The sequence below is a fragment of the Dendrobates tinctorius genome, unplaced genomic scaffold, assembly GCF_039654945.1.
Source record: "Dendrobates tinctorius isolate UK_male_01 unplaced genomic scaffold, ASM3965494v1 ptg000301l, whole genome shotgun sequence".
Taxonomy (NCBI): Eukaryota; Metazoa; Chordata; class Amphibia; order Anura; family Dendrobatidae; genus Dendrobates; species Dendrobates tinctorius.
This window is the reverse complement of record NW_027361968.1, coordinates 1968569-2112747: the sequence shown is the minus strand read 5'-3', so window position 1 is coordinate 2112747 and position 144179 is coordinate 1968569. Positions and strand designations below refer to the sequence as shown.

Sequence of the window (144179 nt, the reverse complement as noted above, 5' to 3'; positions counted from 1 at the left end):
CCTTCAAACATCCATCTTACTCTCTTCTCTCTCTACACCAACTGACCTACTAATCCTCACTGTTCCCACTCTTTTGTATCATCTTACTCCACCCGCCTCCCAGCACATCTCGTGTTACGAAGCAGGGTTCCACGAGGGGTGCTCTGCTAACCCCCAGCCTGAAGCTGTTAGGTGGCCCCACTGAACTATCCTGTGTGTGGAATGCAGGTGTGGAGTGTGGTCAGGATTTCCCACCTTACCTGGATGGTGGGGCACTACACCTTAGGATAAGGTGCAGTACCTCTGTGGTGACTGAAGCCTCAGGGGCGCCACATATCCATTTTAAGGATTTGTGATCTGACAGACTACTGTGCGCAGAACACTGATTCAAACTGATAGTGTCACTGTCAGAGGTAACATCATGTTGTGACTGAGACAAGTTACGTGTGATTTATTCCATAACACCTTCCTCCTCACAAAACACTTGTGAAATAAATAACTAGAATGGGTAATAGGTAATACACATTAAAAGAATCAGCACACACAGGGGGGTCTATAGTCCTATAATCAGCATGCAGAGCAGGACTATAGTCCTATAATCAACATGCAGAGTAGGACTATTGTCCTATAACCAGCATCCAAAGAAGGACTGTAGTTCCATGTTCAGCACCCAGTGCAGGACCATCGTCATATATTCAGCATCCAGAGCAGAACTACAGTCCTATAATCAGCACCTGGAGTGGTACAGCAGTGGATCTTTGACTCCTTGTATATGAAGTGGGGGAGGGTCTTTGTTTCTCTACAAGAAGTTGGCAAGTCTCTATCTCTATGCAGGAAGTGAAAGCGGTTCTTTATCTCCCTACAGGTAGTTGGGGTGGGTCTTTATCTCTCTACAGAACGTGAAGGAGGGCCTTTGTCTCTCTACAGGAAGTGGAGGTGGGTCTTTGTCTCTCTACAAGAAGTGGAGGTGAGTCTTTGTTTCTACGGGAAGTGGAGGTGGGTCTTTGTCTCTCTACAGGAAGTGGAGGTGGGTCTTTGTCTCTCTACAGGAAGTGGAGGTGGGTCTTTGTCTCTCTACAAGAAGTGGAGGTGGGTCTTTGTCTCTCTACAGGAAGTGGAGGTGGGTCTTTGTCTCTCTACAAGAAGTGGAGGTGGGTCTTTGTTTCTACGGGAAGTGGAGGTGGGTCTTTGTCTCTCTACAAGAAGTGGAGGTGGGTCTTTGTTTCTATGGGAAGTGGAGGTGGGTCTTTGTCTCTCTACAGGAAGTGGAGGTGGGTCTTTGTCTCTCTACAGGAAGTGGAGGTGGGTCTTTGTTTCTATGGGAAGTGGAGGTGGGTCTTTGTTTCTACGGGAAATGGAGGTGGGTCTTTGTCTCTCTACAGGAAGTGGAGGTGGGTCTTTGTCTCTCTACAAGAAGTGGAGGTGGGTCTCTGTCACTCTACAGGAAGTGGAGGTGGGTCTTTGTCTCTCTACAGGAAGTGGATAGGGATTTTTGACTATCTCTAGGGGAATTGAGGGAGGGTCTTTGTCTCTCTACTGGAGAAGGGGGAGGGACATTGTCTCCCTAAAGGAAATGGAGGCAGGTTTTTGTCTCTCTACATGAAGTAGGGGAGGATCTTTGTCTCTCCACTGAAAGGGAGGCTCATCTTTGTCTGAACTGTGTGGTCTCCTATGCTGTTAGCCCAAGCAGCTTTGATTCTTGCAATGGAGCTAGGACACTGAGATTGGCAACATCCTGCTCTCTGGGCAGCGTAATAATGGCAATTGCAGACTCTGAAGTGTAAAGTCTACAACAAGTGGTGAGCGACTCTTGGTAACGAGTAGAGATGAGCGAACTTAATTGTAAAACGTTTGCCAATATCACATTCGGATTCATGTTCAGATTCCCAACCATTTTCCCTCAAAGTTGGAAAAATTCTGGCACAGTTTGGAAAATTAATTCATTTCCATTAATGCTTTTGTTAAGACTTTGGCTAGGATAGTGGTGCTGTATGATGAGCGGGGGAACGGGGGGACATGTTTTATGAGGGGAGGGGGCAGATAGAGCTCAGAGGAGTGACGGAGTGTAATTTTTTATTTTAATTTTTTTAATTAATGTGTGTAGATCCCGGCAGCCAATCAGGGTGCAGAAGCCATCCACAACGTCCAGACATAAGCGCTTTTGTCATTGGCTGCCAAAGTCACAAGTCCCTCTCCATAAAAAAGTGAACATGTTGTTTTGCTGGTGCCATTTTATCAGTGTAACAGCACAGAAATGTCACTCCTGCTGCTGCTGCAAGTTGTCATATAGTTAGATAGGATCCTTTCCTGTGTGAAATCGACGTTCCAGCATCTAACAAGTTTGTTCTAATAGTGTTGTGCAGGCAGGAGTCCACATTTCCTAATCCAATTCATTTGGGCTTATACTGTGTTGTAGTCAGGACTCAGGAGGCCACATTTCCTAATCCAAATCATTTGGGCTAATATTTCTCACGTCGCCGTCGGACTCGGGGGCTGGTGTTCCTGCCTCGGCCGCTGGGAGGAGCCGGACTCCTTTGACTGGTGGTGCCGGTGATAGGTGGCCTATGTCCTCATGTGGTCCCGCTCCTTTGACGCATGCCTCTGTCGTTGGACATTGCCGTGTTTATCCTGTAGGTGATGGTGGTGACAGAGAAGGGGCCCCTGCGCAGGCGTCTGGTGGGCGCAGGCTTCGCTCCTCTGTCAGAGGTGAAGGGGTTGGTGCATCGCCATCTGGCCTGGTTCTGGGGGCGGTTCAAATTAGGTCATCAGGCTGTGAGCCTGTGAGGGATAGCTGTATCCTTCAAATACTTTGGAGCCTGTCCTGCAGGCCGCCAAATATAGTCTTGGTTTCCCCAGTGATCTAGTGTTTAATTGCTACTTTTGACTCTGACCTTTGCCTGGATTTTTGACTCTGCTACAGCCTGCCGATTTTGTACCTCTGCTGCTCGCCTGGTTTTTGACTCTGACCTTAGCCTGGATTTCTGACCCTTCTACAGCCTGCCGATTTTGTACCTCTGCTGCTCACCCGGTTTTTGACTCTGACCTTAGCCTGGATTTTTGACTCTGCTACAGCCTGCCGATTTTGTACCTCTGCTGCTCGCCCGGTTTTTGACTCTGACCTTAGCCTGGATTTCTGACCCTTCTACAGCCTGCCGATTTTGTACCTCTGCTGCCCACCCGGTTTTGACTTGGACTCCTGACTACGCTTTCGGTCCCGTTTATTAATCCCTTCCTGGTGACCGTCCTGCTCCGGTCCGCTGCTCTCTTGGGCTCCTCTGTAATTCCAGATCCCTGTATAGGGGTAAAGGGTCTCGGGGTTTTCTCAGGGTGCCGTCTTACTTGTAGCTCAGACTCGCACCAGACAGACGTCACAATATTGGGGTGCAGGTACCAGGCCCCTTTCCTAATCAAAATCGTTTGGGCTAATACTATGTCGCAGTCAGGGCTCAGGAGGTCACATTTACTAATAAAAATCATTTGGGATAATATTGGGGTGCAGGCAGGAAGCCCCCTTTCCTAGTTAAATCATTAGGGCTAATACTGGTGTCCAGACACCAGACCTTATTTCCGAATCAAAATAGTTTGGACTAATATTGAGGTGCAGGCAGGAGACCCCATTTCCTAATTAAAATCATTTGGGCTAATATTGGGGTGCATTGAGGAGGTCCCATTTCCTAATCAACATTTTTTCGGATAATATTGGGGTGCAGGAAGGAGGCTCCATTTCCTAATCAAAATCATTAGGGCTAATATTGGGGTGCACGCACCAGGCCCCATTTCCTAATCAAAATCGTTTGGGCACCAGGCCACATTTCCTAATCAATATTGTTTGGGCTAATGTTACAACATTTGTTACTGGCCAGCCTACGCAACTCTCTTTCTTTGGCAGCCACATAGCAGTACCACTTGTAGATGAGGGCCAGAAAAAGCATGTGCTCCAGTAGATAGAAAAGCAATGCAACAAGTGGCTTCTCCTCCTCTTCCTCCACCCTAATATCACACACAGTACAATCCTCAGAGGTGGCACCCCAATTACCCTTGTTTCCCCCTGCGCCACAACTTTTCAACCATCCAACTAACTGTGGAAAACCTTACATGGGCGATTCTGCAGAGCTGTTCACACATTCTATTCCATGGGCATCACAGGTCTGCTCCAGTGATTGACAGAATTCAGAGAATCAAAGCATCTGCATCGATTCCCCAAATTTTTTCCTATTGGATCCGGGGGTGGACAAAGTAGGGTCCAAGAAGAATGTAGACTCTCGTCATCAGACGTTAACCCCCAATGGTGGAGGTGATCCTGATGAGACTCAGATACCTGAGACTGTTCTGTGCTGTCAGGGCAGGAAGAGGAGGAGGGTGACTCTCAGGGTGAGGAGTGGGAAAACAGAAAAGATGACAATAAGGTTGTAAATCCCAGTTGGTGTGAACCCAGAGGCAGGCAGCTAAGTAGCTCAGCAGAGGAGGTGGAGGAGGAGGAAGACAAGGAGATTACGTTCTGCATACTCAGCCACTGCATACTCAGCCACTGTGGCCAGCATGGTCGTGAGTCTTCAGTTCACAGGGGTGGCAAGAATTTCCTAACCTGTGCCTTTTTGGAGACTGCAAAGGATGACCCAACTCACGTTATCTGCCAACTCTGCAAAAAATTACTCAGTAGATACAAAAAATGCCATAATTTGACTACTACATGCATGAACCAGTACATGTGGGATCAACATGCCTTAATCTGGGAATCTCACTGTGCTAAAATGCGGACTAGTGGGCCTCGCCAACCACCGGCCATCCCATCAGCCACATCTGCTTCTTCCTCCTCCGTCACCGTGGCAAGTGTTCTCACACAGGTCTTTGGCTGCAGAATCTCCATTTGTTTACCCTCTACAGTCGGGGTGAGTGAGAGCCCGTCAGCTGTTATGGAAGTAAATATGACTTCTGCCTCTGTGTCACCAAGCACAAGATATCTTTCTCAATCCACCATATCATCTCCACCTGCACCTCCCTCACGGTCCAGCAGTTTGTCCAGTTCACCATACTCCACCCTCTCTCAGCACTGCAGCCAGCTCTCAGTCTTGCAGTTGTAGTGACATAAAAAAATATTTCCTCCTACACATGCTAAAGCTAAGAGATTGAACTCCACCATCTCAAATCTGTTGGCCACGGTAATGCTGCCTCTCCGCCTGGTAGATACAGACGATTTCTGACAGCTGATGGCCATCGCAGTCCCCCAATATGAGTTGCTCAGTTGCCATAACTTTTTTAAGACAACTGTGCCTGCGCTACACCAGCATTTCGTAGCAAACATCACCCTTTCCTTTAAAAAATCTATGTCTGCCAAGGTGCATTTCACCACTGATGCCTGGGTGAGCAGACATGAGCAGGGGCATTACATCTTGCTGACTGGGCACTGGGTGACTCTGGTGGCTTTGTGGGCAGGCGGGAAAGGGACTGCTCCACAAGTCTTGGAATCCCTAAGACTTGCGAGACAAACCTCTGTATCCTCCACCTCCTGTAGGGCCTCCACCTGCACCCTCAACCTCTTTGTCAATGAGATATGGGTCGTCCTTCCAGGGCAGCAGGGAACTCGGTACCGGGCTGGTGTCAGGGGGATGTGTCATAGCAGCAGCGGTGACCCGGTCCGTGGCCCTGGGCGCCCAAATCAGTGGTGGTTTAATGTGATGGATTAGTTGAATAGTTCGTGACGCCACCTGTGGTGTTTGGCAAGTGAGATGTTATGCCAACGCTGCATGCAGATCCACTGGGAGTGATGATATGGTGCAGCAAAGATGGTGTAGCGCCTCACAGGTGGAGCTCTAGTCCCAGGGCAGTGTACTTTAGATGCGATGTTTGAGGAGAGGCACAAGTGATGTAGAAACTGGTACTCAGATGTAGCAGTGCTGGTTGTGTTGACGCGAGAATAAGCGGAGGACACCAAGGCCTGTAGTTCCAAAGCTTTACTCACAGTTTGTAGTGCACACAGGTGCCTGCCTCCGTACCGTGTCCTCCGGGGCAGAGACTCAGCCAACCTCCAGGCAAGATGGAATGCTCCCTTCCAACACTCCGCCAACATTTGCCTTCCTGAACATCTCCTCTATAGCACCTTGTGGTGTAAAGCACTCCAGTACTTAGTTACCCTGGAATGCCTCCTGACAGATGTTCCCAAGAACCTTACTTGCACGGCAGACAGCTGTAGCCTGCTTCGGGGATGCCTCACTCTCGGCTCTCTATCTGTGTTGCTGTTGTGCCTGAAGTCTTAAATGGGAGTAGTGCATTACAGCCAACTACTCCACCGGTGTCTGCTGCAGAACCATAAGTGTCTATACAACCTTGGGGACCGGGCCCCGGCCTTGCGCTGGAACCTTTAAGCAGGGTTCTCTCTCCAACCCGCGTCCTCTCTGTTCCCTTCTCCTTCGTTCCGTACTTGTCTTTCTCTCTCTTATGGAAGTGCAGGTTACAGTGCTACGTCTTTCTCCTTCTCTTCCCTTTCCCGTGCCAGCTGGCTCAGATCACTGAGGCAGCTGCAGCCCTCCTTCTTCTCAGACCAGTCCTCAGACTCTCCTGACTGACTGTTCTACTCTGACTGAGCTTCTGTCAGACTGACCTGTAATTCTACACTTTCCCACTCTTTTATATATCTAACTCCACCCACCTCCCAGCATGTCCAGTGTTCCAAGCAGGGAACCACCGAAGGTGCCCTGCTACCCTCTGAGCCTGGAGCCACTATGTCGTTGTGCTGAACTACCCTGTAGTGTGGGATGCAGGTGTTGGAGTGTAGAAAGGAGTTCCCACCTTACCTGGATGGTGGGGCACTACACCTTAGGAGACGGTGCAGTACCTCTGTGGCGAATGAGCCTTAGGGGTGCCACATCGCCCCCCGTTAAACACAGCATGTCGCGGGCTGCAAGGTAAACAAAGTTGACAGCAAAGAAACATACAAAAATTTTGTAATACAGAACAAACTTTCCTTATACTAAACTTCCTAGTATAGGAGATACTCATTCTTGAACGTTACCAACAATTCCTAATTATCTATCTGAAATTCTAAGTCAAAAAGTGCAAATTTTCCTTAATTCAAAAGTGTTGTACTCTGTAACACATTTCTTTATCATTTTTCTCTTAACACATTTCTTTATCAGTTTTCTCTTCGAGACGCTGACCGCAAATACCTGGTCTGTCACCTGTCATTTTCAATTCTTTATTCAAATCGCTCATCTCTATATCAAACATTCCTAATTCTCTATAAAAGCCATTTCTCAGTTACTAATACTAATACTCTTATAAACACATTATCAAATACTTCACAGTAAAACATTCAAAAGTTCCTGTGAGTGCTGGACACAGCTCCCAGCTGGGATTTCTTGCAGTGTCCTTTGAGGTAGACATCATCTTCGAAAAGTGTCTATGCAAAACATCATCTTCGCAAAGTGTCCTTATGTAAAACCAAGAGAGAGCACCTAAAGATGCGCAAACTATTTACAAGAGAGTTTGTGATACACTCCAAGTTCATGATCACTGTAGTTCAATTGTAGAGGCTGCCAATAAAACTGGGCAACAACTGGAAAACACAAAACATGATAACCAAAAATAGAAAAAGGCACAACTGGTGCAAATAAACCCTCCTGGGTAGCGAGATTATTTCAAGTAGACTAATTGTGGTCCCCTCCTGGGGTTCTGGAAGCTGAAGTGGAACTGCTACCAGATGTAGTGTCTTCATCTTGATGCTGGCTGCTTGCTAGACCATATACTCTGCCTCCCAAAGGGTGAGATAGGGACTGGTCGGGGTAATGGAAAGGGCCATTGAAACATCAACTGCCTGCGGGGGCGGCGTATCTGCTGATGGCGCTTCTGCTGCTGTTGGTGGTTCAGCCGAAGCAGTCGCTGGTTCCTCGGGATCTGATTCTGCAGTGTCCATCGGGACCTCAGCTAGCGGCACCGCGGTCGGGGGTCGCCGGCGGAGGTCAATTGGGCCATTCCTATCCGTGGGTCCCGCTCCCAAAGCTAGGGTCAGGCCTGAAGCGGTAATCATACCCAGCGCTCCCAGCCGCGGTTCCGGCCCCGGTACCTGTTGGTGGATGGCAGCTGCCGCCACTCCCGGAGTTCTTGATGGGATGGACCGCAGCTGAAGTTGATCAGGGTCAAGGCCAGTTTCTGCCGGGGTCGGCGGTGGAGGCTGGTGCAACCGCGCCCGGTCCAGACTGAAACACGGTCCCGGTCCTCCATTCTGTTCCAGAGCCCTCATATATCTCCTTCAAACGGGGCTCACCCAATGGCAACATCTGTTATGAGGTGGCGGACGCTGCTGGGGATGTGTCAGCGGTCGCAGCCTCCGCAGGGGCGGCCTGGGGGCGAGTGCTTCTCCTCCCCCTGTTCTTCTGACTTCCCCTCTCTTTTCATCATGGCGTTCTGGCGTTCTTCCTGCCTCGGCCCCTTTCCCGCCACTGGCTTCTTCTGCCCCTCCTTCTGGGGGCGGCGTCTTCTTCCAGCGCCTCCATACCAAGCCAGTATACGAACCCCTCGGGGGGTGGGCCATGTCGCTGTCACATAGTAATTCAGGCAGGGAAGGCCCAATACTCTTCGCGGTCTTTTCCTAGGACCTCCCATCTCTTCATGCCCCTTCTTCTCCGCGCCAGCGGCCATTTTTAATGTCCATTTTACAGTCTATTAAATTAGGTCTTCTGCACATTTTCAAAAGTGTAAAGTCCAACAAATCTTAGGCGCACAGAACCCGATGGTATCGGGTTCTGGCGCCACCTGGCGCCACCTGTGGTGTTTGGCAAGTGAGATGTTAAGCCAACGCTGCATGCAGATCCACGGGGACTGATGATATGGTGCAGCAAAGATGGTGTAGCTCCCCACAGGTGGAGCTGTAGTCCGAGGGCAGTGTAGATACGATGTTTGAGGAGAGGCACAAGCGATGTAGAAACTGGTACTCAGATGTAGCAGTGCTGGTTGTGTTGATGCGAGAATAAGCGGAGGACACCAAGGCCTGTAGTTCCAAAGCTTTACTCACAGTTTGTAGTGCACACAGGTGCCTGCCTCCGTACCGTGTCCTCCGGGGCAGAGACTCAGCCAACCTCCAGGCAAGATGGAATGCTCCCTTCCAACCACTCCGCCAACATGTGCCTTCCTGAACGTCTTCTCTATAGCGCCTTGTGGTGTGAAGCACTCCAGTACTTAGTTACCCTGGAATGCCTCCTGACAGATGTTCCCAAGAACCTTACTTGCACGGCAGACAGCTGTAGCCTGCTTCAGGGATGCCTCACTCCCGGCTCTCTATCCGTGTTGCTGTTGTGCCTCAAGTCTTAGATGGGAGTAGTGCATTTACAGCCAACTACTCCACCGGTGTCTGCTGCAGAACCATAAGTGTCCATACAACCTCGGGGACTGGACCCCGGCCTTGCGCTGGAACCTTTAGGCAGGGTTCTCTCTCCAACCCACGTCCTATCTGTTCCCTTCTCCTTCGTTCCGTACTTGTCTTTCTCTCTCTTATGGAAGTGCAGGTTACAGTTCTACGTCTTTCTCCTTCTCTTCCCTTTCCCGTGCCAGCTGGCTCAGATCACTGAGGCAGCTGCAGCACTCCTTCTTCTCAGACCAGTCCTCAGACTCTCCTGACTGACTGTCCTACTCCGACTGACCTTCTGTCAGACTGACCTGTAATTCTACACTTTCCCACTCTTTTATATATCTAACTCCACCCACCTCCAAGTATGTCCAGTGTTCCAAGCAGGGAACCACCAAAGGTGCCCTGCTACCCTCTGAGCCTGGAGCCGCTATGTGGTTGTGCTGAACTACCCTGTAGTGTGGGATGCAGGTGTTGGAGTGTGGAAAGGAGTTCCCACCTTACCTGGATGGTGGGGCACTATACCTTAGGACAAGGTGCAGTACCTCTGTGGCGACTGAGCCTCAAGGGCGCCACAGATACACATTCCAACAGTGCAGATAAAAAACCCCAACTCCGTACTGCGCAGCCATGGATCATCGCAGTCAGGCAGTGTTAAAAATAATATACCTTGGAGATCACAGTCACATAGCTCAAGAGTTGTGGACAGACATTCAGGTCGAGGTAGAGCAATGGCTGTGTCCGCTGAGCCTAGAGTAAAGGAAGGCTGTGTGCGAAAAGGATGTGAACCTGGCGGTGGCCCTATGTCGGGGCAACCTCACACATATGCCTTGCATGCCTCATGTCCTCAACCTGGTGGTACAGCAGTTTCTCTGCCCCTTTCCTGACCTGGAGAGGAAGAGGTGATGGACATGCAACATTCAGGAGATGAAGAGGATAATGATCCCCTCTCTGTTGCTGGATGGCAGGAGGAGATGGAGGAATCCAGCTTAAGTGTTACCCCGCCACCAGCATATCATGTACATGGACCTCATGGAATCACTCAACACATCAGCGCCTTCTTGCTGCACTATCTTCAACACAATGACCGTATTCTTAGGGTTAGAAATAGTGCTGACTACTGGGCTGACAGATCCAGGGTACAAGAGTAAATTTTGCCAGATGCTTCCCCCCTGGAAAAGGAGGAGCACATGATGGAGTATTGAAACACGCTTGTAGACAATCTTCAGGGTGGTTTTCCCCAAGACAACAGTGAGACAGACAGTATGCATCAAGGGTATAGACTTCAAACCCCAGGAACATCGAGGAGTCAATGCAAAAACATTAGCAGCAGCAGCAGTATAAGTGGCAGATGCAATTTCTGTGAGTCGTTTCACACATTTTCTAGACCAGCCCGCGCACCAGAAGAACAAAGTACAAGGCTGATACGTTGTGAACAATTGGAGCGGATGGTGCAGGAGTATCTGGAACTCCATATAACAATGACACCAGGAGGAATTTGGACCCTTTTGCGATTTGCTCTGCAAAAATAGAAGAGTGGCCTGAGCTCACCTCACACACCTTGGAGGTGTTATCGTGCCCGGCAGCCAGCGTTCTCTCAGAACGTGTCTTCAGAACTGCTGGTGGTGTCTTGATGGATAAGTGCAGCCCGCTGTCCCCTGAAAGTGTAGACCGCCTAACTTTCATCAAGATGAACAAGTCATGGATCTCCAATGAGTCTTTCACCCCAGTCGTAGACTGTACAGACTAGGCGATGGTGTAGTTCTTAGAGTGATGCATTGATCTTGCATTTTTGCAGTTTGTGACACCTTTGTGGTGTCTTCTGTGCCTGCTGTTGCGACTGTTGCTGATGTCACTAGCAATTTTTTGATATGCGGAAACTACAAGTTGAATCTCTATCTGGTGGGTTGCACGTGTATGTAGGGCTCCCAGACAAGCAGGCATGGACTTACTTTCAGTCAATTACCTGTGCTACTTTCCTTACATTTTTCAACCAATACTCTACAAAACTGTTGTTTGTGCCACCTGAATGTGGCTGAGCAGAAAAGCAGTTTGAGCTGTGGCATGAGGTATCAGGGCTCCCAGCTAAGAAGGCTTAAACCACTCCCTTAACCACCACATCTTAATTGAAACTTCAACTCAAACCTCTAAATGCTGGGCCAGACCCTGATACCTCATGCATGGACCATGGATGACTGCTGCTGTGCCATTATCAAATTTTTACTGTGGGGCAGCTGATGCCACTTTTCTTGGTGTCTGTCCCTAATTTTTGAAAATGTTTGGACTCCAGGTTGGGTTTCCTTCATGTGTGTTGTCTGAATTTGGCAGGGCTCGCAGAGCACCAGGTCTACATCTGTCAGTCATCCACCTGTTACTGCTAGAAGTGCTGCTCCAGGCCCTGTCCCATGCATCCATGCTGCGCAATTATACTATTTCTACTGTGGGTAAATTGATGCCACTTTTCCTGGAGTCTGAAGATAATTTTAGCTGTTTGGGGAGCTTTTTGACCCCCCTGAAGGTGTTGTGTATGGATTTGGTTTTGCCTCCCAATAAATTCATTGGGGTTCAAGTGTGTTCATCGAACTGTTCACCAAACAAGCCGAACCTTACCAGGTTCGCTCATGTCTAGTATCGAGCATCCCCGAGACTGTAAGTTACTCGCTGGCATGGACTGCAATGTGAAGATTCTGAAAATAAAAATCCCTCTATTCCTGAGGACAGAGAGGATTTATAATTAGAGGAAACAATGCAAAAAATTGTCTTTTTACTGGAAATTCACAATTTTATGCATTAATGAAAATGAGACAAAACCTTTAATAATTCCTGGACCCATCAGACTGGAGCGACAGAAGCAGAATCATACGGACATGGGGAATAATGACAAGATCAGGATTCACTGCAGAACTTATGTGACAGGTCAGAAATACTTTAATCAAGCACACATTGCCCAGACCGCCCCAAGTATGAGTCACTGACCCATAAACGAAGATTTTTATAGTCTATTGTTTAATAAGTATTGTTCTAAGATGAAGTAATTAAAGCACAATGAGATCATTAATATTGCATGTAATATCATGCGCTAATATAATAATGCTGCACATGTTCCAAGAGAAGAACAGGACACAGTGTCTTCGGTAAGACACCCAGCACATCAGTCACCAGAATCTACATATCATGTGTAATAACCGGCAGAAGACACAGGAATAAAGGCCCATTGAAGAAACTGAGCAAAGTGGTCCAGATCCTGGGAGAAATTCATGATGATAAAATGATGTCTACATAAGTGAGAGAAGAAGAGCAAAGCGATAAAAAGTAAACGTTATAATACGGACAGTAACTGCAATGCTATATGCCCCTATGTCCAAAAATATAACTACTATAATACTGCCCCTATGTCCAAAAATATAACTACTATAATACTGCCCCTATGTACAAGAATATAACTACTATAATACTGCTCCCTATGTACAAGAATATAACTACTATAATACTGCTCCTATGTATAGGAATATAACTACTATAATACGGCCCCCTATGTACAAGAATATAACTACTATAATACTGCCCCTGTGTACAAGAATATAACTATTATAATACTGCCCCTATGTACAAGAATATAACTACTATAATACTGCCCCTATATACAAGACTATAACTACTATAATACTGTCCCTATATACAAGAATATAACTACTATAATACTGCCCCTATGTACAAGAATATAACTACTATAATACTGCCCCTATGTACAAGAATATAACTACTATAATACTGCCCCTATGTACAAGAATATAACTATTACAATACTACCGCTATGTACAAGAATATAACTACTATAATACTGCCCCTATGTACAAGAATATAACTACTATAATACTGCCCCTATGTACAAGAATATAACTACTATAAAACTGCCCCCTATGTACAAGAATATAACTACTATAATACTGCCCCCTATGTACAAGAATATAACTGCTATAATACTGCCCCTATGTACAAGAATATAACTGCTATAATACTGCCCCTATATACAAGAATATAACTACTATAATACTGCCCCCTATGTACAAGAATATAACTGCTATAATACTGCCCCTATGTACAAGAATATAACTGCTATAATACTGCCCCTATGTACAAGAATTTAACTGCTATAATACTGTCCCCTATGTACAAGAATATAACTACTATAATACTGCCCTCTATGTACAAGAATATAACTACTATAATACTGCCCCCTATGTACAAGAATATAACTACTATAATACTGCTCCCTATATGCAAGAATATAACTACTATAATACTGCCCCCTATATACAAGAATATAACTACTATAATACTGCCCTCTATGTACAAGAATATAACTACTATCATACTGCCCTCTATGTACAAGAATATAACTACTATAATACTGCTCCTTATATGCAAGAATATAACTACTATAATACTGCCCCCTATGTACAAGAATATACCTACTATAATACTGCCCCCTATGTACAAGAATATAAATACTATAATACTGCCCCCTATGTACAAGAATATAACTACTATAATACTGCCCCCTATGTACAAGAATATAACTGCTATAATACTGCCCCTATGTACAAGAATATAACTACTATAATACTGTCCCCAATGTACTAGAATATAACTACTATAATACTGTCCCCTATGTACAAGAATATAACTACTATAATACTGCCCCTATGTACAAGAATTTAACTGCTATAATACTGTCCCCTATGTACAAGAATATAACTACTATAATACTGCCCTCTATGTACAAGAATATAACTACTATAATACTGCCCCCTATGTACAAGAATATAACTACTATAATACTGCTCCCTATATGCAAGAATATAACTACTATAATACTGCCCCCTATATACAAGAATATAACTACTATAATACTGCCCCCTATGTACAAGAATATAACTACTATAATACTGCCCTCTATGTACAAGAATATAACTACTATAATACTGCCCCCTATGTACAAGAATATAACCACTATAATACTGCCCCTATGTACAAGAATATAACTACTATAATACTGCCCCCTATGTACAAGAATATAACTACTATAATACTGCCCTCTATGTACAAGAATATAACTACTATAATACTGCCCCCTATGTACAAGAATATAACTACTATAATACTGCCCTCTATGTACAAGAATATAACTACTATCATACTGCCCTCTATGTACAAGAATATAACTACTATAATACTGCCCCCTATGTACAAGAATATAACTACTATAATACTGCCCTCTATGTACAAGAATATAACTACTATAATACTGCTCCCTATATGCAAGAATATAACTACTATAATACTGTCCCCTATGTACAAGAATATAACTACTATAATACTGCCCTCTATGTACAAGAATATAACTACTATAATACTGCTCCTTATATGCAAGAATATAACTACTATAATACTGCCCCCTATGTACAAGAATATACCTACTATAATACTGCCCCCTATGTACAAGAATATAAATACTATAATACTGCCCCCTATGTACAAGAATATAACTACTATAACACTGCCCCCTATGTACAAGAATATAACTGCTATAATACTGCCCCTATGTACAAGAATATAACTACTATAATACTGTCCCCAATGTACTAGAATATAACTACTATAATACTGTCCCCTATGTACAAGAATATAACTACTATAATACTGTCCCTATGTACAAGAACATAACTACTATAATACTGCCCCCTATGTACAAGAATATAACTACTATAATACTGCCCCCTATGTACAAGAATATAACTGCTATAATACTGCCCCTATGTACAAGAATATAACTACTATAATACTGCCCTCTATGTACAAGAATATAACTACTATAATACTGCCCCCTATGTACAAGAATATAACTACTATAATACTGCCCCTATGTACAAGAATATAACTACTATAATACTGCCCCCTATGTACAAGAATATAACTACTATAATACTGCCCTCTATGTACAAGAATATAACTACTATCATACTGCCCTCTATGTACAAGAATATAACTACTATAATACTGCCCCCTATGTACAAGAATATAACTACTATAATACTGCCCCTATGTACAAGAATATAACTACTATAATACTGCCCCCTATGTACAAGAATATAACTACTATAATACTGCCCTCTATGTACAAGAATATAACTACTATCATACTGCCCTCTATGTACAAGAATATAACTACTATAATACTGCCCCCTATGTACAAGAATATAACTACTATAATACTGCCCTCTATGTACAAGAATATAACTACTATAATACTGCCCCTATGTACAAGAATATAACTACTATAATACTGCTCCCTATATGCAAGAATATAACTACTATAATACTGCCCCCTATGTACAAGAATATACCTACTATAATACTGCCCCCTATGTACAAGAATATAAATACTATAATACTGCCCCTATGTACAAGAATATAACTACTATAATACTGCCCCTATGTACAAGAATATAACTGCTATAATACTGCCCCTATGTACAAGAATATAACTGCTATAATACTGTCCCCTATGTACAAGAATATAACTACTATAATACTGTCCCTATGTACAAGAATATAACTACTATAATACTGCCCCCTATGTACAAGAATATAACTGCTATAATACTGCCCCTATGTACAAGAATATAACTGCTATAATAATGTCACCTATGTACAAGAATATAACTACTATAATACTGCCCCTATGTACAAGAATATAATTACTATAATACTGCTCCCCATATGCAAGAATATAACTACTATAATACTGCCCCCTATGTACAAGAATATAACTACTATAATACTGTCCCCTATGTACAAGAATATAAATACTATAATACTGCCTCTATGTACAAGAATATAACTACAATAATACTGCCCCTATATACAAGAATATAACTACTGTAATACTGCCCCTATGTACATGAATATAACTACTATAATACTGCCCCTATATACAAGAATATAACTACTATAATACTGCCCCTAAGAACAAGAATATAAATACTATAATACTGCCTGCATGGACAAGAATATAACTACTATAATACTGCCCCTATATACAAGAATATAACTACTATAATACTGCCCCTAAGTACAAGAATATAACTACTATAATACTGCCCCTGTGTACAAGAATATAACTACTCTAATACTGCCCCTAAGTACAAGAATATAACTACTATAATACTGCCCCCTATGTACAAGAATATAACTGCTATAATAGTGCCCCTATGTGCAAGAATATAACTGCTATAATACTGCCCCCATGTACAAGAATATAACTGCTATAATACTGTCCCCTATGTACAAGAATATAACTACTGTAATACTGCCCCTATGTACAAGAATATAACTACTGTAATACTGCCCCTATATACAAGAATATAACTACTATAATACTGCCCCTAAGTACAAGAATATAACTACTATAATACTACCCCCTATGTACAAGAATATAACTGCTATAATAGTGCCCCTATGTACAAGAATATAACTGCTATAATACTGCCCCTATGTACAAGAATATAACTGCTATAATACTGCCCCCTATGTACAAGAATATAACTGCTATAATACTGCCCCTATGTACAAGAATATAACTGCTATAATACTGTCCCCTATGTACAAGAATATAACTACTGTAATACTGCTCCTATGTACAAGAATATAACTACTATAATACTGCCCCTATGTACAAGAATATAACTACTATAATACTGCTCCTATGTACATGAATATAACTACTATAATACTGCCCCTATATACAAGAATATAACTACTATAATACTGCCCCTAAGAACAAGAATATAAATACTATAATACTGCCTGCATGGACAAGAATATAACTACTATAATACTGCCCCTATATACAAGAATATAACTACTATAATAATGCCCCTAAGTACAAGAATATAACTACTATAATACTGCCCCTATGTACAAGAATATAACTACTCTAATACTGCCCCTAAGTACAAGAATATAACTACTATAATACTGCCCCCTATGTACAAGAATATAACTGCTATAATAGTGCCCCTATGTACAAGAATATAACTGCTATAATACTGCCCCTATGTAGAAGAATATAACTGCTATAATACTGTCCCCTATGTACAAGAATATAACTACTATAATACTGCCCCTATGTACAAGACTATACCTACTAGAATACTGCTCCCTATATGCAAGTATATAACTACTATAATACTGCCCCCTATGTACAAGAATATAACTACTATAATACTGCCCCTATGTACAAGAATATAACTACTATAATACTGCCCCTATATACAAGAATATAACTACTATAATACTGCCCCTATGTACAAGAATATAACTACTATAATACTGCCTCTATATACAAGAATATAACTACTATAATACTGCCCCTAAGTACAATAATATAAATACTATAATACTGCCTGCATGGACAAGAACATAACTACTATAATACTGCCCCTATATACAAGAATATAACTACTATAATACTGCCCCTAAGTACAAGAATATAACTAATATAATACTGCCCCTATGTACAAGAATATAACGACTATAATACTGCCCCTATATACAAGAATATAACTACTATAATACTGCTCCTATATACAAGAATATAACTACTATAATACTGCCCCTATGTACAGGAATATAACTACTATAATACTGTCCCTATATACAAGAATATAACTACTATAATACTGCTCCTAAGTTCAAGAATATAACTGCTATAATACTGCCCCTATGTACAAGAATATAACTGCTATAATACTGTCCCCTATGTACAAGAATATAACTACTATAATACTGCCCCTATGTACAAGAATATAACTACTCTAATACTGCCCCTAAGTACAAGAATATAACTACTATAATACTGCCCCCTATGTACAAGAATATAACTGCTATAATAGTGCCCCTATGTACAAGAATATAACTGCTATAATACTGCCCCTATGTACAAGAATATAACTGCTATAATACTGTCCCCTATGTACAAGAATAAAACTACTATAATACTGCCCCTATGTACAAGACTATACCTACTAGAATACTGCTCCCTATATGCAAGTATATAACTACTATAATACTGCCTCCTATGTACAAGAATATAACTACTATAATACTGCCCCTATGTACAAGAATATAACTACTATAATACTGCCCCTATATACAAGAATATAACTACTATAATACTGCCCCTATGTACAAGAATATAACTACTATAATACTGCCTCTATATACAAGAATATAACTACTATAATACTGCCCCTAAGTACAATAATATAAATACTATAATACTGCCTGCATGGACAAGAACATAACTACTATAATACTGCCCCTATATACAAGAATATAACTACTATAGTACTGCCCCTATGTACAAGAATATAACTACTATAATACTGCCCCTATGTACAAGAATATAACGACTATAATACTGCCCCTATATACAAGAATATAACTACTATAATACTGCTCCTATATACAAGAATATAACTACTATAATACTGCCCCTATGTACAGGAATATAACTACTATAATACTGTCCCTATATACAAGAATATAACTACTATAATACTGCTCCTAAGTTCAAGAATATAACTGCTATAATACTGCCCCTATGTACAAGAATATAACTGCTATAATACTGTCCCCTATGTACAAGAATATAACTACTATAATACTGCCCCTATGTACAAGAATATAACTACTATAATACTGCTCCCTATATGCAAGAATATAACTACTATAATACTGCCCCCTATGTACAAGAATATAACTACTATAATACTGCCCCCTATGTACAAGAATATAACTACTATAATACTGCCCCTATGTACAAGAATATAACTACTATAATACTGCCCCTATATACAAGAATATAACTACTATAATACTGCCCCTATGTACAAGAATATAACTACTATAATACTGCCTCTATATACAAGAATATAACTACTATAATACTGCCCCTAAGTACAATAATATAAATACTATAATACTGCCTGCATGGACAAGAACATAACTACTATAATACTGCCCCTATATACAAGAATATAACTACTATAATACTGCCCCTAAGTACAAGAATATAACTAATATAATACTGCCCCTATGTACAAGAATATAACGACTATAATACTGCCCCTATATACAAGAATATAACTACTATAATACTGCTCCTATATACAAGAATATAACTACTATAATACTGCCCCTATGTACAGGAATATAACTACTATAATACTGTCCCTATATACAAGAATATAACTACTATAATACTGCTCCTAAGTTCAAGAATATAACTGCTATAATACTGCCCCTATGTACAAGAATATAACTGCTATAATACTGTCCCCTATGTACAAGAATATAACTACTATAATACTGCCCCTATGTACAAGAATATAACTACTATAATACTGCTCCCTATATGCAAGAATATAACTACTATAATACTGCCCCCTATGTACAAGAATATAACTACTATAATACTGCCCCCTATGTACAAGAATATAAATACTATAATACTGCCCCTATGTACAATAATATAACTACTATAATACTGCCCCTATATACAAGAATATAACTACTGTAATACTGCTCCTATGTACATGAATATAACTACTATAATACTGCCCCTATATACAAGAATATAACTACTATAATACTGCCCCTAAGTACAAGAATATAAATACTATAATACTGCCTGCATGGACAAGAATATAACTACTATAATACTGCCCCTATATACAAGAATATAACTACTATAATACTGCCCCTAAGTACAAGAATATAACTACTATAATACTGCCCCTATGTACAAGAATATAACTACTCTAATACTGCCCCTAAGTACAAGAATATAACTACTATAATACTGCCCCCTATGTAGAAGAATATAACTGCTATAATAGTGCCCCTATGTACAAGAATATAACTGCTATAATACTGCCCCTATGTACAAGAATATAACTGCTATAATACTGTCCCCTATGTGCAAGAATATAACTACTATAATACTGCTCCTATGTACAAGACTATAACTACTAGAATACTGCTCCCTATATGCAAGAATATAACTACTATAATACTGCCCCCTATGTACAAGAATATAACTACTATAATACTGCCCCCTATGTACAAGAATATAACTACTATAATACTGCCCCTATGTACAAGAATATAACTACTATAATACTGCCCCTATATACAATAATATAACTACTATAATACTGCCCCTATGTACAAGAATATAACTACTATAATACTGCCTCTATATACAAGAATATAACTACTATAATACTGCCCCTAAGTACAATAATATAAATACTATAATACTGCCTGCATGGACAAGAATATAACTACTATAATACTGCCCCTATATACAAGAATATAATTACTATAATACTGCCCCTAAGTACAAGAATATAACTACTATAATACTGCCCCTATGTACAAGAATATAACGACTATAATACTGCCCCTATATAGAAGAATATAACTACTATAATACTGCTCCTATGTACAAGAATATAACTACTATAATACTGCTCCTATTTTCAAGAATATAACTACTATAATACTGCCCCTATGTACAAGAATATAACTGCTGTAATACTGCCCCTATGTACAAGAATATAACTACTATAATACTGCTCCTATTTTCAAGAATATAACTACTATAATACTGCCCCTATGTACAAGAATATAACTGCTGTAATACTGCCCCTATGTACAAGAATATAACTACTATAATACTGCCCCTATATACAAGAATATAACTACTATAATAATGCCCCTAAGTACAAGAATATAACTACTATAATACTGCCCCTATGTACAAGAATATAACTACTCTAATACTGCCCCTAAGTACAAGAATATAACTACTATAATACTGCCCCCTATGTACAAGAATATAACTGCTATAATAGTGCCCCTATGTACAAGAATATAACTGCTATAATACTGCCCCTATGTAGAAGAATATAACTGCTATAATACTGTCCCCTATGTACAAGAATATAACTACTATAATACTGCCCCTATGTACAAGACTATACCTACTAGAATACTGCTCCCTATATGCAAGTATATAACTACTATAATACTGCCCCCTATGTACAAGAATATAACTACTATAATACTGCCCCTATGTACAAGAATATAACTACTATAATACTGCCCCTATATACAAGAATATAACTACTATAATACTGCCCCTATGTACAAGAATATAACTACTATAATACTGCCTCTATATACAAGAATATAACTACTATAATACTGCCCCTAAGTACAATAATATAAATACTATAATACTGCCTGCATGGACAAGAACATAACTACTATAATACTGCCCCTATATACAAGAATATAACTACTATAATACTGCCCCTAAGTACAAGAATATAACTAATATAATACTGCCCCTATGTACAAGAATATAACGACTATAATACTGCCCCTATATACAAGAATATAACTACTATAATACTGCTCCTATATACAAGAATATAACTACTATAATACTGCCCCTATGTACAGGAATATAACTACTATAATACTGTCCCTATATACAAGAATATAACTACTATAATACTGCTCCTAAGTTCAAGAATATAACTGCTATAATACTGCCCCTATGTACAAGAATATAACTGCTATAATACTGTCCCCTATGTACAAGAATATAACTACTATAATACTGCCCCTATGTACAAGAATATAACTACTCTAATACTGCCCCTAAGTACAAGAATATAACTACTATAATACTGCCCCCTATGTACAAGAATATAACTGCTATAATAGTGCCCCTATGTACAAGAATATAACTGCTATAATACTGCCCCTATGTACAAGAATATAACTGCTATAATACTGTCCCCTATGTACAAGAATATAACTACTATAATACTGCCCCTATGTACAAGACTATACCTACTAGAATACTGCTCCCTATATGCAAGTATATAACTACTATAATACTGCCCCCTATGTACAAGAATATAACTACTATAATACTGCCCCTATGTACAAGAATATAACTACTATAATACTGCCCCTATATACAAGAATATAACTACTATAATACTGCCCCTATGTACAAGAATATAACTACTATAATACTGCCTCTATATACAAGAATATAACTACTATAATACTGCCCCTAAGTACAATAATATAAATACTATAATACTGCCTGCATGGACAAGAACATAACTACTATAATACTGCCCCTATATACAAGAATATAACTACTATAATACTGCCCCTAAGTACAAGAATATAACTAATATAATACTGCCCCTATGTACAAGAATATAACGACTATAATACTGCCCCTATATACAAGAATATAACTACTATAATACTGCTCCTATATACAAGAATATAACTACTATAATACTGCCCCTATGTACAGGAATATAACTACTATAATACTGTCCCTATATACAAGAATATAACTACTATAATACTGCTCCTAAGTTCAAGAATATAACTGCTATAATACTGCCCCTATGTACAAGAATATAACTGCTATAATACTGTCCCCTATGTACAAGAATATAACTACTATAATACTGCCCCTATGTACAAGAATATAACTACTATAATACTGCTCCCTATATGCAAGAATATAACTACTATAATACTGCCCCCTATGTACAAGAATATAACTACTATAATACTGCCCCCTATGTACAAGAATATAACTACTATAATACTGCCCCTATGTACAAGAATATAACTACTATAATACTGCCCCTATATACAAGAATATAACTACTATAATACTGCCCCTATGTACAAGAATATAACTACTATAATACTGCCTCTATATACAAGAATATAACTACTATAATACTGCCCCTAAGTACAATAATATAAATACTATAATACTGCCTGCATGGACAAGAACATAACTACTATAATACTGCCCCTATATACAAGAATATAACTACTATAATACTGCCCCTAAGTACAAGAATATAACTAATATAATACTGCCCCTATGTACAAGAATATAACGACTATAATACTGCCCCTATATACAAGAATATAACTACTATAATACTGCTCCTATATACAAGAATATAACTACTATAATACTGCCCCTATGTACAGGAATATAACTACTATAATACTGTCCCTATATACAAGAATATAACTACTATAATACTGCTCCTAAGTTCAAGAATATAACTGCTATAATACTGCCCCTATGTACAATAATATAACTGCTATAATACTGTCCCCTATGTACAAGAATATAACTACTATAATACTGCCCCTATGTACAAGAATATAACTACTATAATACTGCTCCCTATATGCAAGAATATAACTACTATAATACTGCCCCCTATGTACAAGAATATAACTACTATAATACTGCCCCCTATGTACAAGAATATAAATACTATAATACTGCCCCTATGTACAATAATATAACTACTATAATACTGCCCCTATATACAAGAATATAACTACTGTAATACTGCTCCTATGTACATGAATATAACTACTATAATACTGCCCCTATATACAAGAATATAACTACTATAATACTGCCCCTAAGTGCAAGAATATAAATACTATAATACTGCCTGCATGGACAAGAATATAACTACTATAATACTGCCCCTATATACAAGAATATAACTACTATAATACTGCCCCTAAGTACAAGAATATAACTACTATAATACTGCCCCTATGTACAAGAATATAACTACTCTAATACTGCCCCTAAGTACAAGAATATAACTACTATAATACTGCCCCCTATGTAGAAGAATATAACTGCTATAATAGTGCCCCTATGTACAAGAATATAACTGCTATAATACTGCCCCTATGTACAAGAATATAACTGCTATAATACTGTCCCCTATGTGCAAGAATATAACTACTATAATACTGCTCCTATGTACAAGACTATAACTACTAGAATACTGCTCCCTATATGCAAGAATATAACTACTATAATACTGCCCCCTATGTACAAGAATATAACTACTATAATACTGCCCCCTATGTACAAGAATATAACTACTATAATACTGCCCCTATGTACAAGAATATAACTACTATAATACTGCCCCTATATACAATAATATAACTACTATAATACTGCCCCTATGTACAAGAATATAACTACTATAATACTGCCTCTATATACAAGAATATAACTACTATAATACTGCCCCTAAGTACAATAATATAAATACTATAATACTGCCTGCATGGACAAGAATATAACTACTATAATACTGCCCCTATATACAAGAATATAATTACTATAATACTGCCCCTAAGTACAAGAATATAACTACTATAATACTGCCCCTATGTACAAGAATATAACGACTATAATACTGCCCCTATATAGAAGAATATAACTACTATAATACTGCTCCTATGTACAAGAATATAACTACTATAATACTGCTCCTATTTTCAAGAATATAACTACTATAATACTGCCCCTATGTACAAGAATATAACTGCTGTAATACTGCCCCTATGTACAAGAATATAACTACTATAATACTGCCCCCTATGTACAAGAATATAACTGCTATAATACTGCCCCTATGTACAAGAATATAACTACTGTAATACTGCTACTATGTACAAGAATATAACTACTATAATACTGTCCCCTATGTACAAGAATATAACTACTATAGTACTGCTACTATGTACAAAAATATAACTACTATAATACTGTCCCCTATGTACAAGAATATAACTATTATAATACTGCCCCTATGTACAGGAATATAACTACTATAATACTGCCCCTGTGTGTAAGAATATAACTACTATAATTCTGCCCCTATGTACAAGAATATAACTGCTATAATACTGCCCCTATGTACAAGAATATAACTACTGTAATACTGCTACTATGTACAAGAATATAACTACTATAATAATGCTCCTACATACAAGAATATAACTACTATAATACTGCTCCTATGTACAAGAATATAACTTCTATAATACTGCCCCCTATGTACAAGAATATAACTACTATAATACTGCTCCTATGTACAGGAATATAACTACTATAATACTGCCCCTATGTGTAAGAATATAACTACTATAATTCTGCCCCTATGTACAAGAATATAACTACTATAATACTGTCCCTATGTACAAGAATATAAGTACTATAATAATGCTCCTACATACAAGAATATAACTACTATAATACTGCTCCTATGTACAAGAATATAACTTCTATAATACTGCCCCCTATGTACAAGAATATAACTACTATAATACTGCTCCTATATACAAGAATATAACTACTATAATACTGCCTCTATATACAAGAATATAACTACTATAATACTGACCCTATGTACAAGAATACAACTTCTATAATACTGCTCCTATGTACAAAAATATAACTACTATAATACTGCCCCTATGTACAAGAATATAACTGCTATAATACTGCCCAATATGTACAAGAATATAACTACTATAATACTGCTCCTATATACAAGAATATAACTACTATAATACTGCCCCTATATACAAGAATATAACTACTATAATACTGCCCCCTATGTACAAGAATATAACTGCTATAATCCTGCTCCTATGTACAAGAATATAACTACTATAATACTGCCTCCTAGCTGTGAGGTTGTGTTGTGTGGATCTCCTCATGTCTGCAGCCAGCCCAGGGAGGGGCCACCCTGGGCAGGGAAGCTCCCCTGGCAAGGCCCAGGCTTCCAGGCCTACACTGGGACTAGCCTCCCAGGCTTCTAATGGGAATGTTAATCCCAAAGCCTCTGTGAGACCAGTGAATGCAGCGAGTCAAAGCTGCAGCAGTTCGGTGAAGGAGGAAACAGCTGTGAGTAAAGTTTTGGGAGGAAAACCTTCTCCAGTTCCAGCAAAGAAGCAAGAAGGCAATGTGTCAGTGAGTGATGGAAACCAGCAGAATGTGAGGTCTTGTAGCTCCCCAGTCAGTAAGCAGCTCCTGCCAGGTGCACAGGTGAGATCGGCCCCAGCTGTGCAGATCACCTCTCCTGCTTCCAGGCAGAGACGGACGTCTTTGGAAAGACAGACAATGCAGGAGAACCTGCAGCAGCATGGCAGTATGGCGCGGTCAGGACGCACACGGTCACAGTCAGGTGGCAGCGATAAACCTGCTGCGGAGCCTGCATCCAGCCAAGGGGCCACAAAACCATCCGTGGTGGACCCGCACAAGACTGTCTTCAAAACCCCTGTACCCGTGATCAAGACTAAGCCTGTGGAGCCGGCGCGTGCACCCGAGCTGCAGCTAGCAGATGAGATACAGGGACTTGTCTGAAAACTGGGTGAGTTACAGCAGCAAAAAAAAGCGCTGCAAATGGAGGTAGACTTCATCTATAGTCTAAAGACCACTAATCCTGCCAGTAATGACGCGTATGACCTGAGACTGAACACACTGGGTGTACAGCTGGCGAGTGTTGTGCAGGACACTGAATCTGTGCTGGAGAGCATGGGGCCCCTGGCAGAGACCTACAGGAACCGCGAGCGGTTCACCTCCTATAAGCAGGGCTGTGCTGTAGAGGCCAGGACCCCTGATGTTCAGGACGGGACCCCCCAGCAGCGGACACGGCCAGTGTTACAGGCTGCCCGCTTCTGCTTCCAGGAGGGAAAACAGCTGCAGCAGCTCAGTGTGAACAGGAGCACACACTGCAGACTCCAGCAGAGGCACCACAGGTCCCAGAGTGCCCCACACAGGAGCAGGACAGTATGTGTGAGACTGTTTGTGCTGATGAGGCCGAGGCAGCCGAGTGTGAACAGGAGCATACACTGCAGACTGCAGCAGAGGCACCACAGGTCCCAGAATGCCTCACACAGGAGCAGGACAGTGTATGTGAGACTGTTTGTGCTGATGAGGCCGAGGCTGAGGCACAGACTGTGGCTGGTGATGCTGTGCCCATGGGGTCGGGGGTTGGAGGGGTTTCACACTCTGTATTGGACGTCGCACTGTCTGATAATGATGCTGCTCATGATAATGTGCATGATATGTGTGATTATCCCCCTTTGCCATCTAGTCCACAAGATGTGACAGCCCCCCTGCTGCAGGCCTCTCCCTGTCAGTCAGCCCAGTGTAAAGTAGATATGACAGGCTCAAACCCCAACTTAGGTGCTCTGGGAAAAAACAAGACTAAAGTATAGGAGTAACCCCGGCACACTAATAACATGAAAGTAAAGTCTTCTCAACGACAGTCTTTAATTGTTGTGATTTTATTGATTGTGAAAAAAAAGGGTGGTGTTACAATCCAACGTTTCAGCTCTACATCTCGAGCTTTCATCAGGGATATGACTAGATCCTTGGTTTTGAGGTGTGTGTATAAGTGGTATAGGTTTGCCTTTGTAATCCAGCTGCTGGAACGGTACCTATAGTAACCACGATGTGTAGGGTCAGCACGTGACTCCCGTCCTTGTGTCCTAAATCTAGTCAGGTACCGTTCCAGCAGCTGGATTACAAAGGCAAACCTATACCACTTATACACACACCTCAAAACCAAGGATCTAGTCATATCCCTGATGAAAGCTCGAGATGTAGAGCTGAAACGTTGGATTGTAACACCACCCTTTTTTGGATTGTAACACCACCCTTTTTTTTCACAATCAATAAAATCACAACAATTAAAGACTGTCGTTGAGAAGACTTTACTTTCATGTTATTAGTGTGCCGGGGTTACTCCTATACTTTAGTCAGCCCAGTGTGACCCGGCAGGTGCCCCCCAGGAATGCCTGGAGCCGCGGCCCCCCATCCTTCACTTCCAGCGCCAGGTATACCGGCCAGACATTCAAACGCATTAATGTGGTGCGGTTTAAATACATAGGTGCCAAGGAGGATCTGCCACAACGCAGGTATGTGGTGAGAGAGCTGCTCTGCGGCCAGATGGGGTTTGTGGTAAATGAGATACTGGCAGTGTCTAATCTTCAGGACAGGCAGGGCTACGAGGTCAGCTTCAAGCTCATGTCTGACCTGGATAGATTCTGGGCCAATTACCCCAAGTTCAGAGATGTTGAGGGCTGGAATAAGTTTGTGTTGGTTCCTATCTCCAGGCCGGACACTGTCACAGTGAATATCACCTTCTGGAATGAGGCCGTTCCTCCACAGGACATCGAGGTGTGGCTCCGGAGACACTGTGACCTCGTCTCTGGACTCACGAAGGTCAGAGATGAGGATGGTATCTGGACAATGGGGTGGCGGGTCTTAGTAAAATTGCGGCAATGTGATAACATCACGGCCCACTTACCCAACTCCTTCTTCATTGGGAGGGAGAAGGGAAGGTGTTATTATCCCGGGCAGCCCCGAAAGTATTTCAAATGTGGTGGGAAAGGTCATCTGGCTAACGCCTGTACTGTGGTGAAGTGCAGTCTGTGTGGGGCAATCGGCCATGTCGCTGCAGACTGCCGGGACGTCAGGTGCAACCTCTGTGGTAGGATGGGCCACCCTCACAGGGACTGTCCAGACGCCTGGCACAACATCTGCAGAGTCTCCCCTGATGAGTTAGTGATGGCAGGGGCAGAGGCTCAGGAGGATGAGGATGTGGTGGCAGGGACACGTGAGGAGGAGTGTTTAATGTCAGGAGAGATGTTGACCAGCTCAGATGCCCACCAGGAGTCCACTCAGGCAGCACCAGAGAAGCAGGGTGCAGAGGGGAACATGGAGGTCGTCCATCAGGTCCAGCAGCCTCAGATACCCCCCCTTCAGCATCGCTGTCTGTATCTGATGACTGGAACATTAATAATAATAAAAGGAAGAAAAAGAACACATCCTCCCGTAAACCTGAGGCAGAATATGACACTGGTCAGAGTGCTAGTAAGAAGGTTCAGAATTCTGCAGGAGTGATGGTCGTGTCCAACAAGTATGGAGTTTTATCTGACTCCAATGGTGACGATTATGAGGAAGAGTTGAGGAAAGTTGATGCTGAGTGTGACAGGGACATAGAGGACCATCCCCCGCCAAAGCGGAAGCCCTTATCTGTGGACCCTCAGGTAGAGTCTGACATGGACACCAGTGGTGGACAGAACATCTCTGACTCATGATGATGGCTGTTACTCTACTCCTTCTATATTGTGCTGTGATGGTGGGGTTCTCATTGACAGTGACCTCGAGCAATGTGAATAGCATTAAGCTGAGGAGAACTAGACACACGGTGTATGAACATCTCAAATATCTGGACACAGATGTCATCTTCCTGCAGGAGACACGACTGACATCTCTGGGGCTTATGAGAGAGGCTGAGAGGGAATGGCGGTCCGGTCCTTCTTTCTGGTCACTGGCTGTGGAGCCTTACGCCGGGGTCGCTGTCCTGTTTAACACTAATGATGTGACTGTGCATAGGATGACGGAGGTGGTCATGGGAAGATGTCTGGTCCTGGAAGTCACTGTCCATGGGAGGCGACTCCGGCTTATTAACATCTATGGGCCACAGACAGTGACTGACAGGATCCAGCTGTTTAATGACGTCAAGCCTTACCTCTTCACTTCTCTTCTAGTGGTGATGGCGGGGGACTTTAATGCCATAATGACAGCAGGTGACAGCTCCTCAGGCAGGGCAGTGACCAGGGACGGTAAGGTCCTGCATAACGTCATAATGCAGGCAGGACTGACTGACGTTTTCACACAGGGTGGGCGACAGCCAAAATTCACGTATTCATGTTCCAACAGGAGCAGTAGGATAGATTTTGCTTTTGTCAGTCCTACTGAGGCTGTCGGCGCCCTGAGTGAGAAGATCGTCCCTTACTCTGATCACCTTGCCTTGTGCTTCTCTTTGGGTTCCTCTAACCGTCCGGACATTGGTAGAGGGTTGTGGAAGCTCAATTCCAGTCTCCTGGATGATGCCTATGTTCAGAGCCGTGTTCACTCCCTTATCCAGCTTCATCTAGACAGGGTTGACTTCTATGACAACATGACCGACTGGTGGGAGGACGTCAAGGAGGATATCAGATCCCTCTTAAAGAGACTGTCAGTTAATAAAGGGAGGAATAAGTACAACCAGTACCTAAAGCTGCACAAAGAATTGGAGTCACTGTATTCGGCGGGTGGGGATGACAAAGTGAAGATCGACCGGCTGAAATCTGAGATAAAGCAGTATCAGTATAGCAGGTATACCTCCCTGGTTCTTGAACGGGATTATGGGTCCTTAGGGGCCCCTGATCCCTTTTGAGAATTGCAGGGAGAGGGTGGCCAAAAAAATGGTCACAGGTCTCACTGACGCCCAGGGTGTATTGCAGGATTCACGGGAGGGTATCCTGGAGGTGGTGAGATCTTACTATGCTGACTTGTTTCAGATGAAAGTTTTGGATAAAGATAAGATGGCTCAATTCTTGGAGGCAACTCCAGTGCCTGATACTAATGATCTGGACTTTTCTCCTTTGACAGCAGAATTAACGGTGGAAGAAGTTAAGGAGGCTATTGATAAGTTATATCTGAAGAAGGCACCAGGTCCAGATGGTATAACGGCAGAATTTTATAAGAAATTCAGAGACCTCCTGGCTCCAATTCTCGTGGATGTGTATAGAAATTGTCTGGAAAATCACCTGATGCCTCCATCCATGAGAGTGTCCTCGTTAATTCTGCTGTCTAAAGGTAAAGAGCCGAGCGACATCAAGAACTGGAGGCCGACTGCCCTCTTGAATGTGGACAGGAAGATTCTAGCAAAGATCCTATTTTCTAGATTAGTCTGTTTGTCCCGGCACTGTTGGTAGGCTCTCAGTTTGGCACGGTAAAAGGGCGGAACATCTCTGGAGCAGTCATCTCGATACGAGAGATGTTTGAGAGAAGTAAAGCTCTGCGGTGTGGGAGATATGTTGTTAGTCTGGACCAGGCTAAAGCCTTTGACAGGGTTGATCATGACTATCTGTGGGCCACTTTGTCAAAGTACGGTATTCCGGGACAATTTGTGGATTGGCTGAAGACGTTGTACAGAGAGGCGGTGAGCTTTCCTCTGATTAATGGTTGGCAGGGTGACACTTTTGAAGCTGGGGCGGGGGTGAGACAGGGCTGCCCAATGAGTCCGCTCCTGTATGTTTTTGCCCTAGACCCGTTTCTGAGGTCACTGCAGGAGTGCGATTTTCAGGGGGTGCCGGTCCCCCACTGCCCACCTCTGAATGTTGTTGCCTATGCGGATGATGTGACGCTGGTGATCTCCAATCCTCGTGAGGTGCAGATGTTATCTGCGTCCATCAGAAGCTACTCAGAGGCCTCCGGGTCTCTGGTTAACCTTGAAAAGAGCCAAGCTCTGTGGACATTAGATACTGAGCCCAGCTTTGATCTGCCGCAGTTTTCCAAAGCCTCCACCCATATTAAGATCCTAGGGGTTAAATTTGGGAGGGATGATAATGCCATGCTAAATTGGGAGGAGAAATTGGAAACCGGAAATGCAAAGGTTCAGCGATGGAAGAACTGGAGGCTGACCTACAGAGAAAGGGTCACAATGTTGAAGACGTACCTGGTCCCCGTTTTCTTGTATGTCTCTGTCGCTTTCCCTTTGCCAGAATCTTTCTCAGCGAGGCTCTTCAGCCTGTTCTTCCAGCTCCTGTGGGGGAATAGGATGAACCTGATAAAGAGGGGAATAACATACCTACAGCGGAGAGAGGGTGGGCTGGATATGTTGAATCCAAGGGTTTTCTTTGACTCCTTGTTTCTAAAGGTGAATTTTGGGAACATGGACTCAAACAGTAGCTCCCTGTGGGTAAATAGTATCAGGTACTGGATATTGCCTTTTGCAGAATCTTGGGTGCGAGGCGGCAGTCTCAAGAGGAGGAGATGGACAGGTGACCACCTTCCCCAGTATCTGGACTATGGTCTGAAGTGTGTTAGGAGGTGGGGACTGGAGAGGTCTTACATTGAGAGCAGTACGAGAAGAGACCTGTATGCTCGTGTATGTAGGACTTTCTTCTACTCTCCACTGGCCCTGAGAGATTGTGTCACCACCACCCTGCAGGAAAGCCTTAGGTTCCTAAACGGGAAACGGCTACCTCCTAAACTGTTTGATGTCACTTGGCTTTCACTGCATAGTCGGCTCTTTGTCAGGGGGAACCTGAAACATCTGTGTGTCTCTGATCGGAATTGTCCCCTTGGTTGTCAGCAGGAGGAAACTATGGAGCACTTTATATGTGATTGCTGGGGAGGGAGGAAGATCTGGGAGGAAGTGTCAGATAATCTAAAAATCCCCAGACTGCGGACCCTAAAGTATCCCGACATAATCTATGGTGTCCCCTCCACTGTTAGTAACATCAACAGAGAGACGATGTACATTATAATCAGTGTCATCAAATACTATCACTGGCACATGAGAACCCGGGTGTCACTGGACAATGAACTGTTCGATCACACCGCTGCCGCCAATCAGGTTATGTCAGAACTCCGGTGGATAAAATCACTGGAAGTTAGAAGGAGTCCAAGAAACATAACGTTATGGAGAAACGTAAAATTCAGTTAGAAAATATGATAATTTTTTTTTTTTTTTTTTTCCTTTTCTAACTTTCATTTTCCATCGCCAGGTGTGGACACTTTAATTTATTTATGAATATGATCTGATTATGTAGTGCTGTGTATATATTACCTAAGTGGTTTGTGTTTTGTAATACTGGATGATTTTTGTTTTATTATAATTGTATTTATGTTTGGGTTTTTATAATAAAAATTGCCCTATGTACAAGAATATAACTACTATAATACTGCTCTTATGTACAAGAATGTAACTACTATAATACTGCTCCTATGTACAAGAATATAACTACTATAATACTGCTCCTATGTACAAGAATATAACTACTATAATACTGCCCCTATGTACAAGAATATAACTACTATAATACTGCTCCCTATGTACAAGAATATAACTACTATAATACTGCTCCCTATGTGCAAGAATATAACTACTATAATACTGCCACCTATGTACAGGAATATAACTACTATAATACTGCCCCTATGTACAAGAATATAACTACTATAATACTGCCCCTATGTACAAGAATATAACAACTGTAATACTGCCCCCTATGTACAAGATTATAACTACTATAATACTGTCCCTATGTACAAAAATATAACTACTATAATACTGCCCCATATGTACAAGAATATAACTACTATAATACTGCTCCTATGTACAAGAATATAATTACTATAATACTGCCCCCTATGTACAAGAATATAACTACTATAATACTGCCTCCTATGTACAAGAATATAACTAATATAATACTACTATGTACAAGAATATAACTACTATAATACTGCCCCTATGTACAAGAATATAACCACTATAATACTGCCCCTATGTACAAGAATATAACTACTATAATACTGCTCCTATGTACAAGAATATAATTACTATAATACTGCCCCCTATGTACAAGAATATAACTACTATAATACTGCCCCTATGTATAAGAATATAACTACTATAATACTGCTCCCTATATACAAGAATATAATTACTATAATACTGCTCCTATGTACAAGAATATAACTACTATAATACTGCTCCCTATGCACAAGAATATAACTACTATAATACTGCTCCCTATGTACAAGACTATAACTACTATAATACTGCCTCCTATGTACAAGAATATAACTACTATAATACTGCTCCCTATGTACAAGAATATAACTACTATAATACTGCCCCTATGTACAAGACTATAACTACTATAATACTGCTCCCTATGTACAAGAATATAACTACTATAATACTGCTCCCTATATACAAGAATATAATTACTATAATACTGCTCCTATGTACAAGAATATAACTACTATAATACTGCTCCCTATGCACAAGAATATAACTACTATAATACTGCTCCCTATGTACAAGACTATAACTACTATAATACTGCCTCCTATGTACAAGAATATAACTACTATAATACTGCTCCCTATGTACAAGAATATAACTACTATAATACTGCCCCTATGTACAAGAATATAACTACTATAATACTGCTCCCTATGTACAAGAATATAACTACTATAATACTGCCCCTATGTACAAGAATATAACTACTATAATACTGCCCCTATGTACAAGAATATAACGACTATAATACTGCTCCCTATGTACAAGAATATAACGACTATAATACTGCTCCTATGTACAAGAATGTAACTACTATAATACTGCCCCTATGTACAAGAATGTAACTACTATAATACTGCCTCCTATGTACAAGAATATAACTACTATAATACTGCTCCTATGTACAAGAATATAACTACTATAATACTGCTCCCTATGTACAAGAATATAACTACTATAATACTGCCCCTATGTACAAGAATATATCTACTATAATACTGCCCCTATGTACAAGAATGTAACTACTATAATACTGCCTCCTATTTACAAGAATATAACTACTATAATACTGCTCCTATGTACAAGAATATAACTACTATAATAGTGCTCCTATGTACAAGAACATAACTACTATAATACTGCCCCTATATACAAGCATATAACTACTATAATACTGCTCCTATGTACAAGAATATAACTACTATAATACTGCTCCCTATGTACAAGAATATAACTACTATAATACTGCTCCTATGTACAAGAATGTAACTACTATAATACTGCCTCTATGTACAAGAATATAACTACTATAATACTGCTCCCTATGTACAAAAATATAACTACTATAATACTGCTCCTATGTACAAGAATATAACTACTATAATACTGCTCCTATGTACAAGAATATATCTACTATAATACTGCCCCTATATACAAGAATATAACTACTATAATACTGTTCCCTATGTACAAGAATATAACTACTATAATACTGCTCCTATGTACAAGAATATAACTACTATAATACTGCTCCTATGTACAAGAATATAACTAATATAATACTACTCCTATGTACAAGAATATAACTACTATAATACTGCCCCAATGTACAAGAATATAACTACTATAATACTGCCCCTATATACATGAATATAACTACTATAATACTGCCCCTATGTACAAGAATATAACTACTATAATACTGCTCCTATATACAAGAACATAACTACTATAATACTGCCCCTATGTACAAGAATATAACTACTATAATACTGCCCCTATGTACAAGAATATAACTGCTATAATACTGCCCCTATGTACAAGAATATAACTACTATAATACTGCCCCCTATGTACAAGAATATAACTACTATAATACTGCCCCTATGTACAAGAATATAACTACTATAATACTGCCCCTATGTACAAGAATATAACTACTATAATACTGCCCCTATGTACAAGAATATAACTGCTATAATACTGCCCCTATGTACAAGAATATAACTACTATAATACTGCTCCTATGTACAAGAATATAACTACTATAATACTGCTCCTATGTACAAGAATATAACTAATATAATACTACTCCTATGTACAAGAATATAACTACTATAATACTGCCCCAATGTACAAGAATATAACTACTATAATACTGCCCCTATATACATGAATATAACTACTATAATACTGCCCCTATGTACAAGAATATAACTACTATAATACTGCTCCTATATACAAGAACATAACTACTATAATATTGCCCCTATGTACAAGAATATAACTACTATAATACTGCCCCTATATACAAGAATATAACTACTATAATACTGCTCCTATATACAAGAACATAACTACTATAATACTGCCCCTATGTACAAGAATATAACTACTATAATACTGCCCCTATGTACAAGAATATAACTGCTATAATACTGCCCCTATGTACAAGAATATAACTACTATAATACTGCCCCCTATGTACAAGAATATAACTACTATAATACTGCCCCTATGTACAAGAATATAACTACTATAATACTGCTCCTATGTACAAGAATATAACTCCTATAATACTGCTCCTATGTACAAGAATATAACTCCTATAATACTGCTCCTATGTACAAGAATATAACTACTATAATACTGCTCCTATGTACAAGAATATAACTACTATAATACTGCTCCTATGTACAATAATATAACTACTATAATACTGCCCCTATGTACAAGAATATAACTACTATAATACTTCCCCTATGTACAAGAATATAACTGCTATAATACTGCTCCTATGTACAAGAATATAACTACTATAATACTGCCCCTATGTACAAGAATATAACTACTATAATACTGCCGCTATGTACAAGAATATAACTACTATAATACTGCTCCTATGTACAAGAATATAACTGCTATAATACTGCTCCTATGTACAAGAATATAACTACTATAATACTGTCCCTATGTTCAAGAATATAACTGCTATAATACTGCCCCTATGTACAAGAATATAACTACTATAATACTGCCCCTATGTACAAGAATATAACTACTATAATACTGCCCCTATGTACAAGTCTCTCATACAATCCTTATTGAAAAAATGACTAAGTATGGAATGGACAAGGCAACTGTTAGGTGGATTCATAACTGGCTTAGTGATCGGACCCAAAGAGTGGTCGTAAATGGCTGCACATCCAGTTGGAAGAATGTCTCAAGTGGGGTACCACAGGGCTCTGTCCTGGGCCCTGTATTGTTCAACATCTTTATCAACGATTTAGATGAAGGAATTGAGGGTAAACTGATTAAATTTGCTGATGACACAAAGCTAGGAGGGATAGCTAATACTAGAGAAGAGTGAGAGGATTCGAAAAGATTTAAATAAACTGGAGAAGTGGGCAGCAACAAACAGAATGGTTTTTAACAGGGAGAAATGCAAAGTACTACATCTGGGCAATAAAAATGAAAAAAGCATATATAGAATGGGAGGAATAGGGCTAAGCAACAGCACATGTGAAAAAGACTTGGGTATACTAATAGATCACAGACTGAATATGAGTCAACAGTGTGATGCAGCAGCAAAAAAGGCAAATGCAATTCTAGGATGTATTAACAGAAGCATACAGTCTAGATCACGTGAAGTCATTATTTCCCTCTACTCCTCTTTGGTCAGACCTCATCTGGAATATTGTGTCCAGTTTTGGGCACCACATTTTAAAAAAGACATCAACAAACTGGAGCAAGTTCAGAAAAGAGCGACCAGAATGGTGACCGGTCTGCAAACCCTGTCTTATGAGGAAAGGTTGCAGGATTTGGGAATGTTTAGTTTGCAAAAGAGAAGACTGAGAGGAGACTTAATTGCTGTCTACAAATATCTAAAGGGCTGTCACATTGTAGAAGGATCAACGTTATTCTCATTTGCACAAGGAAAGACTAGAAGCAATGGGATGAAACTGAATGGGAAGAGACACAGATTAGATATTAGAAAAAACTTTTTGACAGTTAGAGTGATCAATGAGTGGAACAGGCTGCCACGAGAAGTGGTGAGTTCTCCTTCAATGGAAGTCTTCAAACAGAGGCTGGACAGACATCTGACTGGGATGATTTAGCGAATCCTGCTTTGAGCAGGGGGTTGGACCAGATGGCCCAGGAGGTCCCTTCCAACTCTACGATTCTATGATTCTACAAGAATATAACTACTATAATACTGCTCCTATGTACAAGAATATAACTACTATAATACTGCTCCTATGTACAAGAATATAACTACTATAATACTGCCCCTATGTATAAGAATATAACTACTATAATACTGCCCCCTATGTACAAGAATATAACTACTATAACACTGCCTCTATGTACAAGAATATAACTACTATAATACTGCCTCCTATGTACAAGAATATAACTACTATAATACTGCCCCTATGTACAAGAATATAACTACTATAATACTGCCCCTATGTACAAGAATATAACTACTATAACACTGCCTCTATGTACAAGAATATAACTACTATAATACTGCCCCCTATGTACAAGAATACAACTACTATAACACTGCCTCTATGTACAAGAATATAACTACTATAATACTGCCCCCTATGTACAAGAATATAACTACTATAATACTGCTCCTATGTACAAGAATATAACTACTATAATACTGCCCCTATGTACAAGAATATAACTACTATAATACTGCTCCTATGTACAAGAATATAACTACTATAATACTGCCCCTATGTATAAGAATATAACTACTATAATACTGCCCCTATGTACAAGAATATAACTACTATAATATTGCCCCTATGTACAAGAATATAACTACTATAATACTGCCACTATGTACAAGAATATAACTACTATAATACTGCCCACTATGTACAAGAATATAACTACTATAATACTGTCCCCTATGTACAAGAATATAACTACTATAATACTGCCACTATGTACAAGAATATAACTACTATAATACTGCATACTATGTACAAGAATATAACTACTATAATACTGCCCCTATGTACAAGAATATAACTACTATAATACTGCCTCCTATGTACAAGAATATAACTACTATAATACTGCCCCTATGTACAAGAATATAACTACTATAATACTGCCCCCTATGTACAAGAATATAACTACTATAATACTGCCCCCTATGTACAAGAATATAACTACTATAATACTGCCCCCTATGTACAAGAATATAACTACTTTAATACTGCTCCTATGTACAAGAATATAACTACTATAACACTGCCCCTATGTACAAGAATATAACTACTATAATACTGCTCCTATGTACAAGAATATAACTACTATAATACTGCCCCTATGTATAAGAATATAACTACTATAATACTGCCCCTATGTACAAGAATATAACTACTATAATATTGCCCCTATGTACAAGAATATAACTACTATAATACTGCCACTATGTACAAGAATATAACTACTATAATACTGCCCACTATGTACAAGAATATAACTACTATAATACTGCCCCTATGTACAAGAATATAACTACTATAATACTGCCCCTATGTATAAGAATATAACTACTATAATACTGCCCCTATGTACAAGAATATAACTACTATAATACTGCCCCCTATGTACAAGAATATAACTACTATAATACTGCCCCCTATGTACAAGAATATAACTACTATAATACTGCCACCTATGTACAAGAATATAACTACTATAATACTGCCCCCTATGTACAAGAATATAACTACTATAATACTGCCCCCTATGTACAAGAATATAACTACTATAATACTGCCACCTATGTACAAGAATATAACTACTATAATACTGCTCCTATGTACAAGAATATAACTACTATAATACTGCCCCTATGTACAAGAATATAACTACTATAATACTGCTCCTATGTACAAGAATATAACTACTATAATACTGCCCCCTATGTACAAGAATATAACTACTATAATACTGCCCCTATGTACAAGAATATAACTACTATAATACTGCCCCTATGTAGGAGGTTTTAGCTCTGAAACGTGCGCAGGGAGCTCTGTCATTACAATCTGAGCTCCGGTAAATATTATTTCTGCTATTTCTATATTCCTGTGTTTATTTCTCTTCTGTTTCTTGCCTGGTCTTGGACATTACTTGTTGGTCTTTTACATTGAGTGAATTACTTTATATGTTGATCACATCTTTGAATTTCGATATTGAATGTACTCTTTGATCTTTGCAGTGTCATTCTCTTATTAATTATACATGTATTACTTATTATTGATGGATTCTGACCTCTCTGATTGGATGACCTTGTAACCTCCTGGATATATACTGTATATATTTACTATTTCTCATACTTTTCCTTGGCTGGTTGTTGACTGTTTTTGTTATTTTTTTAGTTATATCTTATTTTCTGTAGAGTTTTGTAGTATACATCTCGGCACCTTTCTTCTTTTATATGGATGGTGTGATAACGGTGTCACCATCTGCCAATGTCCTGTTAATCTGAGCATTATATACATGTTTTCTGCTATATACCTCGCCCGCCCCGTTGCTCGCACCCGTTTGCTGTGCTTTGCCCCATCGATCGCAGTGCGGGCGGTTCTGTCAGTGCTGTTGTTATTTATTCCTCTTGTTAATGATCCTCGTTCTTCCCATTCTGTTCTGACTAATTCTCTCCTTTGTGACGCTGAACAATGGTCGGTGACTGTAGAGATGATGCTCAGGTCATGTGCGCAGATGTCACACTGTAACGACTCCGCTGCTCTCCGCACGTGTGATCTTATTGTTTGTAAATTTTCAGAGAAGGTGAAGTTGAGGAATCGTCCAACCCTCCAGCTCCAGGGACAGGTCCGGCCACATTCCAGCATGAAGGACCTCCGAAAATTCGGATATTTTAGGAGCGAGAGTGAAGAGAAGAGACAAATCCAGCATCTAGAGAGGTTCCCACAGCAGCCGAGAGGATGATGAGAGCTGTGCTTTATCTTCTGCTGTCTGGTGAGTGCTCTGATATTATTATGTTATTTATGCTATTATTATGTTCATATAGTGTAAAGATAATGATTCCTCACACTCTGGAGATTCTGTGGAGTTTCTTATCAGTATTAGTGAGGGACGTTTCTTCTTTGCTCCATCTGTGGCTGTTCTCTGTTACTCCCTTTTATCCCCCATCTCAGGCCGTGAGGAGTCTGACTATTGCACAGATGAGTTCCATCAATTACTCTCTGTTATCAGCCATTACTTAGTATAGAACAGGTGGGTACAGTCTCTAGCGCTGACATCACGATATAATTGTACATTCAGGACTTGCTACATAATCTCCTGGATAAACACTAGGATTCCATATTAACCTTGTCTGGTGCTGTTATGGGGGAGGCGCTCACTGGTCACATGGTGCTTCAGGGACTTGTTACAGATTTTTAATTGGGGACCTCAAAAATCCTGTTTATAGAATCATAGAATCGTAGAGTTGGAAGGGACCTCCAGGGTCATCATGTCCAACCCCCTGCTCAATGCAGGAGTCACTATATCATCCCAAATAGATGTCTGTCCAGCTTCTGAAGACTTCCATTGAAGGAGAACTCACCACCTCTCGTGGCAGCCTGTTCCACTTATTGATCACCCTCGCCATCAAAAAGATTTTTCTAATATCAAATCTATGTCTCCTCCCATTCAGTTTCATTCCATTGCTTCTTGAGAATAAAGATCATCCTTCTACAATGTGACAGCCCTTGAGATATTTGTAGACAGCTATTAAGTCTCCTCTCAGTCTTCTTTTCTGCAGCTAAACATTCCCAGATCCTTTAACTGTTTCTCGTAGGACATGTTTTTCAGACTGGTCACCATTCTGGTCGCTCATCTTTGAACTTGCTACATTTTTTCAATGTCTTTTTTACAATGTGGTGCCCAGAATTGGACACAGTTTTCCAGATGAGGTCTGACCAAAGAGGAGTAGAGGGCAATAATGACTTCACGTGATCTAGACTCTTTGCTTCTCTTAATACATCCTAGAACTGTATTTGCCATTTTTGCTGCTGCATCACACTGTTGACTCATGTGCAGTCTGTGATCTGTTAGTATACCTAAGTTTTGTCAGGAACACCGCACTTCACCTGCTCACTGAGCCAGTACGAGGGCCCTGAGTACAAAACTGTGCACAAAGATACCTGTGGAATGGGGCAGCAGTGGTGACGATGCATGCTCCAGGCTCACAGGACCTGAAGCATGTGACTGCTGAGGGCATGGTCTAAACTCCAGAGAGCTAGGAGCTGAGGAAAACTCCTAGAAAGGTAATTACAGGACAATGTTACCAAGGGGCATAGACAGAGACAGAAACCAGATCAAGCCAGGGTCAAAGCACAAGATAGCACGACAGTACCAAAGGGTTTGGCAGAATGGATAGTCAGGACGTAGCAATAGATCAGAAAACCAGAACGGGCAATAGATGGTACAACAGGGACAAACTGTAAAGGAGTAACGATAGCTAAGCCAGGAGGTCAGAACTGGAAAAGACAATAATGCCAAAACAAGAGATGGAGTACAGTGAGGGGACAGACCGGGTCATACACGGGAATCAAACAAGCAATGCAGTGCACATGCACACCAGGGGGGTCAGACATACAATCAGAACAACAGTATAGCTGACAGAGAACCCTGGTAAAGAGTGAGTATAAATACCCCTCCCAGATCCAGAAACAGGCGTACACTTAACCCTGTGAGTGCAGGGCAAGAACACTGTCCAAACCATGACAAGTTTTTTCACACAAGCTGTTGCTTAGTTCTATTCCTCCCATTCTATAGTTGTAAATTTCGTTTTTTTGCCCAAATGTAGAATCTTGCCTTTCTCCCTGTTAAATAACATTCTATTAGTCGCCGTCCATTGTTCAAGCTTATCTAGATCCTTCTGAATCCTTTCTCTGTCTTCTCTTGTATAAAGGCCCCGTCACAATAAATGATGTCCCAGCGATCCCACCAACGATCCGACATGATGGGATTGCTGGGACATTGTTAGGCTGATCGCTGGTGAGCTGTCACATAGACAGCCCCAGCGAACAGGACCGGCGACGCTGGAAGCTAGTTTCTAATGTAAACGTCGGGTATCCAGGAGCCGCGGCTCCTGGATACTCGCTGTTTACCTTGGAAACCGGCATACACGCCAGTTTCCAAGGTAAACATCGGGTATCTAGGAGCCGCGCGACTCCTGGATACCAGACGTTTACATTAGCAACCAGCGTCCAGCGTCGCTGATCTCTGGTCTCTCGCTGCCACACGCAGCAATGTGGGCTGGGCAGCAGGAGACCAGCGATCGAAAAAAGGCCCAGGCCGCTCGAGCACGATCAGCGATAACCGGCAGGGGGGCTGGTCGCTGATCCCTGTCACACACAGCGATCTCGCTAGCGAGATCGCTGAGTGTGACAGGGCCTTTAGCTATCCCTCCTAGCTTTGCATTTCCTGCATTTGTGATCAGTTTACATTCAGTTAACTTATCTAATGTAGATCATTTATAAAAACGTTGAACAACACTGGTGCTAGGACAGAGCCTTATTGTCCCCCCTTATAACACTAGAGCCAGGACAGAGCCTTGTGGTACTCCACTTGAAACATTCTTCCTATTGAATGTCCAGCCATTTATTACCACTCTTTGAGTATGATCACTGAACCAGTTATGAATCCACCTAACCGTAGCCTTGTCAATCCCATGCTTGGTCATTTTTTCAATAAGGATAGTATGACATACTTTATCAAATGTTTTGCTGAAGTCAAGATATACTATATCTACCACATTTCCCTGATCCACGCAGTCAGTGATTCCATCCTAGAAGGAAATTAGATTAGGCTGGCATGACTTGTTTGATACAAACCCATGCTGGCTCTAGTTAATTACTGTATTCTTATCCAAGTACTTTCAAACAGGCTGTGTAATAATTTGTTCACAGATCTTTCCTGGTATAGAAGTAATGCTCACTGGCCTGTAATTTCCTGGTTCCGTCTTCTATCATTTTTTAAAGATAGGGACAACGTTCGCCCTTCTCCCATCGTTCTTGGACATTTCTGTCCTTTAGAACATCCAGCCATTGGACCTTTCCTACCCTCTTTCTGAGTCCATTAAAATCTGCCTTTCTGAAGTCCAACCTTAAAGTCTGAGTCCTTGCTGGTCTTCCTCCTCTTATAATCTACATTTCAGGCATAGCATGATCGCTGCCTCCTAAATTCCCAGCCACCTTTACTTCCTCAACCATTTCCTCCCTGCTGGTAAGATGTAGGTCCAGATGAAGATCCTCTTGTTCTCCCTTCTACCTTTTGAAAGATAAAGTTGTCAGCGAGAGAATATAAGAATTTTCTGGACCCAGTACGTTTGCCTTAGATTCCATGATCACTATGTCATACCTTTTGGAGAACAAAGACATCTGATGTAGAAGGAGTTTATCCCTGTCTTCGGTCTGTCCAGGTGGCCTATATTAATCACCTACAATAGTGCTATACCTCTCATATATATTCCATAGACTGTTCACTGAGCCGTTAATTCCTTCTGGTCCCGATACACCGCCTGTAATAACTGTACAATAGTGCGGTGATTATCTCTGCTGTGTGACGCTTTTATTGTATCTTCCCCCCAGTCCTCCCAGCGGTGGTCTTCCCCGAAATGCTGCTTCCCCCCACCTGCGGCTCTCCGGCGTTCTCCATCAGGATAATTGGAGGAATGGATGCAGATGAAGGAGCCTGGCCCTGGCAAGTCAGTGTACTGTACCGAGGGGGCCCGGTGTGCGGAGGATCGCTGATCTCTGACCAGTGGGTGCTGAGCGCCGCACATTGCTTCAGCCCGTGAGTGCCGATCACTGTATCTAATCCTATCCTGTGTGATACTGACTGCTGAGCCGTGTATCTAATCCTATCCTGTGTGATACTGACTGCTGAGCCGTGTATCTAATCCTATCCTGTGTGATACTGACTGCTGAGCCGTGTATCTAATCCTGTCCTGTGTGATACTGACTGCTGAGCCATGTATCTAATCCTATCCTGTGTGATACTGTATGCTGAGCCGTGTATCTAATCTTCTCCTGTGTGATACTGACTGCTGAGCCGTGTATCTAATCCTCTCCTGTGTGATACTGACTGCTGAGCCATGTATCTAATCCTATCCTATGTGATACTGACTGCTGAGCCATGTATCTAATCCTCTCCTGTGTGATACTGTCTGCTGAGCCGTGTATCTAATCCTATCCTGTGTGATACTGACTGCTGAGCTGTGTATCTAATCCTATCCTGTGTGATACTGTCTGCTGAGCCGTGTATCTACTCCTCTCCTGTGTGATACTGACTGCTGAGCCGTGTATCTAATCCTATCCTATGTGATACTGACTGCTCAGCCATGTATCTAATCCTCTCCTGTGTGATACTGTCTGCTGAGCCGTGTATCTAATCCTCTCCTGTGTGATACTGACTGCTGAGCTGTGTATCTAATCCTATCCTGTGTGATACTGACTGCTGAGCCGTGTATCTAATCCTCTCCTGTGTGATACTGTCTGCTGAGCCGTGTATCTAATCCTCTCCTGTGTGTTACTGACTGCTGAACTGTGTATCTAATCCTATCCTGTGTGATACTGACTGCTGAGCCATGTATCTAATCCTATCCTGTGTGATACTGTCTGCTGAGCTGTGTATCTAATCCTCTCCTGTGTAATACTGACTGCTGAGCCGTGTATCTAATCCTATCCTGTGTGATACTGACTGCTGAGCCGTGTATCTAATCCTCTCATGTGTGATACTGACTGCTGAGCCGTGTATCTAATCCTCTCCTGTGTGATACTGACTGCTGAGCCGTGTATCTAATCCCCTCCTGTGTAATACTGACTGCTGAGCCGTGTATCTAATCCTCTCCTGTGTGATACTGACTGCTGAGCCGTGTATCTAATCCTATCCTTTGTGATATTGACTGCTGAGCCGTGTATCTAATCCTATCCTGTGTGATACTGACTGCTGAGCCGTGTATCTAATCCTCTCCTGTGTGATACTGACTGCTGAGCCGTGTATCTAATCCTATCCTGTGTGATACTGACTGCTGAGCCGAGTATCTAATCCTCTCCTGTGTGATATTGACTGCTGAGCCGTGTATCTAATCCTCTCCTGTGTGATACTGACTGCTGAGCTGTGTATCTAATCCTCTCCTGTGTGATACTGTCTGCTGAGCCGAGTATCTAATCCTCTCCTGTGTGATACTGACTGCTGAGCTGTATATTTAATCCTATCCTGTGTGATACTGACTGCTGAGCCGTGTATCTAATCCTCTCCTGTGTGATACTGACTGCTGAGCCATGTATCTAATCCTCTCCTCTGTGATACTGTCTGCTGAGCCGAGTATCTAATCCTATCCTGTGTGATACTGACTGCTGAGCCGTGTATCTAATCCTCTCCTGTGCGATACTGACTGCTGAGCTGTGTATCTAATCCTATCCTGTGTGATACTGTCTGCTGAGCTGTGTATCTAATCCTCTCCTGTGTGATACTAACTGCTGAGCCGTGTATCTAATCCTCTCCTGTGTGATACTGACTGCTGAGCCGTGTATCTAATCCTATCCTGTGTGATACTGACTGCTGAGCCGTGTATCTAATCCTATCCTGTGTGATACTGACTGCTGAGCCGTGTATCTAATCCTCTCCTGTGTGATACTGACTGCTGAGCCATGTATCTAATCCTATCCTGTGTGATACTGACTGCTGAGCCGTGTATCTAATCCTATCCTGTGTGATACTGACTGCTGAGCCGTGTATCTAATCCTATCCTGTGTGATACTGACTGCTGAGCCGTGTATCTAATCCTCTCCTGTGTGATACTGACTGCTGAGCTGTGTATCTAATCCTATCCTGTGTGATACTGACTGCTGAGCCGTGTATCTAATCCTCTCCTGTGTGATACTGACTGCTGAGCTGTGTATCTAATCCTCTCCTGTGTGATACTGTCTGCTGAGCCGTGTATCTAATCCTCTCCTGTGTGATACTCTCTGCTGAGCCGTGTATCTAATCCTCTCCTGTGTGATACTGATTGCTGAGCTGTGTATCTAATCCTCTCCTGTGTGATACTGACTGCTGAGCTGTGTATCTAATCCTCTCCTGTGTGATACTGACTGCTGAGCCGTGTATCTAATCCTCTCCTGTGTGATACTGTCTGCTGAGCCGTGTATCTAATCCTCTCCTGTGTGTTACTGACTGCTGAACTGTGTATCTAATCCTATCCTGTGTGATACTGACTGCTGAGCCATGTATCTAATCCTATCCTGTGTGATACTGTCTGCTGAGCTGTGTATCTAATCCTCTCCTGTGTAATACTGACTGCTGAGCCGTGTATCTAATCCTATCCTGTGTGATACTGACTGCTGAGCCGTGTATCTAATCCTCTCCTGTGTGATACTGACTGCTGAGCCGTGTATCTAATCCTCTCCTGTGTGATACTGACTGCTGAGCCGTGTATCTAATCCCCTCCTGTGTAATACTGACTGCTGAGCCGTGTATCTAATCCTCTCCTGTGTGATACTGACTGCTGAGCCGTGTATCTAATCCTATCCTTTGTGAAATTGACTGCTGAGCCGTGTATCTAATCCTATCCTGTGTGATACTGACTGCTGAGCCGTGTATCTAATCCTCTCCTGTGTGATACTGACTGCTGAGCCGTGTATCTAATCCTATCCTGTGTGATACTGACTGCTGAGCCGAGTATCTAATCCTCTCCTGTGTGATATTGACTGCTGAGCCGTGTATCTAATCCTCTCCTGTGTGATACTGACTGCTGAGCTGTGTATCTAATCCTCTCCTGTGTGATACTGTCTGCTGAGCCGAGTATCTAATCCTCTCCTGTGTGATACTGACTGCTGAGCTGTATATTTAATCCTATCCTGTGTGATACTGACTGCTGAGCCGTGTATCTAATCCTCTCCTGTGTGATACTGACTGCTGAGCCATGTATCTAATCCTCTCCTCTGTGATACTGTCTGCTGAGCCGAGTATCTAATCCTATCCTGTGTGATACTGACTGCTGAGCCGTGTATCTAATCCTCTCCTGTGCGATACTGACTGCTGAGCTGTGTATCTAATCCTATCCTGTGTGATACTGTCTGCTGAGCTGTGTATCTAATCCTCTCCTGTGTGATACTAACTGCTGAGCCGTGTATCTAATCCTCTCCTGTGTGATACTGACTGCTGAGCCGTGTATCTAATCCTATCCTGTGTGATACTGACTGCTGAGCCGTGTATCTAATCCTATCCTGTGTGATACTGACTGCTGAGCCGTGTATCTAATCCTCTCCTGTGTGATACTGACTGCTGAGCCATGTATCTAATCCTATCCTGTGTGATACTGACTGCTGAGCCGTGTATCTAATCCTATCCTGTGTGATACTGACTGCTGAGCCGTGTATCTAATCCTATCCTGTGTGATACTGACTGCTGAGCCGTGTATCTAATCCTATCCTGTGTGATACTGACTGCTGAGCCGTGTATCTAATCCTATCCTGTGTGATACTGACTGCTGAGCCGTGTATCTAATCCTCTCCTGTGTAATACTGACTGCTGAGCCGTGTATCTAATCCTATCCTGTGTGATACTGACTGCTGAGCCGTGTATCTAATCCTATCCTGTGTGATACTGACTGCTGAGCCGTGTATCTAATCCTCTCCTGTGTGATACTGACTGCAGAGCTTTATATTTAATCCTATCCTGTGTGATACTGACTGCTGAGCTGTGTATCTAATCCTCTCCTGTGTGATACTCACTGCTGAGCTGTATATTTAATCCTATCCTGTGTGATACTGACTGCTGAGCCATGTATCTAATCCTATCCTGTGTGATACTGACTGCTGAGCCGTGTATCTAATCCTATCCTGTGTGATACTGACTGCTGAGCCGTGTATCTAATCCTATCCTGTGTCATACTGACTGCTGAGCTGTGTATCTAATCCTATCCTGTGTGATACTGTCTGCTGAGCTGTGTATCTAATCCTCTCCTGTGTGATACTGACTGCTGAGCCGTGTATCTAATCCTCTCCTTTGTGATACTGACTGCTGAGCCGTGTATCTAATCCCCTCCTGTGTGATACTGACTGCTGAGCCGTGTATCTAATCCTATCCTGTGTGATGGTGACTGCTGAGCCGTGTATCTAATCCTCTCCTGTGTGATACTGACTGCTGAGCCATGTATCTAATCCTATCCTGTGTGATACTGACTGCTGAGCCGTGTATCTAATCCTCTCCTGTGTGATACTGACTGCTGAGCCGTGTATCTAATCCTATCCTGTGTGATACTGACTGCTGAGCCGTGTATCTAATCCTATCCTGTGTGATACTGACTGCTGAGCCGTGTATCTAATCCTATCCTGTGTGATACTGACTGCTGAGCCGTGTATCTAATCCTATCCTGTGTGATACTGACTGCTGAGCCGTGTATCTAATCCTATCCTGTGTGATACTGACTGCTGAGCCGTGTATCTAATCCTCTCCTGTGTGATACTGACTGCTGAGCCGTGTATCTAATCCTATCCTGTGTGATACTGACTGCTGAGCTTTATATTTAATCCTATCCTGTGTGATACTGACTGCTGAGCTGTGTATCTAATCCTCTCCTGTGTGATACTGACTGCTGAGCTGTATATTTAATCCTATCCTGTGTGATACTGACTGCTGAGCCATGTATCTAATCCTATCATGTGTGATACTGTCTGCTGAGCCGTGGATCTAATCCTCTCCTGTGTGATACTGACTGCTGAGCCGTGTATCTAATCCTATCCTGTGTGATACTGACTGCTGAGCCGTGTATCTAATCCTCTCCTGTGTGATACTGACTGCTGAGCTGTGTTTCCCATCCTGTCCTTTGTGATACTGTCGGCTGAGCCGTGTATCTAATCCTGTCCTGTGTGATACTGTCGGCTGAGCTGCTGTATCTAAGCCTCTCATGCGTATGTGCTACCACTCCCGTCTTGCTGTGTGTTCTATACTGTGAGCTATATTTCCTCCTGCCCGGTCTGCGCGGTGCGGGCGGCGGCTCAGATGCGATCTCTGCTGGACGTTAGCTTTCGCTTTTCTTGGCCCCGGTTGCCGCCTTCATGTAATTGGAGTCACTTTCTTTATGACACAGGCTGTGTGATGTATAAACTGAGAATATCCCAGGCTTATATCCATAAATCGCAATATCGGCACCATGGAGACTTCTTTGAGTCGCTTTCTCTTAATTTAAACAATAATTAAACTTTTTAAAATGATGATTAATAATAATTATATTAGAAACTGATGAATCTTTGTATTATAATCTATTATTTTATCTTTCTTCTTCTCTTCTCACTCTGAAAGTGTAACGACACTGTAGTAAGATAACCTGGGGTTCAGGGGCGCTCTAGCTATCCCTGCTCCCTGATTACCTCTGATGGGGAAGATGCCGGGGCCACGTATCTTATCAGCAATACACAAACACTATTTACAAACACTCCCCAGTCTGAGCCTATTCTCACACAGAGAGCTTGTTTGTAAATAGTTTTTGGGATTCTTGCTGGAGCAGCATTCAAAACAACTGCTAAAAAGCATGAACTGGGCAGATAAAGCAGCACTGTAGTTTGGGATAGGAGGAAGCTACATAATGTATAGTAAAGGGGAATACTAAAATACTAAAAACTCTTAATTTTGCAGAGTCAAATCAATAAGAAAGTTTTGTTTTTCTCCACCACAATTTTTAGAATTCCTGTTTTTTGTCAGTGAATGGAAACCTTATTGTTTCCATCCAGATGTTGATGTTATTGACACATCAGAGGGTTGGTGACAATGTGTCAGAGCAGGTGGAATGTATCAGTGAGGGGTAAAGGACTGGGATACAATTGTAGCACCTTCATGAGCAGATAGGAGGGTGACGGAGCCGGGTACGGGGTGGCGGAGATGCCATCATCACCGGGAGTCAGGGGCGTGGAGCTGAGGAGGTGCCATCATCACCGGGAGTCAGGGGCGTGGAGCTGAGGAGGTGCCATCATCACCGGGATTCAGGGGCGTGGAGCTGAGGAGGTGCCATCATCACTGGGAGTCAGGGGCGTGGAGCTGAGGAGGTGCCATCATCACCGGGATTCAGGGGCGTGGAGCTGAGGAGGTGCCATCATCACTGGAAGTCAGGGGCGTGGAGCTGAGGAGGTGCCATCATCACCGGGAGACAGGGGCATCGAGCTGAGGAGGTGCCATCATCACCGGGAGTCAGGGGCGTGGAGCTGAGGAGGTGCCATCATCACCGGGAGTCAGGGGCGTGGAGCTGAGGAGGTGCCATCATCACTGGGAGTCAGGGGTGTGGAGCTGAGGAGGTGCCATCATCACTGGGAGTCAGGGGTGTGGAGCTGAGGAGGTGCCATCATCACTTGGAGTCAGGGGTGTGGAGCTGAGGAGGTGCCATCATCACTGGGAGTCAGGGGCGTGGAGCTGAGGAGGTGCCATCATCACTGGGAGTCAGGGGCGTGGAGCTGAGGAGGTGCCATCATCACTGGGAGTCAGGGGTGTGGAGCTGAGGAGGTGCCATCATCACTGGGAGTCAGGGGCGTGGAGCTGAGGAGGTGCCATCATCACTGGGAGTCAGGGGCATGGAGCTGAGGAGGTGCCATCATCACTGGGAGTCAGGGGCGTGGAGCTGAGGAGGTGCCATCATCGCCGGGAGTCAGGGGCGTGGAGCTGAGGAGGTGCCATCATCACTGGGAGTCAGGGGCGTGGAGCTGAGGAGGTGCCATCATCACCGGGAGTCAGGGGCGTGGAGCTGAGGAGGTGCCATTATCACCGGGAGTCAGGGGCATCGAGCTGAGGAGGTGCCATCGTCACCGGGAGTCAGGGGCGTGGAGCTGAGGAGGTGCCATCATCACTGGGAGTCAGGGGCGTGGAGCTGAGGAGGTGGCATCATCACCGGGAGTCAGGGGCATCGAGCTGAGGAGGTGCCATCGTCACCGGGAGTCAGGGGCGTGGAGCTGAGGAGGTGCCATCATCACTGGGAGTCAGGGGCGTGGAGCTGAGGAGGTGCCATCATCACTGGGAGTCAGGGGTGTGGAGCTGAGGAGGTGGCATAATCACCGGGAGTCAGGGGCGTGGGGCTGAGGAGGTGCCATCATCACTGGGAGTCAGGGGCGTGGAGCTGAGGAGGTGCCAACATCACCGGGAGTCAGGGGCGTGGAGCTGAGGAGGTGCCATCATCACCGGGAGTCAGGGGCGTGGAGCTGAGGAGGTGCCATCATCACCGGGAGTCAGGGGCGTGGAGCTGAGGAGGTGCCATCATCACCGGGATTCAGGGGCGTGGAGCTGAGGAGGTGCCATCATCACTGGGAGTCAGGGGCGTGGAGCTGAGGAGGTGCCATCATCACAGGGAGTCAGGGGCGTGGAGCTGAGGAGGTGCCATCATCACTGGAATTCAGGGGCGTGGAGCTGAGGAGGTGCCATCATCACTGGGAGTCAGGGGCGTGGAACTGAGGAGGTGCCAACATCACCGGGAGTCAGGGGCATGGAGCTGAGGAGGTGCCATCATCACCGGGAGTCAGGGGCGTGGAGCTGAGGAGGTGCCATCATCACCGGGATTCAGGGGCGTGTAGCTGAGGAGGTGCCATCATCACTGGGAGTCAGGGGCATGGAGCTGAGGAGGTGCCATCATCACCGGGAGTCAGGGGCGTGGAGCTGAGGAGGTGCCATTATCACCGGGAGTCAGGGGCATCGAGCTGAGGAGGTGCCATCGTCACCGGGAGTCAGGGGCGTGGAGCTGAGGAGGTGCCATCATCACTGGGAGTCAGGGGCGTGGAGCTGAGGAGGTGCCATCATCACTGGGAGTCAGGGGTGTGGAGCTGAGGAGGTGGCATCATCACCGGGAGTCAGGGGCGTGGGGCTGAGGAGGTGCCATCATCACTGGGAGTCAGGGGCGTGGAGCTGAGGAGGTGCCAACATCACCGGGAGTCAGGGGCGTGGAGCTGAGGAGGTGCCAACATCACCGGGAGTCAGGGGCGTGGAGCTGAGGAGGTGCCATCATCACCGGGAGTCAGGGGCGTGGAGCTGAGGAGGTGCCATCATCACCGGGATTCAGGGGCGTGGAGCTGAGGAGGTGCCATCATCACTGGAAGTCAGGGGCGTGGAGCTGAGGAGGTGCCATCATCACCGGGAGACAGGGGCATCGAGCTGAGGAGGTGCCATCATCACCGGGAGTCAGGGGCGTGGAGCTGAGGAGGTGCCATCATCACCGGGAGTCAGGGGCGTGGAGCTGAGGAGGTGCCATCATCACTGGGAGTCAGGGGTGTGGAGCTGAGGAGGTGCCATCATCACTGGGAGTCAGGGGTGTGGAGCTGAGGAGGTGCCATCATCACTTGGAGTCAGGGGTGTGGAGCTGAGGAGGTGCCATTATCACTGGGAGTCAGGGGCGTGGAGCTGAGGAGGTGCCATCATCACTGGGAGTCAGGGGCATGGAGCTGAGGAGGTGCCATCATCACTTGGAGTCAGGGGCGTGGAGCTGAGGAGGTGCCATCATCACTGGGAGTCAGGGGCGTGGAGCTGAGGAGGTGCCATCATCACTGGGAGTCAGGGGCATGGAGCTGAGGAGGTGCCATCATCACTGGGAGTCAGGGGCGTGGAGCTGAGGAGGTGCCATCATCGCCGGGAGTCAGGGGCGTGGAGCTGAGGAGGTGCCATCATCACTGGGAGTCAGGGGCGTGGAGCTGAGGAGGTGCCATCATCACTGGGAGTCAGGGGCGTGGAGCTGAGGAGGTGCCATCATCACCGGGAGTCAGGGGCGTGGAGCTGAGGAGGTGCCATCATCACTGGGAGTCAGGGGCGTGGAGCTGAGGAGGTGCCATCATCACTGGGAGTCAGGGGCATGGAGCTGAGGAGGTGCCATCATCACTGGGAGTCAGGGGCATGGAGCTGAGGAGGTGCCATCATCACTGGGAGTCAGGGGCATGGAGCTGAGGAGGTGCCATCATCACTGGGAGTCAGGGGCGTGGAGCTGAGGAGGAGCCATCATCGCCGGGAGTCAGGGGCGTGGAGCTGAGGAGGTGCCATCATCACTGGGAGTCAGGGGCGTTGGCAGGATACAGGATATATACAGTATATAGACGACTCTTCCATCTCTGAGGTCGGTGGTAACATTGTGTTTCTTCATGTTCCAGATCGCAGTCCCCCTCACAATACAGCATATATCTGGGGGTTCACAGGCTGGACTCCCCTAATTCTAACGCTATGGAGGTCGGGGTGAATGATCTCATCGTCCACCCACAGTTCAGCGCCCCCGGAGGCAGTGGGGACATCGCTCTCATCCGCCTCTCCAGATCGGTCAGCTATACACGGTACATCCGCCCGGTGTGTCTGCCGTCAGCCGCCATGGTCTTCCCACCAGGAACCAGCTGCTTTGTTACCGGATGGGGCCGGACGCAGTCTGACGGTGAGTGTCCCCGATCACAGGTGGTCTCCGATAGTCTCTACTCCAACCTTACTCCACCCAGAGGTGGCTTTAGATGTCACCTAAAAATGTGCTGCAACATATGAGGCGAAGCATCATGGATTCTTTATCTCAGCTGCTGCAGAACTTCTTGGAAAGGAAAAATAAATTCATCAAGTCAGTGAGTAATTGCAATAAAGCTCAACCATCCTCAGCTCAAAGAGGTTCTGCAGCAGCAGCAAGTCACCTTGGAGCTGTGTGACCTGTGTGGACTCATGATGTGATATGTGGTCGCTCTCACTGCATCAAACGTTACATAAATCAATAAATTACAGAAATATAAGAGAACTGCAATGTGTTATCAGAGACATCTGCTTCTTTCTCCACTTAGGAGACACTTTCAGCCTCTGTCTTCTGACTCCTGAACTCGGCATGCACTCTGAAAATCTGCCAAAATGGCTGCCAGCAAAGTGAGGGGGCAGATTACAGCTGCTTATTAAAGTCTATGGAGAGTGTCAGAATGAGAAGACAGGGAGAGGCAGACAACTATCACCTACGCTGCTCAGTACTGCTCAGTAATCTTAATGCTGCTGCAGCTGCCTTTTACTAAGAGTATCATCTCAGGTAGAGCTGGATTTACAGCTATGCTACTCAGTACTGCTGTGTAATCTCCTCAATTCTGCTACTGTTTCTAGTAAGTGTTATGTTTCATCCCAGAGCTGGATTCACAGCTCCACTATTCAGTATTGCTGTGTTATCTCATCAATGTTGCTGGTTCTAGTAAGTTTTATGTCTCATCTCAGAACTGCATTCACAGTTACACTACTCAGTACTGCTATGTAATCTCAATGATGCTACTGCTTTAAGCCCCCGTTACACACAGCGAGATCGCTAGCGATGTCGCTAAAGCGTCACCGATTTTGTGACGCAGCAGTGATATTGCTAGCAATATCACTATGTGTGATACTTACCTCCGACCGGCTCCCCCGCTGGTTATCGCTGATCGCGCGAGAACGTCCTAGACCGTGGACGCGGGCGGGAGGACGTCTTCATCACCGCGTCTGACAGGTAAGTAATGACCGCCGACTGCTGCTATGTCGCTGGCGAGATCTTCCTGTGTGGCAGCTCACTAGCGACCACTTAGCGATGCACCAGCGATCCTGACTGGGTCGTATCGTGGTCGGAATTGCTGGTGCATCACTAAATGTAACGGTACCCTTTGTAAGTGTTATGTCTTATCCCAGAGCTGGATTCACAGCTCCACTACTCAGTATTGCTGTGTTATCTCTTCAATGCTGCTGGTTCTAGTAAGTTTTATGTCTCATCTCAGAACTGGATTCACAGTTACACTACTCAGTACAGCTGTGCAATGTCCTCAATGCTGCTTGTGCTTCATTCGGCTAAAAGACTGATAATAAAAGAGGAAAGCACCGAACATAAAGGTCATAAAAAATTATAAATAAATTAAAAATAATAAAAGAATATATATAAAAAATAAGGGGACAAAAAATTGGAAAATGAAGGTAATATTTATTGAGACAATATATAGATATTTATAAAATTGATAATAGATGGCACAAGTGGCACATGACCAATATCTACAGCCACATAAACAGATGCAGAAAAACACACATCGAAAAAATAGCTAAAAACGGACAATATAGTGAGCACAACATAAGAACAATAAAAAAGCGATAATATACACAGTAAAAATCAATGTATAATATTTACAAAGGTGCTCAAAAGCAATAAATACAGATATTGCAAGTGCAAATAATCACAATTGCAGAAACGCGCCCCGACGCGCGTTTCGGAAAAATCCCTTGTCAGGGGGATAGCCACTTACTGGCCTCATTTGGGTTCATGTCCCTTGTATCTGCGTTGCCTCCCCCCCACACATGTGGTTTTGTCTAGCTATATAGGGCTGTTACGTGTTACAGAACCACTCAGCACCCAGAATATGTTGTGCAGTTATATGTATGTATAATAGGTTCCATGTGAGATGCATGTCCCTAATGCATCAGGTCACAGGCTGTGCCCCTGGGCAGAGGGGACACGATATTCTCTTTTTGTCCGCCCTCCCCCCACCTTTGTAATTCCCACAGTAAACATCGGCAGGCTCCGGCCACCTGCGGCTTTTGTAATGCATGTCTGGCCTGCCGCTTTTCTATTGGCCTGCCCTCTGTATCTGTGTGATATATTCTGTGTCCTGTGAGTAAAGTGTTGTCAGACTGGAAATAAATGTAGAAGCAGTGATCTTTTGTATGTGCCCATGTAACCAAGGAATTCCAGCCAGCGTCATTCATTCAGACTCCAGCCAACGCAGAGCAGACCTCCGAAAACACGGGGTGGTACTGAAAGAGGTACCCCAGCTTGGTAGACCCCGTTACACTGGTGGCAGACAGCGGGATATGATACCCCTTCTACAGGAGGAAAGGAATGAATGGAAAATAACTACCAGAAGTTAAAGAGGACTACATTAAAAGATCTGGTGGAATCCCGAGGGTTGATCGCCAGCAACAAAACAAAAGCATATTTGATAGCAGCCATCATGGAACACAACAGTGCAGCGCCCCCCAATGTGAACGTGGAGGAGACCAAATTCCAGATGGAGGTAAAGAACAGACTGGCGTTCTATGGCCCAAACCCTGCAGTAGAGATCATACGAGAGGTGTTGGCTGATGTGCGTACTGATCTGAAGGAAAAGATGGCCGAGCGGACCAGGATAGAGCTAGCCAAGATGGAGATGGCAGAGTGGACCAAAGTGGAGCTGGCCAAGATGGAGATGGCAGAGCGGAGAGAGGAGAGTCAGCGAGCAGGGGGAGCTCTGGCCTTCGACCAGGTACCTTCAACAGTAAGCCACAAAAAGATCCAGTATAATGCCTTCCGACAGTTGGGGGAGGCAGAGGAAGACATTGATGGCTTTCTGCAGGACTTTGAGCGGCAGTGTGCCCTTCATCAAGTGAAGCCGGAGGAACGGGTTCAGATTCTGGCCAGCAAGCTGACACGCCGGGCAGCGGACGCCTATCGCACGGTACCTGATGAGGACTGTATGGACTATGAGCGGATCAAAGAAGTGATCTTGGCCCAGTATGCGCTGACACCAGAGGTCTACCGCCAAAAGTTCCGCGGACTTATAAAACGCGTAACCGATACCCACGCTGAATGGGCCTGTAAATTACGGCGGTCACTGCTACAGTGGGTACAAGGGAGCCAAGCAACCACTAAGGAGGACGTCCTCCAGCTCTTCTTGTTAGAACGATTCTTTAATGGACTAACCCCCGAGACACAGGAATGGCTTCGGGACAGGCGGCCAACGAATCTTGAGAAAGCCGCTCGTCTGACCGATGAGCATCATGATGCCAGGAGGCCGCAGTTGTCCGGATCAAAGATGGTCACTAGGGTCCCGCCCATGGACCTGGAGGGCCCCAAACCACCGAAGATTGTAGGGGGACCAGCTAGAAACCTGGCCTACCACATTCCCCCTGGGGCGCGATGCCACACCTGCCGTCATCTGGGCCACCTGCAAAGATAACGTCCCAACCGGACTCAGCATACCCAGTGGCCAAAGGCGGGAACAGCTACCTTCAGCCGGGCTGCTGTACACTGCTACCAAGGCGAAGCTGACCCGGCATTGGGGGCTACGACTAACCAAGGGGTGGAAGAGATGGAGGAAGTGCTGCATGAAGTAGACCCCATGCAGGCAGCCCAGGCAGATAATCGACAACAGCATCGACAGGTCATGTGGGTTAATGGGAAACGTATGCAGGGACTAAGAGATTCCGGAGCAACTTTGACCCTTGTGAAGCCTCATCTCGTCCGGGACCAAGATAAGATGGACCGGACAGTGGCAGTCCGTGTAGCAGGGGGAGCCATACATCGACTGCCCACTGCCAGGATTCACCTGAACTGGGGAGTCGTGGATGGCCTTGTTGAGGTAGGCTTGATGGAGGATTTGCCTGCAGACGTCTTGCTGGGAAATGACTTGGGGCCCATGTTGTCTGCATTCTCGGTGGCCCCTCTGGCTGAGACATATCCTGTGACTACCCGGAGACAAGCTCGAGCTGCGGAGGCGGAATCACACTCAGAGGAGGCCCAGGTAAGACATCCCAGCCCTACACGTATTCCCATAGCCAGACACATTTCTTGGGCCACCCCAGATGAATTTAAGAGGGAGTTACTTGAGGATCCTTCATTAGAGGTATATCGTGGGAAGGCACAGGAGGAGAGAGGAGTACTGGAAGGGGAACAGTTTGTATGGAAGCAGGGACTCCTCTACCAGATCACAGAGCAGCACCACACAGGGACGCGGAAGGGGTTTTGTCGCAGGGGGGTCTGATCCTGGTCTCAACCTTGTGTTGTGCCAGGCGAGTGTACCCTGGTCTCCCCGAAAACATCCTCTGTCGCTGCCTCAACAACTCCTCCGCCTGCTGTCTCTCCCGGAGGGCCTAGGTCTTCACCCAAGTGTACCTGGTCCCATGTTTTAGACTGAGTCCTTTCCCCTAAGACATCCGGCAAGGGAAGTCCGGCTAAATTCTCTGCTTCAGGTGCACAGATGGCCACTACCTCTTCAGGGCGCTCCTGGTAGGGCTTCAGCATATTCACGTGGAACATGCGGATAACCCTGGGATCGTCACAATCGGCGACATTATGGGTTGTGTGAATGCTTTAACGGGACATTAAAACAGCTCATTGGGACTTTTACGAGGACCTACAGGGACTGGGAGAAATTCTTGCCACACCTCCTGTTTGCCTATCGGGAGGTGCCCCAAGAATCCACGGGGTTCTCCCCGTTCGAGCTGGTATACGGGAGACGGGTAAGGGGACCCCTAGACTTAGTGCTGGAACACTGGGAAGGGGAGGGCGTCATAGAAGGGGTACCTATTGTACCCTATGTGCTGGAATTCCGGGACCGCCTACAGGAGCTGACTCAGGCTGTACGTGAGAACATGCAGGCGACCCAGCGGCGCCAGCGCATATGGTACGATCGGAGGGCCAGAGAGCGCACTTTGGAAATAGGACAGAAGGTCCTGGTGTTAGAGCCCACTAAGCAGAATAAGTTTCAAGCTGCATGGCAGGGGCCCTACCAGGTAGTGGGGAAAATAGCCGACACAACCTATAATGTCGCCGATTGTGACGACCCCAGGGTTATCCGCATGTTCCACGTGAATATGCTGAAGCCCTACCGGGAGCGCCCTGAAGAGGTAGTGGCCATCTGTGCACCTGAAGCAGAGGATTTAGCCGGACTTCCCTTGCCAGATGTCTTAGGGGAAAGGACTCAGTCTAAAACATGGAACCAGGTACACTTGGGTGAAGACCTAGGCTCCCGGGAGAGACAGCAGGCAGAGGAGTTGTTGAGGCAGCGACAGAGGATGTTTTCAGAGAGACCGGGGTACACTCGCCTGGCACAACACAAGGTTGAGACCCAGGATCAGACCCCCCTGCGACAAAACCCCTTCCGCGTCCCTGAGTCTGTACGAAAGGGGATGCGACAAGAGATACAAGAGATGCTGCGTTTAGGGGTCATTGAAGAGTCAGATAGCCCTGGGCATCCCCCGTAGTCTTAGTGCCCAAGAAGGATGGGACTACACGGTTTTGTGTAGACTATCGTAAGCTCAATGAGAAAACAGTGACAGATGCATACCCCATGCCGCATGTGGATGAGTTGTTTGACCGGCTGGCGGGGCAAAGTATTTGACCACCATCGATCTATGCAAAGGCTACTGGCAGATTCCCCTTAGTCCTGACGCTATTCCCAAGTTGGCATTTGTCACCCCGTTCGGCTTATTCCAGTTTCGAGTTATGCCATTCGGGATAAAGAATGCCCCGGCGACCTTCCAAAGGCTGGCTGACCGGCTTCTGTATGGTCTCCAGGACTATGCTTGTGCCTACCTGGACGACATCGCCATCTACAGTGCGACATGGGAAGAGCATCAAAATCACCTAGAGACAGTATTGGACAGGATCCACCAGGCCGGAATCACCCTGAACCCAAACAAGTGTCACGTGGGCAAAGCAGAGGTTCAGTATTTAGGACATTGGGTAGGAAGTGGGAAACAGCGACCAGAACCAGCCAAGATTGAGGCCATAGCCAAATGGCCCATCCCACGCACTAAAACCCAGGTCATGGCGTTTCTAGGGACAGCGGGATATTACAGGAAATTCGTTCCCAATTACAGCAGTGTAGCCAAGCCCCTCACTGATCTGACCCGTAAGAACCAACCCCGCCAGGTAACCTGGACCTCAGAGTGTGAGGAAGCCTTCCGCCAACTAAAGGACGCCCTCACCAATACCCCTGTATTGGCCGCACCCGATCCAACTAAACGTTTCCTGGTTCACACAGACGCTTCTATGTTTGGATTGGGGGCAGTACTGAGCCAAGTCGGGCCGGATGGCCAAGAACACCCGGTAGCTTACCTGAGTCGGAAACTACTGCCCCGTGAAGTAAGCTATGCGGCCATCGAGAAGGAGTGCCTGGCGGTAGTATGGGCCCTCAAAAAGTTGCATCCATATTTGTATGGACGACAGTTTTCCCTCCTAACGGACCATAATCCCCTAGTCTGGCTTAATTGGGTCTCCGGAGACAACGCCAGATTGCTGCGGTGGAGTTTAGCTCTACAACCTCTGGACTTCACCATCCACCACAGACCCGGCAAACAAAACGGTAACGCCGATGGACTAAGTCGACAAACGGAACTTGTACCAACCCCATAAACTTCGGTCATCCCCAAACCGATCAGTTGAGGATCAGACTGTGTATGCCGATCGCGTCGCTGAAAAAGGGGAGCCGTGTTACGTGTTACAGAACCACTCAGCACCCAGAATATGTTGTGCAGTTATATATACAGTATGTATAATAGGTTCCATGTGAGATGCATGTCCCTAATGTATCAGTTCACAGGCTGCGCCCCTGGGCAGAGGGGACACGATATTCTCCTTTTGTCCGCCCTCCCCCCACCTTTGTAATTCCCACAGTAAACATCGGCAGGCTCCGGCCACCTGCGGCTTTTGTAATGCATGTCTGGCCTGCCGCTTTCCTATTGGCCTGCCCTCTGTATCTGTGTCAGATTTTTTTGGAATAAATTTATGGACTTCAGTGCGCTGCTTGACAAATTCACGAATCCAGATTATGAGAAAGATTAACTGTTTATTTCCCAACGCGTTTCGAAGTGTATACCACTTCTTCCTCAGGGGATGACAACTGGTATACACTTCGAAACGCGTTGGGAAATAAACAGTTAATCTTTCTCATAATCTGGATTCGTGAATTTGTCAAGCAGCGCACTGAAGTCCATAAATTTATTCCAAAAAAATCTGAAGTTCTGGCGGTCACGGAGTTGACCTCTGGATGTGCAGCAAGCTGACTACGGATCTTACATGCCTGAACCTCTCCTGGAAAGGGTGAGTGAATCTTTATTTATTTTTTTAACAATAACCCGGATAAGACCCTATTGCACTTCTTGTTCCTTTAGTTTATTTGCATTGAAGTTTCTCTGTATCTGTGTGATATACTCTGTGTTCTGTGAGTAAAGTGTTGTCAGACTGGAAATACGTGGAGAAGCAGTGATCTTTTATATGCGCCCATGTAACCAAGGAATTCCAGCCAGCGTCATTCATTCAGACTCCAGCCAACGCAGAGCGGACCTCCGAAAACACGGGGTGGTACTGAATGAGGTACCCCAGCTTGAAGACCCCGTTACAAGGGCAATGTCAGTTTTTTTCATTATCTAAAACAGCACAGTTTATTATCACTTTTTTGTTGTTCTTATGTTGTGCTCACTATATTGTCCGTTTTTAGCTATTTTTTCAATGTGTGTTTTTTTTCTGCTTGTTTTTATGTGGTTGTAGGTGTTGTTGGTCATGTGCCATCTATTATCAATGTTATGAATATCTATATATTGTCTCTATAAATATTACCTTCATTTTCCAGTTCTTTTGTCCCTTTATTTTTAATATATTTTCTTTTATTACTTTTAATTTATTTATTATCCTTTTTGATGCCCTTCATGTTCGGTGCTTTCCTCTTTTATCATCCTGTGGTTTATGAGCCGTAATCTCCGTGTAATCTCCTGTTACACCTTTCACCAGGTTAATCTTCATCTGTTATCGGATTAGCGCCTGTGAAGAGCAATTACCAGGTATGAGACATGGCTGGCGCAGTCCGGGCGCGGTGCCAGCTAGTAATGGAGCTGACGCCAGGGACGCCCTGTATGTAATCACATTTACGCCGGCTGCCGTCGCTGGCACGGCTGCTTCTTTTCGCTTTGCCTCACATTCCGTCTGATTAGATGGCGGTGAGATTCGGTGTCCGGCCCGGGTTGAGAACCTTGGAGCCGTTTTTCATCCCGTACATGAAATACAATGTAACTGTCCATTTCTTATTTCTCTACAGAATTTCTGCCGTACCCCAAAACCCTCCAGCAGCTGATGCTCCCGCTGATCGGCAGGGAGTCGTGTGACCAGATGTATCACGTCGGTTCTGGCATCAGCGCCAACGTGGCCATCGTCAAGAATGACCAGATCTGTGCCGGGTACCAGGCTGGACAGAGGGACGCCTGCGCGGTGAGTCCAGGGAGCGGTGACCAGTGTGGCGTTTTCTGCTCGGTTTAGTCTTTGATACAATGTTGCAGTTTATTTATTTACTTTTATTTTTATACAGTGAAAAGTGTTCAGGATTTATCGGGATTTTACTTCTAGAGTTCATTACAAGGAATTCTAGGCTTTTTATGACTTCTGGACATTGTTCCCCTCTGGAAAAAAAAGCTAAAATGCAGCAGTTCAGTGTGGAGGGGCTTCTGACAGTGGACGGTATCGGGGGTCCGACTGTGCAGCGATCACGATGAGGCCACTGTCAGCGCATCTTCATGAGACAGAAATGCGTTAAGACAACACCTCATCTACTACTACCCCCATCAGGCGCTGATTCTTGTCTAGAGTAATGTCGGGTCCTTCCTTTCAGCATTTATCTCCAGATCGGGACATTATCCATCAATTGCCGGAACCAACTATTCAGCATTATTCCATCACGTAGATACACGGTCATATAGATACTCAATCACATATGACCTAAATAATCATTATTTTGCCTGAATCCATGGCACGGTTTACTGTGGTTTGCCGTAGTTTGCCGTTTGCCGTAGTTTGCCGTTTGCCGTAGTTTGCCGTTTGTTGTAGTTTGCCGTAGTTTGCCGTAGTTTGCCGTAGTTTGCCGTTTGCTGTAGTTTGCCGTTTGTTGTAGTTTGCCATAGTTTGCCGTTTGCTGTAGTTTGCCGTTTGCTGTAGTTTGCCGTTTGCTGTAGTATGCTGCTTGCTGTGGTTGGCGGTTTGCTGTACTTTACTGCTTGCTGTGGTTGGCGGTTTGCTGTAGTTTGCTGCTTGCTGTGGTTGGCGGTTTGCTGTACTTTGCTGCTTGCTGTGGTTGGCGGTTTGCTGTAGTTTGCCATTTGCTATAGTTTGCCGTTTGCTGTAGTTTGCCGTTTGCTGTAGTTTGCTTCTTGCTGTGGTTGGCAGTTTGCTGTAGTTTGCTGCTTGCTGTGGTTGGCGGTTTGCTGTAGTTTGCTGCTTGCTGTGGTTGGCCGCTTGCTGTGGTTGGCCGTTTGCTGTGGTTGGCGGTTTGCTGTAGTTTGCCGTTTGCTGTAGTTTGCCGTTTGCTGTAGTTTGCCGCTTGCTGTGGTTTGCCGTTTGCTGTAGTTTGCCGTTTGCTGTAGTTTGCCGTTTGCTGTAGTTTGCCGCTTGCTGTGGTTTGCCGTTTGCTGTAGTTTGCCGCTTGCTGTGGTTTGCCGTTTGCTGTACTTTGCCGCTTGGCGTCATTATTCCATCGGCTGACGCTTATGTTGTAATTTGTCTTTAATGTTTTATGTGTGATATTTTTATATCTTTTATAACTTCTGGAATCATTTTTTGCAGTCTCGCTTCTTGGCTGAGGACTTTCTGTGTCCATGACATTGTCCTCTTTTGCCTTTGCAGGGGGACTCCGGGGGTCCGCTGGTGTGTAAAATGAATGGGTACTGGTACCAGGTTGGCATCGTGAGCTGGGGAGAAGACTGCGCCCTTCCCGACCGCCCCGGGGTCTACACTTTTGTCCCAGCCTACGAGTCCTGGATAAATTCTTATATAAGCCTCTCCTCCTCCTCGTCCCCCAGTCTGGAGGTCTCAGTGCTGCTCCTTGGGGTCTCTCTGATTCTGCACAGCTGATGGCGTGGACCCCAGAAGCGTGGACTAAGGCCATGAGGTCGCTGTGCGCACTGTCCCTCCATTCACTCTTACTGGGACCCCGGAGACTGCGGCGCGCTGTGCCGACAGCAGTGGAACCATCTAACCTCACGCTCCCATCGATCGTCGGGGCAGCCGCTGTGTGACGCTGATACTTTGTAGCCACAGGAATCATATTGATTTATAAACATGACCTCAATAAAGGATATTTACAGAATCTCATTCCGCGATGTAACACAATGATGGGGGGGTCGCGCTCTTCCAGACTTTACCCTTTCTATCGCCCCCTGGTGGTCTCCATCGGTGTGCAGACGGACATGACTGACATTTTCTATCACATCCGTGCACAGTGGGGAACAGTTTTGGGGTCTTATTTCTCAAGATTTTTATTTCTTGGGCCAGTGTCCTAACGCGTGTGAAACATTGACCGCGCTTAGGTCAGTGTCCGTCCAGACCACAGAGGCAGCTCAGGTGAGGAGACCCAGTGGTCCGGTACTGGGCGGTCCGTGTGTCACTGACGTGTGAGTCTTAGGACGATACATTTATCCAGAGGACACAATGAAGATCACGGTGAGTGGACCCGGAACGACCCCCAATAAACACTTTGTAGAGGTCGTTCATGGTCATCAGGATCCCAGTCCAGGAGAGCCCCTGTAAGAAGACACAGGACCAACCCTTTAAGCTCATTCTATGCATCATACGCTTTATTTTTGGAGGAAACCCAAACTACAGACACGATGACTGTCTGAGGTCACTCACGCGACAGATTATAGGACGAGGCTTTTCTAAACTTGTGGAGAATTTCGTCATTGGATGACTCTAGTGCGGGGATCGGCCAATCACAGAGCTAGAAATGATCAAATGAGGATCATAAAGATATTGACCATGGACCAGGCATCTCCACCATCAGGGGTGCCCTCCGTCCTGGTCCTACTGGATTGTGCCACCTTCTGACCACACTGGGTGGACCCCACCCTACAGGCGCCGGGCTGTGAGGTGACGGGGGGCTTGTGTTGTCTTTAGTCTTCTGTTTGGATGCAAAATCTTCCCTCCATTGCTGAACTGCAGAGAAGGCACGAGCCCCTGCAGCCAGGACTGGTAGTGCTGCACGCGGGTGTAAACGCCTGGACGATTGGCCGAGGCACATCCCAAACCCCAGCTGGTAATGCCGAGTTGTAGCCAAACACCATTCACATTACAAACGAGCGGTCCCCCGGAGTCACCCTGCAATGAGACCGGAAAGTCAGTGATCAGAGTAGAGCGCCAGGACCTGACCAACCGCCGCCGCCCAACTATTAGAGGAAAGGGGCACGATGAGCGCTGCCGACGAGCTGCGGCGAAACGAAAGAATGACAAACGTTTCTGCAGAAGAGTTTATGAAATGTTAGACGCTTGGTAATTATCATCCCGAGACGTCTCACGAGAAAAGTCTTCTGTGGCGCAGAGAAGCTGGAAACGTGGCACTGCCATCGGCTGCCAGTCACAACTAGAGCACTGAGAAGCGGGAACACGGCCTTCTACTGCCCCCTGCTGGGAGGTCGTATGAACTACAGCACTAAATAACTGGTACACGGCCTTCTACTGCCCCCTGCTGGGAGGTCGTATGAACTACAGCACTAAATAACTGGTACACGGCCTTCTACTGCCCCCTGCTGGGAGGTTGTGTGAACTACTACACTAAATAACTATTACACGGCCTTCTACTGCCCCCTGTTGGGAGATCGTGTGAACTAGAGCACTAAACTGGAACACGGCCTTCTACTGCCCCCTGCTTGGAGGTTGTATGAACTACAGCACGAAATAACTGGTACACGGCCTTCTACTGCCCCCTGCTGGGAGGTTATATGAATTACAGCACAAAATAATTGGTATACGGCCTTCTACCGCCCCCTGCTGGGAGGTTGTATGAACTACAGCACGAAATAACTGGTACACGGCCTTCTACCGCCCCCTGCTGGGAGATCGTGTGAACTAGAGCACTAAACTGGAACACGGCCTTCTACTGCCCCCTGCTTGGAGGTTGTATGAACTACAGCACGAAATAACTGGTACACTGCCTTCTACTGCCCCCTGCTGGGAGGTTGGATGAATTACAGCACAAAATAACTGGTACACGGCCTTCTACCGCCCCCTGCTGGGAGGTCGTGTGAACTAGATCACTAAATAACTGGTACACGGCCTTCTAACGCCCCCTGCTGGGAGGTTGTGTGAACTAGATCACTAAATAACTGGTACACGGCCTTCTACCGCCCCCTGCTGGGAGGTTGTGTGAACTACAACACTAAATAACTGGTACATGGCCTTCTACCGCCCCCTGCTGGGAGGTTGTGTGAACTAGATCACTAAATAACTGGTACACGGCCTTCTACCGCCCCCTGCTGGGAGGTTGTGTGAACTACAACACTAAATAACTGGTACATGGCCTTCTACCGCCCCCTGCTGGGAGGTCGTGTGAACTAGAGCACTAAACTGGAACACGGCCTTCTATTGCCCCCTGCTGGGAGGTCGTGTGAACTAGATCACTAAATAACTGGTACACGGCCTTCTACCGCCCCATGCTGGGAGGTTGTGTGAACTACAACACTAAATAACTGGTACACGGCCTTCTACCGCCCCCTGCTGGGAGGTTGTATGAACTACAGCACTAAATAACTGGTACACGGCCTTCTACCGCCCCCTGCTGGGAGGTTGTGTGAACTACAACACTAAATAACTGGTACACGGCCTTCTACCGCCCCCTGCAGGGAGGTTGTATGAACTACAGCACTAAATAACTGGTACAGGGCCTTCTACCGCCCCCTGCTGGGAGGTTGTATGAACTACAGCACTAAATAACTGGTACACGGCCTTCTGCCGCCCCCTGCTGGGAGGTTGTGTGAACTAGATCACTAAATAACTGGTACACGGCCTTCTACCGCCCCCTGCTGGGAGGTTGTATGAACTACAGCACTAAATAACTGGTACTCGGCCTTCTACCGCCCTCTGCTGGGAGGTCGTGTTAACTAGCGCACTAAATGACTGGTACATGGCCTACCGCCTCCTGCTGGCAGGTTGTGTGAACTAGAGCACTAAATGACTGGTACATGGCCTTCTACTGCCCCCTGCTGGGAGGTCGTGTGAACTACAACACTAAATAACTGGTACATGGCCTTCTACCGCCCCCTGCTGGTAGGTCGTATGAACTACAGCACTAAATAACTGGTACATGGCTTTCTACCGCCCCCTGCTGGTAGGTCGTATGAGCTACAGCACTAAATAACTGGTACATGGCCTTCTACTGCCCCCTGCTGGGAGGTTGTATGAACTACAGCACTAAATAACTGGTACACGGCCTTCTACCACCCTCTGCTGGGAGGTTGTGTGAACTACAGCACTAAATAACTGGTACACGGCCTTCTACCGCCCCCTGCTGGGAGGTTGTATGAACTACAGCACTAAATAACTGGTACACGACCATCTACTGCCCCCTGCTGGGAGGTCGTATGAACTATAGCACTAAACTGGTACACAGCCTTCTACCGCCCCCTGCTGGGAGGTTGTATGAACTATAGCACTAAATAACTGGTACACGGCCTTCTACCACCCCCTGCTGGGAGGTCGTGTGAACTAGAGCACTAAATAACTGGTACACGGCCTTCTACTGCCCCCTGCTGGGAGGTGGTATGAACTACAGCACTAAATAACTGGTACAGGGCCTTCTACCGCCCCCTGCTGGGAGGTCGTATGAACTACAGCACTAAACTGGTACACAGCCTTCTACCGCCCCCTGCTGGGAGGTTGTATGAACTATAGCACTAAATAACTGGTACACGGCCTTCTACCACCCCCTGCTGGAAGGTTGTGTGAACTAGAGCACTAAATAACTGGTACACGGCCTTCTACTGCCCCCTGCTGGGAGGTCGTGTGAACTAGAGCACTAAATAACTGGTACACGGCCTTCTACTGCCCCCTGCTGGGAGGTCGTGTGAACTACAGCACTAAATAACTGGTACATGGCCTCCTACTGCCCCCTGCTGGGAGGTCATGTGAACTACAGCACTAAATAACTGGTACACGGCCTTCTACCGCCCCCTGCTGGGAGGTTGTGCGAACTACAACACTAAATAACTGGTACACGGCCTTCTACCGCCCCCTGCAGGGAGGTTGTATGAACTACAGCACTAAATAACTGGTACAGGGCCTTCTACCGCCCCCTGCTGGGAGGTTGTATGAACTACAGCACTAATTAACTGGTACACGGCCTTCTGCCGCCCCCTGCTGGGAGGTTGTGTGAACTAGATCACTAAATAACTGGTACACGGCCTTCTACCGCCCCCTGCTGGGAGGTTGTATGAACTACAGCACTAAATAACTGGTACTCGGCCTTCTACCGCCCTCTGCTGGGAGGTCGTGTTAACTAGCGCACTAAATGACTGGTACATGGCCTACCGCCTCCTGCTGGCAGGTTGTGTGAACTAGAGCACTAAATGACTGGTACATGGCCTTCTACTGCCCCCTGCTGGGAGGTCGTGTGAACTACAACACTAAATAACTGGTACATGGCCTTCTACCGCCCCCTGCTGGTAGGTCGTATGAACTACAGCACTAAATAACTGGTACATGGCTTTCTACCGCCCCCTGCTGGTAGGTCGTATGAGCTACAGCACTAAATAACTGGTACATGGCCTTCTACTGCCCCCTGCTGGGAGGTTGTATGAACTACAGCACTAAATAACTGGTACACGGCCTTCTACCACCCTCTGCTGGGAGGTTGTGTGAACTACAGCACTAAATAACTGGTACACGGCCTTCTACCGCCCCCTGCTGGGAGGTTGTATGAACTACAGCACTAAATAACTGGTACACGACCATCTACTGCCCCCTGCTGGGAGGTCGTATGAACTATAGCACTAAACTGGTACACAGCCTTCTACCGCCCCCTGCTGGGAGGTTGTATGAACTATAGCACTAAATAACTGGTACACGGCCTTCTACCACCCCCTGCTGGGAGGTGGTGTGAACTAGAGCACTAAATAACTGGTACACGGCCTTCTACTGCCCCCTGCTGGGAGGTGGTATGAACTACAGCACTAAATAACTGGTACAGGGCCTTCTACCGCCCCCTGCTGGGAGGTCGTATGAACTACAGCACTAAACTGGTGCACAGCCTTCTACCGCCCCCTGCTGGGAGGTTGTATGAACTATAGCACTAAATAACTGGTACACGGCCTTCTACCACCCCCTGCTGGAAGGTTGTGTGAACTAGAGCACTAAATAACTGGTACACGGCCTTCTACTGCCCCCTGCTGGGAGGTCGTGTGAACTAGAGCACTAAATAACTGGTACACGGCCTTCTACTGCCCCCTGCTGGGAGGTCGTGTGAACTACAGCACTAAATAACTGGTACATGGCCTTCTACTGCCCCCTGCTGGGAGGTTGTGTGAACTACAGCACTAAATAACTGGTACACGGCCTTCTACTGCCCCCTGCTGGGAGGTTGTGTGAACTAGAGCACTAAATAACTGGTACACGGCCTTCTACTGCCCTCTGCTGGGAGGTCGCGTGAACTACAGCACTAAATAACTGGTACACGACCATCTACTGCCCCCTGCTGGGAGGTCGTATGAACTACAGCACTAAATAACTGGTACACGGCCTTCTACTGCCCTCTGCTGGGAGGTCGTGTGAACTAGAGCACTAAATAACTGGTACACGGCCTTCTACTGCCCTCTGCTGGGAGGTCGCGTGAACTACAGCACTAAATAACTGGTACACGACCATCTACTGCCCCCTGCTGGAAGGTTGTATGACCTACTGTACTAGATAACTGGTACACGGCCTTCTACTGCCCCCTGCTCGGAGGTTGTATGAACTACAGCACTAAATAACTGGTACACGGCCTTCTACTGCCCCCTGCTGGGAGGTTGTGTGAACTAGAGCACTAAATAACTGGTACTCGGCCTTCTGCCGCCCTCTGCTGGGAGGTCGCATAAACTACAGCACTAAATAACTGGTACACGGCCTTCTACCGCCCCCTGCTGGGAGGTCGTGTGAACTACAGCACTAAATAACTGGTACACGGCCTTCTACCGCCCCCTGCTGGGAGGTCGCATAAACTACAGCACTAAATAACTGGTACACGGCCTTCTACCGCCCCCTGCTGGGAGGTCGTGTGAACTAGAGCACTAAATAACTAGTACATGGTCTTATATCGCCCCCTGCTGGGAGGTTGTATGAACTACAACACTAAATAACTGGTACTCGGCCTTCTGCCGCCCTCTGCTGGGAGGTCGCATAAACTACAGCACTAAATAACTGGTATACGGCCTTCTACCGCCCCTTGCTGGGAGGTCGTGTGAACTACAGCACTAAATAACTGGTACACGGCCTTCTACCGCCCCCTGCTGGGAGGTCGTGTGAACTAGAGCACTAAATAACTGGTACACGGCCTTCTACCACCCCCTGCTGGTAGGTTGTATGAACTACAGCACTTAATAACTGGTACACGGCCTTCTACCACCCCCTGCAGGGAGGTCGTGTGAACTACAACACTAAATTACTGGTACATGGCCTTCTACCGCCCCCTGCTGGTAGGTCGTATGAACTAAAGCACTAAATAACTGGTACACAGCCTTCTACCGCCCCCTGCTGGGAGGTTGTATGAACTAGAACACTAAATAACTGGTACACGGCCTTCTACCACCCCCTGCATGGAGGTCGTGTGAACTAGAGCACTAAATAACTGGTACACGGCCTTCTACCGCCCCCTGCTGGGAGTTGATATGAAGACAGTTCTCACAGATTGATACAATGTATATAATAGATTATTATAAAAACTTTTTGCAAACTTTTGCTACTATTCACCAATGTTTTGGGAACCAAGTCTACCGACAGACATCATCCACTACAACTTCCAGTGTCTCATACCTGACATGTATCCTTCTTCCCCTCCTGGTAGCCGGCACAGAACATGTCCTCCTGGATAAGTTTTGAGTTGGACTCGGAGGCGTCATCAGACATGTACATGGTCTCACAGTTTTTGCTGTCTATCAGAGCTACATCCACCTTCTGCAGAGTTTTAGGATCGGTGAGAGGAACTGTGGAGAAGATCATAGCTGACATGAATCTATATCCAGCATCATCATTCCATTTCTGAGACCTTTGCCTACCTTCTTCTCTCACATATCCCCAGCCAGTCACCCAGCACAGGGTTCCCTCTGGCAGCTGCACAGCCCGAGATGGCAGATACACTGGATGGATGGAAGAAGTGAAAGCTACTGGGCTCTCCAGTTTCACCAAAGCAATGTCTCCACTGGATTGCTCACTTGGATAATTGGGGTGAATAATTATTTGTTTCACTGTCCTGGACATTGCTTTGGGGTTCTGCAGATCAGATAATTGATACAACCCAAGATAGATGGTGTACGCTAGCGGATCCGGCATCCTGTAAAGCATGGAGTATATGTTCAGAAGATAGGCAAGAGAATACAACAAAATAAGGGACAAATTAGGTCTTTCACAGAATCAAAGTAACTATCAAGTCTCAACCAGGAAGAATAGCTACTTAATGTGAATGTAAATTGTCAGCATTTTAGTGAAGCTAGCAACATATCCAGGGATATCTACTTCTACAGACAGATGTATCAGGGAGCTTACCCCATATCAGTGTGGAGCAGAGTCTGGTTGGCTGAGTGTACTCAGCCAACCAGACTCTGCTCCACACTGATATAGGGTAAGCTCCCTGATTTCATGCATTTCATGCAAATTGGGGATGTTTTGGTTATCCTTGTTAAAATATGTAGCATGTCCTAAATTTTGTGTCAGTTGTTCACATAAACATATAGAAGGCCCAAATCAAAAATTGAAACAGTACCTCTGCTGTCATCCCCTATATAACAGAGTTATTCTATGCGATACCTTAATATATGAATGGCTCACTTCTGTATGCATTTTTCTATGTTCCCCCATATGTATATATAATTAAAACTGGATCCAGAAGTCTGTACATTATAGATTATGTAACATTTGATAACTTGGGGTTGAACAAGACCCATGGCGGTCCCCAACCAACAACCAAATAACACCTGTTGACTAAGTTTCCACAATGACTATTTGGTGCATTTATGATGCTGCTATTTTTGCAGCATTTCTGCATGAGGTACTTGCATTTTTTTCATTGAGTTTTTATTACATTTTTTCCTGTGTGTTTTTATCTCTTTTTGGTATGTCATGTATTAAATAAAATAGCTTTGTCTTGGAAACTGTTGTTCACTTTGAAGAAAACATTATTGATAAATTCACAAATTTACATGAATTTTTATTGTGCTTCCACTACACAAATGTAAGAACGGCGCATATATGGGGGATGGGGAGGGTGCAGATTTTCTTCATATCATTCAACGCTGAGCAAAATCCACAAGTAAAATGCATACTTACTGCGCAAAAATTGACATGTTGCATATTTTAAGCTTTGCCAGTCAGATTCTGCAGCGTAAAGAAAAAAGTGGGAATGAGAGTTCTAATAAATCCCATAAAATTTACTTGAACTGTAAAATGCTGCATTTTTGCGCTTGAAAAAAAGCAGAAAAAAACGCACCAAATACTCATTGTGCGATCTTAGCCTCATATATGATCACCTTCCGGGGTTTATTAGGTTATGCCTATGTATAGTTTAGCCTTAGTGCTCCCAGACCCCTGTCTGCACTCATCCAAAATGTATCACCAGTGGTGTGTAAGATATAGCCAACCATCCGGGACACAATGTAGATCTGCCTGACTTACAGTTATATGGTGCATATTGTAAGAGAATATTTCCGGGAACTTACGTATTAAAGCAGTGAGCGGCTGTCAGCACCCAGGTATCGCTGATGAGAGAGCCCCCACAGTTGGCATTGCCATTAAAATGCAGACTGACCTGCCAGGGCCATTCGTCTACTGCAGAATTAGTTCCTCCCACAATCCTGAGGAGACGTGACAGATTTCGACCACCTAAAGGGAAAAGGGAAAGATGTATGGCAGATGCCTAAAGGTAGAGTCAAACTCAACCCTTAGGTGAAGACTGACGATCCATCACAACTTGATATTAGGATTCAACCCTAAACCCATCCCCAACTCTATGATAATCACTTGAGGGATCATCTGTCAACCGAAAATACTCAGATGGACAGCGTGGTTGACTCTGGGAGGTTCTGGAGGATCTGCTGGTTTCCGTAGAGGATCTCTGCGGAGGATCACATTGCCCGTGGGGAAGGACATTGACACCTTAATGCTGAGGGATTTCAGGAAATCCTTATGACCGCAATTCACTTCAGATTTAGACATTTCTCACCCGCTGATGCTGAAATTCCTAGAAATCCTTAGAATAAGGGAAAAAAACAAGAGGTTAGAAATGATGTAGAGATACCCGGGTGAGGATAGTGATAAGAGTGAGGAAGAGGATGACAATGATAACAAAACCCAGGATGAGGATGATGAGGATGCAGATATTGATGGAAGGACTTGGAGGGGGCATGTCAGGGATGAGGGTGGTGGTCAGATCCATACCACGCTGTGTGAGGAGTGTGAGGAGCAGGAGAAGCTTCTTCATCTTGCTGGTGGTGATGTCCTCTTGGGGATCTGCTCACAGATCGGTCACTCTCTATGAGTCGGACACGGTGATGAGGAGATTTTAAGGAGCATTGAAGCTGCCAGACCGGTTCTGGCACCGTCATGTCCACAGAGGGACAGAAGCTCCTGGGTACAGAAGGTGACAATTTATTTGGTGTACGTCAGATGAGGAAACAGTCATGGTGATGATCTCAAATAACGTCCATGAAGTCAACCACCACCTAAGGTTCATTCTAACCAGATGCTCGGCTGTATTTTTAGCTTTGCTCTATGAAGACACAACTATGATCAGCGTCTGAGGTAGCAGGAATATGAGGTAGCAGGGGCGCAGGATGTTATATAAAGTAGCAGGAACATGAGGTAGCAGGACACAGAACCATATATGAGGTAGCAGGAATATGAGGTAGCTAGGGCACAGGACCATATATGAGGTAGCAGGGACACAGAATCATACATGAGGCAGCAGGATAAGAGGTAGCAGGAGCAAGGGACAATATATCAGTTAGCAGGAATATGAGGTAGCTAGGGCACAGGACCATATATGAGGGAGCAGGAACATGATGTAGCTGGGGCACAGGACCATATATGAGGTAGCAGGAATATGAGGTAGCAGGAAACAGAACAGCAGGGGCACAGGACCATATATGAGGGAGCAGGAACATGACGTAGCAGGGCACAGGACAATATATGAGATTACAGGAATATGAGGTAGCAGGGACTCAAGATAATATATGAAGTGCCTCTTCTCCTTCAATAATGCACCTAAATTGATAAATTCAGGCATGAAAATAGTAGATATAAACCAATTGTCTGTGGATATTAGACATGCTGTGCGATACTAATGTCACCTCCTCGGTGACCTCAATGGACCTGGGTGAGCAGGTGTCTGTTCTGTCCTGCAGCCAGGGCCGTATTTGGCGCTCATGCTGCCTTAGGCACTTGATGTGTTCATGCCCCCTATTGGTAAGATAGACTAAGGGTATATTTGCACATATTGTCTATTTCAGGTGGATCCACTCCTTAATGGGCCCGAAAAAGTGCTAAATAAACGCTAATAAGAATGAACGCATGAAGCGTAGTGTAAAAAACAACTTGCTGATGATATGTTTAGTCTTTTGAACTTCTTTTAGCCACTTCAGATTTAGAAAGACGCGAAACAGTTAAAATATTTTTATAGCATCATCACCAGCTGTACTTGAATACATCACCAAAACAACACGAATAATACATCACCAGAACCTGCACATAAACACATCCCCAGAGCCACCATCAGTTCATGAATACATTACAAGAACCACCAATAGTACATGAATACAGCACAGGAACCATCAACAGTACATGAATACAGCACAAGAAGCATCACAGTACATGAATACAGCACAGGAACCATCAACAGTACATGAATACAGCACAAGAACCATCAACAGTACATGAATACAGCACAGGAACCATCAACAGTACATGAATACAGCACATGAACCATCAACAGTACATGAATACAGCACAAGAACCATCAACAGTACATGAATACAGCACAGGAACCATCAACAGTACATGAATACAGCACAAGAACCATCAACAGTACATGAATACAGCACAGGAACCATCAACAGTACATAAACACAGCACAAGAACCATCAACAGTACATAAATACAGCACAGGAACCATCAACAGTACATAAACACAGCACAAGAACCATCAACAGTACATGAATACAGCACAGGAACCATCAACAGTACATGAATACAGCACAGGAACCATCAACAGTACATGAATACAGCACATGAACCATCAACAGTACATGAATACAGCACAAGAACCATCAACAGTACATGAATACAGCACAGGAACCATCAACAGTACATGAATACAGCACAAGAACCATCAACAGTACATGAATACAGCACAGGAACCATCAACAGTACATAAACACAGCACAAGAACCATCAACAGTACATAAATACAGCACAGGAACCATCAACAGTACATAAACACAGCACAAGAACCATCAACAGTACATGAATACATTACCAGAAATATCTTCAGTACTTGAATACAGCACCATACTCAGCATCAGTACATGAATGTTGCATCAAAACAACAATGAGAAGATGAATATATCAACATATATAGAGAGAGGTTATGTGGAGGTGTATTGGTTTTACAGGGTTAAGCAAAAGCATAATAATAATAATATATTGACAAAAACAAAATGAACATATATAGGGTAGTAAGTTACAGTAATATATAAATTGTAACAGTACATGCTAATAACATAGGTACTGAGTTAACACTATTTTGATTTTTTTTAAAAAGCGTAAAATCCATTCTACCACGACAAGGTGTAAACAATTGGGACGAACGCTAACTCTTGTAATTAACCTCACTATGTGTCAGTAGACGTCAAAGTAGATGGAGGCAGATCAGGACTTGGGCCCCGAGTGTTCAGATACCTGCCTGTGGAAAGCTATATAGACAAAATGCCCAGACAAAAAGGGGAGCCATGCCTTCATATGAAGAAAGTGCAAAAAAACAAAAGCAAAACCAAAGAAATGAGCCGCAGTGTGAATGTGTACCTACACCAGGTTATGATCTGGCTCATTTCTTTGGTTTTGCTAGAGTTTTATAGATGTTATATGGAAGTGTACAGATAATTTAATAGTATATCACTGCTATATGAAGAATTACTGATTACATAGGGATGAAAATGAGGTATACTAGTTATATATGGGTACATGGAGATACTGTATACGAAGGATTAATGTCATAGAGCTCTGAGGAATAGTAGCCCTTACAGGACTCCGCGTGTTGTGCCGTCAGTCCTCAGGCAGATCTATGTCCCCAGAGATAATCCATCATATACGGTGGTAATCAGGACCTCTGCGTTCAGTTCCAGATTGTCACCAAAGCTTTACATTACATGTGACAAGTGAGAAACGCTGAGGAATCTTTCCACATCAAATATACGTTACAAAAAGCCCAAAGATGCGTACAGTGAAAATGTGGCCTAGAGCGAACCCCTAATGAGGCGAACGCCCCCCGCTCTGCCCCAGACGATGGTGGGATCAGTGAAGATTTCCTCTTTCCATCATTTGGAGTTTTGTCGTCTTTTGAGGCCATAGATACATTTCGTTATTACTGATCTTCATCGTGACTTGTTTTTCCCGTTTCTGTTCTGTGCCGGTTTTTTAGCACAATCTCTCCTGGATTCTGTCCCAGGTCACACAGTAAATCCCCCCATTGTGTTTGCTGTGGAAGAGCATCGATAGAAGGAAATATTTCAGTAATGGAAAACAGTTAGTTTTTTGGCCCCTCCTGGCGTCTCGGGCCCCTTCTCTCTATAGCATGGGGGGGGGGGTAACATTCAGAGAGAGGGAGAGGTTCTACAATGTGTCCTCAAAGGAGCCATTCGGGAAGATACAAGTCACCAACACAGAGAAGACACTGAAACATAAAAAAATACAAGTTTATTATTTATTCTCATGAAGAATTGGGGTGAGGAAAATGGGTCTTTTTGGATCAGAAACAGAAAACTCTTGTAACAGGGGCAGACATTATATAAAGCAGATTGCTGCGTATAGATGACGTCATTACACCTATATGGTCGCTTCAATGAAGTCACCTCATCCAATGGCCAATGCAATGACGAAACAATTACAAGCAGGGGAGGGTCTTCATTTCTCCACAGGAAGCAGGGGAGGGTCTTCATCTCTCCACAGGAAGCAGGGGAGGGTCTTCATCTCTCCACAGGAAGCAGGGGAGGGTCTTCATCTCTCCACAGGAAGCAGGGGAGGGTCTTCATCTCTCCACAGGAAGCAGGGGAGGGTCTTCATCTCTCCACAGGAAGCAGGGGAGGGTCTTCATCTCTCCACAGGAAGCAGGGGAGGGTCTTCATCTCTCCACAGGAAGCAGGGGAGGGTCTTCATTTCTCCACAGGAAGCAGGGGAGGGTCTTCATCTCTCCACAGGAAGCAGGGGAGGGTCTTCATCTCTCCACAGGAAGCAGGGGCGGGTCTTCATCGCTCCACAGGAAGCAGGGGAGGGTCTTCATCTCTCCACCGGAAGCAGGGGCGGGTCTTTTCCTCTCCTCATGAAGTGGAGGCGGGTATTTGTCACTGCAAAGGAAGGTGTGGTGGGTCTTTGTCTCTCCACAGGAAGTGGGGGGTTCTCTTCAGGAAATAAATGATTGTCTTTTTTTCTATAGGAATGAGGTAGATGGTTTGTCTCTTCGGCTTTCAGTTCAGAGCAGGCAAATCATTTGGCAATGGTAGGAGAAATGCATACTGGGAAGTGAGGGAAAGAAAGTCTCTGTACCTATAGTGCTGCCAGAATTCATAGGAAGAAGGAAAAGACCACTGAATATATTGGTCTTGTATGTGCCACATAGGCAGTTTTGTCTTGTGCAGGATTTGGGTGAATTGTCAGGTTTGCATTCAATTAATAGAAGCTAGATGTGAATTATGCATGGAAGCTATAAAGTGGGTGTGTAGATCTCACTGGCTCTAGAAAGCTGTAAATCGCAGAGGTTCAAGGGCTGATAGGGGTAGAGCTTGTGTAGGAGTCCAGCCAGGACACATGAAGACCATCATTGCCGTCCCGACCTTCTGGTGGACAGAACGTTGGACGATCTCACAGCTGCTGCAGAACTCATCACGTAACTATAGAAGAAGTACCAGACCCAGGAGGACTAGCATGGCATCAGCCATGGACCAGAGCTTCGTATGGACCCCGTTGCCCACTAGAAGTCCCATCTTGGGCTCGCTGCTGTCGTCCGTTAGGTTCCCGCTTTCTGTGTAGTTTTGCTCGTACAGTATGTAGCTCAGGCTGCTGTTCTCTGGGTTGAATCTGAATTGAGGATTCACTTTCTCAACGTGTTGGGTGATTTGGAAAGTCTTCGGTTTATTGCTGTTCTCTGAGGACGCCATGTACAGATCAATCCAGGACACGTAATTTTGGACTCTTGTATAGACACCAGGATGATAGGGCTCTGCACATCCAATACCCCAACTGATAATGCCCATCTGCACCCAGTCACCTTTAATATTACAAACTAGGGGTCCTCCGGAGTCACCCTGCAAGACAAGATGTTTGATGTTAATTGAGGGCAATCCAAATTTTTTGTGATTCACTTTGGGTGAATTCAGCAACGAGGCAGTTGGCCCCTATTTTCTGATTATTATTATTATTATGCATTTATATAGCGCCATTCATTCCATGGCGCTTTACATGTGAAAAGGGGAAATATAGACAAGTATAGTAAACATGTGTAAGACAAGGGACACACAAGTACATAAGGAGAGGGGACCCTGCCCGCGAGGGCTCACAGTCTACAGGGATGGGTGAGGATACAGTAGGAGAGGGTAGAGCAGGTCGTGCAGTGGTTCAGTAGACCGAGGATCATTGCAGGCTGTAGGTTTGTCGGAACAGGAGGGTCTTCAGGTTCTTCTTGAAGTTTTCCGTTGATGGTGAGAGTCTGATGTGTTGCGGCAGAGAGTTCCAGAGTATGGGGGAAACACAGGAGAAGTGTTGTATGCGGTTGTGGGAAGAAGAGATAAGGGGGAGTAGAGAAGGAGATCTTGAGATGATCGAAGGTTGCGTGTGGGTAGGTACCTAGAGGCCATGTCACAGATGTATGGAGGAGACAGGTTGTGGATGGCTTTGTATGTCATGGTTAGGGTTTTGAATTGGAGCCTCTGGGCAATAGGAAGCAAGTGAAGGGACTGGCATAGGGGGGAGGCTGGGGAATAGCGGGAAGACAGGTGGATTAGTCAGGCAGAAGAGTGTAGGATGGACTGGAGCGGAGCCAGAGTGCTAGAGGGGAGGCCAGAGAGTAGGAGGTTGCAGTAGTCGAGGCGGGAGATGATAAGAGCATGCACTAGTGTTTTTGTGGTTTTGTGGTTGAGGAATGAGCGGGTCGGGAAGTATTTGAGTTTGAGGCGGCAGGAGGAGGCGAGGGCTTGGATATGTGGTTTGAAAGAGAGCGCAGAGTCGAGGATCACCCCAAGGCACCGAGCATGCGGGACTGGGGAAAGACAGCAGCCATTGACATTGATGGGTGGGTCTGGTGGAGGGGTAGAGTGAGATGGGGGAAAGATGATGAATTCTGTTTTGCCCATGTTCAGTTTGAGAAAGCGATTAGTGATTAGTAAAGTGCTCCAAAAAGAGTAAAAAAATACTATCTTTGCCGCTCTACTGTCTCATTACCGCAGCCCCCCATCTTTTGCTGTATACATCTTCTTCCAGACCCTTTCTTCTCTTGCTGCATCTTCACTTTACACCCGGCCGGTTGTCCTCTCAGCTCATGACCAAATCACACGATGTCACAATGTGGTCACCTGAGGGGCAGACTAGGCCTCAAGTGGTGTACATAATGATTCCATGGCATTCATTGTGATGTGAAAGGAGTACTCAGCACCGGAAGCCCCGGAGCAGAGTCAATGTGCCATTTGAGGACCTCATGCATGTGGTGGCACAGTTGAGGCTGGATGAAGCTGCATGCAGGACAGGATGGTGGGCTGCGGTGATAGTGCAGGTGATCAGAGAGGTGAGCATTGTTTTTTTCAAAGACTTGAAGAAAAAGCGCAAAAAACGTTGACTAACAAAAGCAATTATCGATAAAACTTTGAGATAAGAACCTGTTGAAGAACGTGGCACCATAACACTCAGGATGGCGACTGTCTCAAACATAAATGCTTTTTTGTGGACCCCACTGAACACTGGAATCTTTTATATCTGAATTCAGTAACGTCATTTTTGGACGCCTTAGTGCTATGAAATTGTTACCTTATTTCCATCAAATGACTTCTCAATGTAGGACCATCTGATAGAACAGGGCTCCAACAGAACAGACGTCAAGAAGATCATCACATAGTGGTTCCACATCTTCACATACCTGGCAGGCATCCTTCTGTCCGTTTTTGAACCCGGCACAGATCATATCGTCCTGGATCAGCTTGATTCTGGAGCTGTAGCCCAAGCTGTCCCTATACATGGCTTCACAGTTGTTGTTGCTGATCAGTGGGAGCTGGACCGCCTGTAGAGTCTTCGGGCCTGCGAGTGGCACTGCAAAGAGAAGGTGCCTTCATTACCACCAGTAAGATGTCGTATCCAGATTATCTGGATTCTGGAGATCAGATAACCCTACATAGTCCCCTGCCCCAGAAGTAGTCCTCTGACTGTGATAGTATTTGCCAGATGACTGCTGACATTCCCCAATCAGTCCACAGAACCTCATGATGACCACGTTATGTTCCAGTCATCATAATGACCAGCTCTTTGAGACAATTACCCAAGATTGCATTGAAAAGTTAACTATTTGAGGAGGTCTTCTTAAAGAAGGTGGGCAGAATACAAGATATAGGGTGAACCCGAAAACATGTTACAGGAAAATCAAGACTGGATAATGGGAGGTCTGTGGAGAAGTTTATATCCAGATGTCTATGGTATAGTCCAGGGTTCCCCAACTCCAGTCCTCAAGGCCCACCAATAGGTCATGTTTTCAGGATTTCCCTTGTATTGTACAGGTGATGCAATACACCCCTGTCCCTGGTATAGTCTACTTCAGGTCTTACCATTATCTCTGACATCACCCCATCCGGTTGCCCAGCATAGCATTCCCTCTGGGAGGCTTACGGTATTGGACGGCAGACAGACTGGTAGTATAGTTGGGGTATAAGTAACCGGACTCTCCAGCTTCACCAAGGCAATGTCTCCACTGGATCTTTGCTCCGCGTAGGTCGGATGTACAATGACTTGTTTCATTTTTCTGACGACAATTTTTCGGTCCTGCAGGTCTGAGAGCTTCTCTACTCCAAGGTATACAGCGAATTGTGAGAGATCCCCCACCGGCCTGTAAGAGAAATGATTGAGAAATGTGTCAATGTCAAACATTTACTGGAAAGCCTTCATCTAAAGCTGGGAGGTAAAGAATGGGGACAAGAACCATTGTAGGTCACCATCAGTTAGGAACTGCCCACAGTATGGGAAGCCCAGGATCTTCCAGAGATCAAGAAGATGTTCCCCCAAATGCAGTGTAACTAGATTTCTATAAATACCGAGTTTGACATTTTACATGTGAACACGTCCATAGAAATAGAAGTGATAGTGAAAACTTACGCTTGGAAACAATGAGCGGCTGTGAGCACCCAAGACTCGCTGATCAGTGACCCACCACACTGGCTGCCACCATAGAGCCTCAGGTAGACCTGCCACGGCCATTGTCCAATAGACGAATCTGCTCCTCCTACGATTTTTTCTGATACCAATGGTTTTCCACAATCTGCACCATCCAAAAGAAATGTCATCAGATACTAATACATTGCTTCAGCACCCAAGACCGACCAGCTACGTGTCAACCACTGCTGCCATGCTATCTACTGCTGCAGCTAATCCTGACCACGCACCACCCCATTAGACCTTTTTCAGTAAAAGTTGATGATATTCTCGTTTAGTTGACCACTTTATATTATATTTACAGAAATTATACAAGAATGTAAAAGATATATTTACATATCATCGCCAGACGTCCTGGGAATCCTGGGAAGGATGAACATTGGACCAAAGTGCAACCATGGAAAGAGAAGAGATGAAAAAAAAGATAAGATCAATGGCACAAACCTCAACGACGTTATCATGACCATAAAAAGCCAATAAGGATGAAACCATGAGCATTACTTGTAGGGTCAGGATCTTACCGTGCAGTGAGAGGACTGTGAGGACCACAAGGAGCTTCTGCATGTTGCCGTGCTGGTAGCTGTGGTTGTCCTCCTGTTATCTCTTGGTATTCCTTGAGTATAGTGATGTCCCTTGTAGTTTCTTGGGCCGAGGACATGACTTTTATAGAGACCTAGAGCTGCCCGACTGGTTCTTAGTCATTAGCAACTTAGCCAAGATGTCCAGAAGGCACCAAACGATGCCCTGGAGGGAGAAGATAGACCTCCGCCAGTCTGTCTGCCCATTGTTTTATGACTTTCTCCATCCCACGTGAGAATAGATTGAAATTGAGAGCTTGGAGTCAATTGTATAAAGTTCCAAAATGTACAAAAAGTTGCTTGTTACGAAAATATTCATAGAAGTCTAATGTTCTCATATAGAAATGAAACATTAATAGAACACGGATCACAGGTCGTCCTCCGGCCGCTCGGGCTCCGTTATTGCTTCCAGGGTTTTATCCATTTTATTATTTTATTTCTACTTTTTTTTTGTTGTTTTCACATTTTCTAGATAAACGTTCGCTTCATTGTTTTATAAAAACCAAAACCCAACAAGTGGTGGATTTACGGCACCAGGATTGGGCTCTGGGTGGGGGTCCTCGTTGTCTGCCCCATTAGATTGGACGGCAGGAGTAGAGAGAGATCTTCTTATCTTTGTACTTTTCATTTCTTTTTTGGGGGGGATTTTTTAAAGAGAAAGTGCAACAAATATGTTGTGTGTGACCAGACCCCCCCCCCCTTCCCAGGGGTCAGTAAGGTCTCTGTGAGGCTCAGTGCGGGCTCCGTTCAACTTGTTGGGGTCTAGACCCCAGACCCCCAAAACTGGATCTGTTCAAGATTGAGGGTCCATGGGGGGGCACGGAATGTTTTTTTCTAAACTATGTCGCCCCTTTCCCCTTCTCCTACTTTACACCTTTATGACTTGTGATTTGGGCTGTGTTTGGTTACGTGTGTTCGTTTGTGATGTATTTCATGATGTTGTGTTATATTTTTGCAGTTTTTTTTCGGGATTTTTAGTTTGATTTTATGTTTCCGTCTTGTATTTTATGTTTTATTTATTTATTTGTTTTACATTGTGTTGCACTCAATGATTGTAAGATGAATTGTATTCTTTCTGGGGTTTTGTTGTTTTGATGCATTTTATGGCATTTTTATGTTTGTGTTGAGTTTCATAATACTTTTATCCATAGTTTTTCCTGCATTTTGTGTGTTTTGATTTGTATTTCATATCTTTTTTTTCTTTATTTTTGCAGATTTGTGTTCTATTTTGATTTGTATTGTGATTTTGGTCGTTCTGTGTTATACTTTTTGTTAGATTTGTTCTTTTATGTTTTATTCTGTTTTGTCTTTCGTGTTTTGTGCTGCATTTTTGTTTTAAATTTAGCATTTTCTTGTACTTCTTGATGTTTCTCTTGTATTTTTCGGTTTTCTTTTATGTTATCCTTCATGTCATTTGTGTTGTATTTTGTGGTTTAGGTTTTGTCAGATTTGTCTTTTGCTTGCTGTATTTTGCGTGCTGCTTCTTGCTGGATTTTTTTTCAGGATGTTTAGTGTTTCTTGTCAGGTTTGAGCTTTTTGTTTTTGTTGCTGTTTTGTCTTCTATGTTGCGCTGTATTTTGTTTACTTTGTGATTTTATAAAGTTTTGATTCATCTTTTGTGTTATATATTTTGAGTTATATCGTTGCACTTTTTGTTTTGTATTTTTATTGGAGTTGTTTTTTATGGGCTTTATTATGTGTTGTGTTTCGTATTATTTTGTGATTTTTTTTTATGATGTGTCACAGTTTGAGTTTTGCTTTGGGTGATTTTCTGTTGTCTTTGGCTTCACTTTCTTACTGCCTAATTAATAGTAATTTTAATTTACTGAGAATTCTTTGGTGACGTTCAGACTTCACCATCTTTGGGGGTCTCACCAGCAGGTGGGTGTAAACCGAGCAGAGGCTGCCCCCTGGTGGAGTGGCCAGGAACAACAAGGAGGTCTTCATAAATAACTTGACTATAGTGGGGTCCTCATGAATCTCCTAAATGAAAGCGGGGGCGAGGGTCATCTCCATCCCTACAAGATCCTGAAGGAACTTTCGCTGTAACTCTAAGACAAAGTATCCTGAGGACTGAAAGAGGACAATGTCACCTGCCCCCATCAGCAGCCATGGCCAGGATGGGTCCCTGCTCTACCTACTGGACATAGAACTCAGACATATGGTAATGTGACGTAAAGTGACAGATCCAGCTCTGCTACATCAACAGCGCTGCAGGAAACACCTGCCACATTACTTGTAATCTTACATGGGACTGCAGGAAGCCGCTACTTCATTGCCCGTGATGTTGACTAGGACTGTAGATACAGTGCACTAACTGTGATGCTACATAGGACTGCAGGTGACACCTCACAAATTAAGTACAATTTTACGTAGGACTGTGGGGAACATCTACTACTTTATGATACTACATAGGACTGCAGGTATGATATATGTGTGGCACCCCTGAGGCTTCAGTCGCCACAGAGGTACTGCATCTCCTCCTGAGGTGTGGTGCCCCACCATCCAGGTAAGGTGGAAACTCCTAACCACGCTCCAACACCTGCACCCCACACCACAAAGTAGTGTAGCAAAGCCACATTGCGGCTCCCTGCTTGGAACATGAAACGTGTTGGGAGGTGGGTGGAGTTTAGAATACGTAAAGAGCGGGAAGGTTCAGTCAGGCAGTCAGTCTGTCAGTGAGTGCGAGAGAGAGAGTCACTCAGAGAGGAGTGAGGATCCCTGGAAGAGGCATGGAGGAAGGAGTGCTGCAGCTGCCTCAGTGATCTGAGCCAGCCGGCATGGGAAAGGAAAGAAGGAGAAAGACATTGAACTGAAACCTGACCTTCTATGAGAGAGAGGGATTAGTACGAAACGAAGGAGTAAAAGGGAACAGAGGACGTGGGTTAGAGGAAGAACCCTGCCTAGAAGTTCTAAGCGCAAGGCCGGGGACCGGTCCCCGAGGTTGTTTGGACACTAATGGTTCTGCAGCAGACACCGGTGGAGTAGTGGGCTGTAAATGCACTACTCCCATCTAAGACTTGGGGGCACAACAGTAACGTGAATAGTGAGCCGGGACTCAGGAGTAAGGAGTCCCCGAAGCAGGCTACAGCTGTCTGCCGTACAAGTAGAGTTCTAGGGAACATCTGTCAGGAGGCACTCCAGTGTAACTCAGTACTAGGAGATCTTCACACTTAAAGGCGCTATAGAGGAGACGTTCAGAAAGGCACATGTTGGCAGAGTGTTGGAAGGGAGCATTCCATCTGACCTGGAGGTCGACTGAGTCTCTGACCCGGAGGACACAGCACGGAGGCAGGCACCTGTGTGTACTACAGACTGTGAGTAAAGCTTTGGAACTACAAGCCCTGGTGTCCTCCACTTATTCCCGCACTACTACATCTGGGCACCGGCCTCTACACCGCCTGTGCCTCTCCTCTTCCCCTACATCCACACTGCCCTGAGACTACAGCTCCACCTGTGGGGAGCTTCACCATCGTGGCTGCAACACACCACCAGCCCCAGAGGATCTGCATGCAGCGTCCGCCTAACACCTCACTTGCCGAACACCACAGGTGGCGTCACGAACTATTCATAAACTTTATTTCATTGTTCATACATCCCCTTCTTGCCATGGAGCCCCAGGGCCACGGGCCGGGTCACAGCTTCCGTGACAACTCCCATTGAGATCAACGGGCCCGGTACCGAGTATTCCGCTAGGCCCTGGTGGGGCGCTCCATTCGCATTGCCTGGGATGTTACTGAAGACTGCAGATGACAACTGTCACACTACCTGTGATGCTACGTAGGAGTCATATATACATTTCCTGGTGTGTTACATAGGACTGCAGGTATTATATACACATTTCTTGGTGAGTTACATAGGACTGCAGGCATTATATATACTGTACATTCCCTGGTGTGTTACTTTGGACTGCAGGTGTTATATACACATTTCCTGGTATGTTACATAGGACCGCAGGTGTTATATATACATTTCCTGGTATGTTACATAGGACTGCAGGTATTATATATACATTTCCTGGTATGTTACATAGAACTGCAAATGCTATATATACATTTCCTGGTGTGTTACATAGGACTGCAGGTATTATATATACATTTCCTGGTGTGTTACATAGGACTGCCGGTATTATTTATACATTTCCTGGTGTGTTACATAGGACTGCAGGTATTATGTATACTTTTCCTGGTGTGTTACATAGGACTGCAGATGTTATATATACATTTTCTGGTGTGTTACATAGGACTGCAGGTATTATATATACATTTCCTGGTGTGTTACATAGGACTGCAGGCATTATATATACTGTACATTCCCTGGTGTGTTACTTTGGACTGCAGGTGTTATATATACATTTCCTGGTATGTTACATAGGACCGCAGGTGTTATATATACATTTCCTGGTATGTTACATAGGACTGCAGGTATTATATATACATTTCCTGGTATGTTACATAGAACTGCAAATGCTATATATACATTTCCTGGTGTGTTACATAGGACTGCAGGTATTATATATACATTTCCTGGTGTGTTACATAGGACTGCAGGTATTATTTATACATTTCCTGGTGTGTTACATAGGACTGCCGGTATTATGTATACTTTTCCTGGTGTGTTACATAGGACTGCAGATGTTATATATACATTTTCTGGTGTGTTACATAGGACTGCAGATATTATATATTCATTTACTGATGTGTTACATAGGACTGCAGGTATTATACAGTGCTGCTCACCATTATTGTCACCCCTGTACAATATCTTCAGAAATAAATGGAAATGTATCATAGCTCTATCCTCAGGACTTTGTAGTTAGTTGCCCAAAGTGATCCAACAATAAAACATTTGTTTTTCATAATTTCAGAGAAGAAACAGAATACACATCATGCGCAGCAGTAAAGGCCCCTAATTACTACTTGGCTGCACTCCCTTTGGCATTGATGACACCTCCAGACGTTTCTTGTAGCCGTCTATAAGCTTCTTGCTCTCCTTCCCTGGTATTTTCTCCCACTCTTCCTTTGCAGTTTGCTCGAGCTCTTGAATATTCGCAGGGTTCTTTATCCCAATGGCAGATTTCAGCTCACCCCAAAGATTTTCAGTCAGATTGATGGCCGTTATATAACAGCCCATGTTTTTCTTTTTCAGCCTTTCCTGTGTACTTTTGGATGTGTGACTTGGGTCATTGTCTTGCTGGAGGACCCATGATCTTCAGACTCAAATCAAGTTTTCTTACACTGGGTAGGACATTTCACTCTAAAATCTCCTGGTAATTCTCAGATTTCATGATTCCTGTGATATAGTCAAGACCTCCAATACCAGACACAGCAAAGCAACCCCGTGGCATTACAGATCCTCCATCATGCTTAACTGTTGGTAGGGTGTTCTTTGCCTTATAAGCTTCATCACCCCATCTGTAAACAAACTGTTCCTTTGCATTGCCTCTTGTATTTAACACAAGCGTTCGATACAGGAGATATTCCACATGATGTATTTACACTTCATGGGGGCCAATAATGATGAGCAGGACTGTGTACGCATCTCCTGGTAAGTTACATAGGACTGCAGGTATTATATATACATTTCCTGGTGAGTTACATAGGACTGCAGGTTTTATACTATATATATGTACGCATTTTCCTACTGTGTTACTTAGCACTGTATATGATATATATACATTTACTGCTGTGCTACATAGGACTGCAGGCATTATATATGCACATTTCCTGGTGAATTACATAGGACTGCAGGTATTATATATACATTTCCTGGTGAGTTACATACGACTGCAGGTATTATATATACATTTCCTGTTGTGTTACATAGGACTGCAGGCATTATATATGCACATTTCCTGGTGAGTTACATAGGACTGCATGTATTATAATATCTCTCTCTTTCTCTATATATATGCACACATTTTCCTACTGTGTTACTTAGGACTGAATATATTATATATACATTTCCTGTTGTGTTACATAGGACTGCAGGCATTATATGCACATTTCCTGGTGAGTTACATAGGACTGCAGGTATTATATATGCAGAACCTTGGAAGTTACATAGGACTGCAGAGGAAGAGAAGTCCACCACCCTAGTACTTGGTTCAGCTGATTGCCGATTTGCTTTCCCACTGATTGTCCTGGGACCGGAGGAGCCGAGCAGTTTGATACCAGTTTATCCACCGGGGTCCTGGAGGGCGAGCATGCAATCTTACCCGCCCCGGAGGAGCAGATGTCTGCAGTCGTGCGTTGCCTGACCAGCTATACGGGTCCAGAGCTGCAGGATCAGGGCTTGTGTAGTCTCCACGTGTCTCTGCACAGTACAGAGAGGATGGGTTCAGACTCACGACCAATAGTTAAACCTACATCTAATGCACCATGTGGAGGGGTGTAACTATAAGGGGCGCGGGGGTTGGATTCCACTAGGGCCTTGGTGCCTCCAGATGCTTCATTACTCTTCTGCTACACAATTACTGCTCTCTGGTCTGCTCCACATCTTCCAATCATCCACTGTCCATCACCTCTTCTATCTATGGATGGTGGAGAAAGTGCTAACCCTAACCCTAACCCTAACCCTAACCCTTGGAGTCTATTCCCAGCTCGATGTGGTTTGAGTATGTCAGCCCTGTGAGGAGTCGGGAAATGGACGGGAGACTTTTCTCTGATACTGTAAATCGCTGATAGACTAATTATATGTGACTTCACATAAAATCTGTGCTAGAATAAGAGCGGACAGTGACCCCATTGCCCTCGACAAGCAAGAAGAACACACGCTTCACTGTCCATGTGGCTAACACAATATAAGCTGAGCGCTTAGGACTTGTCATGGATGAAAGACACAATATCTCTAACTCTGTGAAGAAGAAAATGATATCTCCATTGTCCATAGAAGACTTAATACTCCACCAGCTTTATCCTCCTGAACATTATGGTGTATGGAGGACACAATCACTGGGAAGACGAAAGAAGAAATCTCCATTGTGCTTGGGAACGTTAATTGTGGAAGAGTTTGTAAGTCCCAATGTGGAAGAAGAAGATGGATCATCTGAAGAGTTGATGTCTCCTCTGACATCCCTACTCTCGTGAACAAATATATATATAGACAACACAACCAATATCTCCTTTTCTGTGATGAACACGAATACAACATCACGATGACCCTCAGAAGCCAAGTTGGACGTAGACAGAAGATGGATCGTCTGGACACCAGCCGTTCTAATATGGCTCTGCCGAGTATGGTGAGTAGTTACCAGTCGTCATACACAAGCCATATCTCAGCTCATGGTTCCTTGCTCTCATGGTTGTTGATGTTGGGGTGATAATATGATATCATTGGTGAATTTTAGGGCAAGAATCTTGTGTCTAATGGAAAACAAAATCCTAAGAAACTTCAGGTCTTTCCAGAATCAACATCTAGATGAGATCTCACCAAGTGAGAGGTGAAACTACCTCCATAAAGGAGCAAAATACCCTACAGACCAGCACATTACAATGACTCTTATCTTGCGGAGTGGGGCCTGGGAGGTTGTCCTGTCTGTGGACATGATAAGTAAAATCCACTCCTCATGGCAGGAGCGTACGTGACATAAAAATTGTTTTAGAGAGGGAGCCTGGTGGGAGATAATTAGTAATTCTTGCTTTTGTGTTGAAGATATCATTAGCAGAGTTACCGGTTTATTGTGGAAAAACCAGTGTTGGGGCCAAAGGGCGAATGGATGAGTGGTGCCGTAATCAGAAAGGTAAACATCTGCATGGCTGCCCGATTTTTGCCCTCAAACATCTCAAGGCCAGTGCTGGCACCACCGTCCCATGGTGACATCTTGTCTCCAGCTTCTCATGGCACGACCAATATGGAGACAAGACGATTGCTCAAGAGTTCTTACGTTTACTACTATATCATCGACGTGGAGACTGAAGGGAGTGTGTGGCCGGTGGGTCGCGTTCATGTTTTACCTGTTACCTTATAATACCGAAGCAGAATCAATTAGCGGAAGATTGGGATCAGTCTCACAGGGTTAAGGTTGATCTAAGTCCATCGCGTGGAAGACATGGAGATCTCCTTCCATCCCACCAGATACAGAAGACACATTTCCCTTATATTGTAATAAAAAAAATTTACTGAAAGGAAAATGGGCCTATTTAAAAGTTTGTGCACCCTGCATGGTTAGTACCGAGTATCTCCCCCTTTTTAAAAGTATCACAGCTTGTAAACGCTTTTTGGAGTCAGACAAGAGTCTTCTTATTCTGGTTTGAGGGATTTTCCTCTGTTCTTCCTTGGCGAATTCCTCCAGTTCTGTGAGATTCCTGGGCCGTCTCGCTTCCTCTGCTGTTTTGAGGTTTAGCCACAGATTTTCAATGATATTCAGATCAGGGGACTGTGAGGGCCATTGTAAAAACCTTCATCTTGTGCCTTTTGAGGTCGTCTATTGTGGATTGTGACGTGTGTTTAGGATCATTCTCCATGTGTAGCAGCCATCCTCTTCCTCTTTCCACCTTCAGGTTTTTACAGATGGGGTTATGTTTGCATCAAGAATTTGTTGAAGTTTCATTGAATCCATTCTTCCTTATACCCGTGAAATGTTCCCCGTGCCATTGATTGCAACACAGCCCCAAAGCATGACTGATCCACCACTATGCTTAATGGTTGGTGAGATGTTCTCTCCTGAAATTTTTTGCCCTTTTATCTCTACACATACCTTCGGTCAACAGGAGTTGTTTCTAAAATGCACCAGGCTTGTTTACATGTTCTTCTGAATACCTCTGATGCTGAATTTTATGGTGAGGGCACAGGAGAGGTTTTCTTCTGATGACTCTCCCATGAAAGCCATATTTGTGCAGGTGTCTCTGAACAGTAGGACAAAGTACTGATCCTGAGTTACATCCTGTATTATACTCAGTATGTACACAGTGTCTGCACCAGCAGAATAGTGAGTGCAGCTCTGGGGTATAATACAGGATGTAACTCAGGATCAGTAATGTAATGTATGTACACAGTGACTGCACCAGCAGAATAGTGAGAACAGCTCTTGAGTATAATACAGGATGTAACTCAGGATCAGTAATGTAATGTATGTACACAGTGACTGCACCAGCAGAATAGTGAGTGCAGCTCTGGTGTATAATACAGGAGGTAACTCAGGATCAGTAATGTATGTACACAGTGACTGCACCAGCAGAATAGTGAGTGCAGCTCTGGAGTATAATACAGGATGTAACTCAGGATCAGTAATGTAATGTATGTACACAGTGACTGCACCAGCAGAATAGTGAGTGCAGCTCTGGAGTACAATACAGGATGTAACTCAGGATCAGTAATGTAATGTATGTACACAGTGACTGTACCAGCAGAATAGTGAGTGCAGCTCTGGAGTATAATACAGGATGTAACTCAGGATCAGTAATGTAATGTATGTACACAGTGACTGCACCAGCAGAATAGTGAGTGCAGCTCTGGAGTATAATACAGGATGTTACTCAGGATCAGTAATGTATGTACACAGTGACTGCACCAGCAGAATAGAGAGTGCAGCTCTGGAGTATAATACAGGATGTAACTCAGGATCAGTAATGTAATGTATGTACACAGTGACTGTACCAGCAGAATAGTGAGTGCAGCTCTGGAGTATAATACAGGATGTTACTCAGGATCAGTAATGTATCTACACAGTGACTGCCCCAGCAGAATAGTGAGTGCAGCTCTGGGGTATAATACAGGATGTAACTCAGGATCAGTAATGTATGTACACAGTGACTGCACCAGCAGAATAGAGAGTGCAGCTCTGGAGTATAATACAGGAGGTAACTCAGGATCAGTAATGTAATGTATGTACACAGTGACTACACCAGCAGAATAGTGAGTGCAGCTCTGGAGTATAATACAGGAGGTAACTCAGGATCAGTAATGTAATGTATGTACACAGTGACTGTACCAGCAGAATAGTGAGTGCAGCTCTGGAGTATAATACAGGAGGTAACTCAGGATCAGTAATGTAATGTATATACACAGTGACTGCACCAGCAGAATAGTGAGTGCAGCTCTGGAGTATTATACAGGAGGTAACTCAGGATCAGTAATGTAATGTATGTACACAGTGACTGCACCAGCAGAATATTGAGAGCAGCTCTGGAGTATAATACAGGAGGTAACTCAGGATCAGTAATGTAATGTATGTACACAGTGACTACACCAGCAGAATAGTGAGTCCAGCTCTGGGGTATAATACAGGATGTAACTCAGGATCAGTAATGTATGTACACAGTGACTGCACCAGCAGAATAGTGAGTGCAGCTCTGGAGTATAATACAGGATGTAACTCAGGATCAGTAATGTAATGTATATACACAGTGACTGCACCAGCAGAATAGTGAGTGCAGCTCTGGAGTATAATACAGGATGTAACTCAGGATCAGTAATGTAATATATGTACACAGTGACTGCACCAGCAGAATAGTGAGTGCAGCTCTGGAGTATAATACAGGAGGTAACTCAGGATCAGTAATGTAATGTATGTACACAGTGACTGTACCAGCAGAATAGTGAGTGCAGCTCTGGAGTATAATACAGGAGGTAACTCAGGATCAGTAATGTAATGTATATACACAGTGACTGCACCAGCAGAATAGTGAGTGCAGCTCTGGAGTATAATACAGGAGGTAACTCAGGATCAGTAATGTAATGTATGTACACAGTGACTGTACCAGCAGAATAGTGAGTGCAGCTCTGGAGTATAATACAGGAGGTAACTCAGGATCAGTAATGTAATGTATATACACAGTGACTGCACCAGCAGAATAGTGAGTGCAGCTCTGGAGTATAATACAGGAGGTAACTCAGGATCAGTAATGTAATATATGTACACAGTGACTGCACCAGCAGAATAGTGAGTGCAGCTCTGGAGTATAATACAGGAGGTAACTCAGGATCAGTAATGTAATGTATGTACACAGTGACTACACCAGCAGAATAGTGAGTGCAGCTCTGGGGTATAATACAGGATGCACATACTTTGGATAACACGCTGAGTAGACTGTGATAGGTTGTGGCTTCACCATTTGGGGGCGCTGTGACAATGATTACTAGTTGATCCCGGGTTGCCCAGCGATCACATCACGTCAATTTCCTCATCTTGCAGCACAAGGTAAGACACAGAATATAACTTCATGACGTCTGAGACAGTGAACCGGTTAATATTGCTCCTTTAATAACCTTTGAGCCGTAAGTTTGTCTTCTACAGTCCAGCTCGCTTTGCTTTATGGCCTGTAGTAAATACAGCAGAGAGGAGACGTCATTATCATCGTTACACAAGATGATGTATTATTCCGATCAGAGTGCTGGTGAGGTCAGCGGCGACCCGTGGCCTCCTGGAGACCTTGTCCTGTGACCTCCGGTGGCCGTGCTGTTATATAAGAGGCACATACCCGAGTTATCACCGATATTACATGTAATGATGCATCACTAGTCTAGAGATGGTTAATAACTGGATAGAAGTAGCTGTATGATCCCCAGAGGCGGTGATCGACCTCGATCACCTGATCTTTGCATTAATATGCTCCATCAGCTGGAGTTTTTGTGACATATCGAGCCTGTACGATACACACCAAGTCATCAGAGCACACGTGATACATAAAAAAGCATTTATTGATGTAGTGATCTCCTCGGGGGCGGGGCCTCGGCTCCTCAGTCACATGATCTGCAGACACTACGATATTTGCAGATATCATCCTATGACATGGGCAGGAATGACACTGAACCCCGGGTTATTGGAGGAGCTGTGGCCCTTGCGCTGGGGCCCCTGATAACGCACTTTCTTCCCACATGCCTCCAGTCAGTAAATTGTGGCCCCTGAGGGCTCAGAGCTTCTTCTTGTGGGGGCGGCGGAGGTAGGTCTGGTAGTAGAAGTTAAGGAAGAGGATGATGAGGGTGACGATGTAGGTGAAGACGGCCAAATTAAAGCCGTCCGGGAACGGACAGTCTGTGAAGAGGTTGTACCCGGAGTGAAGAGCGATGGCAGCAAACTGCGTCTACGGGAAAAAGACACGAGCACGTCATTATACCGGTGATTATCGTGGGCTGCGGGGGCGGCACGACGTGTAATATAGTGACATGACATTCTCATAAGTTCCATGATCCCAATGTGATATAATAAACGACAATGTCATTATAACCGTGTGACCAAGGACGACGTCATAACAGGACGTGTCATAGTGATGGAACGCTGCTCGTATCGGCGCCATTTCTGGCCGAGTCCTCGTGTTACCAGCTGGAGCATCGTCAGGTGTCGCTTCCACCACAGATATTTCTGCACCGATGGCCCCAGGACAGAGAGAGCGTAATACAGGTACATGAAGGTGTGGACAAAGGAGTTCAGCATCCCGATGAAAAAGGCTGAGGAGACAAGAGAGGGAAGTTACATGTACGGCTGACACCAGAAGGTTCCATCCACTATATATAAAGACACTTTTCATGTTTTTCTCAATACCTGACATGAAATCAGAATAAAATGTTCCCCTTTTAGGACAATTAGAATTACCATAATTATTAATATTTGGCAAGTGCCAGAATAAGGAGAGAGAGAATGTTTTAAGCCATTTTTATTACTTACTGCACAGCCTGGTTTCCATCCATTTCATTAGTATTTGGTGCCATTGCCCTTACACTGAGTGACTTGGGTTAGATGTTTGGGTTCTCCTTCCACAAGCTTCTCACAATAGTTGGACGGAATTTGGGCCCGTTCCTCCTGACAACACTGGTGTAATTGATCCAGGTTTGTATGTCACGTAGCTCGCACCAGCCTTTTCTGCTTTTTTCCATAAGATTGAGATCAGGACTTTGTGATGGCCGCTCCAGAATGTTGACTTTGTTATCCTTCAGCCACTTGGTTACCATTTTGGCACTATGCTTCAGGTCATTGTCCATTTGGAAGAACCTTTTTCGCCAAAGCTTTTACTTCCTGGCTGATGTCTTGAGCTGTTTCTTCAGTATTGCCACATAATCTTCTTCTCTCATGATGCCATATATTTTGTGAAGTGCACCAGTCCCTCCTGCAGCAAAACAACCACACAGCATGATGCTGCCTCCCCTGTGTTTCACAGTTGGGATGGTATTCTTAGGCTTCTAAGCTTCTCCCTTTTTCCTCCAAATGTAACGATGGTCACTATGCCCTAAAAATTAGATTCATCAGACCACAGGAAACGTCTCCAACAATTTAGGTCTTTGTTCCTGTGTGCATTTGCAAACATTAATCTGGATTTTTATTTTTCTTTTGGAGTAATGGCTTCTTCCTGGCAGAGAGGCCTTTCAGTCCATGTTGATACAGTCCTCGTTTCACTGTGGATATTGACACAATCTTACCAGCTTCCGTCATCATCTTCACAAGGTATTTTGCTTTTGTCCTTGGGTTGATATGCACATGTCGGACCAAAGCACGTTCATCTCTGGGACACAGAACCCATCTCCTTCCTGAGCGGTATGATGGTTGGACGTTCCCATCTTGTTTGTACAGATGAACGAGGCGCCTTCAGGTATCCTGAAATTGTACCCAAGCATGAGCCAGACTTGTGCAAGTCCACAATTCTCTGCCTGATATCTTGGCTGATTTGTTGAGACTTTCCCATGATACTACACAAAGAAGCAGTGTGTTTCAGGTGTGCATTAAAATACATCCACAGGTGTGTATCTAATTAACCCTGATGTTGTAAAAAAACCTATTAGAGGCTTCAAAACACCTGACATCATCATGTGGGCAGTCCAGAATAGTGTAAAGGCTTAGTAATCTTAGTTTATGGAAGCTTCAGACTTTGCAGTAATAAAAATGCCTTAAAACATTCTCTGTCTCTCGCATATTATTCTGACATTTGGTAAATACTAATAACTGTGGTAATCCTAATTATCCTAAAACGGGAAAGGTTTATTCTGATTTCACGTCAGATATTGAGAAAAACATGAAATGTGTCTTTATATATAGTGGATGGAAACTTCTGGATTCTACTGTTTGTACAGGTGCTTCTCACTAAATTAGAATATCACTGAAAAGTGAATTTATTTCAGTTCTTCAATACATAAAGTGACTCTCTTCTATTCTATAGAGTCATTACACACAGAGGGATCTATGTCACGGGTTTATTTCTGGTGATGTTGATAATTATGGCTTACAGCCAATGAAAACCCAAAAGTCATTATCTCAGGAAATTAGAATAATTAACAATAAACCCCTGTAAAGGCTCCTAAGCATTTATAAAGGTCCCTTAGTCTGTTTCAGTAGCTCCACAATCATGGGGAAGACTGCTGACCTGACAGATGTCCAGAAGGCAGTCACTGACACCCTCCACAAGGAGGGGAAGCCACAAAAGGTCATTGGTAAAGAAGCCGGCTGTTCACAGAGTGCTGGATCCAAGAATATTAATGGGAAGTGGAGTGGAAGGAAAAAGTGTGGTAGAAAAAGGTGCACAATTCACTGGGATAAACGCTGCCTGGAAAGGATTGTTAAGGAAAGGCCATTCAGTAATGTGGGGGAGATTCACAAGGAGCGGACTGCTGCTGGAGTCATTGCTTCACACCACACACAGACGTCTCCAGGACATGGGCTACAAGTGTCACATTCCTTGTGTCAGCCACTCATGACCAATAGACAACGCCAGAAGCGTCTTAACTGGGCCGAGGAGAAGAAGAACCGGACTGTTGTCAGTGGTCCCAGAGTCTGGAGGAACAGTGGAGAGGCCACAATCCAAGCTGCTGGAGGTCTAGTGTGAAGTCTCCACAATCAGTGATGGTTTGGGGAGCCATGTCATCTGCTGGTGTAGGTCCACTGTGTTTTATCAAGACCAAAGTCTACCAGGACATTTTAGAACTCTTCATTCTTCCCTCTGCCGACAAGCTTTATGGATATGGAAATGTCATTCTCCAGCAGGACTCGGCCCCTGTCCACACAGCCAAAAGTACCAACACCTGGTGTACACACAACAGTATCACTGGGCTTGATTGGCAGCAAACTCGCCTGACCTTAACCCCATAGAGAATCTATGGAGTATTGTCAAGAGGAAGATGAGAGACACCAGACCCAACAATGCAGACGAGCTGAAGGCTGCTATCAAAGCGACCTGGGCTTCCATAACCCCTCAGCAGTGCCACAGGCTGATCGCCTCCATGCCACGCCGCATTGATGCAGTAATTGATGCAGAAGGAGCCTGACCAAGTACTGAATACATTTACTGATCATAGATTTCAGTAGGCCGACATTTCAGATTTTACAATCATTTTTCAAGCTGGTGTTATAAAGTATTCTAATTTCCTGAGATAATGACTTTTGAGTTTTCATTGGCTGTAAGCCATAATCATCAACATTACCAGAAATAAACCCGTGACATAGATCACTCTGTGTGTAATGACTCTATAGAATAGAGGAGAGTCACTGTCTGTATTGGAGAACTGAAATAAATTCACTTTTTGATGATATTCTAATGTTGTGAGAAGCTCCTTGTTTGGTGGCAGAAAAGTGCAATTCTCCCAGCACAGAGACCTCTACATCTCTGCCCCATAGACACATGAAAGCGATGCAGCCAAGACCGAGGGTTATTCAGTATGACTCTCACAAAGAGTTAAAGTTGGGAATGTGGGGTCAGGCCAGCAAGATACTGGGGTACACACTCACCCTGACCACCGGCCACGTACTTCACCCCCGCCCACCAGTTGAAGATCATGGTGCCGTGGTGATAAACGTGGAGGAACGAGATCTGATTGAACTTCTTTCTCATAATGAAGAAAATCTGCAGAGAGAATAATAATAATAATAATAATAAATTTTATTTTTATAGCGCTGACATATTCCGCAGCACTTTACATTTCAGAGGGGATTTGTACAGACAATAGACATTACAGCATAACAATAATCACATAGATTATAACAAATACCAAGAGGAATGAGGGCCCTGCTCGCAAGCTTACAGTCTATGAGGAAAGAGGGAGACACGAAAGGTGGGTGGTAACAGTTGCCCTGATTGTATGGACCAGCCATAGTGTTAAGTGTGTAACAGTACAGACACAGAGGGCTAATGGATGCATAAAGCATGTGGGAACATGATGCTGGGAACCTGGTTATGGTAAAACTTTTGGCTGTGCCACACAGGGATAGATTAGGTTAATGTGTTGAGGCGATAGGCCAGTCTGAATAAATGCGTTTTCAGGACACGCTTAAAATTGTGGGGATTGGGGACTAATCGTATTGACCTGGGAAGTGCATTCCAAAGAATTGGCGCGGCACGTGTAAAGTCTTGGAGACGGGAGTGGGAGGTTCTGACTATTGAGGATACTAACCTCAGGTCATCAGCAGAACGGAGGGCGCGGGTAGGGTAGTATACTGAAACAAGGGAGGAGATGTAGGGTGGTGCTGAGCCATGGAGGGCTTTGTGGGTGAGGGTAATAAGTTTATACTGAATTCTGGAGTGGATGGGTAGCCAGTGTAATGACTGGCACAAGGTAGAGGCATCGGTGTAACGATTGGTGAGGAATATGATCCTGGCTGCAGCATTCAAGACAGATTGGAGAGGGGAGAGTTTGGTAAGAGGGAGACCGATTAGAAGAGAGTTACAATAGTTGAGACGAGAATGAATAAGAGAAACAGTAAGAGTTTTTGCAGAGTCAAAAGTAAGAAAAGGTCGAATTCTAGAAATGTTTTTGAGGTGCAGATGACAAGAGCGAGCCAGTGATCGAATGTGGGGGGCAAAGGAAAGCTCGGAATCAAGTATGACCCCAAGACAGTGGGCATGTTGCTGGGGAGTAATAGTGGAACCACAGACAGAAATGGCAATGTCGGGTATAGGTGCATTAGTAGCGGGAGGAAACACCAGGAGTTCAGTCTTTGACAGGTTCAGTTTCAGATATAGTGAGGACATGATATTAGACACAGCGTTTAGACAATCGCCAGTGTTTTCTAGAAAGGCAGGCGTGATGTCAGGAGAAGAAGCGTATAATTGGGTGTCATCAGCATAGAGATGGTACTGGAAACCAAATCTACTGATTGTTTGACCAATAGGGGCAGTGTACAAGGAGAAGAGGAGGGGGCCTAGAACCGATCCTTGAGGAACCCCAACAGTAAGGGGAAGATGGGAGGAGGAGGAACCGGCAAAAGAAACAGTAAAGGAGCGGTCGGAGAGATAGGAGGAGAACCAGGAGAGAACGGTGTCCTTGAGGCCAATGGAATGGAGCATAGTGAGGAGGAGCTGATGATCCACAGTGTCGAATGCTGCAGAGAGATCCAAGAGAATTAGCATGGAGTAATGACCATTTGATTTAGCTGTTAGCAGATCATTAGAGACTTTAGTGAGGGCAGTTTCAGTGGAGTGTAAAGAGCGGAAACCGGATTGGAGAGGGTCGAGAACAGAGTTTTCTGAGAGATAGCGGATAAGACGGGAGTGGACCAGGCGTTCCAGGAGTTTAGAGATGAAGAGAAGATTAGAGACAGGTCTATAGTTAGCGGCACAGTTTTGGTCGAGGGTTGGTTTTTTAAGTAGTGGATGTATGATGGCATGCTTAAATGAGGAGGGAAAAATACCAGAAGAGAGAGAGAGGTTAAATATTTTAGTTAGGTGAGGGGTGACAGCAGGGGAAAGGGACTGGAGGAGATGTGACGGAAATGGGTCACTGGTGCAAGTAGTTGGGCGAGAAGATGCAAGGAGCCTGCTTACTTCTTCTTCTGTGACTGGTTCAAAATCAGAGAGTGAGTTAGATGCAGTGGGGGAGGGAGGACAGTGCATGGTATGAGGGGATTTGGAGATAATTTCCTGTCGGATCTGGTCAATTTTTTCTTTGAAGTAATTGGCCAGATCGTCAGCTCGGAGCTCCGTGGTTGGGGCCTGTACTCTTGGATTGAGTAGAGAATGAAAAGTGTCAAAGAGACGTTTCGGGTTATTGGACAGTGAGATGATGAGGATGTTGAAATAGGTTTGTTTGGAGAGGTGAAGGGCAGTGTTGTATGTTCTAAGCATAAACTTAAAATGGATGAAATCTTCGTGTAGATTGGATTTTCTCCACAGACGTTCGGCGCACCTGGAGCACCGCTGCAGGAAACGTGTTTGCACCGTGTGCCAGGGTTGTCGCCGTCTGCGTTGTGGTGTTCTATTTATAGGGGGTGCAGAGAAGATAACAGAGATCAAGCAGGTGCCTGATACACTGCACTATATAATCTCCCTCCTCCAGATTCCTCTGTCCCTCTCCTCCTCCACACTCCTCTGTTAACCTCCTCCTCCTCCATACCCCTTGTCCTCCTCCTGACCCCTTTATCCTCTTCCTCCGGATCCCTCTGTCCTCCTAATCCAGATCTCTCTGTCCTCCTCTGGACCCATCTGCCCTCCTCGACTCTTCTGTTCTCCCCCTCCACACTCCCCTGTCCTATTTTATTCCCCTCCTCCAGACCCCTAAATCCCCTGCCTCCTCATCATCCTGACCCCTCTGTCCTCCTCCTTCTCAGGCTCCTCTGCCCTCTTCATCCAAACCCCTCTGTCCTCCTCCTCCAGACTCCTCTGCTCTCCTCTTCCAGACCCCTCTGCCCTCCTCCTCCAGACCCCTCTGTCCTCCACCAGTTTCATCTATTCCTTGTGAACCCCAACATGTCCAATCTTCTTTTCTCCAACACCTACAGCCGGGGTAAGTTAGGACACCTCCATACATCTTTAGATATTGAAGATCCTTAATTCCTTAATTTTGTACAGTGAATGAGAGATAAAGAAAGAGGAAAATGGAGAGAGAAGTGACCGACGCGGCCGCCATCCTCACCGTGTCAAGAAGTTCAATCACTTTTGAGAAGAAGAACCACCAGCAGACCCTCGCCATCTATGAGACAGAATCATGGGGAAGACTCATCACCCCGAACACAGTACTCCGACCCAGCAGACCACTGACGAGCAAACCACTGACCAGCGAACCACTAACCAGCGGATCACTGACCAGCGATGACACCACATGCAACTTGTGTTATACTCACCCGTAGGCCAAGCTTACTGTTACTGTAGTCCACCGGCTGACAGAAGTAGCTGTACCCCGCCAGCACCGATGTCACGAGGAACTGAGAAGAAGCACAAGGAATCAGGAAAAAAAATCAGAGAATGTGCGGAAAGCAAATCTAAGAATGTAGAGATCACGGTACGGGGTGGAGGGTCCGTGTAGATCAGGGTGGAGTATATAGACTGCACGGTACGGGGTGGAGGGTCCATGTAGGTCAGAGTGGAGTATAAAGACTGCACGGCACTGGGTGGAGGGTCCGTGTAGGTCAGGGTGGAGTATAGAGACTGCACGGTACAGGGTGGAGGGTCTGTGTAGGTCAGGGTGGAGTATATAGACTGCACAATACGGGGTGGGGGGTCCGTGTAGCTCAGGATGGAGTATATAGACTGCACGGTACGGGGTGGAGGGTCCATGTAGGTCAGAGTGGAGTATAAAGACTGCACGGCACTGGGTGGAGGGTCCGTGTAGGTCAGGGTGGAGTATAGAGACTGCACGGTACAGGGTGGAGGGTCTGTGTAGGTCAGGGTGGAGTATATAGACTGCACAATACGGGGTGGGGGGTCCGTGTAGCTCAGGATGGAGTATATAGACTGCACGGTACGGGGTGATGGGTCAGTGCAGGTCAGTGTGGAGTATATAGACTGCATGGTACGGGGTGGAGGGTCCGTGTAGGTCAGGGTGGAGTATATAGACTGCACGATACGGGGTGGGGGGTCCGTGTAGCTCAGGATGGAGTATATAGACTGCACGGTACGGGGTGATGGGTCAGTGCAGGTCAGGGTGGAGTATATAGACTGCACGGTACGGGGTGGAGGGTTTGTGTAGGTCAGTGTGGAGTATATAGACTGCATGGTACGGGGTGGAGGGTCCGTGTAGGTCAGGGTGGAGTATATAGACTGCATGGTACGGGGTGGAGGGTCCGTGTAGGTCAGTGTGGAGTATATAGACTGCATGGTACGGGGTGGAGGGTCCGTATAGGTCAGGGTGGAGTATATAGACTGCACGATACGGGGTGGGGGGTCCGTGTAGCTCAGGATGGAGTATATAGACTGCACGGTACGGGGTGGAGGGTCCGTGTAGGTCAGTGTGGAGTATATAGACTGCACGGTACGGGGTGATGGGTCAGTGCAGGTCAGTGTGGAGTATATAGACTGCATGGTATGGGGTGGAGGGTCCATGTAGGTCAGTGTGGAGTATATAGACTGCATGGTACGGGGTGGAGGGTCCGTGTAGGTCAGGGTGGAGTATAGAGACTGCACGGTACAGGGTGGAGGGTCTGTGTAGGTCAGGGTGGAGTATAGAGACTGCACGGTACAGGGTGGAGGGTCCGTGTAGGTCAGGGTGGAGTATAGAGACTGCACGGTACAGGGTGGAGGGTCTGTGTAGGTCAGGGTGGAGTATAGAGACTGCACGGTACAGGGTGGAGGGTCTGTGTAGGTCAGGGTGGAGTATAGAGACTGCACGGTACAGGGTGGAGGGTCTGTGTAGGTCAGGGTGGAGTATAGAGACTGCACGGTACAGGGTGGAGGGTCTGTGTAGGTCAGGGTGGAGTATATAGACTGCACGGTACGGGGTGGAGGGTCCGTGTAGATCAGGGTGGAGTATAGAGACTGCACGGTACGGGGTGGAGGGTCCGTGTAGATCAGGGTGGAGTATAGAGACTGCACGGTACAGGGTGGAGGGTCTGTGTAGGTCAGGGTGGAGTATATAGACTGCACGGTACGGGGTGGAGGGTCCGTGTAGATCAGGGTGGAGTATATAGACTGCACGATACGGGGTGGGGGGTCCGTGTAGCTCAGGATGGAGTATATAGACTGCACGGTACGGGGTGATGGGTCAGTGCAGGTCAGTGTGGAGTATAAAGACTGCATGGTACGGGGTGGAGGGTCCGTGTAGGTCAGTGTGGAGGATATAGACTGCATGGTACGGGGTGGAGGGTCCGTGTAGGTCAGGGTAGAGCATATAGACTGCATGGTACGGGGTGGAGGGTCCGTGTAGGTCAGGGTGGAGTATATAGACTGCACGGTACGGGGTGGGGGGTCCGTTTATATTCTCAGTCTGGTCTCACCTCATAGAACATATAGGCTGACAGTCCCACCAGTGCCAGGTTATAGACCAGGAGGACGGAGCGCAGGGTAAACGGTTCCCGTCCTTCCATTATTTTAGGGCCCAGGGCCACAAGAATAAGGTAGATGGCAAATATCAGGGTGACAGGGACGGGCGAGTAGACGAGGAGCCAAGGGTCCGTGCGGCTGTCTGTAAATAACAGGAAAAAGAAATATGTACTGGTCAGGACCAGCAGGCCACCACAAACAGCAAGGAGCCATCTGTGACTATTGGGCACCATCCTAGAGTGGAAGGGTCTATGGCCATCCCACAAAAGGAGGAGTTCCAAACCTTGGCGCTCGTTGCCCGGCATTGGGAGAGGGTTGTTGTTTTTTTTTACCTCCATTCTCTAGAGCCCACAAGTAGAAATCTTGTGCTGCCTGCCATGTGGATCCCATCCTGCAGACCTGAAAGACGAAATATGTGGAGGTCACCGAACACAAGAATCCCACCGATCACTACGGGGAAAATCATATACGATCACATTGGTGCTGCAGCCGTGATGACGGAAAGAGTGAGCGGTTGACGAGACCCAAATCATCTGCAGATTCCCAAAAACTGACCGAGGTCACCAACTGCTTCATTGTACTCACCGAGTGTAAACACGCAATGGAACCACCGAGTATAAGCACGCAACATATCCACCGAATGTAAACACGTAATGTATTCACCAAGTGCTAACACGCAACATATCCACCGAGGGCAAACACGCAACGGATCCACCGAAAGCAAACACGCAACGGATCCACCAAGTGCTAACACGCAACATATCCACCGAAGGCAAACACAACATATCCACCAAGGGAAAACACGCAACGGATCCACCAAGTGCTAACACGCAACATATCCACCGAAGGCAAACACAACATATCCACCAAGGGAAAACACGCAACGGATCCACCGAGGGCAAACACAACATATCCACCAAGGGAAAACACGCAACGGATCCACCGAGGGCAAACACAGCATACCACCGAGGGAAAACACACAACAGATCAACCGAATGTAAACACGTAATGTATCCACCGAGTGCTAACACGCAACGGATCCACCGAGTGCTAACACGCAACAGATCCACCGAAGGCAAACACAACATATCCACCAAGGGAAAACACGCAACGGATCCACCGAGGGCAAACACAACATATCCACCAAGGGAAAACACGCAACGGATCCACCGAGGGCAAACACAACATATCCACCAAGGGAAAACACGCAACGGATCCACCGTGGGCAAACACAACATACCACCGAGGGAAAACACACAACAGATCAACCGAATGTAAACACGTAATGTATCCACCGAGTGCTAACACGCAACGGATCCACCGAGTGCTAACACGCAACATATCCACCGAAGGCAAACACAACATATCCACCAAGGGAAAACACGCAACGGATCCACCAAGGGCAAACACAACATATCCACCAAGGGAAAACACGCAACGGATCCACCGAGGGCAAACACAACATACCACCGAGGGAAAACACACAACAGATCAACCGAATGTAAACACGTAATGTATCCACCGAGTGCAAACACGCAACGGATCCACCGAGTGCTAACACGCAACAGATCCACCGAAGGCAAACACAACATATCCACCAAGGGAAAACACGCAACGGATCCACCGAGGGCAAACACAACATATCCACCAAGGGAAAACACGCAATGGATCCACCGAGGGCAAACACAACATACCACCGAGGGAAAACACGCAACAGATCAACCGAATGTAAACACGTAATGTATCCACCGAGTGCTAACACGCAACAGATCCACCCAGTGAAAACACGCAACAGATCCACCCAGTGAAAACACGCAACAGATCCACCCAGTGAAAACACGCAACAGATCCACCCACTGAAAACACGCAACAGATCCACCCAGTGAAAACACGCAACAGATCCACCGAATGTAAACACGTAATGTATCCACCGAGTGCAAACACGCAACAGATCCATTGAATATAAACGCAAGGGATCCACCGAGTGTAAACACATTGTATCCAGGTATATCACCCATATTTCTTACATCGCCTCCTCCGATACACCAGGAGGGGTTCGCTCATCGGCATGACATTATTCCTGTGGTTTATCTTGTGAAGTTTGTGTGAAGTGAATGGAGATTGCTGAATGACTACACCGACAGGAGAGGAACGAGCGCTGCGCAGCCCTAAACTCACAAGTCTGGACCTGTGCACACAATGTCTGACATCCTTTCCTGGTGGAGATTATCTGTACGTGATCATTACCATTACAAAAAATCTCTGCCTTAGAGCAGCTGCCGGACGCTGTGCATCCGGACCGCACTGCATCTCCGGACCGCACCGCACCCCGTGTGAGAAAATAAAGCAAAAGAGCAGCTGATAACAGAGAATAACAGACTTCATTCATTTCCACGCGGTTTCACCCATTTTCTAAGTTCAAGGCTTTATCCTGTAATCTGGGACCAGGTAGTCCTCCGCTCTCACCTGGGCAGGCCGCTGCTCTCCGCCCGGTGCCTTCTCGCCCTCTGGTCCCAGCAGTGTCACCCTGGACTCTCACAATGACTCTGTAATCCCTGAGCAGCAACATTACACAACAGAGGGAGGGAAACAGCAAGGAACTCCCTCCCCGACCATAATGCCGAGATTATACAGAGCAACCTGACACACCAGACAGTGCAGAGCCTGGGGGAGCGAGCGCTGCTCCCAGAAAACAAGCCTCAATGAGTGCAGCTCTGGAGCACACTGCAGGAGGCAACTCAGGATCAGTAATGTACAGGGACTTGCAAAAGTATTCATCCCCTTGGAACTTTTCAGCCTTTTCCCACATATCATGCTTCAAACATAAAGATACCAAATGTAAATTTTTGGTGAAGAATCAACAACAAGTGGGACACAATTGTGAAGTTGGAGGAAATTTATTGGTTATTTTACATCTTTGTGGAAATTCAAACATTGAAAAGTGGGGCGTGCAATATTATTCAGCCCCTTTAATACTTTGTTGCGCCTCCTTTTGCTGCGATTACAGCTGCAGTCTCTTGGGGTATGTCTCTATCTGTTTTGTACATCGAGAGACTGAAATTCTCGCCCATTCTTCCTTGGCAAACAGCTCGCGCTCAGTGAGGTTGGATGGAGATCGTTTGTGAACAGCAGTTTTCAGCTCTTTCCACAGATTCTCGGTTGGATTCAGGTCTGGACTGTGACTTGGCCATTCTAACACCTGGTGACGTTTATTTGTGAACCATTCCATTGTAGATTTTGCTTTATGTTTGGGATCATTGTCTTGTTGGAAGACAAATCTCCGTCCCAGTCTCCGGTCTTTTGCAGACTCCAACAGGTTTTCTTCTAGAATGGTCCTGTATTTGGCTCCATCCATCTTCCCATCAATTTTATCCATCTTCCCTGTCCCTGCTGAAGAAAAGCAGGCCCAAACCATGATGCTGCCACCACCATGTCTGACAGTGGGGATGGTGTGTTCAGGGTGATGAGCTGTGTCGCCTTTACGTCAAACATATCGTTTGGCATTGTTGCCAAAAAGTTTGATTTTGGTTTCGTCTGACCAGAGCACCTTCTCCCACATGTTTGGTGTCTCCCAGGTGGCTTGTTGCAAACTTTAAACGACACTTTTTATGGATATCTTTGATAAGTGGCTTTCTTCTCGCCACTCTTCCATAAAGGCCAGATTTGTGCAGTGTACGACTGATTGTTGTCCTATGGACAGACTGTCCCACCTCAGCTGTAGATCTCTGCAGTTCATCCAGAGTGATCATGGGCCTCTTGGCTGCATCTCTGATCAGTCTTCTCCTTGTTTGAGATGAAAGTTTAGAGGGACGGCCGGGTCTTGGTAGATTTGCAGTGGTATGATTCTCCTTCCATTTCAATATGATCGCTTGCACAGTGCTCCTTGGGATGTTTAAAGTTTTGGAAATCATTTTGTATCCAAATCCGGCTTTAAACTTCTCCACAACGGTATCACGGACCTGCCTGTTGTGTTCCTTGGTCTTCATGATGATCTCTGTGCATGAGACAGAACCCTGAGACTATCACTGAGCAGGGGCATTTATACGGAGACTTGATTACACACAGGTGGATTATATTTATCATCATTAGTCATTTAGGACAATATTAGATCATTCACAGATCCACAATGAACTTCTGGAGTGAGTTTGCTGCACTGAAAGTAAAGGGGCTGAATAATATTGCACGCTCCACTTTTCAGTTTTTGAATTTCCACAAAAATTTAAAATAACCAATAAATTTCACTCAACTTCACAATTGTGTCCCACTTGTGGTTGATTCTTCACCAAAAATTTATATTTGGTATCTTTATGTGTGAAGCATGATATGTGGGAAAAGGCTGAAAAGTTCTAGGGGGTTGAATACTTTCACAAGGCACTGTATGTACACAGTGACTGCACCAGCAGAATAGTGAGTGCAGCTCTGGAGTATAATACAGGATGTAATTCAGGATCAGTAATGTAATGTATGTACACAGTGACTGCACCAGCAGAATAGTGACTGCAGCTCTGGAGTATAATACAGGATGTAATTCAGGATCAGTAATGTAATGTATGTACACAGTGACTGAACCAGCAGAATAGTGAGTGCAGCTCTGGAGTATAATACAGGATGTAACTCAGGATCAGTAATGTAATGTATGTACACAGTGACTGCACCAGCAGAATAGTGAGTGCAGCTCTGGAGTATAATACAGGATGTAATTCAGGATCAGTAATGTAATGTATGTACACAGTGACTGAACCAGCAGAATAGTGACTGCAGCTCTGGAGTATAATACAGGATGTAACTCAGGATCAGTAATGTAATGTATGTACACAGTGACTGCACCAGCAGAATAGTGAGTGCAGCTCTGGAGTATAATACAGGATGTAATTCAGGATCAGTAATGTAATGTATGTACACAGTGACTGCACCAGCAGAATAGTGACTGCAGCTCTGGAGTATAATACAGGATGTAACTCAGGATCAGTAATGTAATGTATGTACACAGTGACTGCACCAGCAGAATAGTGACTGCAGCTCTGGAGTATAATACAGGATGTAACTCAGGATCAGTAATGTATGTACACAGTGACTGCACCAGCAGAATAGTGAGTGCAGCTCTGGAGTATAATACAGGATGTAACTCAGGATCAGTAATGTAATGTATGTACACAGTGACTGCACCAGCAGAATAGTGACTGCAGCTCTGGAGTATAATACAGGATGTAACTCAGGATCAGTAATGTAATGTATGTACACAGTGACTGCACCAGCAGAATAGTGAGTGCAGCTCTGGGGTATAATACAGGATGTAACTCAGGATCAGTAATGTAATGTATGTACACAGTGACTGCACCAGCAGAATAGTGAGTGCAGCTCTGGGGTATAATAGAGGATGTAACTCAGGATCAGTAATGTAATGTATGTACACAGTGACTGCACCAGCAGAATAGTGAGTGCAGCTCTGGACTATAATACAGGAGGTAACTCAGGATCAGTAATGTAATGTATGTACACAGTGACCGCACCAGCAGAATAGTGAGTGCAGCTCTGGAGTATAATACAGGATGTAACTCAGGATCAGTAATGTAATGTATGTATACAGTGACTGCACCAGCAGAATAGTGAGTGCAGCTCTGGAGTATAATACAGGATGTAACTCAGGATCAGTAATGTAATGTATGTACACAGTGACTGCACCAGCAGAATAGTGAGTGCAGCTCTAGAGTATAATACAGGATGTAACTCAGGATGTATCAGTAATGTAATGTATGTACACAGTGACTGCATCAGCAGAATAGTGAGTGCAGCTCTGGGGTATAATACAGGAGGTAACTCAGGATGGATCAGTAATGTAATGTATGTACACAGTGATGCATCAGCAGAATAGTGAGCGCAGCTCTGGAGTATAATACAGGATGTAACTCAGGATCAGTAATGTAATGTATGTACACAGTGACTGTACCAGCAGAATAGTGAGAGCAGCTCTGGAGTATAATACAGGAGGTAACTCAGGATCAGTAATGTAATGTATGTACACAGTGACTGCATCAGCAGAATAGCGAGTGCAGCTCTGGGGTATAATACAGAATGTAACTCAGGCTCAGTAATGTAATGTATGTACACAGTGACTGCACCAGCAGAATAGTGAGTGCAGCTCTGGGGTATAATACAGGAGGTAACTCAGGATCAGTAATGTAATGTATGTACACAGTGACTGCACCAGCAGAATAGTGAGTGCAGCTCTAGAGTATAATACAGGATGTAACTCAGGATGTATCAGTAATGTAATGTATGTACACAGTGACTGCACCAGCAGAATAGTGAGCGCAGCTCTGGAGTATAATACAGGATGTAACTCAGGATCAGTAATGTATGTATACAGTGACTGCACCAGCAGAATAGTGAGTGCAGCTCTGGGGTATAATACAGGAGGTAACTCAGGATCAGTAATGTAATGTATGTACACAGTGACTGCACCAGCAGAATAGTGAGTGCAGCTCTGGGGTATAATACAGGAGGTAACTCAGGATCAGTAATGTAATGTATGTACACAGTGACTGCACCAGCAGAATAGTGAGTGCAGCTCTAGAGTATAATACAGGATGTAACTCAGGATGTATCAGTAATGTAATGTATGTACACAGTGACTGCACCAGCAGAATAGTGAGCGCAGCTCTGGAGTATAATACAGGATGTAACTCAGGATCAGTAATGTATGTATACAGTGACTGCACCAGCAGAATAGTGAGTGCAGCTCTGGGGTATAATACAGGAGGTAACTCAGGATGAATCAGTAATGTAATGTATGTACACAGTGACTGCACCAGCAGAATAGTGAGTGCAGCTCTGGGGTATAATACAGGAGGTAACTCAGGATCAGTAATGTATGTACACAGTGACTGTACCAGCAGAATAGTGAGAGCAGCTCTGGAGTATAATACAGGAGGTAACTCAGGATCAGTAATGTAATGTATGTACACAGTGACTGCACCAGCAGAATAGCGAGTGCAGCTCTGGGGTATAATACAGGATGTAACTCAGGCTCAGTAATGTAATGTATGTACACAGTGACTGCACCAGCAGAATAGTGAGTGCAGCTCTGGGGTATAATACAGGAGGTAACTCAGGATCAGTAATGTATGTACACAGTGACTGTACCAGCAGAATAGTGAGAGCAGCTCTGGAGTATAATACAGGAGGTAAATCAGGATCAGTAATGTAATGTATGTACACAGTGACTGTACCAGCAGAATAGTGAGTGCAGCTCTGGAGTATAATACAGGATGTAACTCAGGATCAGTAATGTAATGTATGTACACAGTGACCGCACCAACAGAATAGTGAGTGCAGCTCTGGAGTATAATACAAGATGTAACTCAGGATCAGTTATGTAATGTATGTACACAGTGACTGCACCAGCAGAATAGTGAGTGCAGCTCTGGAGTATAATACAGGATGTAACTCAGGATCAGTAACGTAATGTACACAGTGACTGTACCAGCAGAATAGTGAGTGCAGCTCTGGAGTATAATACAGGATGTAACTCAGGATCAGTAATGTAATGTATGTACACAGTGACTGCACCAGCAGAATAGTGAGTGCAGCTCTGGGGTATAATACAGGATGTAACTCAGGATCAGTAATGTAATGTATGTACACAGTGACCGCACCAACAGAATAGTGAGTGCAGCTCTGGAGTATAATACAGGATGTAACTCAGGATCAGTAATGTAATGTATGTACACAGTGACCGCACCAACAGAATAGTGAGTGCAGCTCTGGAGTATAATACAAGATGTAACTCAGGATCAGTAATGTAATGTATGTACACAGTGACTGCACCAGCAGAATAGTGAGTGCAGCTCTGGGGTATAGTACAGGATGTAACTCAGGATCAGTAATGTATGTACACAGTGACTGCACCAGCAGAATAGTGAGTGCAGCTCTGGGGTATAATACAGGATGTAACTCAGGATCAGTAATGTAATGTGTGTACACAGTGACTGCACCAGCAGAATAGTGAGTGCAGCTCTGGAGAATAATACAGGATGTAACTCAGGATCAGTAATGTAATGTATGTACATGGTGACTGCACCAGCAGAATAGTGAGTGCAGCTCTGGAGTATATTTCATGACAGTGGAACCCAGGAGAAAGACATGTAGGCACGGTGTTGTGGCTTTAATGAATGCTCCTGGCATTGAGCGATGACTGCTGACATTTATTCTCCGTTCTCATGCAGTTAAGGCTTAATATAAGCAATAAACGTCACATCTGAGATCTCCGCTGTGGAGACGCTTCCATCCCGAGCTGCGGATCGCACTTGTCCTCCTCGTCAGTCCTCCATCGTGCTCTTCAGGCACCAGCTGTAACCATTATGGAAGAGGCGCATCCAGGGAGAGGCGTCCAGTGTCGTCCTCCAGTCCTCCGGCATCCAGGGCCACTGCCACTTCAGGACGCAGCGCTCAGGGTGCGGCATCATCGCCAGGTGGCGTCCATCCTCCGAGCAGAGGCCGGCGATCCCGAGCGGGGAGCCGTTAGGATTCATGGGGTACTCCTCCGTGGCGACATTCTGGTCATTCACGTAGCGCAGAGGAGCCAAATGATGAGAGGTCAAGTGGTCGCGAACCTTCTCAGACCGGAATCTCATAAGACCTGGAGGACGGAGGTGAACGGTCAAACCGGGTGACAACCAATACAAAACCCCGACAACCGGCAGATCCTTTCTTCATAGACTTCACCTCTACGAAGGTCAGAAGTCACCAGGAGACACTTACCTTCTCCATGTGCCACCCAAACCCCGATCGATGACCCCGCCATCCCCTGCAGCAGGACACAGGGACTCTCTTCAATCTTAACAGTCACAAAGCGAGACTCAAACCTTCCGGACAGGTTGTGGCTCAGCAGGACGCCCAGTGTGGAACGCTCCCCTGTCAGAAGGACAAAAAGTGAGAAGAGAAGAACATACAAAAGCCCCCCCCACAAAAAAAAAAATGTGCGGGTCACTAACCTGGACCAACCGGGGCCTCCGCTCCTACCCAACCCAGCAGCGCCATCAGCTGGCAGCCATTACAGATACCTAGACTGAATGTGTCAGAACGAAGGCGGAAAGCATCAAACTGATCCCGGACACCAGAGTTATACATGACAGATGCCGCCCAACCTACAGCAGATAGGAAGCACAGAGACATAAGAAAGACCAGGATATAACTACTATAATACCGCCCCTATGTGCAAGAATATAACTACTATAATACCGCCCCTATGTGCAAGAATATAACTACTATAATACCGCCCCCTATGTACAAGAATATAACTACTATAATACTGCCCCTACGTACAAGAATATAACTACTATAATACTGCTCCTATATACAAGAAAATAACTACTATAATACTGCCCCTATGTACAAGGATATAACTACTATAATACTGCCCCCTATGTACAAGAATATAACTACTATAATACTGCCCCCTATGTACAAGAATATAACTACTATAATACTGCCCCTATGTACAAGAATATAACTACTATAATACTGTCCCTATGTACAAGAATATAACTACTATAATACTGCCTCCTATGTACAAGAATATAACTACTATAATACTGCCTCCTATGTACAAGAATATAACTACTATAATATTGCCCCTATGTACAAGAATATAACTACTATAATACTGCCCCTATATACAGGAATACAACTACTATAATACTGCCCCTATGTACAAGAATATAACTACTATAATACTGCCCCCTATGTACAAGAATATAACTAATATAATACTGCCCCTATGTACAAGAATATAACTACTATAATACTGCCCCTATGTACAAGAATATAACTACTATAATACTGCCCCCTATGTACAAGAATATAACTACTATAACACTGCCCCTATGTACAAGAATATAACTACTATAATACTGTCCCTATGTACAAGAATATAACTACTATAATACTGTCCCTATGTACAAGAATATAACTACTATAATACTGCCCCCTATGTACAAGAATATAACTAATATAATACTGCCCCTATGTACAAGAATATAACTACTATAACACTGCCCCTATGTACAAGAATATAACTACTATAATACTGTCCCTATGTACAAGAATATAACTACTATAATACCGCCCCCTATGTACAAGAATATAACTAATATAATACTGCCCCTATGTACAAGAATATAACTACTATAATACTGCCCCTATGTACAAGAATATAACTACTATAATACTGCCTCCTATGTACAAGAATATAACTACTATAATATTGCCCCTATGTACAAGAATATAACTACTATAATACTGTCCCTATATACAGGAATACAACTACTATAATACTGCCCCCTATGTACAAGAATATAACTACTATAATACTACCCCTATGTACAAGAATATAACTACTATAAAACTGTCCCTATGTACAAGAATATAACTACTATAATACTGCCTCCTATGTACAAGAATATAACTACTATAATACTGCCTCCTATGTACAAGAATATAACTACTATAATACTGCCCCCTATGTACAAGAATATAACTACTATAATACTGCCCCTATGTACAAGAATATAACTACTATAATACTGCCCCTATGTACAAGAATATAAATTACTATAATACTGCCCCTATGTACAAGAATATAACTACTATAATACTGCCTCCTATGTACAAGAATATAACTCCTATAATACTGCCCCCTATGTACAAGAATATAACTCCTATAATACTGTTCCTATATACAAGAATATAACTACTATAATACTGTTCCTATATACAAGAATATAACTTCTATAATACTGCTCCTATATACAAGAATATAACTACTATAATACTGCCTCCTAGCTGTGAGGTTGTGTGTTTGTAGCTCTCCTGATGTCTGGATCAAGCCCAGGGGGAGGCCACCCTGGGCGGGGTAACTCCCCAAGCAAGGCCCAGGCTTCCAGGCCTACACTTGGACGTAACACTCAAGTTGTGTCTAAGGCGGATGCAAGTCCCAAAGTTGTTTCTGAGGGAAAGAAAGCTCAGAATGGAAGTAGCAGCAGCAGCAGGAATAATGAAGCTGTGAAAGTGCAAAAAGTAACGGAACAAGGAAAAGCCATGGCTGTGGGTAAGAAAGTTCCAGTTAAGCAGTCGGCCAGCCAAGGCAAACAGAGTGAAGGACAACTAGGAGAAATCCAGAAGAAATCTACTGGTGAGAAGCTGAATGGAGGAAAGCAGCCTGCAGCTCAGGAGGTGCCATCACCATCTTCAGGTGTGCAGCTGACTCCCAGCAGACAGAGGAGAACCTCACTGGAGAGACAGACGCTCCAGGAGAACCTGCAGCAGAAGCATGTGGTGGCCAGCATGGCGAGCTCTGGGCGCACAAGGTCGCAGTCAGGTGGCAGCAGTAAAAGTGCTGTGGAGCCTGGAACCACGAAACCAGCGGTGGTGAAAGTTAAGGAGACGTCTGGTTTCAAGCATCCAGGGACATTGCTGAAGGCAGGATCCCAGGAGGAGACGCCATGTGCACCTGAGCTTCAGGTCGCAGAGGAGATCCCAGGACTGGTCAAGAGGCTCGGTGAGTTACAGCAGCACAAAGACTTGCTGCAGAAACAGATAGACATGGGCTATAAGGTAAAGGCTGCTAATCCTGGTGGGGATCACACCTTTTGTGATCAGACTCTGAACATGCTTGGTATACAGCTGGCAAAAGTGGTGACGGACATGGACTGTGTCCTAGAGAAGATGGGGCCCCTGGCAGAGACTTATAGGAACCAGGAACTGTTTATGTCACACAAGCAGGACTCTGCAGGTTCCAGCACAGACATTGTCCCAGGTGGGCCCCAGAAGCCGGTGCGGCCAGTGCTGCAGCCAGCAAGTTTCTGCTTCCAAAAGGGTCAAATACTGCAGCCGCAGCAGTCTGCGGCAGACCCCAAGCAGCAGCATGTTATGCAGATTCCAGCAGGTGTACCACAAGTCTCAGAATGCCCAGCACAGCAGCCTGCAGCAGATTCCAAGCAGCAGCATGGACTGCACTTTCCAGCAGAGGGACTACAAGTCTCAGAATGCCAAGCACAACAGTTGGGCAGTGGACATGTGCCGGTCATTACTGATGGTGCCCAGCAGGGCTCTGATGCTGGGGATAACCGCACTGTATCTGGGGGGTCGGGGGCTTGGGGGAGCACAGTATATTTGGTGGACGCTGCACAGTCTGATAATGACATTGATGCTGATGATAACAATGTGCATGATAATGTCTGTGATTTCCCACCTTTAATTTCAAGAACACAAGGTGTGGCTGCCCCTCCTGCTGCAGACCTTCACCCCGTCAGTCAACCCAATGTGACCCCGCAAGGTCCCCCCAGTAATGCCTGGAGTCGTGGTGCTCCGTCCTTTACCTCTGGTTCCAATTATACAGGCCAGGCGTTTAAACGGAGAAACGTTGTGCGTTTCCGGCACAGAGGTGCCAAGGAGGATCTGCCGGACAGGAGGTTTGTCGTCAGGGAGCTCTTGTGCCACCAGATGGGGTTTGTGCCAGTCAGCATCCTGGCAGTGATTAATCTTCCAGACAGGCAGGGCTATGATGTCAGCTTTAAGCTCATGCCTGACCTGGACAGATTCTGGTCTAGTTTCCCCAAGTTTAGAGACTCGGAGGGCTGGAGTAAGTTCAGCTTTATTCCTATCTCTAAGCCAGATACTGTCACTGTAAATGTCATCTTCTGGAATGAGGCTGTTCCCCCGCAGGACATTGTGGTGTGGCTCCGGAGGCATTGTGACCTGGTCTCTGACCTCACCAAAAGCAGAGACAGTGATGGGATCTGGACGGGAGGGTGGCGGGTTTTGGTGAAACTGCGCCAATGCAATAACATCACTGCCCATTTACCCAACTCCTTCTTTATTGGGAGGGAGAGGGGTGTGTGTTTCTATCCTGGGCAGCCTCGTAAGTGCTTTAAATGTGGCAAGGCAGGTCACCTGAATACCTGTACTGTGGTGAAGTGCAGCCTGTGTGGGGAGGTCGGCCATCTAGCTGCAGACTGCCAGAACATCAGGTGCAACCTCTGTGGGAAGATCGGTCACCCTCACAGGGACTGTCCAGACGCCTGGCACAATATCTGTAAGGACTTTCCTGACGAGGACTTGGTGGCAGGGGCAGAGATTCTGGAGGAGGCAGCTTTACTGTCAGGGGAAATACTGACCAGACCAGAGGTCCACCAGGGGTCTACTCAGCTAACACCAGAGCAGCAGGGTTCAGAGAGAGAACAGGGGAGTATGGAGGTTGTACCTCAGGGGCAGCGGTCACAGGAAGGCATTACTTCAGTGCTACCATCCGTGTCTGACGAGTATAGCAATAATCAGAAAAGGAAGAAAAAGGACAAGGCCTCCCGTAAACCTGAGGGGTATGACACTGGCCAAGGAGCCGGGAAGAAATTCCAGAGCTCTGCAGGTGTAATGGTCGTATCTAACAGGTTTGATGTTCTGTCTGAGTCTGACGGCGAATTTGAAGATGACCTTAACAGAATTGACGCAGAGTGTGATAGGGACGTAGAGGACTGTCCTCCGCCAAAGCGGAAGCCCTTACCTGAGGGCACTCGGGTAGAGTCTGAGATGGAGACCGGTGGTGAACAGAATAACTCCGACTCAGATCTGTGACGCTGTCAACCAGATAATGTCCAAACTCAGATAGGAAAATCATTAGGAGAAATTAGGAAATGTTAAGATATGGAAAGATGAGTCACTGGGTAGGAACATGATGAGCTCTGTTTGCAAGTTTTTTTTTTTGTTTTTTTTTTTTCTCTCCTCAAACTAGGAGTATGGACTCTAAGTTAATTTGATATGTATAAACTGGATATGTAATGAATGTATGTACAATCCTAGTGAATTCAGTTTTGTATTATTGGAGGAATGTTATTTGTATTTGTTTTGTTTTTACAATAAAAATTGCCCCTATGTACAAGAATATAACTACTATAATACTGCCCCTATGTACAAGAATATAACTACTATAATACTGCCCCTATGTACAAGAATATAACTACTATAATACTGCCCCCCATGTAGAAGAATATAACTACTATAATACTGCCCCTATGTACAAGAATATAACTACTATAATACTGCCCCTATGTACAAGAATATAACTACTATAATACTGCTCCTATGTACACGAATATAACTACTATAATACTGCCCCTATGTACAAGAATATAACTACTATAATGCTGCCCCTATGTACAAGAATATAACTACTATAATACTGCCCCTATGTACAAGAATATAACTACTATAATACTGCTCCTATGTACAAGAATATAACTACTATAATACTGCCCGTATGTACAAGAATATAACTAGTATAATACTGCCCCCTTTGTACAAGAATATAACTACTATAATACCGCCCCCTATGTACAAGAATATAACTAGTATAATACTGCCCCTATGTACAAGAATATAACTACTATAATGCTGCCCCTATGTACAAGAATATAACTACTATAATACTGCCCCTATGTACAAGAATATAACTACTATAATACTGCCCATATGTACAAGAATATAACTACTATAATACTGCCTCCTGTGTGCAAGAATATAACTACTATAATACTGCCCCTATGTACAAGAATATAACTACTATAATACTGCTCCTATGTACAAGAATATAACTACTATAATACTGCCCGTATGTACAAGAATATAACTAGTATAATACTGCCCCTATGTACAAGAATATAACTACTATAATACTGCTCCTATGTACAACAATATAACTACTATAATACTGCCCCCCATGTACAAGAATATAACTACTATAATACTGCCCATATGTACAAGAATATAACTACTATAATACTGCCTCCTGTGTGCAAGAATATAACTACTATAATACTGCCTCCTATGTACAAGAATATAACTACTATAATAGTGCTCCTATGTACAAGAATATAACTACTATAATACTGCCCCTATATACAAGAATATAACTACTATAATACTGCTCCTATGTACAAGAATATAACTACTATAATACTGCCCCTATATACAAGAATATAACTACTATAATACTGCCCCTATATACAAGAATATAACTACTATAATACTGCCCCTATATACAAGAATATAACTACTATAATACTGCTCCTATGTACATGAATATAACTACTATAATACTGCTCCTATGTACAAGAATATAACTACTATAATACTGCCCCTATATACAAGAATATAACTACTATAATACTGCTCCTATGTACAAGAATATAACTACTATAATACTGCTCCTTATATACAAGAATATAACTACTATAATACTGCCTCCTATGTACAAGAATATAACTACTATAATACTGCCCCTATGCGCAAGAATATGACTACTATAATACTGCCCCTATGTACAAGAATATAACTACTATAATACTGCTCCTATGTACAAGAATATAACTACTATAATACTGCCCCCTATGTGCAAGAATATAACTACTATAATACTGCTCCTATGTACAAGAATATAATTACTATAATACTGCCCCCGATGTACAAGAATATAACTACTATAATACTGCTCCTATGTACAAGAATATAACTACTATAATACTGCCCCTATGTCCAAGAATATAACTACTATAATACTGCTCCTATGTACAAGAATATAATTACTATAATACTGCCCCCGATGTACAAGAATATAACTCATATAATACTGCTTCTATGTACAAGAATATAACTACTATAATACTGCCTCCTATGTACAAGAATATAACTACTATAATACTGCCCCTATGCGCAAGAATATGACTACTATAATACTGCCCCTATGTACAAGAATATAACTACTATAATACTGCTCCTATGTACAAGAATATAACTACTATAATACTGCCCCCTATGTGCAAGAATATAATTACTATAATACTGCTCCTATGTACAAGAATATAATTACTATAATACTGCCCCTATGTACAAGAATATAACTACTATAATACTGCTCCTATGTACAAGAATATAACTACTATAATACTGCCCCTATGTCCAAGAATATAACTACTATAATACTGCTCCTATGTACAAGAATATAATTACTATAATACTGCCCCCGATGTACAAGAATATAACTCATATAATACTGCTCCTGTGTGCAAGAATATAACTACTATAATACTGCTCCTATATACAAGAATATAACTACTATAATACTGCTCCTATGTACAAGAATATAACTACTATACTACTGCTCCCTATGTACAAGAATATAACTACTATAATACTGCCCCTATGTACAATAATATGACTACTATAATACTGCTCCTATGTACAAGAATATAACTACTATAATACTGCTCCTTATATACAAGAATATAACTACTATAATACTGCCCCTATGTATAAGAATATAACTACTATAATACTGCCCCTTATGTACAGGAATGTAACTACTATAATACTGCTCCTATGTACAAGAATATAACTACTATAATACTGCTCCTTATATACAAGAATATAACTACTATAATACTGCCCCTATGTATAAGAATATAACTACTATAATACTGCCCCTATGTATAAGAATATAACTACTATAATACTGCCCCTATGTACAAGAATATAACTACTATAATACTGCCCCTAAGTACAAGAATATAACTACTATAATACTGCCCCTATGTACAAGAATATAACTACTATAATACTGCCCCTATGTACAAGAATATAACTACTATAATACTGCCCCTATGTACAAGAATATAACTACTATAATACTGCCCCTATGTACAAGAATATAACTACTATAATACTGCCCCTATGTACAAGAATATAACTACTATAATACTGCCCCTATGTACAAGAATATAGCTACTATAATACTGCCCCTATGTACAAGAATATAACTACTATAATACTGCCTCTATGTACAAGAATATAACTACTATAATACTGCCCCTATGTACAAGAATATAACTACTATAATACTGCCCCTATGTACAAGAATATAACTACTATAATACTGCTCCTATGTACAAGAATATAACGACTATAATACTGCTCCTGTGTACAAGAATATAACTACTATAATACTGCTCCTATGTACAAGAATATAACTACTATACTACTGCTCCCTATGTACAAGAATATAACTACTATAATACTGCCCCTATGTATAAGAATATAACTAATATAATACTGCTCCTATGTACAAGAATACAACTACTATAATACTGCCCCTATGTACAAGAATATAACTATTATAATACTGCCCCCTATGTACAAGAATATAACTACTATAATACTGCCCCTATGTACAAGAATATAATTACTATAATACTGCTCCCTATGTATAAGAATATAACTACTATAATACTGCCCCTATGTACAAGAATATAACTATTATAATACTGCCCCCTATGTACAAGAATATAACTACTATAATACTGCCCCTATGTACAAGAATATAATTACTATAATACTGCCCCTATGTACAAGAATATAACTACTATAATACTGCCCCTATGTACAAGAATATAACTACTATAATACTGCCCCTATGTACAAGAATATAACTACTATAATACTGCCCCTATGTACAAGAATATAGCTACTATAATACTGCCCCTATGTACAAGAATATAACTACTATAATACTGCCCCTATGTACAAGAATATAACTACTATAATACTGCCCCTATGTACAAGAATATAACTACTATAATACTGCTCCTATGTACAAGAATATAACGACTATAATACTGCTCCTGTGTACAAGAATATAACTACTATAATACTGCTCCTATGTACAAGAATATAACTACTATACTACTGCTCCCTATGTACAAGAATATAACTACTATAATACTGCCCCTATGTATAAGAATATAACTAATATAATACTGCTCCTATGTACAAGAATACAACTACTATAATACTGCCCCTATGTACAAGAATATAACTATTATAATACTGCCCCCTATGTACAAGAATATAACTACTATAATACTGCCCCTATGTACAAGAATATAACTATTATAATACTGCCCCCTATGTACAAGAATATAACTACTATACTACTGCTCCCTATGTACAAGAATATAACTACTATAATACTGCTCCTGTGTACAATAATATATCTACTATAATACTGACCCTATGTACAAGAATATAACTATTATAATACTGCCCCTATGTACAAGAATATAACTATTATAATACTGCCCCTATGTACAAGAATATAACTTTTATAATACTGCCCTTATACATAATATTAGCTCCGGTCTGTAGGGGGCAGTATTTTGTCAGTACTACTCTCACTGTGTAGGTTTCTACATCCCGTTGGTCACTTGCCTTTCGCAGACCCTAGAACATCTGCATAGCTGAATCCTCCAACAAATATCAGACCCCTAAAAATATCCAGCGTTGCTCCTCCGGACAGAAGATCTTCCATGGTGACATCCCAGACCTGATGAGAAGCAGAGAGTCTGATGGGAGAAGTGGTGGCCGTACAATGGAGGGGAATGAGAAGATCCTGAGAGTCAGTAGAGCTTGTTCTGCAGCTTGTGATGTGACTGGAGTAACGCCATAGGGCATGTAATAATGTAATATTATGGACGTACAGTACAATGCATTACCTCAAACCCGGCCATCAGCAGCGCGGCCGCCATCTCTCTGTCGCCGTTACTGCCCTCTTCACGTACAACAGCGACACACGGCTGAGCCGAACCTGCGAGGGCGAGAGACGTGCCCAGTTACACAGTCACCCCACACCCTCCCGTATCACCACCACCATCCATCACTACTGCACCTATCACAGCCGGCTTCTGTGATGGATCGAACGTCAGCTGGTAGTTTGGCCCCTCCCTCTTAAGAAGCCCTGCCTCCTCCTGGGTCACACAACCGGGGTTCGCCTGCAATCGCTCCAACTGGAAACTTGTCTCCTCCCACCGCGCCCGCAGCGTCCCCACGTCATCGCACAGGACCTCCTCCCCATTGACACAGACTCTGACCTAGAGATTTAAAAAGAAAAGGTCTCCTTTAAGAGGCGGGGACAATGGAAGGAGAAATGCAAATTAATGCAAATACATAAACAGCAGCACAGGGGACACGGGTGAGCACAGGGGACACGGGTGAGCACAGGGGACACGGGTGAGCACAGGGGACACGGGTGAGCACAGGCGTCTCCAGCGCACGTCCTGTACCTTTTATAACTTCAGGGTTCATGTTACCCATGATGGGACATACCGGAGAGCTCGGGCCCCTTCCCTGCGTCCGTCCCAGCGTCACGCACTGCAGCCCCGCAGCTCGGTACTGCTGGATGACTCGCTCATGTGCCGCCTCCGAGACCTCCAGAACAATCCCCAGCTCCTCCGAGAAGAGCAGGTCCAGAGCTGAGGAAGAGGAAGGAGGCGTTAAGACATCCAGACGCCGACCATCATCCGCGAGAAGCTGCGCAGAGACTCACCGCTGACGTCTGGGGCGGAGAACTCCACGTCCAGCCCGCAGTTACCAGCGAACACCATCTCCAGGAGGCACGTAATCAGGCCGCCATCACTGACGTCGTGCCCCGCGCTCAGCGCACGCTCTGCGGATGAGAGGAGGCAGAGGAAGGGTTAAAATAGCGTGCAAAGTACCGAAACACAGAAAAGGCACCGAGACCATCAGACATCCTGCAGGTTCAGCGCCGGCCCATGTTCTGCGGCTGTGTAATGTGGGAGATGTAGTGTGCAGTAGTCCTGCCCTCCCCGCATTCCGCGGTTGTTACCTATAAAGTGTCAAAAATGAATTGATACATTGTTACAGACTTTATGTAACCATTTTATAACTCCAGCCCCAAACCTCCCCTATCCCTAAACCTCCCCCTATCCCTAAAGCTCACACGGTCCCTAGCTGTAGCCCTGGCCCTCAGGGTTAAGAAAAATATGTAAAAACTTAGAAAAAGGTCAACTTATAAGAAAGAGTGAGTGAAGAGATGTGGAGTGGTAGAAGAGAGCAGTGCAGCACTGGACAGCTAGACGGCTGCCTATGCAGAGTGCAGCAGTCGTGAGCAGCTCATCTTCAGCTGCTGATCTTCGCACAGGCAAAGCTCACTACATCACATTGGAAGGTTTGCTATCTCGGCTGCTGATCTTCACACAGGCAGTGACCTGGATGACAAAAGTCACTACATCACACTGGAAGGTTTGCTATCTCGGCTGCTGATCTTCGCACAGGCAGTGACCTAGATGACAAAGCTCACTACATCACACTGGAAGGTTTGCTATCTCAGCTGCTGATCTTCGCACAGGCAGTGACCTAGATGACAAAGCTCCTACATCACACTGGAAGGTTTGCTATGTCGGCTGCTGATCTTCGCACAGGCAGTGACCTAGATGACAAAGCTCCTACATCACACTGGAAGGTTTGCTATGTCGGCTGCTGATCTTCGCACAGGCAGTGACCTAGATGACAAAGCTCACTACATCACACTGGAAGGTTTGCTATCTCAGCTGCTGATCTTCGCACAGGCAGTGACCTAGATGACAAAGCTCACTACATCACACTGGAAGGTTTGCTATGTCGGCTGCTGATCTTCGCACAGGCAGTGACCTAGGTGACAAAGCTCACTACATCACAGTGGAAGGTTTGCTATCTCGGCTGCTGATCTTCGCACAGGCAGTGACCTAGATGACAAAGCTCCTACATCACACTGGAAGGTTTGCTATCTCGGCTGCTGATCTTCTCACAGGCAGTGACCTAGATGACAAAGCTCCTACATCACACTGGAAGGTTTGCTATCTCAGCTGCTGGTCTTCGCACAGGCAGTGACCTGGATGACAAAGCTCACTACATCACACTGGAAGGTTTGCTATCTCGGCTGCTGATCTTCGCACAGGCAGTGACCTGGATGACAAAGCTCACTACATCACACTGGAAGGTTTGCTATCTCAGCTGCTGATCTTCGCACAGGCAGTGACCTAGATGACAAAGCTCCTACATCACACTGGAAGGTTTGCTATCTCGGCTGCTGATCTTCACACAGGCAGTGACCTAGGTGACAAAGCTCACTACATCGCAGTGGAAGGTTTGCTATCTCAGCTGCTGATCTTCGCACAGGCAGTGACCTAGGTGACAAAGCTCACTACATCACAGTGGAAGGTTTGCTATCTCGGCTGCTGATCTTCGCACAGGCAGTGACCTAGATGACAAAGCTCACTACATCACACTGGAAGGTTTGCTATGTCGGCTGCTGATCTTCGCACAGGCAGTGACCTAGATGACAAAGCTCACTACATCACACTGGAAGGTTTGCTATCTCAGCTGCTGATCTTCGCACAGGCAGTGACCTAGATGACAAAGCTCCTACATCACACTGGAAGGTTTGCTATCTCGGCTGCTGATCTTCACACAGGCAGTGACCTAGATGACAAAGCTCCTACATCACACTGGAAGGTTTGCTATCTCGGCTGCTGATCTTCGCACAGGCAGTGACCTAGATGACAAAGCTCACTACATCACACTGGAAGGTTTGCTATGTCGGCTGCTGATCTTCGTACAGGCAGTGACCTAGATGACAAAGCTCACTACATCACACTGGAAGGTTTGCTATGTCGGCTGCTGATCTTCGCACAGGCAGTGACCTAGATGACAAAGCTCCTACATCACACTGGAATGTTTGCTGTCGGCTGCTGATCTTCGCATAGGCAGTGACCTGGATGACAAAGCTCACTACCTCACACTGGAAGGTTTGCTATCTCGGCTGCTGATCTTCGCACAGGCAGTGACCTGGATGACAAAGCTCCTACATCACACTGGAAGGTTTGCTATCTCAGCTGCTGGTCTTCGCACAGGCAGTGACCTGGATGACAAAGCTCAATACATCACACTGGAAGGTTTGCTATCTCGGCTGCTGATCTTCGCACAGGCAGTGACCTAGGTGACAAAGCTCACTACATCACACTGGAAGGTTTGCTATCTCAGCTGCTGATCTTCGCACAGGCAGTGACCTAGATGACAAAGCTCACTACATCACACTGGAAGGTTTGCTATCTCGGCTGCTGATCTTCGCACAGGCAGTGACCTGGATGACAAAGCTCACTACATCACACTGGAGGAAGGTTTGCTATCTCAGCTGCTGATCTTCGCACAGGCAGTGACCTAGATGACAAAGCTCACTACATCACACTGGAGGAAGGTTTGCTATCTCGGCTGCTGATCTTCGCACAGGCAGTGACCTAGATGACAAAGCTCACTACATCACACTGGAGGAAGGTTTGCTATCTCGGCTGCTGGTCTTCGCACAGGCAGTGACCTAGGTGACAAAGCTCCTACATCACAGTGGAAGGTTTGCTATCTCGGCTGCTGGTCTTCGCACAGGGAGTGACCTAGGTGACAAAGCTCACTACATCACACTGGAGGAAGGTTTGCTATCTTGGTGGCTGCTGTGCTGCTGATGACACAGCGATCTTGACTTCTGCGCTCTACATCCGGCGCTCTGCCATCAGCCCAGATTTTGCTCTGCTGTAGACTGTAGCAGTTGTGGTCATCTCCCACATTACACCATAGTGTGTGGTCACCAAGTAATAAAACCCATGCGCCTCCGGCAACCTGAGAGCCAACAGCAAATCAGCAGAATGGAGAGCGCAGCTCTGGATGTGAATCAGAATGGTCTTACCTTTGATGAGATCTTGTGTGACCTTAAAGCAGGAGACCAAGGTCTGGGGGTCGTCCAGGTCCGGCGGGTGCTCTCCCAGCTGTAAATAGCACTGAGCCAGGGCGCTGCCACCCAGACGATGCTTCCCGGGATTGACGGGGACGTAGAGGAGGACGCCTGGGGTGCAGAGAGAAGAGGCCAGAATTATTCCTGGTCCTCTGCTGTATGTAGCCCCATGGTGCCAGACCACTGGGGGCACTTACCCTTCTGCCCGGGGTTCTTCAGGTCTGGTGTGACGGTGGCAGAGATATCGGGGCACACGGCATAGACAGAGATGACCAGAGACCCTAGAAAGCAGAGACAATATGAGACCGGGAGGATGGAGACAGGACCCTTGGGAGGACACAGGGCCATGGGTCACCTGGAGCCTTCACAGTCTCTGGTCCCACTCTGGCGGCCATACTGAGAGAGTCTTTTCCTCCATCCACCGCGATCCCGACATGCGCCATGACATCACACATGGCCACACATGCATCGTACAGCGCGGCACCTTCTCCCGGGAGTTTGGCTGCCCACATCCAGTTACCGCTACACTTCACATCCTGCAAAAATAATAAGAGATGAGCGACTGTACGGAGGGGTGGCCGACAAGAGACTGGAAAAACGGGCACTACCACAGGGGTCAACGGCCGAGGTTCCCCTTTAATTGAGACACATGGCAGACCTCCACACAAAGCGGTGTACATCCTGCACCGATGACACCACCAGAATCCCCTGAAGTTCACAGGAAAATTACCTTTAGGTCAGTCACTAAGGCAAACACCAGATTTGTAAGAGCCTCGCCCACCGCCATGCGGGCCCCTGCGGCCGGGTCCAGGAGGCCTTTAATTGGCTGCTCCCCAATTGCTGTGGCGCCACCTACAGTGTCCGTGTACGACAGCGAGATGACAGCTACATCTGCCAAGGGGGTGTGAAGTGGCCCCACACATTGCTGCTGGGCCACAAGACCGGTGACCGAGCGATCCACCTGCAGACAGAGAGAAGTTACCAGGTGACTGTGGATAGCTATGAAGTCACCACAAGTGCCAGCATGGACATGAAATCCACCTTGTTGGTCAGGTATCGTTTGCTAGCCACAGACGGCAGTTTCAGGACACGCTCCAGTGCGTGCTGGACACTCAGATTTTCAGGGAGGGTCAGTGATAATAGTGTGGGGGGAACGCGACTCAGCTCAAACTCCTATAGAAAAGGAGAAATAAAAGACCAGAGTGTCACAACAAGGTCGCCATGTCTGGAGGAACCAGACACGAATTAGGCTCTCTACCTTCTGAGGCATCTTCCCCAGGACCCACTCCAGCTCCAGGTCCACCGGGATACAGTTACGATCACTGCGATCCGGCACAGGATCGTTCTCACTCCCATTTACTAAGACGATCTATACAGGAGAAAGATTATAGATCTCATCAATGAAGACCTCAAGATCAAGAAAACAGAAGTATTGCACATGAGGACAACAAAGGTCTGGTCTAATTTAGGGGGATATTATCCGACTCCGTATATAATGGAGCTCCATCCTTGACTCAAGGGGGATGTAGGTTCTCACCCGGCCATCTCCTGAGATTCTACCCACAAAATCCACTGGAGACCTCTCCCTACGACACACGGACTGCAGGAATTCTGCATCCTCTGGACGGATGAGCAAAGCGTTAGATTCCTGGTATTCGGCCCCCCAAATCTCCAGGACGCTCAGAGTGGGATCACCTAACTGGAGGAAGACAGATGATCAGAGAGCCGTTACTGATCCAGGAGATCCTGCACCCAGAAGATCCACAGGTTTCCTACCTGAAAGTTCTTGGTGTAGATGACGGCTCCTTGCGGCTCACTCAGCTCCTTCAGGACATTTCCTGCAAAGATGAGAAGTCTACAAGTCAAGACAGAGGCAAAAACCAGAGAAGGATTCACAGGGGCAGAAGTGACAATGCAGTCATCCATTGCTCACCATTCCCACCGGCCCCCTGGTCGTGAATGCTACAGATTGGATTCCTCTCGCCTCGCTCCACACAGGCGCGGACAGCTCGGTTCATTTTCTGCTCCATCTCCGCGTCCCCTCGCTGCACTGCCCCAAAGTCCAGTTCACTGGCGTTGTCCCCCTGAACCTGATCACCCCCCAAGAACTAAGTATCGATCTGAAACAATGTCTGTAATGCATACGATACATTTTAGAATCATTACTTACTTGAATGGAAGATGCGGCACCACCGCCTACCCCAATCCTATAGACGGGACCCCCAATCTTCACAACGTGCATCCCTGAGTGGGAAGAAAGGAAGTGAGGTCCACACACTTGACCACCAAACAGTGACGCCTCCAGGAGAGACGTCCATTCGTCGTGGAGGAGCCTTACCCGGTTCTGGAGCCTCTTTGGTCCGATGAACATCTTCCATAGAACCGATACCTCCACTGAACATGATCGGCTTCACCCATTCTCTTCTCTCCCCAGAGGGCAGGCGGAGGCCAAAAGAGCGAGCGAATCCTGTTACCATAATGAGAGGACTAGAATCGATGGCGAGAAGCGCAGAATAGTCCTAAGTGTCTGAGATTAGACGACCCATCCCAACGGTGGAAAGTCATCGAAACTTGGGAGTGGGTGGCCTCACCTGCCAGCACCGGCTCTCCAAACTTATTGCCATAGTCTGAGGCTCCATTACTGGCTTCGATGGCCACCTCTAGGGGTCGGGCAAACTGGACCGGATATTGATACGAGGCATCCTCCCACGGCATAGAGTATCCTAAGAGCAAATGAACACATTCTTACTGGACAGAAGGAGCCACAAAGTGAATAACCCGAAGAACGAGATCTTACCGGACAGAAGACACCAGTCCTGCATGATTCACTTACCGGGAATGTGCAGGTTTCCAAAGCAGTAACCAGCAGTGCCGGCGATTACGTGAGCCCCCTTCCCAGTGCTCTGTACATCCCGAATACGACCCCCCGTGCCTGTAGTCGCACCACTAAATGGAGCAACGCCTATTGAAGAAGGAACAATGTTATAAGAAGGATCAGCCACGGTTACACCAGGAAACACCAAGCTCTGCGCTCACCTGTAGGAAAGTTATGGGTTTCGGCAGTGAAGATGAGGTGGCGGGTGGAGGTCTTCTGTTGGTAGGGGCCGGGACGTGAAGGATCGGCGGGGACCAGGCTCAGCACCGGTTTCCCCTGGATTGCACTAGACAGGTGGAGACATTGGGAGGACGTCAGCGTTAGTCAAATACTCAATGCTCCTCATCGTCAACCATCATCAAACCGCATAATACATCTCCATCATCATGGTCACCGGTCGTCACCCTTAGTCCTAGTCTTCATTCCCACCATCACGTCCTTCTGCGGAGCCGCCCCTTACCTGCTGTTATCACAGAACTTGATGACATTGTTCTGGTTGCTGGTGTCCTGGGTCTTCATGATCAGATCGAACAGCGAGTGCGTCCTCTCCTCCCCGTCCACCAGGAGCTTCCCCTTGAAGAACCAATGACGGCTGTGCTCACTACAAGATGAAGGAAAGGATCAGCGATACCCCGATGTCCCTGAAAACGAGTCACAGCGATCGTCCGAGACACGGACCTGTTAGACTGCGCCAGATCGAAGCACTCCACGCTGCTCGGGTTCCGTCCCACGCGCTGGAAGAGAGACGTGTAATAATCCAGATCCCAGGAGTCAAACGCGAGACCTGTGAATGATAACGGGAGGATGGCGAGGTGCCGGGGCCACAGGTCACAAATGAGGCCGATAACCGACTCGGCGCCATTTATGCTCTAGTTACACCTAAAGCTCATTAATTCTTCTGCTGACTTGCAGTCGGCTCTCAGGCCGCAGCGCAGATCTCCTCTGACAGTACGGATCATGTTCGATACGTAGCGTTACTATCCGACTCCGTGCAGGAGCATCATGCTGAAGAGCACTACAACTCCCATGATGCAAAGTGTCAGAGTGCACCGCTATAAATGAGGCACAGCTCAACACTTAGGGATTCAGGTAGCAACTGGCAGAATGCTGATCGCAGCTCTGGATGTGTCTGGAGTATACAACACAGTTCACATGGAGAGCCACGTACCCAGCTCCGTGTTCGCCACTTCCAGCGCCGCTCGGCCTCCTCCGATCACATCCACCTCGTAAACCTTCTCCGGCCGCACAGAGATGGCAAAGCTTCTGATGGGCTCTGGGTAGACGCACTCCGTCATCCGATCGTACAGAGACGACGTCAGCGTCTGCGTCTCGCCCTCCTCGGGGGCTTTCTGAAACTGACGGGAGGAGATATTCGATCACTTGAAAATTTCCAGTTACAACCCCAAGAAGGGCAAGCAGGACCGTGGCTGTCGGCGAGGCCTCGATCACTGATCCTTCTCGGGTGCACGTCATCGATCAACACCGATCACCTCTGATCATCGCACCAGAGCAGGAAACGTTTGAAACATGGCGCCCTGCTCACCTTCACCAGATATCGCCTAGAACACTCAACGCGGTCGATGTCGGTTAGACCGATGGAGCGACAGACGGATGTGGCATTGGTGGAAGACGCAGTGGAGAAGTTCAACCTACAGATGAAAAGAGAAACCATCAGCAGGAGGTTCTCCCATAACACATGGAAGCCATCAGCAATCCTCCTACTCACCTGGGTCCAACCTCCACCAGCAGGTCCTCAGGCTCAGGGTGAAGGAAACTTGTGTCCGAAATACTCTGAGGGTCAAAAGGGCAACTGAAGAGCCAACGCAGGGCAGCCGTCTGCTCGGGAGTCGGTGGAGAGTCACCTGCAGGGTAAGAAAAGTCAGCGAGTGGTTACGGCAAAGATCAGAGCTACAGGCCAATGTGTGTCCTCCTCCATCACTAACGGCCAGATCTGTAAACTGTGAGAACCGGAGAGGAAGCCGCTCACTGCGAAACCTCAGGGACCGAGCCCAGAGGAGGCCGGACGACCCCAGTCATCACATATATATCTAATCCCTCACCCGTCCAGCTGACATTGTAGCACAGCTCGCTCTGCACCTCCCGGATATTCTCAGATCCAGACAATCGCGGGGAATCATCAGACGCCCGGAAAGAGCAATAGAAGTGCAAAATCTCCATCTCCAATATCCCAGGACGCCTGGAGGAAGAAAAAAGGTATCTCATCCCGTCACGTGTGATACTGACTGCTGAGCCGTGTATCTTATCCCGTCACGTGTGATACTGACTGCTGAGCCGTGTATCTAATCCTCTCCTGTGTGATACTGACTGCTGAGCAGTGTATCTCATCCCGTCACGTGTGATACTGACTGCTGAGCCGTGTATCTCATCCCGTCACGTGTGATACTGACTGCTGAGCCGTGTATCTAATCCTCTCCTGTGTGATACTGACTGCTGAGCAGTGTATCTCATCCCGTCACGTGTGATACTGACTGCTGAGCCGTGTATCTTATCCCGTCACGTGTGATACTGACTGCTGAGCCGTGTATCTAATCCTATCCTGTGTGATACTGACTGCTGAGCCGTGTATCTAATCCCATCACGTGTGATACTGACTGCTGAGCCGTGTATCTAATCCTATCCTGTGTGATACTGACTGCTGAGCCGTGTATCTAATCCTCTCCTGTGTGATACTGACTACTGAGCTGTGTATCTAATCCTCTCCTGTGTGATACTGACTGCTGAGCCGTGTATCTAATCCTCTCCTGTGTGATACTGACTGCTGAGCCGTGTATCTAATCCAGTCACGTGTGATACTGACTGCTGAGCCGTGTATCTAATCCTATCCTGTGTGATACTGACTGCTGAGCCGTGTATCCAATCCTATGTGATACTGACTGCTGAGCCGTGTATCTAATCCTCTCCTGTGTGATACTGACTGCTGAGCCGTGTATCTAATCCTCTCCTGTGTGATACTGACTGCTGAGCCGTGTATCTAATCCCGTCACGTGTGATACTGACTGCTGAGCCGTGTATCTAATCCTATCCTGTGTGATACTGACTGCTGAGCTGTGTATCTAATCCTCTCCTGTGTGATACTGACTGCTGAGCCGTGTATCTAATCCTCTCCTGTGTGATACTGACTGCTGAGCCGTGTATCTCATCCCGTCACGTATGATACTGACTGCTGAGCCGTGTATCTAATCCTATCCTGTGTGATACTGTCTGCTGAGCCGTGTATCTAATCCCCTCCTGTGTGATACTGACTGCGGAGCTGTGTATCTATTCCTATCCTGTGTGATACTGACTGCTGAGCAGTGTATCTAATCCTCTCCTGTGTGATACTGACTGCTGAGCCGTGTATCTAATCCTATCCTGTGTGATACTGACTGATGAGCCGTGTATCTAATCCTCTCCTGTGTGATACTGACTGCTGAGCGATGTATCTAATCCCCTCCTGTGTGATACTGACTGCTGAGCCGTGTATCTAATCCTCTCCTGTGTGATACTGACTGCTGAACCATGTATCTAATCCTATCCTGTGTGATACTGACTGCCGAGCCGTGTATCTAATCCTATCCTGTGTGATACTGACTGCCGAGCCGTGTATCTAATCCTCTCCTGTGTGGTACTGTCTGCTGAGCCGTGTATCTAATCCTATCCTGTGTGATACTGACTGCTGAGCCGTGTATCTAATCCTTTCCTGTGTGATACTGACTGCTGAGCCGTGTATCTAATCCTTTCCTGTGTGATACTGACTGCTGAGCCGTGTATCTAATCCTATCCTGTGTGATACTGACTGCTGAGCCGTGTATCTAATCCTATCCTGTGTGATACTGACTGATGAGCCGTGTATCTAATCCTTTCCTGTGTGATACTGACTGCTGAGCCGTGTATCTAATCCTATCCTGTGTGGTACTGTCTGCTGAGCCGTGTATCTAATCCTATCCTGTGTGATACTGTCTGCTGAGCCGTGTATCTAATCCTCTCCTGTGTGATACTGTCTGCTGAGCCGTGTATCTAATCCTCTCCTGTGTGATACTGACAGCTGAGCCGTGTATCTAATCCTCTCCTGTGATACTGACTGCTGAGCCGTGTATCTAATCCTATCCTGTGTGATACTGACTGCTAAGCTGTGTATCTAATCCTATCCTGTGTGATACTGACTGCTGAGCCGTGTATCTAATCCTCTCCTGTGTGATACTGACTGCTGAGCCCTGTATCTAATCCTCTCCTGTGTGATACTGACTGCTGAGCCGTGTATCTAATCCCATCCTGTGTGATACTGACTGCTGAGCTGTGTATCTAATCCTATCCTGTTATACTGACTGCTGAGCCGTGTATCTAATCCTCTCCTGTGTGATACTGACTGCTGAGCCGTGTATCTAATCCTATCCTGTGTGATACTGACTGCTAAGCTGTGTATCTAATCCTATCCTGTGTGATACTGACTGCTGAGCCGTGTATCTAATCCTCTCCTGTGTGATACCGACTGCTGAGCCCTGTATCTAATCCTCTCCTGTGTGATACTGAATGCTGAGCCGTGTATCTAATCCTATCCTGTGTGATACTGACTGCTGAGCCCTGTATCTAATCCTCTCCTGTGTGATACTGACTGCTGAGCCGTGTATCTAATCCTCTCCTGTGTGATCCTGACTGCTGAGCCCTGTATCTAATCCTCTCCTGTGTGATACTGACTGCTGAGCCGTGTATCTAATCCTCTCCTGTGTGATCCTGACTGCTGAGCCCTGTATCTAATCCTCTCCTGTGTGATACTGACTGCTGAGCCGTGTATCTAATCCTCTCCTGTGTGATACTGACTGCTGAGCCGTGTATCTAATCCTATCCTGTTATACTGACTGCTGAGCCGTGTATCTAATCCTCTCCTGTGTGATCCTGACTGCTGAGCCCTGTATCTAATCCTATCCTGTTATACTGACTGCTGAGCCGTGTATCTAATCCTCTCCTGTGTGATACTGACTGCTGAGCCGTGTATCTAATCCTATCCTGTGTGATACTGACTGCTAAGCTGTGTATCTAATCCTATCCTGTGTGATACTGACTGCTGAGCCGTGTATCTAATCCTCTCCTGTGTGATACTGACTGCTGAGCCCTGTATCTAATCCTCTCCTGTGTGATACTGACTGCTGAGCCCTGTATCTAATCCTCTCCTGTGTGATACTGACTGCTGAGCCGTGTATCTAATCCTATCCTGTGTGATACTGACTGCTGAGCCGTGTATCTAATCCTCTCCTGTGTGATACTGACTGCTGAGCCGTGTATCTAATCCTATCCTGTGTGATACTGACTGCTGAGCCCTGTATCTAATCCTATCCTGTGTGATACTGACTGCTGAGCCCTGTATCTAATCCTCTCCTGTGTGATACTGACTGCTGAGCCGTGTATCTAATCCTCTCCTGTGTGATACTGACTGCTGAGCCCTGTATCTAATCCTCTCCTGTGTGATACTGACTGCTGAGCCGTGTATCTAATCCTCTCCTGTGTGATACTGACTGCTGAGCCGTGTATCTAATCCTGTCATGTGTGATACTTCCTTCTCGACCGCCAGGTCCTGGACTTTGCTGCACACAGATGTGTGACCCCCGAGGCTGATCACATGAATGCAGAGAAACAGTGGCTGCAGCTCTGGAGGTGACTGGAGTAGTACACTGGTCACATGATGTGATGTGTCTTATACCTCCTGCTGCAGCTCTGGATGTGACTGGAGTAGACATGATGTAACACGTCTTATAGACACCCGCTGTGGAGTGCAAGCTCTTGGTCAAGGACTGTACTGTTATAACACATGGCCGTGTGACCCCTATACGCTTCTCCACAGACGTCGCAGCACAACATTGTGCCATGTGCATCGGCCCCCCACATGCCTGTGCCCGGGGGTCTGCTCTCAGCAGCCTGGTGCAGGGGGCACAATGATTGTGATCGCCCCCTGCTCACAACTGTATCTGCATCCCATGAAAGTGGCGCTGCCAGCGGTGACTGCAGCCAGGAGTCCAACCCCATGATCACAGCAATTGTGACCAACGTCCCTGCAAAAGAAAAGACCCCAAACACGCAGCCCCCCAAACTACACAGAGCAATCCGGCTCCATCCTAACAATCACTGACCTGCACCATGTGCTTCCAAAGCAAGAGCCTCCAGGGGGAGGAGGAGGATGGGGGCTGTAGGTGGAGACAGGGAGGAGGATGGGGGTTGTAGGTGGAGACAGGGAGGATGGGGGTAGAGCTGCCTGCAGCTTCCTGTCCTGTGACCAGCATTACTTCCCTCCCATGTGACACTGGATACAATGTAGCAGTTTAGAATCTTTTCTACTTTGTATCAGTAGAAGTCACATGGGGAGGTTTAAAGTGACAGTACACCTGGAATCTCTGCGCCCAGGGGTGGGAGAAAACCCATTGTCCTGTTATTAGCCGACTGGACAGAAGCAGATGGCTGTTTTCTTTATTCAGATGACTGATAAACCCTCCCTGCACCCAATGTTACATGGGACTGCCACTTGCATGCAACTTGTCTGTTTTTTTACATTAAAATTACAACTCTAAAAAATAGTTGCCCAAAAATAAGTCGCCTATTTCCATCACCAGCCGTAAAGGCAACGGGGCGCCTCAATGACATTTTATCATGGAGTCAAAAACGGCAGAGAAACGTGATGTGACCTCAGTAAACCGTCCCGTCACCACCATGACACATGCCTCACCATCGTCTTCATTGTCCTCAGGCTCCGGTAGATGAAGCTTCAGATCTCGGAGAAGTAACGGATGAGTTATCAGATGGAGGAGACGAAGAAAAGATGGCGGTCACGTTCCCGGGAGACGCGGCTTCTCCTTCAGCTGCTCACAATGGCGAACACTTCACTCACCGCCGTCACTCAGGATTCAGGTGTACTGGAGTACTCACCACCGTCACACAGGATCTCAGGTGTACTGGAGTACTCACCACCGTCACTCAGGATCTCAGGTGTACTGGAGTACTCACCACCGTCACTCAGGATCTCAGGTGTACTGGAGTACTCACCACCGTCACTCAGGATCTCAGGTGTACTGGAGTACTCACCACCGTCACACAGGATCTCAGGTGTACTGGAGTACTCACCACCGTCACTCAGGATCTCAGGTGTACTGAAGTACTCACCACCGTCACTCAGGATCTCAGGTGTACTGAAGTACTCACCACCGTCACTCAGGATCTCAGGTGTACTGGAGTACTCACCACCGTCACTCAGGATCTCAGGTGTACTGGAGTACTCACCACCGTCACTCAGGATCTCAGGTGTACTGGAGAAAGATTTAGCTCTGAGACAGCTCCTGTATTTCCCATGTTGCACTCTCCTTCCAGAAAATGCATACTTATGCCGGCTTTTGCATAATTATGGCGCCATCATACAAGGTGTCATGTACCGCAACTACGATGGAACTTTGACCTTTAGAGGGGAGCAAAATGATGCACAGGAGCCTGCCCCAACAGCCACACACCTCCTGCTGCCGGTCCGCATCTCTTCTGGTTACTCGTTGAGCCATGATGATGCCTAATAATCAGAAGATGCCAGCATGAATGACTGTAGGTGTGTTTCCCAGGACTCTGGTCTGACAGCCATGGACCACCGCTGTGACCGCTGGACTAGACTCCTGTGAATCACTTTGTACATCTCTACCAGCCATGAAATCTCCGCTGGTGGATTAGATGTAATCATTTCTTCAGCCATTTTCTGCGATTCGAGTCTCTAATTACGTCGCCGGCTGTTGTGACCAGACCTGCAGCTCGTGCGCGGTGTACGGCCGGGGACAATGGTGCAGACAGAACACAAAAATCCTTCTCTGCCAGTAACTATGGATTTAAGCTATGGTCGTGAATGTTATTCGGCTCAACACAGACCTCGGTGTCATCGAAGATGTGAAACGTTTATTTTACTCACTTATTAATGCCACAGCCTTCCGGACATCATCACTGTCCCCATCGGGGCTCACAATCTACATTCACTATCAATGTGTCCTTGGAGTGTGGAAGAAAACCAGAGAACACGGAGGAAACCCACAAAACACGGGGAGAACATATACTAGAGGTCAGCAAATGTTCTGAAATTAAAATGCTCCATATTCTTCCCAAAAATTCAGTGTATTGTGAATGTAAAGTACTACAAGGCCTCCAACTGCCCTGAAAACAATATATGAAACACTCTGAGGTCTCCTAGGACTGTATAAAACCCCTTTAACACAAGCATAGCTTTAGCAATGCTATCACACACTAACTGGAATGTTTATTCAGTGTTTTACAGATTTCTCTCCTCATCTCTATTGCTAAGCTGTGACGTCCTCACTATCCAGATTCACCGTAAAAAAGGCCGCTGTATTCCCTGCCTCGGCTTCTATACTGGCTATAACAGTCCCTACTCATTGACTGCACCATGTCATGTGACGCCTGCTTGTCTGGAGCCGAGGTCACGTGAGCTTTCTCAGACTGATCCTTCATTTGGAGAATGGCCTAAGACAAGAGTGGCTGTCTGTCCACAACCAGCAACGAGATGGTTGTTCTGTTCCTGTGGTGATTATCAGGCCAGATGCACAGGTGATGGGTCCATGCCAAGACTGAGACACGGGGATGTGTGAATCCGACATTATGGCAGAGGCACTGTAAACCACTGGAAATGTGAGTCACCTGAAATTACACATCAACCATGAGAAATCAGCGACCTGTGAGTAAGGGCACGAACAGAGCATGTATGATCGAATGATGTGAGTGCTGCTGGTGTATTATATGGTTTTCCGTGCGCCGACATCCTTGCATCTTTCCGGATTCGGGCACCGTCGCGTGTCCGATATCAATCCAAGATGAACGTTGTTAATGTCTACGGACACATGACGGTTGAAGTGAATAGCGCACATCTGACGTACGGTGAGGCGCCACGTATAATACCGCACTTCGAGCCATTACTAATGTGGTGGAAGAAAGTCATTGAGAAGGGAAATCATGACTCCGGTCCAGGTAATGAATGAAGAGAACACAAAGCCCGATCCGTAGGGCAGGAAATGATTATTACACAGATTCAGGACAAGTTACAGAAACAGAACCCAAAAACCGTGAAGAAAAATCATCACCTAAGCCAAACCTAAATGTGACGAAGTATTTCCCATATAGAACTGATGCCCCCATTCCTCTGCCCTTCAAAGGGCAGCAGAAGAAGATGGACAAAACAGAATTCATCATCTTTCCCCCATCTCACTCTACCCCTCCACCAGACCCATCTGTTGTGAGTTAATTTTCCCCTTCACTACTTAGGCCCGAGGAACTCCCTCTTCTGGTGAAGAAAGGTAGTGAGCCTGATTGTCAAACACCTGGGGCTGATGATGATGACTGGCTGAGTGGAGTTAATGACTGGATATAAGGTTGCCGACGCCCTTCTGGCCTGCGGGTGATTTCTCTGTGGACTCCTAGGAAACCAGTCTGATTCCTGCTCATCTAAAGCTAAGCTTTCTGCTTTGCCTTTTTGCATTAGTGTTTTGTTTCCCTTGCTTTTTTGGATTCTGCCATTCCCTGCTGGGGTGAGCTGAATCTCCTTTTGCCTGTTGCTCTGTCTTCAGAATATTCCTGAGTAATGACATAGCCTTTTTTGAAGCCTAGCGTCTTCAGGGCCTTTTTTACTGTCAGTTTGTTGGCTCTTATTTTCAGGATTTTTTCACGGATTGCAGACAGCAGCCTTCCTGTCCTTGCCTATCTAAGCTAGCTTGGGCCCCGTCTTTGCTCAGTCTATCTTTCTGTCTGTGTTGTGTTCTTTCTTCACCGTCATTATATGTGGGGGGCTGCCTTTTGCTTTGGGGTCTGCTCTGGGGCAGTTTAGATTTCCCTTTCTGTCTTTAGGCTATGTAGTCCTCCGGCTGTGATCGAGGGGCCTAGGGCATCGTAGGAGCTCCCCACGGCTACTGCTAGTTGTGTTGATAGGTTCAGGGGTCTGCAATCCGATAGCTGCCAACTTCTCTGGTTTTCTGGACTTAGCTAGCATTTCTGTTTTTGCTTCCTACGGTGACTCAATCATAACAGAATCACCCGCCATACCGCAGATCCTAGGGTACTCAATTGCAGGAAAGAATTGTACAAAAAAAAAAAGTGTGTATATTTTTTCCTCTATATCTCTGAGGCCGTAGGGGGAATTTTTTTTTCTCTCAATGGAGATAAAGCTATTGTCTGATCGTGTGGAGCAGCTCGCTGCGGAAGTGCGGGGAATTTCCGCCTACCTTGCTCATTCACATACTGCTGAACCAAAGATTCCTACACCTGATGTATTTTTTGGGGATCGATCTAAATTTTTGAATTTCAAAAATAATTGTAAAATATTTTTTGCCTTGAAGCCTAACTCGTCAGGGAGCTCCGCGCAGCAGGTTAAAATTGTCATCTCTTTGCTGTGTGGCGATCCCCAGGATTGGGCGTTTTCTTTGAAACCAGATGATCCTATTCTGACTAATGTGAACGCATTTTTTCAGGCCTTGGGGTTGTTGTATGACGAACCTAATGCCATTGATCAGGATGAAAAGACCCTGTTGGCATTGAACCAGGGTCGTGATTCTGCAGAATTGTACTGTCAAAAATTCCGAAAGTGGGCAGTACTTACTACCTGGAATGATAATGCCTTGGCTGCTCTCTTTCGGGTTTGTCAGAAGCCGTAAAAGATACTATGGTGGGATTTCCTGTTCCCTCTGGTCTTGACGATTCTATGTCTTTAGCCATTCAGGTTGATCGGCGTTTGCGCGAACGCAAAGCTGCACGAGAGGTGTTACCACCTGGTGAACAAATGTCTGAACCTATGCAATGTGATAGAGTTTTTTCCAGAGAGCAGCGTCAGGAGTTCAGAAGGCGTAATAAGTTGTATTATTTCTGTCTGTCCTAAACGCGAGAAACGCTTTGCACACACGTTTTCTGTTGGTGGTGTTCAACCTAAGTTTCTTCTGGCTATTACTCTGATCTGCTCCCTGTCCACATTTTCCGCCAAGGCTTTTGTGGATTCGGGAGCAGCTCTAAACCTAATGGACTTGGATTTTGCTAAACGTTGTGGATTTCCGATGACACCTCTGCAGACGCCTATCCCTTTGAGGGGGATTGATGCTACTCCTTTGGCTAAAAATAAACCTCAGTTTTGGACCCAGGTGGTGATGCGGGTCGCCCCAGACCATCAAGAAAATTGCAGATTTTTGGTGTTGCATAATCTGCATGATACCATTGTTCTGGGGTTTCCCTGGTTACAAATTCATAATCCAGTTTTGGATTGGAAATCTGTGTCTGTGGTGAGTTGGGGTTGTCGGTGTGCCTTTAGTGAGGCTCCGGTTTTTTCCACCTCTCCTCAGTCGCATGATGTTCCTGACTATTTGGCGGACTTTTATGATGTATTAAGTGAGAATGAGTCTGCGTCTCTGCCTCCTCATAGGAGTTATGACTGTGCAATTGAGCTGAACCCGGGGTGTAAATTCCCCAAGGGTCGGCTCTTCAATTTATCTGTACCCGAGCACGAGGCTATGCGATCCTATATTAAGGAGGCGTTGGAGAAGGGTCATATTAGACCATCCTCGTCACCCTTGGGTGCCGTTTTTTTTTTGTAGCCAAAAAGGATGTATCATTAAGACCTTGTATTGATTATCGTGCTCTCAACAAAATTACTATTAAATATCAGTATCCGTTACCCCTGATTTCTGATCTATTCTCCAGAGTTAAAGGTGCTTGCTGGTTTACCAAGCTTAACCTCAGGGGGGCGTATAATCTTATTCGCATTAAGTATGGGGATGAATGGAAGACGGCGTTTAATACTCCGGAGGGACATTTTGAGTACCTGGTGATGCCTTTTGGGCTCATTAATGCCCCTTCTGTCTTCCAGTGCTTCATGAACGATATTTTCCGAGATTTTGTCGATAAATTTTTGATTATCTATCTGGATGATATTTTGATCTTCTCCAAGGATTGGGATTCTCATGTGGAACATATTCGGACTGTGTTCCGGATCTTGAGGGAGAATTCCCTGTATGTCAAAGGATCTAAATGCCTTTTTGGAGTACAGAGGATTTCTTTTTTGGGATTTATTTTGTCCCCGTCAACTATTGAAATGGACCCGGCCAAGGTACAGGCCATTTACGATTGGGTTCAGCCCACTTCTTTGAAGGCCCTCCAGAAGTTTTTGGGTTTTGCTAATTTTTATCGGAAATTTATAGCAAAATTTTCTAGTATTGCCAAGCCATTGACTGATTTGACTAAGAAGGGTGCTGATGTGTTAAATTGGTCTCCGGAGGCTGTTTCTTCCTTTCAGGAGCTGTAGCGAAGATTCACCTCCGCCCCGGTTTTGCGGCAACCTGATGTCTCACTTACGTTCCAGGTAGAGGTGGATGCTTCTGAGATTGGTGCAGGAGCTGTTTTGTCCCAAAAGGATCCTGTAACATCTAAAATGAATCCCTGTGCCTTCTTTTCCCGAAAGTTCTCTCCATCTGAACGTAACTATGATGTGGGGAATCGGGAACTGTTAGCCATGAAATCATTTGAGGAGTGGAGACATTGGTTGGAGGGAGCTAAGCATCAAGTCGTGGTCCTCACCGATCACAAGAATATGATTTACCTAGAGTCGGCTAAGCGCTTGAACCCTAGAGAGGCTAGGTGGGCCTTGTTTTTTACACATTTTGATTTTGTGGTTTCTTTTCTTCCTGGAACTAAGAATGTCAAGGCTGACGCCCTCTCTAGGAGCTTCTTTGCTGATTCTCCTGTGGTGACCAAGCCTGCTACCATGTTAGGCGAAGGGGTAGTTCTTTCTGCCATCTCACCCGATTTGAGACGTGCTCTGGAAGAGTTCCAGGAGGACAAACCTGAGCGTTGTCCCAGTGGAAAGTTGTATGTTCCTGACCAGTGGAAGAGAGTGATGTCTGAAGTTCATTGCTCTGCTTTGGCTGGTCATCCAGGTATTGTTGGTACTAGAGATCTGGTGAGTCGGTCTTTTTGGTGGCCCTCCTTGTCTCGTGATGTCAGGAATTTTGTGCAGTCCTGTGGGACGTGCTCCCGGTCTAAATCGTGTTCTCGCTCTAGTGGGTTGTTGATGCCTTTGCCTGTCCCCAGGAGGCCATGGACCCATATTTCAATGGATTTCATCTCTGATATGCCTGTCTCTCAAAGGATGACTGTTATTTGGGTGATTTGTGATAGGTTCTCTAAGATGGTTCATCTTGTACCACTCCCTAAGTTGCCGTCTTCCTCTGAATTGGTGCCCCTGTTTTTACAACAGGTGGTTCGCTTGCACGGGATTCCTGAGGACATTGTATCTGACAGAGGAGTTCAGTTTGTGTCTAGATTTTGGAGAACTTTCTGTTCCAAGCTGGGAATTCAGTTGTCCTTCTCCTCTGCTTTTCACCCTCAGACCAATGGGCAGACAGAGAGAACAAACCAGACCTTGGAGTCATATTTGAGATGTTTTATTTTTGCTGATCAGGATGATTGGGTTTCATTTTTGCCCTTGGCCGAATTTGCTTTGAATACTAGAGCTAGTTCTGCCACTTTGATGTCACCTTTTTTTTGTAACTTTGGGTTTCATCCTCGATTTTCTTCAGGGCAGGTGGAGCCCTCTGCCTGCCCAGGTGTTGACACTGTGGTGGAGAGAATGCACCAGATCTGGGACCAAGTGGTGATAAGTTCTCTCTCTCCCAGGAAAAGGCCCAGCGGTTTTCCAACCGACATAGGACCATTGGTCCCCAGTTTAAGCTTGGTGATATGGTGTGGTTATCATCAAAAAATATTGCCATGAAGGTGGCTTCTCCTAAGTTTAAGCCTAGATTTATTGGACCTTACAAGATTTGGGAGATTATTAATCCGGTCTCTTTTCGTTTGGCTCTTCCTGTCACATTTAAAATCCATAATGTGTTCCATAAATCTTTGTTGAAGAGGTTTGTTGAACCTGTTGTTCCGGGGGTGGCACCTCCAGACCCTGTATTGGTTGAAGGTAACATGGAATATAAGGTAGAGAAAGTACTGGATTCCCGTCTGGCTAGACGGAGACTCCAGTATTTGGTTAAGTGGAAGGGTTATGGTCAGGAGGATAATTCCTGGGGCTCTGCCTCTGATATTCATGCCAAAAGATTGGTGCGTGCCTTTCATCGGGCTCACCCTGATCGCCCTGGTGGCGTGGTTGAGGGTTCGATGACCCCTCCTCAAGGGGGAGGTACTGTTGTGAGTTAATTTTCCCCTTCACTACTTAGGCCCGAGGAACTCCCTCTTCTGGTGAAGAAAGGTAGTGAGCCTGATTGTCAAACACCTGGGGCTGATGATGATGACTGGCTGAGTGGAGTTAATGACTGGATATAAGGTTGCCGACGCCCTTCTGGCCTGCGGTTCATTTCTCTGTGGACTCCTAGGAAACCAGTCTGATTCCTGCTCATCTAAAGCTAAGATTTCTGCTTTGCCTTTTTGCATTAGTGTTTTGTTTCCCTTGCTTTTTTGGATTCTGCCATTCCCTGCTGGGGTGAGCTGAATCTCCTTTTGCCTGTTGCTCTGTCTTCAGAATATTCCTGAGTACTGACATAGCCTTTTTTGAAGCCTAGCGTCTTCAGGGCCTTTTTTACTGTCAGTTTGTTGGCTCTTATTTTCATAGGGTTTTTCACGGATTGCAGACATCAGCCTTCCTGTCCTTTCCTATGTAGTTAGCTTGGGCCCCGTCTTTGCTCAGTCTATCTTTCTGCCTGTGTTATGTTCTTTCTTCTTGCTTCACCGTCACTATATGTGGGGGGCTGCCTTTTGCTTTGGGGTCTGCTCTGGGGCAGTTTAGATTTCCCTTTCTGTCTTTAGGCTATGTAGTCCTCCGGCTGTGATCAAGGGGCCTAGG

At 45.1% G+C, this 144179-nt stretch overlaps 5 protein-coding genes across 6 annotated transcripts; 1 reads left to right on the top strand and 4 right to left on the bottom strand.

The window, feature by feature from the left end:
• Nucleotides 1-40697: 40697 nt before the first annotated feature.
• Nucleotides 40698-64576, top strand: LOC141073425 (serine protease 33-like). The gene is made up of 7 exons (XM_073560618.1): nt 40698-40731; nt 44352-44556; nt 53874-54145; nt 54534-54612; nt 62231-62280; nt 62535-62704; nt 64109-64576. The coding sequence occupies exons 1-7, from the start codon at nt 40698-40700 to the stop codon at nt 64334-64336; spliced, it is 1038 nt and encodes a 345-aa protein (XP_073416719.1). The 3' UTR covers nt 64337-64576.
• A 753-nt stretch (nt 64577-65329) lies between these two features.
• LOC141073424 (serine protease 27-like) lies at nt 65330-73919 on the bottom strand. The gene is made up of 6 exons (XM_073560617.1): nt 73737-73919; nt 73489-73621; nt 73159-73321; nt 71503-71777; nt 71261-71430; nt 65330-65578 (listed from the first exon to the last, which is right to left on the bottom strand). Exons 1-6 carry the CDS (start codon nt 73917-73919, stop codon nt 65330-65332), a joined length of 1173 nt encoding a protein of 390 aa, XP_073416718.1.
• A 4678-nt stretch (nt 73920-78597) lies between these two features.
• On the bottom strand, nt 78598-87822 carry LOC141073423 (serine protease 33-like). Its single transcript, XM_073560616.1, has 6 exons — nt 87640-87822; nt 84516-84672; nt 82055-82217; nt 81511-81788; nt 80832-81001; nt 78598-79011 (listed from the first exon to the last, which is right to left on the bottom strand). Exons 1-6 carry the CDS (start codon nt 87820-87822, stop codon nt 78598-78600), a joined length of 1365 nt encoding a protein of 454 aa, XP_073416717.1.
• Nucleotides 87823-94311: 6489 nt separating this feature from the next.
• Nucleotides 94312-106389, bottom strand: LOC141073458 (very long chain fatty acid elongase 4-like). 2 transcript variants are annotated; one of them, XM_073560689.1, is made up of 8 exons: nt 106266-106389; nt 104132-104198; nt 103754-103941; nt 101666-101746; nt 101458-101514; nt 98339-98453; nt 94857-95076; nt 94312-94712 (listed from the first exon to the last, which is right to left on the bottom strand). In XM_073560689.1, exons 2-8 carry the CDS (start codon nt 104187-104189, stop codon nt 94517-94519), a joined length of 915 nt encoding a protein of 304 aa, XP_073416790.1. In that variant the 5' UTR covers nt 104190-104198; nt 106266-106389; the 3' UTR covers nt 94312-94516. The 2 variants fall into 2 exon arrangements, with proteins under 2 accessions (XP_073416790.1, XP_073416791.1); XM_073560690.1 differs by having other exon boundaries at nt 94949-95076.
• Nucleotides 106390-111948: 5559 nt separating this feature from the next.
• Nucleotides 111949-135624, bottom strand: PFAS (phosphoribosylformylglycinamidine synthase). Its single transcript, XM_073560688.1, has 29 exons — nt 135457-135624; nt 131395-131531; nt 131061-131196; nt 130878-130983; nt 130503-130689; nt 130013-130118; nt 129795-129935; nt 129496-129620; nt 129293-129421; nt 129051-129182; nt 128798-128926; nt 128630-128703; nt 128393-128549; nt 128236-128297; nt 127997-128158; nt 127718-127828; nt 127501-127632; nt 127190-127420; nt 126815-126995; nt 126657-126740; nt 126415-126570; nt 123226-123345; nt 123006-123151; nt 122569-122770; nt 122396-122487; nt 122112-122226; nt 112793-112945; nt 112560-112712; nt 111949-112437 (listed from the first exon to the last, which is right to left on the bottom strand). Exons 2-29 carry the CDS (start codon nt 131510-131512, stop codon nt 112118-112120), a joined length of 3960 nt encoding a protein of 1319 aa, XP_073416789.1. The 5' UTR covers nt 131513-131531; nt 135457-135624; the 3' UTR covers nt 111949-112117.
• Between the last annotated feature and the right edge of the window lie 8555 nt (nt 135625-144179).

Coding starts and splice junctions, on each gene's coding strand:
- PFAS (XM_073560688.1), bottom strand. CDS start 131,512: ATGGAGATTTTGCACTTCTATTGCTCTTTCCGGGCGTCTGATGATTCC. Junction 130,690..130,877: donor CTAGGCGATATCTGGTGAAG/GTGAGCAGGGCG, acceptor TCCTCCCGTCAG/TTTCAGAAAGCCCCCGAGGA. Junction 127,633..127,717: donor TGGGGAAGATGCCTCAGAAG/GTAGAGAGCCTA, acceptor CCTTTTCTATAG/GAGTTTGAGCTGAGTCGCGT.
- LOC141073423 (XM_073560616.1), bottom strand. CDS start 87,822: ATGGGCTGTTATATAACGGCCATCAATCTGACTGAAAATCTTTGGGGT. Junction 84,673..87,639: donor GCTACAAGAAACGTCTGGAG/GTGTCATCAATG, acceptor GCTTTCATTTAG/GAGATTCATGAGGACCCCAC. Junction 81,789..82,054: donor GCCGCTCATTGTTTCCAAGC/GTAAGTTTTCAC, acceptor TTTCTCTTACAG/GCCGGTGGGGGATCTCTCAC.
- LOC141073425 (XM_073560618.1), top strand. CDS start 40,698: ATGATGAGAGCTGTGCTTTATCTTCTGCTGTCTG. Junction 54,146..54,533: donor GGGCCGGACGCAGTCTGACG/GTGAGTGTCCCC, acceptor TTCTCCACTTAG/GAGACACTTTCAGCCTCTGT. Junction 54,613..62,230: donor CCAAAATGGCTGCCAGCAAA/GTGAGGGGGCAG, acceptor ACCTTTCACCAG/GTTAATCTTCATCTGTTATC.
- LOC141073424 (XM_073560617.1), bottom strand. CDS start 73,919: ATGAAGAAGCTTCTCCTGCTCCTCACACTCCTCACACAGCGTGGTATG. Junction 73,322..73,488: donor CAACCACGCTGTCCATCTGA/GTATTTTCGGTT, acceptor TTTTCCCTTTAG/GTGGTCGAAATCTGTCACGT. Junction 65,579..71,260: donor GGAAGAAGGATACATGTCAG/GTATGAGACACT, acceptor GTCTCATTGCAG/GGTGACTCCGGGGGACCGCT.
- LOC141073458 (XM_073560689.1), bottom strand. CDS start 104,189: ATGGGATCCACATGGCAGGCAGCACAAGATTTCTACTTGTGGGCTCTA. Junction 101,515..101,665: donor ACAGTAAGCTTGGCCTACGG/GTGAGTATAACA, acceptor TCTGTCTCATAG/ATGGCGAGGGTCTGCTGGTG. Junction 98,454..101,457: donor TGATTGAACTTCTTGACACG/GTGAGGATGGCG, acceptor TTCTCTCTGCAG/ATTTTCTTCATTATGAGAAA.